The 115,926-nt window shown below is 39.4% G+C and overlaps 1 protein-coding gene across 2 annotated transcripts; it reads right to left on the bottom strand.

Annotated features, from left to right (window-relative positions):
- Positions 1–21,897: 21,897 nt before the first annotated feature.
- Positions 21,898–89,160, bottom strand: LOC106085816 (odorant receptor coreceptor). Of its 2 annotated transcripts, XM_013250238.2 has the most exons (9): positions 89,006–89,143; positions 88,825–88,945; positions 80,287–80,594; positions 79,908–80,044; positions 79,450–79,827; positions 79,178–79,379; positions 45,234–45,438; positions 31,777–31,932; positions 21,898–23,383 (listed from the first exon to the last, which is right to left on the bottom strand). In XM_013250238.2, the coding sequence occupies exons 3-9, from the start codon at positions 80,592–80,594 to the stop codon at positions 23,333–23,335; spliced, it is 1,437 nt and encodes a 478-aa protein (XP_013105692.1). In that variant the 5' UTR covers positions 88,825–88,945; positions 89,006–89,143; the 3' UTR covers positions 21,898–23,332.
- Positions 89,161–115,926: the final 26,766 nt, after the last annotated feature.

Here is a 115,926-nt window from a genome sequence, read left to right as displayed (position 1 = left end):
AGTTCTTTTTAGCAGAAGAAACAAGTTACCCACAGTGGTACCTGTCTCTTTGAGAGTAGATCATGTTTCATGTACTGAAAGCTCAAAATAGTGGGTGTTTCCTGGACAGCAAATTTAACTTCCTCTCTGCCCTCCCTATACATCTACAATAGAGTCATTGGCAAATACAGGGAGGTGTCATGCACTGGGTGCGTACTGCAGTTGTCAGACCTGTAGGGCTATGTGCAGTTGTAGTGTGGTGGACGGCGCTTCAAAAGTCCACCAGTGCATCACAGTCGCTCTAAGGAAAGCTAAAGGAGCTTTCTCTGTGGTCATGCAGCGGCTATGAACACTGTGTTATCCTTGATACAATGCCCAATGTTCTAGGCTGTGTGGATTACACACTGCCTGAACCTCTTTAAAACCCATTTGAACTAAAATATTTTTAGTAATGAAAGTTACAGACAGATGGCTCCAGACCAGACGATCAGGCGGTCTTTGGGGTAAACTCTGAAGAACAAAGACTGGCCATATCGAGAAGTCTGCCCGACCACTTTAGTATGTGTCAATCGAAGAATAATTTAATGCTACACCTAATGCCTCTGGACATTGTGGCTAGACAAATTGCTGTGAGCACTGCTGTGAGGCTAAAGGAGCTTTCTCTTTGATTATGCAGCGGCTACGAACACTGTGTTATCCTTGATACAATGCCCAATGTTCCAGGCAGTGTGGATTACACACTGCCTGAACCGCTTTAAAACCCATTTGAACTACAATATCTTTAGTAATGAAAGTTACAGACGGATGGCTCCAGACCAGACGATTAGGCGGTCTTTGGGGTAAACTCTGAAGAACAAAGACTGGCCATATCGAGAAGTCTGCCCGACCACTTTAGTATGTGTCAATCGAAGATTATTCCAAACAAAGAAGATGGTCAAAATATAATATCTTAACGACAAGACACATAAAAATATTCTCTGACAGCCAGATCTCAGGGGAACATATTTCTGCATTAAAAAAACCGACCTCGACTGTCGCAAATCTTTCAACGAGATGGATAAGCAGTTTAAATTCATCTGTTCTGACGAGCTGGCGAGACTAGGAAGAATCTTATACATTCAAAGGGAACTGTAATCTGTGCGTATGCCTTTAACGACATGTAAGCTAGGCTTGCAGACCCGATGGGCCACAAATGACAGATGGTCACAAGGTGCGGATTGTGAACATTCCAAAATGTTGTGGTCCAATCTAGACTTTGCTGTCGCTGGCTAGAACAAACGTATCAGTCATTGTGTCCGTCATGAGAAGTCAATGTCTAATCGCAAAACATGCTGATAGACTTAAGGTTACAAGTAACGACTTCTGCAGAAGCTGAGACTATAGAAAATCTGCTGTGTGTGCGTCACGCACTGCCAGTTGGAAGGAGTTCCACTTCAGGTTCTCATTTCTTTGAGAACTTGTCGAATTTAGAGAATGTGAACATTCGTAAATTGTTGGGCTTTTTAAAGCGATCTGTATCCTTAAACGGCAGGAACTAAAAGGCATCTTCCTTCTCCTGTTTTATTGGTATCATAATGGACGAAAACGTCTAAGAGAGTCTGATGGTAGACTGACACCGATTGGATGGATATCTGTTATTCGATTTTCTCCAAAGTTTTGCAGAAGCCTAATTTTTTGATCCGATTTGTCTGAAATTGGATATGTGATTTCCATTTTATACAATAGGTTCCCTGAATTGGCACAACGAATTCCTTTTGAATTAGTTTCTCTAATTTCTCCATTTGTTAAAAATGCACCATTAAAAAAATGCAACATGCCACTGCAGTGCTTCGTAAAAGGCACATAAATTATTGGTGGATGTTCTATGCTGAGTTTCGCACGATTTTTTTCTGTTCTTCTTTGGCTTAATTGTTGTAAAGGGTTATTTTTTTAGCTATTATCTATTTGGCAACAATGGTTTAAACAGCTCACTATCAAACATTTTCGGTTTGGTCTGTAATTTAACCATAAAAATTATTGAATTTTATTATCAAAATGCATGCTCTGTTAAGAAAGTTCAACGCGCGCTTTCTCCATTTTTCGTCGAAGCTCATTTTTGGCTCAATGGATATGTAAATAAGCAGAATTGTCGATTTTGGAGTGAAGATCAGCCAGAAGCATTGCAAGAGCTACCAATGTATCCAGAAAAAGTCACAGATTAGTGCGGTTTATGGGCTGGTGGCATCATTAGACCGTATTTCTTCAAAGATGATGCGAATGGTCTTGTTGAGGGGCGAGTTCGGTGAACATTTTATTTCACGTTCAGGACCGTTCAATTGGCCGCCTAGATCGTGCAATTTAACGCCTTAAGACAATTTTTTTTGTGGGGCAATGTTAAAGCTCATGTCTAGAAAGAAAAGCCCGCTTCTATTGGCGCATTGGAAGACAACATTGAAGCATTTATTCGTGAGGTACGGGCCGAAATTTTGAAAAGAGCATGCCAAAATTGGATTTAGCGGATGGACCATTTGAGTAAACATTTGCATGAAATAATCTTCAAACTAAAAATTATAAAGGTCCATATAATTTAATGTTTGAAGATTATTTACTATGGATTTAAATAAAGATTTCATACATTTTTCTGAATTTTATGTGTTTTTTTTTGAAAAACTTTCCTGTATCTCTTAAAAAATCATCAGTTATTTTACATGGCATAACTATAGCGTCTTAGAATTTAATTGATATCTTCACAAACGAAACTGTTATTTTGGACTTAAGGGTAAATCAATACCCTTAAGTCCAAAAATGGCCAACACATTTATTCGCACTTTTTTAATGAAATTAGAATCTCCGAAATGACAATATTCAATTACATTCCTATAGCATTGGCTGCGTTCCATGTTGGCAATGTGCCTTTATTTTAAGTTGCCATCGTCCAGCCACAAAAGGCTGGCGAATTTTCACTTTCAGGAATAATGTTTTTAGTTTTGTTGCCAATTTTTATACAAGTTAAGCTCCATGCAGCTTCAAGTTTGTTCTCTTTTATATGCATTGTGAATGTATAAAAGTGGTTATGAATCTCAAGGATTAAAGTCCAAGTAAGTTTGTCCTGGTTTAATTGGCGTCAAAAAACAATAGCTATTGTAAAGGAGAAGGGGAATTATAGGGGAGAAGAAAAATGTATGTATTTAATGTATGTATGGAATCAACTTTTAATCGTTCAAGTCATGTCCGAAACGACGTGGAAGATCTGTTTTTAGCGTTGCCCCATTATAGTTGTCATCTCATCATGATTTATTCTGAAAAGACCATTCTAGCCATTCTGTTGCATTCCACACGCAAAACATACTTCATTAGCTATAAACGAAATGTTCGGCAAGTAAACTTCTTTTGCCCCAAGCAAAGTCAATTTGTTCATGGTAAAATTAAAGATTTGATTTCGGTTACTATATAATCATGGTTGACTTTGCAACAAATATAAGTTTGCTTTGTGTTTTTTGGGGGCCACTGTAGGGCAGAGGTTAGCGTGTCCGCCTATGACGATGAACGCCTGGGTTCGAAACCTGGCGAGACTATCAGAAAAAATTTTCAGTGGTGGTTTCCCCTCCTTATACCAGCAACATTTGTGAGGTACTTTGCCATGTAAAACTTCTCTCCAAAGAGGTGACGCACTGCGGCACGCCATTCGGACTCGGCCATAAAAAGGAGGCCCCTTAATATTGAGCTTAAACTTGAATCGGACTGCACTCATTGATATGTGAGAAGTTTGCCCCTGTTGGAATGGAATGGTCATGGACAAAATTGGCATTTGTATTTTTTTTTTTTGTAAATTGCAGTTTCTTTATTTAATAAGATTTTGTATCTTATTAATGGAACTTTTTTATTTTCGTTTTCTATTTATATAAATAAACGCTTAGTTTTGTACTCTCAACCATAATTTTAACAAAACCCTTATTTTCTTTACCATTTTTATACCCACCACCGATGGATGGGGGTATATTCATTTCGACATTCCGTTTGCAACACTTCGAAATATCCATATCCGACTCTATAAAGTACATATATTCTTGATCAGCGAAAAAATCTAAGACGATTTAGCCATGTCTGTCCGTCTGTCTGTTGAAATCACGCTACAGTCTTTAAAGATAGAGATAGTGAGCTAAAACTTTGCTTAGATTCTTTTTTTGTCCATAAGCAGGTTAAGTTGGAAGATGGGCTATATTGGACTATATTTTGATATAACCCCCATATAGACCGATACTCGGGTTTAGGGTTTTAGGCCCTTAAAAGCCATATTTAATACCTGATTTTGCTGAAATTTTGGACAGTAAGTTGTGTTAGGCCAGTCGACATCCTTCCGTTATTGGCCCAGATCGGTCCAGATTTGGATATAGCTCTCATATAGACCGATCTCTCGATTTAAGGTTTTTGGGGTCATAAAAGGCGATTTTATTGTGCGATTTCGCTGAAATTTGGGACAGCGAGTTTTGTTAGGCTCTTCGACATTTTTCTGCAGCTTGGCCCAAATCGGTCCAGATTTGGGTATAGTTGTCATATAGACCGATCCGCCGATTAAGTGTCTTAGGCCCATAAAAGCCACATTTATTATCCGATTTTGCTGAAATTTGGAACAGTGAGTTAAGTTAGGTCTTTCTACATTCTTCTTAAATTTGTATTAGATCGGTTCAGATTTGGATATAGCTGCTATACAGACCTATGTCTCGATTTAAGGCTTTTAGCCCATAAAAGGCGCATTTATTGTCCGATGTCGCGATATTTGGGACAGTGAGTTAAGTTAAGCTCCTCGACATCATTCTGCAATATGGCACAGATCGGTCCGGATTTGAATATAGCTGCCATAGACCGATCTGTCGATTTAAGGTTTTGGGCCCACAAAAGGCGTATTTATTGTCCGATGTTGCCGAAATTCGGGACAGCGAGTTAAGTTAAGCCCCTCGACATACTTCTGCTATATAACACAGATCGCTCCAAATATGGATATAGCTGCCATATAGACCGATGTCTCGATTTTAGGTTTTGAGCCCATAAAAGGCGCATTTATTGTCCGATGTCGCCGAAATTAGGCACAGTGAGTTAAGTAAAGCCCCTCGACATAATTCTACTATGTGGCACAGATCGGTCCAGATTATCATATATCGCTGCCACACAGACCGATCTGTCGATTTAAGGTTTTGGGTCCATAAAAGGCGCATTTATTGTCCAATGTCGCCAAAATTTGGGACAGTGAGTTGTGTTGGGCCCTTAGACATTCTTCTGCAACTTGGCCCAAATCGGTCCAGATTTGGATATAGATGCCATATAGACCGATATCTCGATTTAAAGTCTTGGCCCCATAAAAGGCGCATTTATAATCCGATTTCACTTAAATATGACGCACTGACTTATATTAGGCATTTCGACATACGTGTCGATCCAGATCGCTTTATTTTTAGACATAGCTATTAAAAAGATCAATATTTTGTTATACACAATTGAACAATGACTTGTACTTATTAGTATTTGGTTCAAATCGGAACATATTTCGATATAGCTGCTATGGGGCATAAGGTATGCATTTTTCACCGGATTTTGACGAAAGGTGGTTTACGAGTGGGGTATCCAAAGTTCGGCCCAGCCGAACTTAGCGCCTTTTTAATTGTTCTATCGGTCCATCCAAACCAAATATTGTAACAGATTGCATGCTTTAAAATGCACTTATTACTTTTTTCGTGCGACTTAATGCTTTGGTCACAAAGTAGGAATGAGAAAATCCTAACGAGAAACTAATGCATTCAGCGCCGCTTTGCAACATCCATTCTTACTAATTGCCCTTTAAACTCTATTCGTTTTCTAGATTTACTCCAAACACCATCATAACTATTATCTTCGATAATAATCAATTAACCTGTCATTACTGACAAAATCCCATCTACTAAATCTCCACTATAAGATTCGAAGGCTGAACTTAATATTTGAAATTTTATGTTTTTGTTTCGACCGTAGAAAGTTTAAATTAAGTACAAGTGCATTTTACATATTTCAATGTCTTTGACATTGCCGAACGAAAGCTAATGTTTAAAACTACCTTTTTAGAAAAAAGAAATCGCTAACAAAATAAGACAAAATTTCGCGGCTACAATCATAATATCATTTTGTATTATTATATCAAAATGTGATAATGTTCATCAAAATCGTCAGCCCTCATGGCACAATCGGAGAGTTAAAATGCTGCTCCACACCATGGGTAATACACAATTTTAAAATTAACAACTATTATGCAAAATTATGATTATTATTTTAATTAATCTCTTTTCACTTAATGTGCCACTGGGTATTCGGATGTGTTACATAAAAAGATAATAACTCATTAAATAAGCCATTGGCATGTGGCAAACTTTATGCAAGAAAAATGAAAAGAGAATTACTTTTTTACGAGTATGAGGCCCAGCTGCCTGGCAAACTATATTCATACTTAAATTAGCCAAATATAACAACAAACCTATTTCCAGTGCCCTCCCAGCGAGATATGTAAAACAATACCATGAAGTCTTCCCAAGAAGTCACTACACCGAAAATGATACCGTATAGTCTCAATGGTATTGATAGTGAAGCGATATCCTGATTTAATACCATAACAAGCTATAGATCGATTCAGACCATATTGGACACGTATGTTGAAGGTCATGAGAGAAGCCGTTGTACAAAATTTCTGCCAAATTGGATGAGAATTGCGCCCTCTAGAGTCTCATGAAGTCCAGGTCCGAGATAGGTTTATATGGCAGCTATATCAGGTTATGTACTAATTTGCGCCAAACTAAGCACAGTTATTGGAAATCATAACACCCTCTGGAGGCTCAAGAAGTCAAGACCCAAGATCGGTTTATATGGGAGCTATATCAAAACACGGACCGATTTGGTCCCAATCCCAACCGACCTACACTAATAAAAAGTATATGTGCAAAATTTCAAGCGCTTAGCTTTAATCCTTCGAAAGTTAGCGTGCTTTCGACAGACAGAAGGGCGGATATACGAAGGGACATTGCTAGATCGACTTAAAATGACATGACGATCAAGAATATATTTATACTTTAGTGGTCTCAGACGCATATTTCGAGGTGTTACAAACAGAATGACGAAATTAGTATACCCCCATCCTATGGTGGAGGGTATGAAAATATATTATGGTTTATATAATCCTCCATATCACATGGTATTATTTTGCTATTAATTCAATATCAGTACCATTGGTATCAATTTTTTCGTTCAGTGCATTAAAATTTATGTTTTGGGCTATAGTTCGAATGGTTTCTGGCAGAGTCCATATACAGCCTCTACCCTGATCATGAAATAAGTTGTCGGTAATCTGTTTATAGATGCTTATAATATTCTATTTATGATACAATTCTTGTGTGTTTTGAGTAGATGTAACTTCACCAAAGAATAAAACTGCAGAAGCCGTTGGAATACCATCACTTGAGCTATAATCATGGGTGCCACTAGAGTGTATCTAATAACATAATCGTCCAGCACAGAATATTTGCTCTACTAGCCGAACTCAAAAAAGATTTTCAAGAGCTTCGGTCTTCTGCGCTCCTTCTCCAATTTCTGACACCTGGTTTCGACATGTTTTTCTCCACTCAATCTTTGCATCGGTAATATGTCTGTGGAAATCACGATATCGTATAAAGCAACTCGCGTAAAATTTTGTCTAAATATTTCCTATCGTTGTCGTTGCGGATTGCATTAGAGGGCGCCAACTCGAATTAGAAGAGTTGGCTGAAGTTTTGCACAATGTCTTTTCCCATTATGTATAATTCTTAAAGTGGCAACGGCATGGATAATGCTTAAAGTGGCAAAGGCGTAAAAGTGGTCGCGTTTTCTGATGACGTGGTAATTGCGGTTAGGCGAAAGTTTCCCAGTACTCTAAGAGATATACTTCAGGAAGCTCAATGTGCGACAGCAAAGTGGGCTACCGAAAGTGGTCTGGTGGAGAAAATTTCCATTTACAGAAAGCGCAAAATACCTGGGTGTTTTGCTGGACAGGGAACTGAACTTCAAATACAACATTTTGGAAAGGGCAAGAAAGGCCACTCCTGCCCTATACACCTGCAAGAAAGCCATTGGCAAAATTTGGGGATTTAGACCGCGTATCATGCATTGGGTATATACTGCAGTTGTCAGACCTATTATGCTATATGGTGTTGTAGTCTGGTGGACGGGGCTTCAAAAATTCAAAACGACCAGGTGGGCTTTGGGGTGTTCTCTAAAGATCTAGAACTGGTCATATTGTAAAGGTTACACGACCACTGCAGTGTGTATCAAGCAGAGATCCTTGCAATTAAGGAAATGGTGGAATGGCTCAGATATAATGTCATTGCGATGATTGGCATAAATATTTTCTCAGACAGTCAGGCAGCCCGGCCGATACGGGATGACTATGAGCACCACACAGGCTGGAACTTTAAGCTCCGACTTGTGTGGTGCCCATCGTTATCACGGGAAGCTTAGCTGAAAGCTACCGGGCGCGTCCACAGGTTGCGGATGGTGGAAAGCTCCGTTTTTATGCGCAGTAGCTGCAAATGCGGCCGCGGGCAGTCAGCGATTTTCGAGAGGAGAGTCTCAGTGAGGAGTCAGGTGGCACTGGCTCTTTACTAAATACTGAGTGCCAATGATACTCGAGATGACAAGGCGAGTTATTGGCGCCTTCAAATAACCAATGGCCAACATCAGCGTCTGTTCCCAGGTTAGGGGCGGCTGGCGGCGAGCGTCGGATCTTGGAGCAAGCGGCTCGCCACAAAGAGGGATACATGCAATCCCATATAACCCATGCGGTTGGGGCGCTGGGCGAGTAACCTATCTCCGGAAAACTATGAGAACTACTATGAGAAACAAAGGAATAGTAAAAACGGACCCCCCCAACGTTGACGACCCACGCAAACGAAAAAAAGTACCATGATTTGCGGATCTGCACCTGGAATGTCCGCACTTTTTATAGAGAATGTGCAGTATACGCGCTGGCGGATGTATTAGAGAAGTACAAGGCAGACATAACCGCCTTAGAGGAAGTGTGATGGACTGGGAATGGCGTCACTACAACACCAAACGGTGACAAACAATACTATAGCTGCCATAACACGAGGCATGAATTTGGCTGCGGATTTGTGGTTAGTCGAAGACTGAAACACCTAGTCTCCAGCTTTACTCCGGTGGATGAGAGGCTAGCCACAATCCGCATAAAAGCCAAATTCTTCAACATCAGCCTTATTTGTGCCCATGCCCCGACGGAAGTCAAAGACGAGCAGACCAAGGATATTTTCTACGAGCGCCTAGAGAGAGAATATGACCGCTGTCCCGCACATGATATTAAAATCGTTCTGGGAGATTTTAATGCAAAAATAGGGAAGGAAGAAATTTTTGGTCCAACAGTCGGAAAGTTTAGCCTCCACGGGATAACGTCCAGTAATGGGTTGAGGCTGATAGATTTCGCCGCGGCAAAAAACATGGTAGTTAGTAGCACCAGATTTCAACATAAAAATATCCACAAAGCCACATGGCTGTCACCCGATCAAAACACGAGAAATCAAATTGATTACGTTGTGATAGATGGAAGGCATTCATCCAGTGTGTTAGATGTGCGATCGATCCGTGGAGCGAATATAGATTCGGATCATTACCTTGTTGCAGCAAACGTTCGCACCTGTTTGAACATGGCGAGGAAAGTACGATCTGACATTGCACGGAAGCTGGACATTGAAAAGCTGCAAACACAACAAATGGCAGCGGCATACTCCACTCGACTGACCCAACTGCTTGATGAAAGCACTCCTTGTTCCGATGATATAATGGCGCAGTGGCAAACTATTGCCCACTCCATGGAAAATGCCGCGAAATCCGTACTTGGGTACCGAAAGTCTCCTCCAAAAAACCCATGGTACGACCAAGAGTGTCGAGATGCTACTGAAGCCAAGAATGCGGCATATAGAGCAACCCTGCAATCAGTAGCAATGTGCCAGATAAAGGAGAGGTATCGGGAGAAAAGGAGAGAGGAGAAACGTCTATTCCGCAGAAAGAAAAAGGAAATGGAGAGACGTGAGTGCGAGCGAATTGAGATGTACAGGAGTCAGAATGAAGTCCGGAAATTCTACCAAAGAATTAAACACCAACCGATGGCTTTGGTGCAAGCACATCCTCCTGCAGAGACAAAGAAGGAAATCTGGTAACTGACAGAGACAACATGCGGAGGATATGGAAAGAACATTTTACCCAACTGCTAGTGTCCGATATTGGCGGCGAAGAGGATACCGCAGAACCAATCCCTGATGATGGTATAGAATGTTTACCTCCTAGTCAGAATGAGGTCCACGTAGCAGTAACCCGACTAAAGAACAACAAGGCAGCAGGAGCCGACGGGTTACCCGCTGAACAATTTAAGACCGGAGGCGACACGCTGATAAGTCGTATGCATCAGCTTATATGCGCAATCTGGCTAGAAGAACGCATACCCGGTGATTGGAACCTCAGCATACTATGTCCCGTACACAAGAAAGGAGACAAGACGGAATGTGCCAACTACAGAGGAATAAGTCTCCTCCCCATCGCATACAAGATACTCTCGAGCGTACTGTGTGAAAGATTAAAACCTAAAGTCAATGAGATAATTGAGCCCTATCAATGCGGTTTTAGACCTGGTAAATCCACCCTAGACCAGATATTCACACTGCGCCAAATCCTGGAAAAGACCCGAGAAGGACAAATCAACACCTACCACCTCTTTGTTGACTACAAAGCCGCCTTCGATACTCCTTTACGTTCAAAGGTATTTCAAGCCATGTCTGAGTTTGGTATCCCTGCAAAATTAATAAGACTCTGCAGGATGACACTTGCTGATACGCGTTCCTCAGTAAGAATAGGAAAGAATCTCTCTGAACCATTTAATACCAAACGAGGTTTCAGACAAGGAGACAGCCTATCGTGTGATCTCTTTAATATCCTGCTGGAGAAGATTATACGAGATGCAGAAGTGAATAGATATGGCACACTAATCACAAAAGAGCACATGCTACTTGCCTATGCCGACGATATCGATATCATAGGTCGGTCACCGGAAGTAGTAACTGCAGCCTTTGAAAAATCGAAAGAGAGTCAATGAAAATGGGTCTGGCAGTAAATGGAGATAAGACGAAATGGATGGTCTCCACTCCCAAAAAGCCTTGTACAACCGAGCAGATAAAGAACATGGAGAAAGTTGGGAATCACAACTTTGAGATAGTTAGTAACTTTATCTACCTCGGCATCGCCGTAACCGAAACGAATGACACCAGTTTTGAGATAAAGCGAAGAATAATACTGGCAAACAGATGCTACTTTGGACTAAGTAAGCAGTTTAGAAACAACGCCATCTCTTGACACACGAAGACTACACTTTACAAGACACTGATACTACCCGTGCTGTTATATGGTTCTGAAGCATGGGTACTTGTGAAAGCAGATGAGGCAGTGCTTGGAGTATTTGAGAGAAAGATTCTTCGTAAAATATATGGACCAGTTTGCGTTAACGGAGAATATAGGCGACGTATGAACCATGAGCTGTATGACGACGATAGCATAGTTACACGCATCAAAATACAACGGCTGCGTTGGCTAGGTCATGTTGTCAGAATGGATGAAGAAGCTCCAGCAAAGAAGTCTTTTGAAGGCAAACACGGTGGTACACGCAAACCGGGAAGACCAAAAGCCCGATGGAAAGATCAAGTTGTGGGAGACACCTCGAAACTTGGTGTCAGGGATTTTAGAATGAGCGCAGAAGACCGAGGCGCTTGGAACGCTATTCTACGTTCGGCTAGTGGAAGAAATATTCTGTCATAGCCAATTAAAGTAAAGTAAAGTAAGTCAGGCAGCCATTAAATCCCTGGAGAACGTATTTCTGAACACAAAAACCGCCCTCGACTGTCGCAGATCTCTCAACGAGATGGCTGAACAGTTCAAAATTCACCTGTTCTGGGTGCCGGGCCACATAGATATCCCAGGGAATTGTAAAGCGGACGATTTTGCGAGACTAGGAACTACCCTGCACATTCTAGGGATTCTGGAATCTGTGGGTATGCCTCTGGCGACATTTAAGTTAAGTTTCAGGACAAGCCCGAAGGGCAACGAATGATAGATGGTCACAAAGAGGGGGCTGTGAGCATTCCAAAACTATGTGGCCTCATCTAGACTTGAAGAGGTCTACTGCTTTGCTGTCATTGGCTAGAACAGACGTCTCAATCATTGTGTTCGTCATGACAGGTCTCTGTCTAATCGGAAAACATGCTGACAGACTGAAGGTTTCCAGCAACGACTTTTGCAGAAGCTGTAGGGACATCGAGGAAGAAGGGACTAAAGAACACCTTTTGTGTGTGTTAGAAGGAGTTCCACTTTAGGTTCTCATTTCTTTGAAAACCTGTCTGATTTAGCGGCTCTGAACGTTCGCAAGTTGTTCGGCTTTTTAAAGCGATCTGGATGGTTCAACGGTAGGAACTAGAAGGCAACTTCCTTCTTCCGTTCCTGTGGTATCACAATGGATGAAACGTCTAAGTGTAAACGTCTAAGTAAGACTGCCACTTAAACCTAACCTAACCTAAAGTAGCCTAACGGCATGGATCTGAAGAAATCAAGTCGGGCTTAATGATGTTGCTGGCGAAGCGGAACATAAGGCTTTATACAGAAAGAAGGAATGTTCTTTCCAAAAATCCCGTGCAGAGAGAGTGAGAGAGGAGGCATGATTTGGAAGGCATTGATCGAATAGAACTCGGAATGTAATCTGAGGAGTAGAAAATGCAGGCTTAGGGTTAGATTTTGGAATTTCCATGTACGAAGTCAAAAAAGAGGTTCAAGCGAAGAGGCAAAGAATCGTGCAGATTAATCTACACCACTCCGTGGCTGCTTCGAAAAAACTCTTTCAGTCGACGTAGCCTTGTTTCGGAAACCTTATGTTGTTAGATAAAGGGTCTCTGAATTATAAATAGGGTCTCGGAGATCACCATAGCTCAGAGGTTAGCGTGGCCGCATATGATGCTTAAAGCCTGGGTTCGAAACCTGCGAGAAAAAGAAAAATGTTGAGCATTGGGTCTCCCCTGCTAATGCTGGCAACATTTGGGAGGAACTATGCCATGTATAGAAGCCATATAAAACTTCTCCCCAAACAGGTATCGCACTGCGGCATGCCGTTCCAACTCGGCTATAAAAAGGAGGTACCTTATCATGGAGTCTAAACTTTAATCGGACAGCACTCATTAATATGTGAGAAGTTTGCCCCTGTTCCCTGGTGCAATGTTCATGGACAAATTTACATTTTTCGCAGGAAGTTCCTAAACAAGTGCAACAGCTAGTAGAAAGAGGGAATGAATGAGTCTTCCAGGTTCAAAAGATTGCTCTCCAAGCGTCCGAAAACTCTTGAAACCATGCTAAGAGAAGACGGAACCAGGACGAAAAATAGCTCTGAGACTTTCGAGCTTCTGGCTACTACGCACTTTCCTGGGTGCTTGGACATGGCCGGTGGGTCAATTAACTCGAATGATATCTATGTCCCTCTGACACAACACTGTGCCGAGTCACTATCCGTGGATGAGGACATGATAATGGAGGGGCAGATTGTCTGGGCGTTGAGTTTGTTAGAACCCTACGGAACGGCATGGCGTACTGTCTGCTTTGCTGGAAAGGGCAGGACCGATTGTCATTAGACTCCTTTGGACGATTTTTAGTTTAGGATAGTTTTTATCGCAAAATGGGGAAACCAAGCCATTATATTGGGTTGCCCAAAAAGTAATTACGGATTTTTCATATAGTCGGCGTTTACAAATTTTTTCACAGCTTGTGACTCTGTAATTGCATTCTTTCTTCTGTCAGTTATCAACTGTTACTTTTAGCTTGCTTTAGAAAAAAAGTGTAAAAAAGTATATTTGATTAAAGTTCATTCTAAGTTTTATTAAAAATGCATTTACTTTCTTTTAAAAAATCATTACTTTTTGGGCAACCCAATATATCCAAGGACTGCTGGCCAAAAAATTTCTCATCCTTTATTTTGGAGAGGCTATTTTACATATGCGGCTATCAGCATGTGTAAACTAAGGGTCGATCAGTTTGCAGTACCCTTCACGTTGTAAGATTAGGTTGAAAAGAACGAACAGATATTAATACGCCCCATGCCACTATGGACATACACCTTAACCAGTAATCGGCTTGTTGTGCGCTGTAAGTACTAAAATTAACATCGAAAAAGAAAATTTTAAGTCAGGAATTCCGTTCTACTTACAAATCCTTAATTGTTTTCCATACAACTCCCTAAGTTGGTCCATGTCTGGTTTTGGATCCCCACCTAAGTGCCGGTATCTGTTAGACGCGAAAGCCGGGCAATGACAATGAAACATTCACATACTATCACTTGCCGCACCAATTTTACGTAAGTGAGCTCCTAGTCCTACGTGTCTAAGCCTCAGCCGTAGTCCTATGTGTCTAGCCTCATCCTCTTACGATCCGGATCACCATATAGGATTTTCGGCTTTCTACCGACTGTTCGCTGTTCTACAGTGTTACATGCGCTTGTCGCCCACGCTACTAAATCAGACTGCGTCGACCTGAAAGGCTTCGTATTAACCAAGTTTATCGACGGCAGTTCTTTGGCCTTCTCTGCCAAATCGTTTGCCATTTCATTCCCTTTCACTTCGCTATGGCCCGGCACCCATATGATGCGGATTGTGCCATCCTGCAAGAAGTCGATAACCTCTTTCTTACGCTGCAAGACTGTTCGTGACCTTACCATCCTGGTTGGTATTGCCCTATCTTTCGGTTATATTTTATACAAGTAGTGGTTAACAGGTGTCGTTGGTCAAAATGGACCCAATCTTTTTTAGCGATATTTTTAAAATAGGATATAAAGTGTAATTTTGCATCAGTGAGCCCTAAAATAAATATATTTATCGATTAAATTAATCCGCACATGCACTGGGCTAGTACATACGTACTTTTTAGAGAATATGTGATACTTGTTACATTCCATTGAATACAATGCCATCTATGCGTTCAAAATGATCCCTAATCGACAATTCTGAGGGTGGAGGTCGTTACCGATCATCATCATGGTGGGTGGCCGTTACCTCTTTACTATTACGGACATCGATGAAGGAGCTTTAGAGAAGGTGTAATGATGGGCTAGTGCCAACGGGGTTGGTATTAAACCCAGAAAGACTTCACATATACTTTCAACAGGACGAGGTCTCCCGCAAGTACTTAGGGACTGCATGCGCACTACTCGTGTTTTAACTCGATGGTAAGGAGTTGAGGGCTTAGGCCACAGACGGTGCACTGGATGTCTATGGCGGTCGTTCGGCCAATTCTCACCTATGGATGTCTGATGTGGCAAAAAGCTATGAATAACTGTGCCGTCCGCAGGTTGATCGATAATGAACAGGGTACGGCGGCAGTGCAAATTTCTGGGTCAAGGAGAAGTGCCCTGAGAGAGGCGCTGAATGCCATTTTTGATCTAATACCTGTACATGTAAATGTTGGGTGTGTGGCAACAACGATCACCATGAGACTGACGGAATTAGGTACAAGACGCTCCTCTAATTTAGGTCATTCTTCTGTTCTGCGGTGGGTAGTAATGACGCGTGGCGCCATGCGGCGCGACTGATTGCATACCAGGGTAGTCCTTTCTTGTTGATGGGTGTTGATGGGTTGGAAGTCGTTTTCCCGAAAGGAATCTCTGTGTTGTGGGCACCCCGTCCTTTCCGGGATCTTCTGCATACATGAATGAGTCTAAATTGGTTTGGGAAACTTGAGCAGGTGTCTCCATTCATTTCCTAGAAATAGGGGAATCTTATAGGTTTCTGGACGTGTATGGCGTCTTTCAGGCGGAGGTCTTCGCTATCATAAAAATACTGAAGATGATATTGATGCGGAACCACAACTTTGAGACAGTCAGTAACTTTATCTACCTCGGCACCGCCGTTATCGAAACGAATGACACCAGTTTTGCGATTAAGCGAAGAATAATACTGCCAAACAGTCGCTACTTTGAACTAAGTAAGAAGTTTAACAACAAGGCCACCTCTCGACAGACGAATATTACACTACACTGATAGAATGGATGATGAAGTTCCAGCCAAGAAGTCTTATGAAGGCAAACACCTCGAAACTTTGTGTCAGAGATTTTAGAACGAGCGCAGAAGATCGAGGCGCTTGGAACGCTATTCTACGTTCGGCTAGTAGAAGAAATATTCTGTCATAGCCAATTAAAGTAAGTAAGTAAAGTTATTGATGCGGGAGCGGTGACCCAATCGGACTGCCACGATATATGTGGACAGTCAAGCGGCGCTGAAGAGTCTGGCGCCTAGCCACATAAGGTTAACATTGGTCAGAAAATGCAAATAGCTTCTTAACCAGGGTCTGCTGCGTCCCAGGCCATCAAGATGGGGAGGGGAACGAAGCGCCCGACGAGATGGTCAGGAATTGATCGCTGATTCTTGGTAGGCATAAGGCATTTAATTGATGGTGTTGTAGGTTGTGAAAGGTTCTGTGGCCGAGTGTTTTGTGAAACAGATCGTCGCGGAAAAAAAATGATTTATAACTGCTAATAGTAGTTCTGACTGGCCATTGCAGCGTCAGGTTCTTGACGTCGCGCTGGGAGCAAGGACAGACAGACTTCTGCAGGATGTGCCATGACGAGGAGAAGACATAGGATGACGGATGAACACATCTTTCCGTGCGTGGATTCTCCACAGGCTCGTAGTCCTGTTGTCATTCTGTAGTTCTGTAGAGACCTGGCTGACTGGATCATAATGTCGACAGTGAGAGATTTTTCATCTTGTCTTAAGTGTTAAATTCGTTTTCTGTTCGACTAAAGCGGCTAGATATTTGAGGTTTTTAGTTGCGCGCCCTCCAACCTAACCTAAACTTTCCCATAATCTACAACATCAGTGCTAAGTAAGGTCTGAGTCGGTCCAAAACCTGATATAGGTACCATCTAAACCTATCTGTCGGTTGTAATTTTTCAACTCTTAAAGGGCGCAATTTTATTAATAATCATCTTAGACCTACATTGATAAGAAGTAAGTGGACAAAGCTAATTTTAAGCGAATTCGTTTAGACGCTGTTGCTTTTTCGACAGAGGGACGGATCCACTTGCATAGATGTGTTTTCATTAAACCACTTTTACTTCCGGTAATGTATTTATACCCTACACCAATACTGTATTAGAGGGATTTATATCTTTGCATTTTTTTGCAACCCACAAAAGGAAGATAGATAGACCCATTGGTAAGTATACCTATCGACTCAGAATCACTTTCTGGTTCGATTTAGCTATGTCCGTCTGTCCATGTTAATTTGTGTACTAAGTACAGGTCATCAGATCGTCTTAAAACTTTGTATAGGCATGTTTTTCGGCCAAGAGACAAAGCCTATTGAAATTGGAAAAAATCGGTAAAGATCTGGATACAGCTCCCATATATATGTTCGTCCGATTTTCTGTAACAATGCAATAGAATGGTCATTTGTTAACCGATTCTCTTCGAAATTTAGCAGGAAGGATTTTTTTATGACTCTCGACATTACTGGTGGATTTCACAAAAATCGGTTCAGATTTAGATATGTTCCTCAGATTTTGGGTAATTTGCCATAATGTTCTCATTTGTCAACAGTAGTTTTTACAGTTTGAACATATTTTCTCGCCGATTTCCATCAAATTGGTTCAGAATTGGATATAGGTCCCACATTGTACTTATAGGGTAGGTGTAGGGTATTTTACAGTCGGCACCGCTCGACTTTTGCCCTTCCTTACTGGTTTTTATAGTTCGCAAGTGCCAAAAGTCATCCCAATATCCTTGGCAGTAATTAAATTGCCATAACTGTTGATTATTTTAATTTATACCAAGGATTTACGTAAAATATTAAACTGTGGATATACGCAACGTACATTGAGATCGTATTTAAATGGAATTTTTGAATCACTTTGTAATCGAAGCAGTCTGGCCAGTCGAAATTAAGTGTCTCCCGGTTTATAAACGGGAATTTCTCTTATTACGCATGCTATATGCATTTGTTATTATTCATTTATTTCCTATTATATAGTAATAATTAAATCCCTTAAGATAATCCGCATCAAAATGGTTTTTAACTCTACCGCCATAGGATCTGAAGCCAAATAAATCATATATGTATATATTCTTGATTATATGCCGATATTTCTGTCTAATTGCGGTTTCTCGGCACTCTTATGGACTTCTTCAAGAAGTAGATCCTCTAAGCTGAGGTTGTTTTTTCAGCAGGAAATAAAAGGAGCACCTTTCTTCTTAACATCACACAACAAAATCCTCGCCTAGCCTAAAACTGAGAAATATTGGGAGGCAAAATTCGAACACTTAAAAGGCTAACACTGGGGTGGTTGACAAATGGTATTGTTATGACAGTTCACCTTGATCAGTTTACACATCAACTATAACAATGGCCAGAATAAAAAAAATAAATTTACATAGCTTAATGAGCACCTTATGGGCCAAATTAACCACTCCCAGAATTTTTTAATACATGTAAAAAGATTCGTTACATCCTTTGCAATACTTCATTGTTTCATGGTTTAGAGTTACGGGTTAAAAGTTTTTTGAGATTCCATTGCACATGTTGTCCGGCTTACCCAACGATGCTAATAGAAACAAACACAAACATCCTTTGCAAAACATTTTTTTGGTTATTTTGATTGCTTTTCCTCTTTGTTTTTAATGAGATGTTCGTCAATTTAAACCTAAACTTACAAATATCATAATCCCATATCATTTCTCCTTCGAGACGAGCTTTATGATCGAAAAATTCTTTGCAATAAGATACCAACCATGATATGACGCGTTTCGACCTCATGGTTTTAGGAGGTCATCACCGGATACCTTCAGCTGTGAAAGGTTCAAGGACCGTAGGTTGGCCCACAACTGTACACATCTTTAGTTAGTCGCAAATATTGGGTTGCCCAAAAAGTAATTGCGGATTTTTCAAAAGAAAGTAAATGCATTTTTAATAAAACTTAGAATGAACTTTAATCAAATATACTTTTTTTACACTTTTTTTCTAAAGCAAGCTAAAAGTCACAGCTGATAACTGATAGAAGAAAGAATGCAATTACAGAGTCACAAGCTGTGAAAAAATTTGTCAACGCCGACTATATGAAAAATCTGCAATTACTTTTTGGGCAACCCAATAGTTCATAAAATTGAATTAATCTGTAAAAAGCATTGGTATGCCCCAACGTCTCATCATCTTCTTCGCATGCCCTACACATGCAATCACTTGCCACACCGATTTTATATTAGTGAGCTCGTAGTCCTATGTATTCTGTTGTGATACCAAAAGCTTTACTGACGTCCTGCTTGCTTCTTTACAGTAATAGACGCGTCTTCTTACGATCTGGATCTCGCCATAGCATTTCCGCCGTCATACCGACCGTTTCGCTGTTTTACTGGGTTACAGGTGCGTTCGTCGCCCACGCCTTAGTTTGGACTGAGTCGACCCGAAAGGTTTAGGGTTAACCAAGTTTAGTTCAGTTATCTGGCCTTAACTGTCAAATCGTCTGGTCTCTCATTCCCCGTTACTCCGCAGTGGCGCGGCACACCTCGAAAGATTCATCTAAGATCCCATAAAGTATATATATTCTTGATCCTCTCGTCCGTCTGTCGGAATCACGATAGAGGTCGAACGCGTAAAATTAGGCGCTTGAAATTTAGCACAGATGCTTAAAATCAATGTAGGTCATTGGGGATTGCAAATGGACAATGTCGGGTCAGATTTAGATGTAGCTCCATTTATAAAACCGATTTCCCGATTTGACTTCTTAAGCCCCTGGATTTTTATCCAATTTGGTTGAAATTTCGCATGTAGTGTTCTGTTATAACTTCCAACAACTGTGCCAAGTGCGGTCAAAATCGGTCAAGAGCCTGATATAGCTCCCATATAAACCGATCTCCCGATTTGACTTCTTGAGCCCCTGGAAGCCCCAATTTTCATCCGATTTGGCTGAAATTGAGCATGTAGTGTTTTGATATCACTTCCAACAACTGTGCCAAGTACAGTCCAGGTCGGTCTATAATCTGTTATAGCTCCTCCTTCTTAGGTCCTTACAAGTCGCAATATTTGTCCGATTTGGCTGAAATTTCGCATGTGGTGTTCTTTTCCGACTTCCAAAATCTGTGCCAAATATGCACCAAATCCTATCTATAACCTGATATAGCTAGAAGCTTTAATTTTTGCTGGTTTGACAGACGTTTGGTATGTAGAATAAAATAATGCCCTTCAACTAGATTTATTTTGCATAAATTTTTATCAGAATCCTTGGTGGTGGGTTCCCAAGATTCCGCCCGGCCGAACTTAGCAAGCTTTTACTTGTTTCGGTTAGTATGCATTAAAATGAGAATTAATTATAATAGTAAAATTTTGCATCTTGAAAATAGTGTGGACCTGGAAAATCAAAATCAAGTGGATACTATGAAAAGCGGCGAATCTATGGAACTTCTATCTGCATCTCTTATATGCAAGTTTTCACATTTTTATAAATCCAATGAGAATTGAATAGCAAACAACATATTGAGCTTTGTTTAGTTGAGTGCCAATGTACAAATAAAGTAATTGCTGAAAATAAACAAGTAAGAGCGTGCTAAGTTCGGCCGGGGCGAATCTTATATACCCTCCAACATGGATCGCATTTATCGAGTTCTTTGCGCGTTATCTCTTTTTAGACAAACAAAGAATAATGAATAGTAATGAATTGCGCCCTCTAGCCGCTCAGGAAGTCAAGATCCAAGATCGGTTTATATGGCAGCTATACCAGGTTATTAACTGATTTTAACCGTACTTAGGACAGTGTTTGGAAGTGACACCAAAACACCACGTGCAAAATTACAGCCAAATCGGATAAGAATTACGCCCTCTAAAAGCTGAAGAAGTCAAGACCCAAGATCGGTTTATATGGCAGCTATACTAAGTTATTAACTGATTTTAACCGTACTTAAGACAGTGGTTGGAAGTGACACCAAAACACCACGTGCAAAATTTCAGTCAAATCGGGCGAGAATTGCGCCCTCTAGTGGCTCAAGAAGTCAAGACCCCAGATCGGTTTTATGGCAGCTATATCAGGTTATGAACCGATTTGTCCGATACTTAGCAAAACTGTTGGAAGTGATATCAAAACACCACGTGCAAACTTTCAGTCAAATCGGACGATAATTGCGCCCTCTAGTGGTTCAAGAAGTCAAGACCCCAGATCGGTTTTATAGCAGCTATATCAAAACATGAACCGATTTGGCCCATTTACAATCCCAACCGATCTACACTATTAAAAAGTATTTGTGCAAAATTTCAAGCGGCTAGTTTTACTCCTTCGAAAGTTAGGGTGCTTTCGACAGATAGACGGTCAGACATGGCAACATTGACTTAAAATGTCATGACGATCAAGAATATATATACGATCAAAAATATATATACTTTTTAGACGCATATTTTGAGGTGTTACAAACAGAATGACGAAATTAGTATACCCCCATCCTATGGTGAAGGGTATAAAAATTTTATATTAAAATTTAATTCCAACAATTACTTTGAAATGAGTACAAATTTTCGCAATTGGTTTTCATATGTTCGAAATACCGAATTATTTCTTGTGATTAAGTAAAAATGTGCCCAAATAGAAAACCGGATTTTACAAAATTTATGTACATTTTAATTTGCTCATAGTAGAAATTTCAAACCTTTTATTCCAATAATTTATATCTAATGAGTAAATATTGCCATAAACGATTGTTTACCATATCAACGGAATGAAGAAAAATTTAATTTTGCAATGTTATCGTTAAACTAACCAAAATTTCATATGATTTCGCTATTTTCTAACAACGTAAACTAAAATCGAATAAAAACGTTTTAACGCTGTTTGAAGTTCAATTTTATTGAAAATTAGTTCATTTTAACTTAACCATTGGGTTTATTTTTTTGAGTGTTCTAGCTGTTCTATTTCCAATGCATATTGAAGTGATGGATTTTTTGTCCACACAACTATAATTACTCCCATGGTATGCCTATATATCTGTGCACTTTTCAGAAATTGTGTCAATAGCTGTTGCTCCGAGTCGCAAACCCGGACAGGCTCCACCAATTTTCCGTGTTTCCTGCCATGGCGAAGATCATTCCCACAGTACTACTGTCTACTATGCGTCATACCATGGTGGGTAAAATCGTATCTTCTGTAATTACTTTTCCATTGCAAAGATTTCTTCGATCACTAAGCTCTTTTCGAAGGAGATATGAAATGAGAATGATCTTCGCCTAACAGGGAGGAAACTTGAAAAATAACAAAATATCATTATTTTGGAAATTCATTTTAAGGAAACTTTCTTGAATGTTAACATGATTTGATTAAAAATTACATCATAAATACAAAAATACCTAACAATTAAAATTTAAAACAAAAAAAAACTTTTTGCACACCTTTTTTTATATTCCATACATGCGACGCAATCAAGAGTTATGGGTTCTTTTTTAAAGTGCCTCACGCAAGGCTTGAGGGGTCGCATCCATTACACTTACATTTCTACAAAATTGAAAATACGTGTTTAATGTTGAATTGGTTTTTGTTGCACTTTTGAGTTTCGAAACAAGTAAATAGTAATTGTGGATGCAACAGATAGACTTCTTAATTCCTTGCATCTCTTCATTTTCCATTTTAATTTCGTTTCCAAAGTTTGATCTAACTCCACTTTAAGACTAATAGATTCCTCTAACAAGCCATTGGTGATGATAATGGCAATAGTTATGTGAATGACAGAGAGAACACCAGTAGTCTGCAGAAGTGTATAGGATAGCTCCTTTGTGTGGTTGCTGCTCTAAGAAACGTGCTGAAAAACTTGCAATAAACTTCTGTTAATTGTCAATGGTATCAATTCCACATGTAAGACAGCAGCAGCCTCACCAGAGTAAAGTTCATGCTAGAAGTCTTAGCATTGCAATGAGCTGTGTCAGTGTATGGGTTAGTACTCTGCAGTACAAATGTGAGGCAACATTTATTTTTTTTTATCCTTTGAGTATTTATTTACCAAAGCTTAAGGTGCAACAATAAAATAAACAAAAAATAAAGTTGTTTAAAACTATATCCCTACTTATGCCTCCCTGTGTACGAGATGTGACTGTGTAAAAATATCTTAATTTTAGACATATCCTTCTGCCAGTGTGATTTATCATTGTTACAGTAGACAGCAGGGTTTTTTTTTTCCCGAATTCAGAGATGATTGCAGTGGTTTGTTTGGTTGGTTGCTCGTTTTTCTTGTAGCTGCTGCTGATGGTGTCGATGAGAAACACCATGATGTCCTTACTTGAGCTGCACCAACACCATGAAGTAGGTGACAACTGCACCAAGTACCTATAAAGAAACAAAAAGGAAAACATATGAACTAAAGTTAAATATGCACAGAAATATATACTACAGCTGGATAGTCTTTTCCTTGACACTCCAATACAATATGGAAATGAATGTCTCGTATTTTGCAAATATTTGATAATGTAGTTTTTGTTGGTTGCCCTTACTCATGCTGGCTTTTATAAGCAAAGTCCGAAGACAAATGTGTATCAAAGTTCAAGGGAAAAACAACACTTTGGGATGACCATCTTCATTGAAAGTTTGGAAGTTGCCAGTGACATAAATGAAAAGTGTTTTCATAGAACCTCCATTCATCTTTGTAATACTTTCATGAATAGGAGTTCGAAAGTGGTGAAAACCTGAGTGGATCAAGTTTTTGATTCAGGTAATGTTGTTGATTTGGGTTTTGTAAAATTTCCATTAAAGTTTCCTGCATTTTTTTCTAAAGTGGCAAAAGTATTTGAATTCGTTTAAAATGTGGTAATCAAGAGGGAATATTGCCAATGAATCTAAAAATTCGAAAACTATGTTATATGATAACACTGTCCCAAAACCCCCTTTTCTCCATGCCACATTGCAATCTATTAAGTTGCGTGCAATGTGCAAGCAAGAGATCTTAAAGTTTTAAAATTAGTTTAGACTTATGTCGCAACCAATATATGTAGAAGAGATTTATAATTGCAATAGTTGGAATGTAAGGTATTGGAAGATGACATATCCTTAAGCATTTGTGCGATTCCTTCTCTCATGTACACCCAATAAGGGGTATATGACGCGAAATGTTACAAAGTTCACACTGGTTTTAATTGTTTAAAGCATTTGCTATTGAGTTTATTTAAAAAGAAAAAAACAAGTAAAAGCGTGCAAAGTTCGGCCGGGCCGAATCTTATATACCCTTCACCATGGAGCGCATTTGTCGAGTTCTTTTACCGACATCTCTTCTAAGGCTCTGCTATTAGAGCGATATCAAGATATGATCCGGTTTAAAACACAATTATATTATATGTTAGAGACCTGTGTAAAATGTCAGCCAATTCGAATAAGAATTGCTCCCTTTGAGGGCTCAAGAAGTAAAATAGAGAGATCGATTTATATGGGAGCTGTATCGGGCTATAGACCGATTCAGACCATAATAAACACGTATGTTGATGGTCATGAGAGAATCCGTTGTACAAAATTTCAGGCAAATCGGATAATAATTGCGACTTCTAGAGGCTCAAGAAGTCAAGATCCCAGATCGGTTTAAATGGCAGCTATATCAGGTTATGGACCGATTTGAATCATACTGGGCACAGTTGTTGGATATCATACCAAAACACGTCGTGCAAAATTTCATTCCAATCGGGTAAGAATTGCGCTCTCTAGATGCTCAAGAAGTCAAGACCCAAGATCGGTTTACATGGCAGCTATTTCAGGTTATGGACCGATTTGAACCATACTTAGCACAGTTGGTAGAAGTGATACTAAAACACTATGTGCAAAAATTCAGTCAAATCGGATGAGAATTGCATCCTCTAGAGGCTCAAGAAGTCAAGACCCAAGATCGATTTATATGGCAGCTATATTAAAACATGGACCGATATGGCCCATTTACAATACCAATTGACCTACACTAATAAAAAGTATTTGTGCAAAATTTCAAGCTGCTAGCTTTACCCCTTCGGAAGTTAGCGTGCTTTCGACAGACAGACGGACGGACGGACATGGCTAGATCGACATAAAATGTCGCGACGATGTTAAGGAGTTAAGTTCGACCGGGCCGTACTTTGGATATCCACCACCTCGGGTATATATGTAAACCACCTTTCGTCACAATCCGGTGAAAAATGCATACCTTATCCTCCATAGCAGCTATACCGAAATTTGTTCCGATTTGGACCAATTACTAATAAGCACAAGTCATTGTTCAATTGTGTATAACATAATATTGATCTTTTTAGTAGCTACAGCTAAAAATAAACCGATCTGAACCATATACGAAACGGATGTCGAAAATAATAACAAAATCGGATTATAAATGCGCCTTTTATGGGGCCATGATTTTAAATCGAGAGATTAGTCAATATGGCAGCTATATCCAAATCTGGGCCGATCTGGGCCAAATTGCCAGAAAGATGTCGAAGGGCCTAACACAACTCATAGACCCAAATTTAAGCAAAATCGGATAATTTATGTGGCTTTTATGGGTCTTAGACCCTTAATCGGCGGATCGGTCTATATGGGGGCTATATCAAGATATAGTCCGATTTAGCCCATCTTCGATCTTAACTTGCTTATGAACAAAAAAGTAATCTGTGCAAAGTATCAGCTCAATATCTCTATTTTTAAAGACTGTGATTTCAACAGACAGACGGACGGACATGGCTAGATCGTCATAGATTTTTACGCTGATCAAGAATATATATACTTTATAGGGTCGGAAATATATATTTCGATGTGTTACAAACAGAATGACAAAATGAATATACCCCCATTCTTCGGTGGAGGGTATAATAAGAATCAAAAGAGCAAAGGAGTAGCTACGCCGAACATCGTTTTCTCTGAAGAGAAAAATTTCCCCATTGAGCAATTCGTAAATTCCCAAAATGAACGTGTTTACTTAACCGAGCGCACGTACGAGGTCTAAGCCTAGAAACGGCCATTCAAAGTAATTTTGCATCGTAAGTGGTAGTATAGGACTCAAGTCTGTCGTCAAAGTAAATGCGATTTATTATAGGGAAAAATAATTTCCTGTATCTTGCTTTTCGTACACCATGCACGTACTAACAAGACTCGACACTGTTGCATAAAGCACGTTTAAACAATGGACGGCTTGGAAATCATGTTCCTCATTTCCCTTCGTTCACGCAGTGGTTGTTCAATTCGTCCGATACCAAGAGAGAGAAAGGTAAGGTTAAACAAGTAAAAGTTCGGCCGGGCCTAATCTTGGGAACCCACCATCATGTATTCTGAGAGAGTCATAACAGATCAATGTATGCAAAATTAGCCAAATCGGATAGTAAGGGCTCAAGAAGTCAAATCGGGAGATCGTTTTATATTGGGCCGTACGTGGCACAGTTGTTGGAAATCATAACAGAACACTATGTGCAAAATCGGACATAAATTGCGGCTTCCAGGGGCTTAAGAAGTCAAATCGGGAGATCAGTTTATGTGGGAACTATATCAGGTTCTTGACCGATTTTAAACGTACTTGGTGCATTTGTTGAAAGTTATAACAAAACACTATGTGCCAAGTTTTAGCCACATCACACAAAAATTGCGGCTTACCGGGGCCTAAGAAGTCAAATCGGTAGATCGGTTAATATGCGAGCTATATCCAAATCTGAACCGATATGATCCATTTGAAATCCCCGACAATCTACATCATTAAGAAGTATCGTGGAAAATTCCAAGCGGCTAGCTTTATGCGTTCGACCGCTATCGTGATTTCGAAAGACGAACGGACATGGGTAGTTCAAGTCGGAATGGCGAGGCGATCAAAAATATATATAGGTGTTACTAGCGGAATGACTAGATTAGTATACCTCCATCCTATGGTGGTGGGTATAAAAATATGCCAGTACGGATGCGCTGAAGAAAGCCATTGTACAGTAATGGGCCAAAATACCAGTAGATTAAATTCGCGAAGCTTGTAAATCGTTTTTGACCGACTCAGACCAATAGTCAAAGCAAAAGGTAGTCATATCGAGCAAATGTGAATTAATTCCGAAATTTAGATTATATCCACACTCATCTTTTGTGTGTGGGTATATGAACTTGGTTAAGACGTTAGGCCTGTAGAAAACAACGAAATAACCACAAAGAAAAAGTAAGCTTGGCCGGGCCGAATATTATATACCCTCAACCTTTCCTTGAGTGATATCCACGATGTGACGCCGACATGGGTTTCTACGCATGAAGGGATTCCAGGGAATGAGAGGGCGGACGAGTGCGGAAAGGTTCGTCTGCGCCGGGCGGACCCGTGTCCGGTCTTGCCTAGGTGCCATTTGTCGAGCTATTGAAAACATTAGAGGGGATAGCCAGGGCGGTGTCGGTGGCGAGGTGGGACTCGGTAGATGGCTGCCGGACTTGCTGGCGAAAGAATTTCTTGCGTTTGATGAGAACGATGAGTACCTTGACAGGTTTCATAACCAGACACTGTGCCATAGGGTGTATGGCGGCGGGCATGGGAATGCCGCACAATGACTTCTGTAGAAGTTGCCTCGATAAGGATGAAGAGGAGACTATTGAGTACTTGCTGTGTTCATATTCAAGTCTGCAGGGACGTAGACTTTCCTTTCTGGCGAGCCGTTTCTTCTGTGATCTGGGCGAATTTGCGAATGTACCTCTGGTAGGTCTCTTGAGATTTGTTGAAGGAACAGGATGGTTCCGACGGGGGGTGCCATAAGCTCCGACGTAGGTACATCCGTGGTTGCGACGGGCTTCTCTTCACTTTCCGCTCGGGTTCTCCATTCCTCCTGTCTTTCTTTTATTTGTGTACGACCTCTAGCCCGAGGTCTCACATATTCTTACTCTTCCCTTTCTGTCGCAATGGGCCAGACTAGACTCCGAGTGAACTCACCTTTGAAAGGCAACCAACTCAACCTAACATAACCTACATCAAGTTATAGACCGATATGGACCGACAAGTACGGTAAGTCATAGAAAAATACCCCCTCCGAAATTTCAGGCGAATCAAGTAATAATTACGCCCTTCAGAGGCTCAGGAAATTGGCAGATCGGTTTATATGAGAGCTATATCAGGTTATGAACAATTTAAACGTAGTTGTTGAAAGTCCAAACAACAAACAAAAACTTTATGTACAAAATTGCAATCAAATCGGATAAGAACTACGCCTTCCAGAAGCTCAAGAAGTCTAATTGGGTTATCGGTTTATATGGCAGCTATATCAGATTATTAACCGAAATGCGACCTCTAGAGGCTTAGAAATCAAGATTTGAAATCGGTATCTATGACAGCTATGTCAGATTATGAATCGATTTAAACCATACTTACTACATTTGTTTGGTGAAACACAAGACACCTCATGGAAAATTACAGCCACATCGGTGAAGAATTACGACCTCTAGAGGCTCAAGAAGTCAAGATCTGAGTTTGGTTTACATGACAGCTATATGAACCTGGGCACACGGAGTAACAGCGAGAGCCGTTGCCGTTGTCTAGCGTTCAAAGCCATCAATGCAACTTTCAACGGTGCACAGAATCATGTGTATACTGTGGGAGTAGTGTAATTTGTGTAGACAAAAAATTTGTCATTGCTCAAATACACATGCATTGGAAAAAATACAGCTACCAGACAGAGTTGTCGAGCGTGGTTAATGTGGTATTTATATCATATAAATTTGGTATGAGTGCAACATACATACCAACGTTGGTATTCCTGCAAAATTTATACGACTTTTGCAGAATACCTCTAGCTAATAGACGTTCCTCAATTAAAATGGGAAAATAACTATCTGAACCGTTAAATAATAAATGAGGTTAAAAAGGAAGTTTCATATAATCACACTATTATTTAAAGAACACATGTAGACAACATCGGTATGGCTCGGTCTTTGGGAGCAGGGACTGCCGCCTTTGAAAGGGTTGTTAAAGAATCAGCTGACAGTAAATGGGAACAAATAAAAAAATCATTAAGTTCAGCCAGGCCGAACTTTGTATGCCCTCGACCTCTACCTCGGTTATGCATATGTAAGTTTTAAACACATTTATTAAAAGTGCGATGAAAATGCACCATAAAAGCTATATAAAAATACGGTGGAAACTGGACCAAATGCTCACAGACACAACTAACTATTCCAAAGTTTCCCAATATCAGGTTTAAAATGAACTGTATATGGATTCAAGACAGTAAATAAGAAGATCGGTATATATGACAGCTGTATCCAACTATGATGTTGGTCCGATCTGCACCATATTCGAAAAGGATGTGAAGGGGCCTTACCCAACTTACCGCTAAATTTCACCGGGTAGTAAATGCACATGTTATGAGTCCATGGCATTAAATTGGAACATAGGTCTATATGACTGCTATATCCAAATATTTACCGATTTGTACCACATTCGATAAGGATGTCAAGGGGGTTAAAACATTAAACTGTACAAGATTTCAGCGAAATTGGGGAATAAATGCCCCTTTTTTGGGCGCAAAATCTTAAATCGTGGGATTGGTTATTGCAGATATATCCGAGTATATCTTATACATAAAATTCAATTTGCGTTTTTTTGTTTGTTCGTTTGTTCCGTATAGACTCAAAACGGTCGAACCGATTTCCTTGAAATTTTCACAGATTATGTAGGTTGGTCTGGAAGGAAACATAGGCTATATATTTTTTTTATATCGCGAGGGGGCGGACCCTCCCTCTTACCCTAAAAGTACCATCGGGACAATATAGGATTCAAATTAAAGGTATTCAAGAGTAGAGTACGAATAAGGCCAGGAAGTAGGAAAAGGCTTTATAATTTATTGATATCGGAAAGGGGCCGTTATCCCAAAAACACCACCCAAAATCAAAATTGGACCGATAAGGGCAATATGGGTATCAAATGAAAAGTATGCGGAAGTATATAACGAATCTGGCGTACAAATTCATGTCGAAGTATAGGGGGTCACCCTATCCCCACAAAAACGCCCAAAATGGGCACATTAGCCAATCACGGATATATGGGACTTGGTTTCTTTGTTCCGCCTAGACTGAAAAGCGGCAGAACCGATTTTCTCGAAATTTTCGCATAGTGTGTAGGTTGGTCTGGAAAGAAACGTAGGCTATATAACTTTTCGGTATTGGAAGGGGGACGGACCCTCCCCCTTATGCCAAAAACACAACCCAAAATCAAAAGTGGATCCATCGGGACAACATAGGTACCAAATGAAAGGTATTGGAGAGTAGAATACGAATATGGTATTAAAATTTGAGTTTAAGTACACATCGGGCCGCCCCAACCCCAAAACTCCCCCAAACTGACATATTGGACGTTCATTTCAATATGGGGATCAAATGAAAGGTATTCGGGAGTAGATTTCGAATCTGGCATACTAAATTAGATTGTAGTGTAGGGGGTCACGCCATCCCTCAAAAACGCCTTAAGACCCATTATGACTATATGATACTTGGCTTAACCTATTTTCTTAAAATGTTTATAGATTGTGTACGTTTGTCTGGAAAAATAGGTTATATAATTTTTAGATATCGGGTGGAGGCGGACCCTCCCCCTTACCACAAAAACGCCACCCATATCCGAAAGTGATCCGATGGGCACAATGAGGGTATCAAATGAAAGGTATTGGAGACCAGAAAACGAATATCGTATAAAAAATATGGGTCCAAGTACTCAGGGCCCCCCCAACCTAATGAGAACATTACCCTAAGGAAGAGCATTACCACCAGGAACCGATAAGGGGCAAATTCTCACACATCAATGAGTGCTTTTCGATTCAAGTCTAAACTCAATGATAAGAGACCTTCTTTTTATAGTCGAGACAGAACGGCGTTTAAATGACCATGCATGGCATTGCTCCTCGCAAATGTCGCCAACATTAAGAGGGGATAAACACCGCTTTGTCCGACGTTCTCACCAGGATTCGAACACGCTAAGCGTCATAGACTACAATGGCACGAATTCGATATCAGCATTCAAGGCGAAGTTTTCCCACCCTAAAGAGATATTAGAGAGTTAATGGAGGCGCAGCGGAGCGGGCCCTGTTCGGCTAGTCCGGTATAAAATGAACAGTATATAGATTCAGGACAGTAAATAAGAAGATCGGTATATATATGACAGCTTTATCGAACTATGATGTTGGTCCGATCTGCACCATATTCGAAAAGGATGTAAAGGGGCCTTATCCAACTCACCGCCCAAATTTCACAGGGTAATAAATGGACATGTTATGAGTCCATGGCATTAAAATGGAACATCGGTTTATATGGCTGCTATATTCAAATATATACCGATTTGTACCACATTCGATAAAGTCTTGCCAATCAACAAATCAAAGTGGATAAATTATTTGATGAAAATCGAGTATAACTTCAGTTGGACTGAGATGAACAGCTTTAAGTCATTAATCACAAACCATGAGCTACCATTTTCCCTTTCTAAACTCCACTCATAATAAGTTCAATACTCGGCAAGATTTGTTAAACATGTTATATTCTTCATGACATTTACAGGGGCACCATATGATAAAACACTTTCTCGTGTTTTTCTGTTAAACACTGTCAACGTATAATTTTTTTTCAGATCACCACAATATTTTAACACGTCCTCTTCACATGACAAAGTGTTTACCTAGCGAGGACATTGTTGGAAAAAAAAATGAACAAAAGAGCCCAACAAAACACAAAGCAAAATGACAAAAAGGACAATAACTGAATACATATAAAAAAAAACTTACCGAAGCAAACAAATCCAATGAAACTGTAAAGAATTTTGCACCCGAAATCGACATGGCCTTTTGGCATTGTTGACAGACGATTTGCACAAACGTTTTGGCCTCCTCTGAGCCATCGTACCAGTGACAGGAATACGCAGCTTCCATGACCGATGAGCTCTGCAAACAAATGCCATGAAGTGGGCGTGGGACAAAATGTTATTCAGGCGTTCATGAAAGGAAATTTTCAATAATGTTAGATTTAGTGAAGTGTCCTCTTAAGCAACAACAACAACAACAAAAACAAAGATCGATATGGTAAATAAGTGTGCAATAGTAATGGCTGTGGATAGGAAAGACATACAGGGTGGCTGATGAATATTGCTACAATGATGAATATTGCTACATTTTTTTTTCGGTGTATGGAATACATTTTTCTTTTATTCATGTTAAATTAAATTATTAAATTAATTATTAAATTATTATTAATTAAATTAATTAATTAATTAATTAAATTAATTATTAAATTATTATTATTAAATAGAAAAAAAGTTATTACATTTTTTTTTGGTAGCGGCTTTCATCAGCCACCCTGTATGTGGGTGCGGAAATTAGGAAAATATAAGTGTGAGTGTGTGACTTAAACAAATGCTTTTTCCGTTTTCATAAGGAAAATTTGAATTTCGTTAATAGATATAAGCAGCCTCTCTTTGTAAAGCCTCTGAGCCTATAGAAAGAAGTGCCCGTTTTTTTCCGAAATTTTGTCTGTTGACATTTTGTACATGTATGTATGAATATGGTTTTGTATTCATGCGGACAATATTCAAAAATCTATCTTCTTTCCAATACTCAGTCGGAACCAAAGGATGGTTAATTGTGCGTTACAGCCGCTCTCTAGCGAATTCAAGGCAAAAATTATTTCTTCGGCGTAGGTTATAACAAGTAAAAGAGTGCTAAGTTCGGCCGAGCCAAATCTTATATACCCTCCACCATGGATCGCATTTTTTCGAGTTCTTTAGGCGGTATCTCTTTTTTTTCAGGCATACAAAGAATAATGAATAAAAACTGTTATGCTATTGGAGCTTTATCAAGTTAAAGTCCGATTCGGACCATAAATGAAAAACAAAACAACTCATGCAAAATTTCAGCCAAATCGGATGAGAATTGGGCCCTCTAGCGGCTCAAGAAGTCAAGATCCAAGATCGGTTTATATGGCAGCTATTTCAAAATTTGGACCGATTTAAACCATACTTAGCACAGTTGTTGGAAGTGATACCAAAACACCACGCGCAATTTTTCAGCCAAATCGAACAAGAAATGCGCCGTCTAGAGGCTCAAGAAGTCAAGACCCAAGATCGGTTTTTATGGGAGCTATATCAAAATATGGACTGAATTGGCCCATTTACAATCCCAAACGACCTACACTAGTAAAAAGTATTTGTGCAAAATTTCAAGCGCCTATCTTTTCTCCTTCGAAAGTTAGCGTGCTTTCGACAGACAGACGGACGGACATGGCTAGATCGACCTAAATTGACATGACGATCAAAAATATATATATACTTTATGAGGTCTCAGACGCACATTTCGAGGTGTTACAAACAGAATGATGAAATTAGTATATCCCCATCCTATGATGGAGGGTAAAAAAAGGCAACGTTTGAAGTAACATTCTCCCGATATAGTAGTTTCACTCTGACATTAAATTTTCGGGGGTTGGAAATGCCGCGTAGAGGAAGGTTATATGCGTCGCGTCGGATTATGTGCCATTTGAATTCCTCGGCCGACGGGATAACCGTGAGCCCACATAGGCTGAACTTTGAGCCCCAATTTGTGTGATGTTGATCGTTATAACGGAAAGCTCAGCTGCACAGGTGCGGATAGTGAACAGCTTCGGATAGTGAACAGCTGCGGAGTAGCTGCAAATGCCGCAGAGGAAAATCAGAGATTTCAAGAGAAGAGTATAATTGAGGGTCGGGTGGCACCGGCTCTTACTTAAATACTGAGTGCCTTTAATATTCGAAATGACAAGTGAAGTTGCTGGCGGCCTTAAATAACCAATGGCGACCAACAGTGCCTGTTCCTAGGTTAGTTTTGGCTGCCAGCGGACGTCACATACATATGCAGTCTCATATAACCCATCTGATATGTATCTCGAACGGCCGAACTTTTAACTGGGAAGGAGCAGTATACATACTGACGGATGTAGTGGAAAAGTACAAGGATAGCATTACTGGAAGTACGATGGGTTGGAAGAGGAGAGATAACTGAAAAACATTATTTCCAGATTTTCTCGCTGAATGAGAGACTAACCATAATTCTTGGCTTCGGTACAGGCACATCTTTCTTTGAAGACAAAGAAGGAAATCTGGTAACAGTTACAGAAAGTGTGTTTAGGATATGGAAAGAACATTTCTTCCAGTTGATAGTATTCAATATTGGTGGCGACGAGGATAACGCAGAATCAATCTCTAATGAAGTCCAAGTAGCAGTGACTCTACTGAAAAATAACAAGGCGGCAGGAGCCGAATGGTTACCAGCTGAAATATTTAAGACCGGAGGTGATACGCTGATAAGGTATATTATGCATCAGCTCGTCTGCGCGATCTGGCATACACCATGATTCAGGGTGCACCAGAGAAACTTAATTATTTAAAAAAATGAGCGGTGATTGGGCGGGAAAGTGGTCGAGATGGGGCGCATCTGGAGGGGGAAGCTCCCAAGTTTTTTTCTCTCACCAATCAGTTGCCATAATGCTCTGGTCTAGGGAGCAGCTTCTTTTCAATCGATAGCTCACTTATTGCTACATAACGTGCCATCCGCGCACGCTCTGAAATTCCTCCTCACTGATTCGTTTCTGGCCATATCTCGATTCTGTCATGGGTTAACTCATTTCGGGAGTGTGGAAATGGAAGTGAATGCTGAGTTTGTTGTACCTCCAGATTTGATAAAACTCTGCAGGACGACGACTGCTACACATTCCTCAGTAAGAATAGGAAAGAACCTCTCCGAACCATTCAGTATCAGGAATACCAGCATAGTGTGATCTACCTTATATCCTGCTGGAGAAGATTATACGAGATGAAGATGTGAATAGGCATGGCACACTACGACATCGTTATTATAGGTCGGACAGCAAAAGTAGTAACTGCAGCCCTTGGTCAGACCGAAAGACAGTCAGTGCAAGTGGGTCGACATTAAATGAAGATAAGATAAAGGGAAATTCAAGTGGAGAAACACACATTGAACTTAGTTGTCAGAAATTCCAGAAGGCGGAGGTAAGATGCAACATACGTTGTAAGTGCGGTGCTAATCAGTGAATACCCTAATGTAACTTCTATAAATACCGATCTTTCGATTAGTCTTCAAAGTCCTCTTGTAGCTTTAATTTTTGACTTTGCCCACATAACCTTGATCGGATAAGTGGGCAAACTACTCATATAGCAATTAGTGCTGTCCGATTTGCAAATGGGCCACATCGATTTCAATTTGGATATAGCTCCCATATAAACCCATCACTCGATTTAGTATTTTTGAGCTGGAAGCAGCAATTGTCATCTGATTTGGCAAAAATTTTTAACGGAGAGTTTTGTAATGACTTCCAACAACAACTGTGCCAAGCAAGGTTCAAATCGGTTCATAACCTGATATAGCACCCACTTAAACCTATCTACCGATTTAACATCTTGAGCCCCTGCAAGCCGCAATTGTCCTTTTGGTTTGCTGAAATTTTGTACCGGAGTGTTTTGTTATAACTTCCAACAACTGTGCCAAGTACGGTTCAATATGGTCAATAAACTGATATATCCCCCATATAAACCGATCACCGGATGTGACTTCTTGAGCCCCTATAAGTCAAATTTTTCATCCAATTGAGCTGAAATTTGGCACAAAGACTTCTGTTATATCACCAAAATCCATGCTAAGTATGGTTCGAATGTCTATAAACTGATATATAGCGGCTCATGAAGTCAAATCGACGGTTTTGGCTAAAATTTAATACGTGAAGAACAATTATGTAATCCAATTCTCACGCCAAAATCCACCCCGATAGCTTTATAAATTTGGTACGTATACTTTATTTGTGTCCTCCAATGCTTACAACTAATCCTAGCTCGATAGGTTCATAAATAAATAAAGGCCTTTTAAAAGTCGGTACCCCGATGTAATTGTTGAGACCATAGAAGCTTCAATAAATACCCGATTTGATTGTTACAAAATAATTCAAATTCAAACTTAGTTTATAAGGGAACATTTTTGCAGAATCCATGGCACGCTTTTACTTGTTTTCAAGTTACATCTTTGAATAAGATTTCATCAAACTTTTGTTCTTTTTACTAAACTGTCTTTAATGTGATGTAATGAAAATGCCCCTTCCTTTACATTGAAAAACTTTTAAATACCGAAAAATTTTGTAAACGTTCTCTAACACAAAGATGCTTCACACAAATTAGTACTTTGAAATGCCACCCACGCTAAAGTGCCAAAAAGTTCGAAAAGAACATGGCAATCAACAAAAGAAACCTTGATACATATCCGTGGTTTGATGGCCGAATCCAGTGAACAAGTGCGCAGCTACTTTGTTCTTTAAACTTTGTTTTGCCTGGCAAATCACCCCAAACCTCATTGTTGTCCTTTGCGTGAACACATGGACAACCGGATACAGACAATAGTTGAAAATACAAAAGTTCTGTTCTTGAGTGCATTTCCGGTTTACGCGCTATGGGAGCAATGCAACAAAACATGAAAGTGCACTTTATTGGGAAGAGGTTGAAGCTGGTAGACGTTTTCAATGGTCGTTGTACTTTTCTAGGCTTGGCCTTTCTTTTCACAAGGAGAGCAACGGAAAGAGTACAGTGTCCTTGAATATATCCAAAAATTTATATTACGGAAGTTGAGGATAAGTATTCGTCTTTGGGCTAAAAAGTGATAAACTATCTTAATCCTGACTACAAAAAGCGGCAGACGGACAAACGTTACAGAAAGCATATGCGGACAGGCCGACATGAATAAACCGCATCAGGAAGAATTTCTAAAACGAATCGTACACTGCATTACATTTGCAGTATATGAGCAGGGCACAGTTCTTTTTTTTTACCATAGGATGGCGGTATACTAATCTAGACATTCCATTTGTAACTCCTCGAAATATTGATCTAGGACCCAATAAAGTATATATATTCTTGGTCGTCTCGTCGTTCTAAATCGATCTAACCAAGTTCGTCCGTCCGTCAGTCGAAATCACGATAGAGGTTGAACGCGTAAAGCTAGCCGCTTGAAATTTTGCACAGATACTTAATATCGATGTAGGTCATTGTGGATCTTGAGCCCCTGGAAGCCTCAATTTTTGAACGATTTGGCTGAAATTTTGCATGGAGTGTTCTGTTATGACTTTTAACAACTGTGTGAAGTACAGTCCAAATAAGTTTATGACCTGATATGGCCCCCATATAAATCGATCTCCCGATTTGACTTCTTGAGCCCTTACAATCCTCAATTTTTGTCCGATTTGGCTAAAATTTGGCATGTAGAGTTTTGTTATGATTTCCAATAACTGTGCCAAAACTTACGAATTACATTCTATGGTCTAAAATCCTTAACTGGATCCGTTAGAAAGTACAATATAATATCCCACTTTGGACATCGTTAATTGATTGCCATAATATTTCGTATTTTGCTTATAGGGATTAAAAGAAAAACGAGTAAAAAGGCATTAAGTTCGGTCGAATCGAACTTTGGATATCCAACATCTCGGGTATATGTATATAAGCCCCCTGTCGTCACAATCCGGTTAACTTAAGCACCCAAATTCGGCACGGACATTGAGTGGTGTAATATATATAAGTTACTATTCAATTTTGTAGAACAAAATATTGGTCTTTTTGGCAGTTTTATCCAAATTTCATTCAGTTTTATCAAATTTCAGCGAAATCGGGTAATAAATAAAGCTTTTATGTGTTTCAGTCCCATTATCGGCTAATCGGTCTATAGCTATATCTAAATTTAGTCCGATCAGAACCATATCCAGGTCGGATGTTGGGATGCTTAAACCTACAAATTGTTTTAAATTTCCGCGAAATCGGATAAAAATTAAAGCTTTGATGGGCTTCAGACCCTTTATCGGGAGATCAGTCTATTTAGCAGCTATATCCAAATATAGTTCGATCTGAACCAAATTTTGGGGCGTATGTCGGGAGGCTTAAAAAACTCACTGTTTCAAATTTCAGCGAAATCGGGTAATAAATAAAGCTCTTATGGTCTTCGGACCCTTTATCGGGAGATCGGTCTATATGGCAGCTATATCTAAATATAGTCCGATTTGAACCATATTTAGGGCAGATGTCGGGAGGCTTAAAATAACCCTCTGTTTCAAATTTCAGCAAAATCGGATAAAAAATAAAGCTTTGATGGGCTTCAGACCCTTTATTGGCAGATCGATCTATATGGCAGCTATATCCAAATATAGTCCGATCTAATCCATGTTTAGGTCAGATATCGGGAGGCTTAAAATAATCCTCTGTTTCAAATTTCAGCGAAATCGGTTAAAAAATAAAGCTTTTATGGGCTGGACCCTTTATCGGGACATCGGTCTATATGACAGCTATATCTAAATATAGTCCGATCTAATCCATGTTTAGGTCAGATCTCGGGAGGCTTAAAATAACCCACTGTTTCAAATTTCAGCGTAATCGGGTAGTAAATAAAGCTCTTATGGTCTTCGGACCCTTTATCGGGAGATCGGTCTATATGGCAGCTATATCTAAATATAGTCCGATCTGAACCATATTTGGGTCAGTTGTCGGGAAGCCTTAAACTACTCACTGTTTCAAATTTCAGTGAAATCGGATAAAAAGTAAAGCATTTATGGGCATTAGACCTTTTATCGCCAGATCGGTCTATATAGCATCTATATCCAAATATGGTCCGATTTGGCCCGTTCAAAAACTTAACCATCGTGCATCAAACTAAATGACTTTACCCCCTATCCTACGGTGGTGGGTATAATGAATGGACGGTATTCGTTCGTTATTTGCAATAAAAAATTCTCCTTTATAGGGTGGGACAGGCTAATGTACATGCATCTCGGCGAATCGAATATGAGCCTGATCTCCACTCTTTTCTTGCAACTCTTAATCCCCTTATCTCACCTCTAGTTCCCATATTTACGCTACTACCTACATTTCCTTCTCGCTGGCTTTCTACTGAACACACATTTGCAGTGATCTATCCGTTAACCTTTTGAGGATGAAGAATTAACCTCTCGATAAAGTTTCGATTTTATTGCATATTCGTTCTTTGAATAGTCCTTTTTACTAAGTCAAGTGTCGCCAAAATGGTAGAAATATTGCTCCTTCTATGAGAAAAAACATGAGAAATATATGTCCCATTCGTCCTCAAAGTTTAATATTTGAGTAGAAATTTTTTTCGAATATTGCTTAGAATTCGAAATACGTCAGATCGTGCAGTCTGTTTAGACTGCCAGAGATGAAAACACCATAAAAATAATTCATGCGCGATTTGTTGTAGAGTGGTGGTGAGTATGGTGGGGTATACAGTGAGCGTCAAAATGAAGAGTAGAAAAGCATTATATTAAAAAAAAATATTTCATCTATAATTTTACTAGTTAAACGGAATACGAAAATTATTAACTTTCCTCTCTAAAACAACGTTTATTTAATGATGAAAGTAAGTTTGAGGTATTTCGCAAAAAAAAAGCCTGTAAAAGTATGGCTTTTTTACACTTAAGTTTGCGCTCACTGTAAGCTTGCTTATATAACAAAAATCGGTCAAATCCAAAAAATTGTTACCTGGAGGCTCAAGAAGCAAATTCGGGGCTATATCTATTTATAGAACTATCTCGGCCATATCTGGTTTGGGTATTTGAGACAATAAGTGGACTATGAATGGCAAACTCCAGCCAAATTGGATAAATATAAAGGCTCATAGGAGCTCAGAGAGTGAAATCTGGGGATTTTGGGATATATTCTTATATATATGCCCCATTTGTCATTAATGACCTATATTAAAAAAATGACTGTACAAAATTTAAGGCTGAAAGCTTTTTTCGCTCATAAACTCATTATTTCGATAGACGGGGGTGAAAGAATGTGAAAAAAATCTGAAATATATATATCAAATAGGGTCCGAAATCAATTTAAGGAGAGACGAGTAAATACATTCCTCCTATCATATGGCGGTGAGCATAAAAAAGGCTTTCCACCTTAAATTTTGGCCTTGGCAAGTCAAAAATATTGAAATTGGGGATTAGCCAGACAAATATTGGGTTAGATCTATTTCGTGACACATTTTTTCAACAGCTCTATCCTATTACATAAAATAAAGAAAGAGTTTTCGTTGCAATTACGTTACCTACTGAAAAATGATCTATTCCAACAGGAAATTGTACCTTGTTTAACACTTAGACGCTCTAATTTTGTTAATTTTATTGCTTTGTCTATTGATTACAGTTTTTTATGAACTGAATATATAGAAAAGGGTGTGAAGTAAAAGTTGTTTCGAACCAGGAATGGTTGAGATTGAAACACATAATTAAAATCAATATATCTCCGGGAATTTTGGGCGGATTTTGAAAAATTTGACATCCAAAATAAGCTTAGGTTAGGTAAGGTTATGTTTACGTGGCAGTCTGCCATCAGACTCACTTAGACGTTTTCGTCCATTTTGATACCACAGGAAGAGAAGAAGGAAGATGCCTTCTAGTTCCTACCGTTGAACCATTCAGATCGCTTTAAAAGCCTTAAAACTTGCGAATGTTCACATCCGCTAAATCAGACAGGTTCTCAAAGAAATGCGAACCTAAAGTGGAACTCCTTTTGACTGCTAGTGCGGGACACACACACAGAAGGTGTTATATAGTTTTTTCTTCTTCGATATCCTCATAGCTTCTGCAAAAGTCGTTGCTGGTAACCTTCAGTCTGTCAGCATGTTTTCCGATTAGACAGTGACCTGCCATGGCGGACACAATGCCTGAGACGTCTGTTCTAGCCAATGACAGCAAAGCAGTAGACCTCTTCAACTCTAGACCATCTACCATTCGTTGTCCTTCGGGTCTGGTCCTGAAAACTTAGTTTACTTGTCGCTAGAGGCATACCCACAGATTCCAGTATTCCTGGAATGTGTAGGGTAGTTTCCAGTCTCGCAAGCTCGTCCGATTTACAGTTCCCTGAGATATCTGTGTGTCCCGGCACCCAGAACAGGTGCAATTTGAACTGTTCAGCCATCTCGTTGAGAGATCTGCGATAGTCGAGGGCGGCTTTTGTGTTCAGAAATACGTTTTCCAGGCATTTAATGACTGCCTAGCTGTCTGAGAAGATATTTATGCCAATCGTCGTAATGGCATTATATCTTAGCCGCTACACCACTTCCTTAATTGCAAGGATCTCCGCTTGATACACACTGCAGTGGTCGGGTAACCTTTTCGATATGACCAGTTCTAGATCTTTAGAGTACACCCCAAAGCCCACCTGGTCGTTTAGCTTGGAACCATCCGTATAGAAGTATATGTTACTTCTGTTACCAGGGATATCGTAGATCCAATCGGTTCTATCAGGAATAGTGGTGCAGTAATTTTTAACAAAAAGCGGCTCAGGTAGGGTGTAATTCACACTGCCTGGAACATCGGATATTGTATCAAGGATAACACAGTGTCCGTAACCGCCATATGACCAATGAGAAAGCTCCCTTAACCTTACGGCAGTGGTCGCTGCAATTTGGGTAGCCACAATGTCCAGAGGTATAAGATGTAGTATTAAATTCCGTACATCAGATGGTGTCGTCCTCAGTGCGGCTGCGGCTTTGGATCCGGTTAAGTATTGAGCAATAGATGGATTTTTGAAGCGCCATCCACCAGACCACAACACCACATAGCATTATAGGTCTGACAACTGCAGTATATACCCAATGCATGATGCGCGGTCTAAACCCCCACCTTTTGCCAATAGCTCTCTTACAGGTGTATAGGGCTAGAGTTGCCTTTTTTGCCCTTTCCAAAATGTTGGATTTGAAGTTCAATTTCCTGTCCAGCAAAACAACTAGATAATTTGCGCTTTCTGTAACATTCTTTCCACCCAAAGAGACAGGTTCCACTGTAGGCAACTTGTATCTCCTGCTGAAAAGAACTACTTCTGTCTTGCACGGATTTATACCTAGAACACTTTGTTGTTGCACGTAGAGCTTCCTGAAGTATATCTCTTAGAGTGCTGGGAAACTTTCCACTAAAGGTCCTCCTGATGGCTTTTGATTTGGTTCTTATCTAGGAACCATGGGTGTGTGGAGGAATGATTCGTGATCTAAGAATTTCCGGATTTAAACTTCTCAAGGGTACGGGGAATGGAAAATACAGACCCTGTATTCTTGCAAAGGGTAGTCTAAATGTTTTTTTTCTTCCGTCGCTAAGCACTGAAGATTTAGTAAGCCTGCCTTGAAATAAACAAGTCTCATTAATGGTTGTTTTTCCTTTATATGGCACACGATTCAGATCTGCCGCCTTCAAACCTTAATTAGCTGGTTGAAGCTGCTTTTGTAGGGAAGAATAGTTCCATTGTAGGAAGTGATACTTATGCACATTACCAGATATGGGGAAGTTTAGATGTCAACGAAGGGGGTGAGATGCTTACTCAAAATATAATAAGTTGCAATCTGGCGATTTGTAATAGAGGGGATAAACCGACCTTTATTACTAGGAATAGGCAGGAGATCTAGTATTACCTTTGTACCGGAAGATATAAGTGGAAGAATATGCGAATGGGAAGTGTTGGATGACCACAGCTTCTCTAATTATCGTTATATTAGTTTCAGCCTAAAGTTATTAGTTTCGGCTAAACAGAGGAAAGGCGGCACAAATTCTGCACTTATATCGCTTCTAGACCAGAAAAGGAAGTGGAAACTACTGAGGATATAGACGTAGTGGTCAAGTGGATTACGAAGGACCTGAATGACTCTCTGTATTAGCATGCCCTAGTGCCAATCCAAGGGGCAAACAGTTTGCTATGGTGGACTAAGGAAGGACTGCAGAAAACTCTTCAACAGGGCAAAAGCCACAAGAGGCCTCTAGGCTAAGGAAGATTCTGCACTTGAGATCTATTACGGTGGGGTATATTCAGAAGTGAGAGAATGTATGGAAAATATCTAGTAAGGAAACACTTAAACTACTCATTGATGAACATTTCACGGGAAATTCTCCAACGGGCAACGTGGCGGCAGAATAGGTTGTCACTGGTATGCATATTTTAGGGCAAAGATCCCTGGAGATCGCCTGTCGCTGCCGCAGCATGCATATAGTAAAGGTAAATCCACTGAAACAGCTCTTTATGACCTAGTCGGCATACATAGAGGATTCTCTCGCTGTCAAGAAATATACAATGGTAGCATTTCTTGACATTGAAGGTGCTTTCAATAGTGTAAAACCGACGTCAATCATGACATTTCTGGAAGGACTTTATTCAAAATTTTTGTATGTATGGGAAGGTAAAGGGGAGTACTATTTCACCGTGTAATCGGCTTTTCGGTAGCTGAAACATACACCCACAAAATGGAGGCATACATTAGTGTAAACTTTGCGGGCCACATTATTCACATTTCTGGAGTTGATTAAAATAGAAAAGTGGCCCTCAAATGAAAGCCCCAAGGGAGAAAAATCCGCAAATGTATTGATGTTGACTGAACTCGTTATAGAAATCGAGATATTTTAATTTTTTTTGAATGGGCTTGCGAACCTATATTTTATGTTCACTGAACTCATTATAGAAATTGAGATATTTAAATTTTTTTGAATGGGAGCTACCGTTTGAACATCTCTGGACGGAATTTTTCTAAAAATTTTATATTTTTTGAAAGCTACAGGCAGCACAATGGCCCATATAATCTTTGTCGATTAAAAGCAAAAATACAAAATGGGACATATATGTCCCATTCTTTCTCAAAGGGTTAAACCATAACCTATATACAGGGCGGCTCAATTTTATTAGATTGGGCTGAAATCTTGATCAAACACAGTTTTGATTTTCAATGGTATGGAAGAAACTGATCTTCAAAGCTCTTACAGGACACAATTCTTATTCTAATATTGAGCATGTTGGAGAGCACAAATGATTCGACCCATCTTTTTATACCCACCACCGGAGGATGGGAGTATATTCATTTTGTCATTCCGTTCGCAGCACATCGAAATATCCATTTCCGATCCTATAAAGTATATATATTCTTGATCAGAATGAAAATCTAAGACGATCTAGCCATGTCCGTCCGTCTGTCTGTTGAAATCACGCTACAGTCTTTAAAAATAGAGATATTGAGCTGAAATTTTGCACAGATTCTTTTTTTTTTGTCCATGAGCAGTTTAAGTTCGAAGAAAGGCTATAATGGACTATATCTTGATATAGCCCCCCTATAGACCAATCCGCCGATTAAGGGTCTTAGGCCACATTTATTATCCGATATTGCTGAAATTTGGGACAGTGAGTTGTGTTAAGCCACTCGACATCCTTCTTCAATTTGACCTAGATCGGTCCAGATTTGGATATAGCTGCCATATGGACTGATTTCTCGATTTAAGGTCTTGCGCCCATAAAAGGCGGATTTATTGTCCTATTTTGCCAAAATTTGGGACAGTGAGTTGTGTTAGAAGCCACGACATTTTTCTGCAATTTAGCTTAGATCGATTAAGATTTGGATATAGCTGCCATATAGACCGATATCTCGATTTAACGTCTTGGCCCCATGGTTTAGATCGGTTTATTTTTAGATATAGCTACTAAAAAGATCAATATTTTGCTATACACATCTGAACAATGACCTGTACTTATTAGTATTTGGTCCAAATCGGAACATATTTCGATATAGCTGCCACGGGGCATAAGGTATGCATTGTTCACCGGATTTTGACGAAAGGTGGTTTACATATATACCCGAGGTGGTGGGTAGTTCGGCCCGGCCGAACTTAATGCCTTTTTACTTGTTATTCCCTGTATCAAGATTTTTGTGAAAACCTAGAACATATAATCTTGACCAACTTTTTATACGCATATGAACTTTTAACGATTTAACCCACTTTGCATGAAAGTTGTTGATATTTTCTTGGTTACAACGAATTTTTCCTTTTTGTAGGTGGGTGTTGACACGTCTGTGTGTGGGTGTGTCTGTGAAGGCGTGTGGAAATAGAGTTCCTTTTCCTTGTTGGATCTCTTAAGACCAAGGCAAACAAAGCGTGTCGTCGTTCATGTTGAGTTGCATTCAATTGAATTGAATTTATTTTGTCTGTGTATGAGTGTGTGTGTGTGTGTGTTGGTGTTACTGAATGAAACGTTTGTTTAGTGTGATTTGGCTTTGTTTGTGCCATTTTTGGAGTTGTAGAAATGCTGATGGGGTGGGTGGTTACTTGTTTGGAGCTGTGATGTGAGGTGAGGTGCTCATAGGAAGCCCATTTTGTGTGTTTGCCCAAGTAGATGGCTCGCTGGCTGACTTACCTCTTCAATTAAACGATTGCCAAAAATACAGAAATGGAACACTTGGGCCAAGGCATAGCCCAAGTAGCCGATCACAGTGAAAGCGTAAACATTGACTCCCGTAATTTTGGTTGCCTGGTACGCCAACAGCGTTAATTTAATGGTCGATGTCAACATGTGTAGCAGCAGGGCGGCGCCATATGTATCACCGATGGCGGCCACCAATCTGAAAGAGGGAGGTAACCAATAAAGAAAAAGCATAAGAAGAGAGCGTTACAATAAGTAAGCACAGTTGGAGGATTTTAACGAACATTGGAGCAAAGTTAATTGGGAGTTGTATTCTTTTGCCTTCAATGAGTGTCAAAATCTTGTTACAGAGTGTCATAGTCTTACAGTAATTGATAGCAACCAACCAACCATTGAGGTAAGTTTTACCTGACGTTATTAAGGCACAACTCAATTACACATTCAAGCGCTACGATAAATCGCAGTTATTTATGTGAATGAAATTTAATATGAATGAATTTAATATGATGTCGTCAATTCTACTTGACTCTCTGTCGAACACTAGCGGAAGCACATTACGTAGCAGTCTAGGCACCGATTTTCATACAGAACAATAGCCAATATTTAGTTGGAAATTTCCAAATAAGAGTAAAGGGGGTTTGGTTCTACTAAATTCTTAGCTGGAATAGCTAGAGCGAAAATAAAGTAGTGTCGATATTAATTAATGCAGTATTACTTGTAATTAATACAATAATACACAGGATACTCAAGACATGGAGGATAAAAATTAAATGTAAACTAAAGGTCAGAGAAAACGTAATATTGGGTTGCCCAAAAAGTAATTGCGGATTTTTTAAAATAAAGTAAATGCATTTTTAATAAAGCTTAGAATGAACTTTAATCAAATATACTTTTTTTCTAAAGCAAGCTAAAAGTAACAGCTGATAACTGACAGAAGAAAGAATGCAATTACAGAGTCACAACCTGTGAACAAATTTGTCAACGCCGATTATATGAAAAATCCGCAATTACTTTTTGGGCAACCCAATAGTTCAAAATTTTTCCAATTTGGATAATAATTGCGCCCTATAGCGAATCAAGAAGCCGTCAAAGCCATCAAAACATTAACCGATTTGGCCCATTTACAATCCCAACTGACCTGCACTAATAAGCAGTATTGGTGCAAAATGTCATGTACCTAGCTTTACTGCTTTGAAAATTGGCGTGTTTTCGACAGACAGACGGACGAACAAGGCTTAATATACTAAGAATGTTAAGACGATCAAGAGTATATATGTACATATACATTGTTGGGTCGCAGATCGTTATTTCGACGGGTTACAAACGGAATGGGAGGCAACCGTGTAGCTGAGGTTAGCATGTCCGCCTTTGATGCAGAGCGCCCGGGTTCAAATACCGGCGTGACATCAAAAAGCTACCTGAGCTCCAGTAATAGCCTCGTTTTCTCACGATCTGGATCTCCCCATAGGCTTTTCGCCGTTATACCGACCGTTTCGCTGTTCCGCAGGGTTACATGCGCATTCGTCATTCATGCCCTTAACTCGTACTGCGTCGACCCGAAAGGCTTCGGGTTTACCAAGTTTATTGACGGCAGCCCTCTGGCCTTCACTGCCAAATCGTCTGCCCTTTCATTCCCCTTTACTCCGTTATGTATGTGAAAAATATACTATGGCAACCCTGGAGATAGACGTACAAAAGGCAAATTTTGCCCATGAAGATTCCACTAAGGAACAAGGGTAAACTTCTCACATATCAATGAGTGCAGTCCGATTCCGAAATTTAAGCTCAATGATAAGGGGCCTCCTTTTTGTAGTCGATTCCGAACGGCGTGCCACAGGGCGACCCATCCTAGTGTATATACTTCTTTGTTAAACATAACTATGTCGCAGCGACATGTTGCTGTTTTTCCAATCATAAGGCTGGTACTATATTCTTTTTCCGCAGTTGAAAACACACATTTTTCACGGTCACTTTTTTGAAACTCTACAAAAATCTCAACGAAAACATAATACTTTTATGAAGATTTTTCATAAGTAATGAGGGAATCTCAACGAAAACATAATACTTTTATGAAGATTTTTCATAAGTAATGAGGGAATGTCCCACTGAATGAAACCAGCAATTTTTTTTTCCTTCAAAATCTATTATCTAAAAATTGCAATTACGAAAAAATGTAGCGAAAAACAAACATGGTACCAATATGGTCTAATTGCATTAAGGCCGATTACTTTTTTTAGATAAAAGATTTTAAAGCAAAAATAAATTTGTTGATTTCATTCATCAGGACATTCCCTAATACTTATTGTAAAATTTAAAAAAAATTTAATTTATCATTGTTATTTTCGTAGTATTCAAAAAAGTAATCGCAAAAAACGTGGGTATTCTACGGTTAAAAAGGAACATAATACGAGCCGTAACAAGTGATTTTCCAACTGATCGTAACATAAGGTCTGTAGGCAATATTAAGAATCGAATTGAAATATTCAAACAGAGCAGACGTGTTTCCTTGACACAAATAATAAATAAAAAAATATTAAAACTAAAAATTGAATTTTCTTTGAAATAAAAATTTAAATTTGTGGATTTTGAATTTTGGAAATGAATTTGGACCAACTAGGCATGGACGTTTGCGATCCTGCCGAGAATATACCCCCTGATAAAAACAGCCATAAAAGCAATTGTAAGTCAGCCATTGGAAAACTTTTGCATGAAGCCTGCTTTAGTGGACATGGACATGGATATGGCTCGCAAAATTCTGGATGTTTGGATCAAGACATTACTCCTTCCACGTCTGCATCATCATCCTCTAAATGCAATAAAGGAATGTCTGCTAATTTGGTAGTGAATGTTGAAAAATTGCCTTCAATTGACATTAAAAAATTGACAAAAACAAACTCAACGCAAGTCAATACATCAAGACCTTTACCATCCAATATTGAGAGCAATATGGATCACAACGAGTTTACCCCCTCTGACAAAGAAGGTTTTCAAATGGTGCAAAAGAAACGGAAAATATCTGGTGATACTAACTTGCGTAAAATAGATTTAAGCAATTCTGTTCTTAGCGTTTCAAATAATGCATCTGGCCAATCGCAGGATTCTTCCAATAGATTTGCAATATTAGGAGATTTAGATATTAAAACTAACAACACTTATCATAAGAAAATTCCAGCACAAGAGGCTTTAGTTGTAGAAAAATCTGTTGGAAACAGGAAGTCTTTCTGCCCTCCTATTTTTCTTTTTGGTGTTGATATGAATAATTTAATTAAAGACTTAAAGGCTAGGCAAATTGTATTTAAGATTGTCAACAAGAGCAGACACAAGAGTAAACTTTATTTGCAAGACCCAAAAATACACACTGAGCTAATGTGCCTTCTACGTGAAAAGAAATTAGATTCATACTCTTATACACCAAGGGAGTTAAAACGACAAACCATTGTTTTGCGTGGCCTTTTGTTTGACACAGCAATAGAGGATATTAAGTCGGAAATAGATACATATGTTAGTCCCTGATACAGTGCATAGTGTCTCTAAATTTTCCACTTCATACTCCAAGAAAAACAATATTGACACAGGTCTTTTTTTGCTAACACTGCATCCTGGTAAATCCGTATCTGAGTTGAAGGCGCAAAGATATATTTTGCATCAAAGGGTGTCTTGGGAATTACCGAAGAAAAATATGAGGGATGTTCAATGCTGGAGATGCCAACAATGGGGGCATATGTCCCAAAATTGCAACAGGGATTTTGCGTGCGTAAAGTGCGGTCAAAACCATGCACAAGGTGAGTGTAAATTTGTGCAGGGCGATGGAAATTTACCATTTTGCATCAATTGTGGAAATAGCGGCCATCCCTCGAGTTTTAGAGGTTGCCCTGAGTATAAAAAATATGTTGAGCTTAAGAAGAGAGCTAGATCAGTTGCCCTAGAGAGAAAAGAGAAGGCAAAAAGCAATGTTTTTAGTGCTTTAAACTCTTTTACTCAACCGAATGTATCTTATTCCGATGCGTCCCGTAACGGTACTTCTAGTTACACTCAACCCTCAACGAAACCGAAAATCATTGAAGAATTTTTGAAAATTGCTAAAGAACTTTGCCCTCCTAAAGTGATTTCGCTGGAAGACAAAATTGCCAATTTTATAAGGGAGTTTCAAACCATTTCAAAGGAAGAGGCGATACAGCGATGTATAGGCCTCTTACGCGAAGTAAACCAAGTCTATGGTCCATAATGTTCTGGATCTTATTACATTTAATGTCAGGTCACTCATTGAATATGGCCGTAGATTTGAATTACACAGTTTAATGAAAAAGTTTGATATTGACATTGCTTTCCTTCAGGAAACTCATTTGAGAGCTGGAGGTAATATTAGTTTTGAAGGCTGTCACTTTCTAAGGGATAACAGCGCACAAGGTGTGGCCATACTACTTAAGAAACATTTTAAATTCAGAAAAGAAGTCATCTTAGGGTTTCTCTTCCCTAATTTATTTATTTCTATTGATGTTTCTATTAATGGCGTTCTTAGGAAAATTTTGTTAGGCTCAGTTTATATTCCTGGCAATTCAAGCCAATCGCAAATTTTTAGTTCTCTGTCTTCTTTAGGTAATTATTCTGGGGGATTTGATTTCACATTTATAGGTGGTGATTTCAATGCTAGACATATTTCATGGGGTGATTCTATGAATAATTCAAATGGAAACTGTTTTTATGACTTCCTTCAAGTAAATCCCCACTTTTTTACCAGAATATCTTCATCCTGTCCAACGTTTCCAAATGGTTCATCTTACTTGGATCATTTTCTCTTTTGTTCTAACACATCTGACCTACCAAATCCTGTTTGTTCGACCTCATGTTTACCCAGTTTTTCAGATCACTACCCTCTCAAACTTAACGTCATTCTTCCTAGCTTCGAAATTGTTTTGCAGCCTCCTCCTACATTTACAAGCTACGAAAGCACAAATTGGGATGATTTCAAGCACGATATAACTCAGGGTATTTTAAGTAATTATCCCCCTTCAAATAGAAATTTGACTAACAATGAAATTGATCAGTACATTGAAGAGTTTGCTTCTGTTGTGAGTTCTGTCTCAGAACTTCATTCTAAGAAAATTGAATTGGGTAACAGAAAATTCTTGATATCTGATAGAATTAAGAATTTATATAGAATTAAATATAATTGGCAAAAAGAACTTAAGAGGCTATATCGCTTGTCCAGTAACAGATTCAGTCCAGAGTATCGCATTTTATCCAAGCAAATCCAATTATTGAGTGTTATTATTAAGAGGCAGGTTGAACTAGAGCAGATTTCTATTTTTAGAGATAAACTTAGAGGAATTAAGCCGGGGCCAAGAGCACATCGGGACGTTTTCAAGATTATTGGGCATCGAAAATCTCTACCTTTGGATAAATTATCAATTGATGGTGCGATAATAACAAATGAGTCGGAATGCCTTTCCCATTTGAAATCGTATTTTTCTAATATTTATAATAGCTCTGTTCATCTTTCGTCTGTAAGGGAAGATTTTGTGAATGACTTCATTGCAAATGTTCCTCAACACTGCTATTCATTTTCAATTGATTCAGATGCAAAAAATCAAGACAGGTTGGAAAATCTTACAACTTTGGGTGAAATTCTTGATATTTCCTCATATTTAAAGAATAAGAAATCGTCTGGCATTGATACTATTTCTAATTTTATTATTCGAAAACTTTCAACTAAAGCATTTGAATATTTAGTTATCGTATTTAATAACTGTATCTCCAACGGATATTTTCCAGATTCATGGAAAACCTCAAAGATAATTCCAATTAAGAAAAAAGCCAATAGTAATGAGATTTCTAACTTGCGACCTATATCTTTATTGTCAAATCTGGGTAAACTTTTTGAAATGATTGTCCGTACTAAAATGGATAAAGGAATCACTTTACCATATATTCCAAACTCACAATTTGGTTTCCAAAAAGGGCATTCCACAGTTGATGCTATGACAAAGTTCACAAATGATATTGTATTGAATTTAAGAGCAAAGAAATGTACTGTTGCAGTTTTTCTTGACGTTGAAAAGGCTTTTGATCATGCTTCCCACTATGGTATATTAATTAAAATGATAAGGATAGGGTTTAGTCCTCCGATTATACAGCTTTTCAAAAGTTTTTTTACGAATAGACAATTTGGCGTACTCTTCAAAAATCAGTTGTCGGAATTTTCAAATGTTAATTGTGGTGTCCCGCAAGGATCGGTTTTAGCTCCACATTTATATAACATTTTTATGAGTGATTTTCCCCACAACTCCGAACATTCCTCGGGTATTTTGTATGCGGATGATTCCCTTTTATACTCTCACAATGAATCGCCAGCATGTGCTTTGGTCCAAGTCTCGCAATACCTCCATGAGGTTAAAAATTTTTATGATAAATGGGGTATAAAGATAAATACTTCAAAATGCGAAGCCATTTGCATAAGAAATGCATCGGGAAAATGCAAGCGCTTTGTTGTACCTGAGAGTAAATCCTTGAAGCTATTTTTAAATGGCATTGAAATTCCATTTAAAGAGAAAGTTAAATATTTGGGTGTAGAGTTTAACAAACTTTTTAAATTCAACGTACACGCGCGGAAGGTCCGTAATAAGGCCCAGGGAATATTCGCATCGTAAATACGAAACTTTTATCGTACAAGACTTGTATTAGGCCTGTTATCTTATATGGTTTTCCAGTTTGGTTCAGTATATCCCCCATTGTTATGAAAGAACTTGAGATATTTAAGCGGAAAATTTTGAGACTTTGCATTGGGAAGAATTTTAAGCGCATTAACAGAAGATATTCAAATAATTTCATTTATTTGAATTCCAAGTTGAAGCGGCTTTCTTCCTATGTGTGTGATCTTTTGGAGAAATTCAATTTAAGATTAGGGCTTCATGAGAATTCTCATATGATTGACGCTATGAATAGTCAAGCGAACATTGGTTGGTATAATGCTCAGTATTTATCTCCCTTGGGATATATAAATGAACCTGAATCGGGTACTATCGCTTTTTACGAAAAGGCACTAGCCGGCACTCACCGTGGGTAGCTACATCTTAACCTACTTTTCCTTGTTTTTTTTTTTTTGTTTTTTTTTTTTTTGTTTTTTTTTTTTTAGTTATAATTGTTATTATTTTTTGCTTATTTTATTATTTGTAGCTTTAAGTTCAAACCCTAGATTAAGATTTTTCTATTTAATGTAGTAGTCTCGGGAGCAAGGACGTCAATAATTCTAATTTCATGTATCCATATTACATTTTACCTTTTATGCTAAAGCCAGGTGCTGAAACTACCTAATATGTTATTGCGATAATACATTATAGTCATAAGTTTTCTTTATTATGTTTCTAATTCTAATTCTACTTCAATGTTTAAAAAAAGACTCAATAAATATAAACTTTTAAACTTCTAGGCAATATTAATGTAGTATACCTTAAGGCGCCGTATTAATTGTAATAACTGTTCTCAAACCATGAACTTGTTGGTAAGACTATTTACAATATATTACGACTTAAAGCCGTTTGCCGATGTAGAAAAACAAATGTAGACGAATGGAAGACAAACAGTGCTTATCAAGCATTCAAATACAGATGGTATTTGGTATTTAATTTCGATGAGATGTAAGTTCTTTTGTCATTGACGAAACTATTTACAAATTTGGCTAAGAACATTCATTTAAGGAACTGGGGCGAATTTTTGACCTATCAATGAGTGTTGTCCGAGTCTCCTCTTTGGTTAGAAGTTAAATAAACCCTTAACAAAATATGTTCTAGTTTCATTTCCACTCCTAGACCATCTACCTTTTTTAAATTTTCCAAAGATTTCCCTGCCCGCCCAAAAATAACACACTCATTTTCGCGTTTTTATGTCTATTTCACTGTGCTTCTTTTTATTTCGTTGATGGCGGTATAAAGGTAGATGTAGTTGCTGACTATTTCAAATCCATATTTGCCATCATTCAGTGTTTGCTTGGGTTTGTATATCAGCTTTCGCTTCGATTTAGCCGAATGAAAGAGCATTGGAAGAATGGTAAGAATCTGATATAAGTATTAGGGACAGGGGAGCCATTGAACGAACATGCAAATCGACCGAAAATATGGGACACAAATTCGAATCTGAAAGATATATTAAGGTCCGCCATAAACATGATAACTCATAGGAAATAACCTCAAAAGTAAGGTATGAATCTGATAACAGAATTTAAGGTCAGATGTCAGATCGACCGACAAAATATTTAGCTCACATTAAGCGACCTTGAGAGTAGAGTATGATTTATAAAGGGTGATTTTTTAGCTATTATCTTTTTGGGAACACTGTTTTAAACAGCTCACGCTCTTTTCGTGTTTTGTTTCACTGTCAAACATCCTCAGTTTGGTCTATAATTTAACCACGAATCATTTTACAAACGAATAACGCTTGCAGATTATTGAATTTTTAAATCAAAATGCTCATTTTTGGCTCAATGGATACGTAAGCAGAATTGTCGACTTTGGAGAAAAGAAGCATTGCAAGAGATACCAATGCATCCAGAAAAAGTTACAGTTTGGTGCGGTATATGGGCTGGTCGCATCATTGGACCGTACTATTTTAAAGATGGTGATAATCGTAACGTAACTGTGAATGGTGAGTTCTACAGTGAAGTGATATCCAAGAGCTTGTGAAGTGATATCCATTTCCTTTAGACTATTTTTTGGTGTTGGTTTGTTAAAGCTCGTGTCTATATAGACAAGCCCAATTGACACTTCAATTGACACATTGGAAAACAATATTGAAGCATTTATTCGTGAGATACCGGCCGAAATGTTGGAAAGAGTATGCCAAAATTGAACTAAGCAGATGGAAAATCGGAGGCGCAGTCACGGTCAACATTTGTGCGAAAAAATTTTCAAACATTAAATTATATAGACCGTATTCTCGATTCAAATAAAGATTTCACGCATTTTTCTGAAAAGCTTTCCAATTGCTCTTAAAAAATCACCCTTTATATCCAAGTTGAATGAAAGTTTGATCGAGGCAGAACCTATGTTGTGGAGGCCACTGTAACGCAGAGGTAAGCATGTCCGCCTATGACGCTGAACGCCTGGGTTCGAATCCTGGCGAAACCACCAGAAAAAAAATTTTCAGCGGTGGTTTTCCCCTCCTAATGCTGGCAACATTTATGAGGTACTATGCCATGTAAAACTTCTCTCCAAAGAGGTGTCGCACTGCGGCATGCCGTTCGGACTCGACTATAAGAAGGAGGCCCCTTATCATTGAGCTTAAACTTGAATCGGACTGTACTGAGAAGTTTGCCCCTGTTCCTTAGTGGAATTTTCATGGGCAAAATTTGGAATTTTAGTACCTATGATGTAACGTCTATGGTAACTACACTGAAAGAAAAATTTATACCTAACGTGCTTATTTCAATACCATACGGTTGCTGTTGTTGTTGTAGCAGCGTCACATTCGGAACATACAACCTGCGCGTTGGCATCAATCCTCTATAGGAGTTGGGGCGGCTGCATCCGCCGGATTGTAATTGAGCCTGAACTACTCTGGTTTGGCGGAGGAGGTCGATTTCTTCAGATGCTGAGTATTCACCGCAAATACTATAGTGTTTGCATGAATGTTGTCTAAACCCGCTGATAAGCCGCTTGATCTAGAAGTTCTCTCTCGTAGCGCTGAACCTCTCGCTTTAGATCATGAAGATCCACCTTAAGACTTCTAGGCGGTGGATACCACCTATCCACAAGATGATGATTTACCAGATACCAGAAGGTATGCTTAGACAGCATGTAGTTATGTCTTCGCACGGGTAGGATGTTTGTCTCCTGATGGAGGTGGTACTCATGAGAACCAAGGAGACAGCCCATCGGAGTATGAAGTGTGGCATTCTAATAGATCTAAATACTACTCCACTCACCTAGCAGACGAAACAACACTGGCGCTGCATAGCTACCACAAACCGGCAAATTTGTACGTGATCAACAAGGTGCCTTTGTCATCACCCCAAGTGCTGCCGGCAAGTGACTTCGGGACCTTGTTTCTATTTGGTTGCTTAACCTAATCGCAAATTGCTGTGGGATGTGGGGAGTATGTGTAAGAGCTGTAACACCTAGTATTTTGGAACACTTGATTGTTGGAATCGCTACTCCATTGACTATCACATTCAGCTCATTACCCACCTCATGCATGTATGTAGTTAACAATGTGACTGAAGATTAGCGACAAGCGACAACAATGGCTGGGGGTTCTGATGCCAGGATCGTATATGATACGATCCGTGAGCATATGATAGATCTCTATGTCGTATGAAGGGGGTGGAATGGAGGATAGGCAGAAGTTCAATAATGCCGGAGATATCACCCTCCCTTGGGATACTTCCTGTTTCACTCTAGGGTGTTTTGTCTTCTTATCCCTAAATTCCACAAATGACTGACGAGCACACAGATAATTCACGACCCAGCGTTTCAGTCCTGGTTGGAGGGACGTGTTGGCGAAGACCTTAAATAGTATGGCTGACCGTGTCGAGTGCTTTTAATAAGTCCTGTGCCAAGAGGGCCGTCCTATGACATGGCCTGGGATGATTGAAGCCACGACAAATGTGTGCGCTGATGTTATGCACAGCTGTTGTCGTCTTTGAAATCTATGCTGATTCTCGACGAATGGAAATTCTCCAACGAGATTTGAGAGGAGTAGTCCCTCACTGGTGAGAGAAGGGAGATAGGTTTGAACGACTCCCCCTTAGTCGAGTCCTTTCCAGGCTTCAGTAGCGGGATCACTCTGCCTATTTCCATACATCATATTCTATCTCCAGGTAGATCCAGATTCTTCAGCATCAGTGTGGAGATTACGTCTGGTGCCAACGCCTTGGATGACAAGGTGCTATGGATGACATTCATAACTTCGTCCACGATAGATTGTTATGGCTGTCCATCGGGTCGGAGCGACTGTGACTGAGGTGCTGTCTTCGCTGCTACCGGAGTTCGAGACAACTTGCCTAAACCTAAGTTACAATGCTCCAAGTGTTCTAGCCACAAATTCTGCCTACGTTCGTTGATTTCCCTGTTTATTTCCAGAGTCAGCTCGCCAATAGTGGGCATGGTGGGGTCAGTGCAATGAATCCCATCACGTTCGTCTGCGAGTACCGCTGTCTGCGCGAGCAAATTAGGCCGCACTTGGGGTATTCGGTTGGCTATTATAAAGCGAGCGGCTGCTGGGTTAATGATGCCTCGGCATTTCCTCTCAGCAACTAAAGGGTGATTTTTTTGAGGTTAGGATTTTCATGCATTAGTATTTGACAGATCACGTGGGATTTCAGACATGGTGTCAAAGAGAAAGATGCTCAGTATGCTTTGACATTTCATCATGAATAGACTTACTAACGAGCAACGCTTGCAAATCATTGAATTTTATTACCAAAATCAGTGTTCGGTTCGAAATGTGTTCATTCACCGTAACGTTGCGTCCAACAGCATCTTTGAAAAAATACGGTCCAATGATTCCACCAGCGTACAAACCACACCAAACAGTGCATTTTTCGGGATGCATGGGCAGTTCTTGAACGGCTTCTGGTTGCTCTTCACTCCAAATGCGGCAATTTTGCTTATTTACGTAGCCATTCAACCAGAAATGAGCCTCATCGCTGAACAAAATTTGTCAAAATTTGAACACATTTCGAACCGAACACTGATTTTGGTAATAAAATTCAAAAAAATCACCCTTTAGTACATTTGAGTGGGGTGCCAGCTCTCTGAAGTGGCGATTGGGGGAGAATGACATAAAACGCGATGCCCATTAAAGTCTCCTAGAACCAGGCGATCATGGCCAGACAGTAAGCCAATAAACAAAAATTTTTACGCTATGGCAATACTATAAAATTAGCAACATTAATTATTATTAATACTAAATGGTATTAAAATGCTTGTCAATAATGTGAATAAAATAACACCAACTGGTAATGGCAAAGTACCGTATTTTTCTATCAGCGTATAAGACACGTATTTGAAAATATATAACAAATACGACAAATAACTAAAATAATCTAGATTCGTGAAGAAGAATCGAAGGCGCTTTCAATACTTTAAGAAATGTATATTTTTTTAGAATGCCGGTGTAAAGCAGCGCACCAAGCCAGCTAATTTGGTATAATAGATTACAACAAAAATTTAAACCAGAAGAACGAGTATTCTGCTGTAATAAATATTTGGATGGAAAAATCCAAAAAGAAGGTAATTTTGCTATATTTCATAATAATTTTTCTTAATTTAAAGCCAAAGACTTCTAGATTTATCGACATCTGAAACATACCCTGACATGGCCCCTATCTCTGTATTGGTCGTCGATACTAGTAGCCATTGCCATTCTAGCTGAAAATTAGTTGACCTCAATGGCTACTACCATGTTTCATTCTCTACCCTCTTGTCGTGAAGATATTGAAAATATTTGGAAAAACATATTTCATGCCAAGGATATTTTTACATACATCTGTGTGCATGTGTTGGTGTTCTGTTTCATTTTTTGTTAGCAGGAAAAAGAAAACGGATGTGAAAGAAAACCTTTTATTTTCGATGACAAATGAATGTTGGAAGGAATATTTCTTTGGGTCTTGTACACAACGTCCTTGGGTACCCATGATGGTTAGGAGCAAATCCACTCCTGGGCATGCTGTTAAGAACATTTTGTGGTATATTTTACATCATATAGATGTTCGATTTATGTATGTTTATTCGCTTTCATAAATCAATAAATTTTCTTTTTTTCTCAGTGGCTGTGGTTGTCTTGTTGGCTGTTGATGTCTCTTTGAAAAATTATTCCATGCAAACAACCACGAAAGCATGGACGTCAATAATTCTATCATTCACTTTATATCTTGTTTTCGAATGTGATATTTTTAATATGAATGGTTTTTGATTGTGGTAATAGCAAAAAATTCAAGCTTGTAATGGTAGGTTAGTTTTTTCTTGATAAGTGGAAAGCTTTTGTTTCTCATTAAAAGTTTCATCTTTACAAACTTTGAATCTATTGGAGATTCTTCGAAGATTCGATTTATTATAAATTTAGAATTATATAGGGTATCTGAGAACAAATATTACCTAGTAAAACTAGAAATGACAGCTACATGATATTTGCTTTATTGGCAGCTCATTATATAGTTTACAAAACACAAAAGTATTTGCTTTCGAGATTATTTAATAGGAATGTTATTCGTGTTGAAGTTTAAGTGCAAAAGTGTGATTGCGTAATGTTTGACAGGAAAATTGCAACCGGCTATTGTTCCCGTGTTCAAACACCTCAAACTGAACAAAATGCTACTGTATCGCACCATAAATCGTTGTAATAATAATGGTGACGTTGCGAAACGTCATGGTGGTAAATAAAAACTGCAACTACACGTGAACACTCTTACACCAAAGCGGCACCAACGTCTTATAGACCTAAAACCCTGACGTCCTTTCTACTCAAACCCATATAACGCATAGCAGATACCTAATAAAGAGTGAGACAACCGGCAGATTGCTTAGGTACCGAATAATTTCTCATAACTCACTGTAGCGACTATGAATTCGAGATAAAAATACTCCCAAGTACTGAATGGTGGTTGGTTTTCAAGATTATCTACTCAACAGGAACTTGTTCGTTTTACTCTATCTTCACTGTCTCGCTCTTCGGTAGTCTTGAAATACAATATAATGTGGGTTAAGTGTTCACGATTTCAGTAAAAACAGTCACCAATGAATAGTTTTTCGCAGGACTTTGTTTGGTACAAGTACCATGCCTATATGTGGGGGAGGTTTGTGGAGACCGCCCTAAATTAGGTTAAGTACGGAATAGAATAATCTTTCCGTATCAATATGCACACGTTAGCAGAGTTCATTGACATCGAGAGGGCATTTAGCAATGTGAGGACCCAAGAAGAATACCGATATGATAGTTGTAACCGGAGAATGAGAAACCCGGTCTCCAGGTGATGGGAGAGTGGGTATAAGATGGAAGCAGGCCATACCATAGCGGGATAATCAAACTGACGGGACCCTGATATTGTCATCAGAAGGATCATACTACATGGTTGGATCAAACCAAGGGGTTATAGTGGAACTGAGGGCCCAGGGAGCAGTAAGGAGGTCGGTATATTTTTCGTTATCATACCGGGTCACATAGGACTACGTGCGGTCCTGTGCAAAATTGGTGTGGCGAATGACAGCTTGTGTGGGGTAGAGGCTTTCCCCACTAACAGACTCCGGCTCCTGGATGCGGATACGATACTGGGCTTGAACCATCTTGGGCGTATGAACGGAAGATGACAAAGGATTTTCAGAGCACAGGTTTCATGACGTAGGTACTTTTTTAGTACTTTAGAGCGCACAACAAGCCGATTGCTGGCCTAGATGTCGTTCGCATCACCATAACAAGACAAGGTATACTAATACTAATTTCGTTTCTAACACCTCGAAATATTGATCTGAGACCCCATCTTACATATAAAAATCAATTTATGTTTGTTTGTTTGTTCGTTTGTTTGTTCGTAGACTCAAAATCGGCTGAACCGATTTTCTTGAAATTTTCATCGATGGTGCATAATGGTCCCGTGGTAAAAATAGGGTACTACATTTTTTTAATCTGAAGGGGGCGGACCCTCCTCCTTACCCTTATTTTCAGAAACTCCAGATCTCGGAGATAGGTGGTGCGATTTAAGCGAAATTTTGTGTGCTCTCTTTTAGTAACCTTGGAACCAAAAATTTGGTATACAAATTGTGGATGGGGTACCTAGGGGGACGCCCCACCCCAAAACCTACCAAATATATATATAGACCAATCACGGCATTATGGGACTCAAATGAAAGGGAGGAGAATACGAATCTGATGTGGGACCAAATGTTTGGGGGACCACCCCAACCCACAAAACACTAGGACGTTTTTACGGACCATCGTAACATGTGGTTCAAATAGCATGTATTTGAGTGTAGAATACGAATATGATATCCAAATATGGAACCCAGTGTTTTGGGGGCCACCCATCCCCAAAAACACCCCCCCCCACCAAGAGCACAAATTTACGATCATAGCAATATTGGGCTCAAATGAAAGGTCTTTGTAAGTTCCCAACGAATCTGATATCAATATTCGGGCAAATTTTTCTATGGGGCCAACCTACCCCATCACACCACCAAAATAGGAAGTATTTGTTGATCATTGCAATATAGTGGTCAAATAAATGTTCTTTAGAGTAGAATACGAAGCTGATATGTATTTTCAAAGAAAGTCACTGAATGGCCGCCCCAACACCTCCCAAACCGGACGTGTTGGCCGACTATGCAAATATGGGGCTCAAATTAAAGGTATTTTGGAGTAGACTACAAATCAATATTCGAGACCAACAGTCTAGGGGACGTCCCACCCCCATAACAACCCCCAAATGGGACGTATTTGCTCACCATGGCAATTTGGGTCTTAAAGAGAGTGGAGAGCTTACCACAAAGCGGACATATTTGCTGACTTTTGAAATATGGTGTTTAAATGAAAGGTTTTTGAGATTAGAAAACAAATTTGATATCGAACTTTGAGTCCAATGGCAATATGGGGTTCAAATAAGTGATATTGAAAGTAGAGCACTATGCTGATTTATTTTCAGTACTAAGAGTTTGGGGGATAAGCCCACTCACCAAAATACACCTAAATCGGACACATTTACCGACCAGGTCAATGTGGGGCTTAAATGAAAAGTATTGGGGAGTAGAGCACGAAATTGATACCCATTTTCGTGACCACCCTTCCTAAAAACACCCCACAAACAGCAAATATTTATTGACCATCATAAAATTGGACTCAAGTAAAAGTATTTGGGATAAGAAAACGAATCTGATATCCAAATGTGGGACCATGTATTAGGGGCACCGCCCCTTCCCCAAGAGTACAAATTTACCGACCAAATGAAAGATATTTAAGATTAGAAAACGAATATGATAACCAATTTCTGGGCCAAGTGTCTAACCAATGGCAATATGGAGTTAAAATAAATGATATTTGAGAGAAGAGCACGATGCGGATATTTTTTTCAGGGCCAAGTGTCTGAGGACCATCTCACCCCGAAAACACCCATAAATCGGACATACATATTTACGGGTCAAGGCAATATGGGACTCATACGAAAGGTATTTGGGAGTAGATCACGAAATTCATACCCACTTTCGGGAACACGTTTCTGGGGGTCCACACCACCCCCTAAACCCAGCAACCGCCACCTTGGAGCCTTCTTACTCCCAAAATCCCCATGATAATATCGGGCTTAAATATAGTCTCTTAAGAATGGAGTCTAACATCCAAACTCAAATGACCATAAACCCGCTGAGCGAATTCGTTAATCAGTAAAGATCGCATGGGATTCAGATAAAGGAATTTAGATTATTTAGCTATTAGCCAAGCGATCTACATACAAATACTATTTTCGTAGCATGGTATTTCACTAAAAGCTCTTTAATTGTCGAAAATAAATATTTTAAGGGATACTTTTGTTCCATATAAAGTAAAGGAAGGCGCAGCGGAGCGGAACCGGTTCAGCTAGTAGAGTATATATATTCTGAATCGTCTATCTAGCCATATCCGTCCGTCTGTCAAAATCACGATGGCGTTAGAACGACTATAGATATTCGGTTTAGACTTGGATATAGGCCCCACATAAAATGCGCTAGATGACTCAATTTTCATTCGATTTGGTTGAAATCTGGGACAAGAACTTTTGTTTTGACTTCCAACATCTGTGCCAAATATGATTCGAATCGATCTATTAACTAATGTAGCCTCCAAATAAACCTGAATTCTTGAGCCCACAGAAACCCCAATTTTCATCCTTATTTTGGCCTGTATTGTGGCAGATATTGATCTATGCTAAGTATGATCCGAATCGGTATATAAATTGATATAGCCCCCATATAAACCGATGTTTTGTTTTGACTTCTTCAGCCCCAAGAGACTTCAATTTTCATATGATTTGGCGTGAGTTTGGCTCAACTTCTGTTTTTAATGGAACATATGTGTTAAGTATGATCTAAATCGGGTCATAAACTGATATAATTAATATCAGAAACCGCAGTTGTCATCCCATTTGGATGAAATTTAGTACGAGGACCTGTATTATGACAGATATTGATCTGTGCCAAGTATGATCCGAATTGGTCTATAAATTGATATAGTCCCCATATAAACCGATCCTCGGTTTTGACTTATTGAGCCCCATGGCGGCATTCATTTTCATTCTATTTTCATTTGGCACAAAGACTTCTATTCGGATTTCCAAAATATTTTCTAAATATGATTCGATTCGGTTCATAATCCGATGTAGCCTCAATATAAACCGATCCCCGGCTTTGACTTCTTGGGCCACTGGAGCTCTCAATTGTCATTTGATTTGGTTGAAATTTGGCACAAGGACTTCTTCTCAACGTCTGTGCCAAGAAAAATTTAAATCTGTACATAAACTCATGCAGCCCCCTATTAAACGATGCCTGGTTTTGACTTCTTGAGCCGTTATAAACTTCAGTTTTCATCCGTTTTTCTGCTGAAATTTGACACAACGACTTCTGTTTTGATTTCCAAGACATGTGTTAAGTATGACCCTTTGTAAGCTGATATGGCCTCCATATACACCGATTCTCGGATTTGACTTCTTCAGACCCTAGAATCCTCCATTTTCACCCTATTTGGCTGAAATTTGATAAAAAAAACTTCTGTTTTGACTTCCAACATCCATGCAAAGAAAGATCCTAATTGGGTTATAAACAGATTAAGTCCCCATATAAGCCGATTTCCCGGATTTGAATTTTTGAGCTCCTAGAAGCTTTGATTTTCATCCCATTTGACGAAAATTTGGTACGTGAAGTACACTTATAGGCTTCTTCATTCACGCTAAATTCGATCCGGATAGATAGATAGATATGTATAGCCCCTACAGCCCCTATATAAACCTATCTCCTGATTTGACTTCTTCAGCTTTTAGAAATCTTAGTTTTTCGGCACAGTAAGTTGTAGTAGGCCCCTTGATATTCTTTCTGAGTATGTTCTTATGGGATCCATATTTAATCTTAATAAACTCTCAGCAAAGTTGGCGATCCAATCGTGAATGTATCCCGAATATAAATTTTTCAATCATCCTTCCTGGGTACTTCGAATATTTTACCCTCCTCCATAGGATGGGGGTATACTAATTTCGTCATTCTATTTGTAAAACCTCGAAATATGCGTCTAAGACCCCATAAAGTATGTTTTGATATGGCTGCCATATAAACCGATCTTGGGTATTGACTTCTTGAGCCTATAGAGGGCGCAATTCTTATCCGATTTTATTGAAATTTTGCACGTAGTGTTTTGGTATCACTTCAAAAAATTACGCTAAGTATGGCTTACATCGGTCCATGTTTTTATATAGCTGCCATATAAACCGATCTTGGATCTTGACTTCTTGAGCCAATAGAGCGCCCAATTCTCATCCGATTTGGCTGAAATTTTGCATGAGGTGTTTTGTTATGACTTCCAATAACTGTGTTAAGTATGGCGTAACTCGGTACACAACCTGCCGTATAAACCGATCTGGGATCTTGAATTCTTGAACCTCTAGAGGGCGCAATTCTCCCCCGATTTTGTACAACGGCTTCTCTCATGACCTTCAACATACGTGTCTAATATGGTCTGAATCGATCAATAGCTTGATACAGTTGCCATGTTGTAACACTTAGTGTCCGCTACCCTTTATAATATCTTAATGCCCTTAGGCAATTTTAAAGATTTGAAGAAGAAGCTATGAGCATCAAATGTGAGTGAACGCCCATTGAAATTTAGTTTTTTCTAAGATTGCGTTTATAATGTTAAAGATATAAATATTTACCTCTTTTACTTACCTTTGAGGAAGTATGAATTTTAATATTCTGCAAATTTATAATATTTTAAGAATTGCTATGTCCTATGTACATTCTTGCAACAGTCTTACAAAAACAAAAAGTTTCCCTGGTGTTGACTCACTTTTGACTCTCATTGTATGCCTGAATTTAAAAATGGCTCCTGAATGTCGCAGATCTTTCAAAGCGACATCTGAATAGTTGAAAGTTTACACGTTTTGGCAGCCAAGTTAAAGAAATATCTAAGGAAAAAGTTGACCAGACAAACTTTGAGGTCTAGGAACTATCTTGCACATTCCAGCAAACTGGAATTTGTTGTAAAGCTTCAAGAGATGCGCAACCTAATTTTTAGAGATAAGTCCCACAAGGCAAACGATATGTGAGAGTTACAATTTGAGGCCTTTGAATGCTCCAAAGTTTAAAGAGCTCTATCGATTTGGTGTGGTTGAATTTAAAAGCAAAATTGCTTATTGTCTGTCATGACAAGTATTGAGAATAAGGAAACTGTAGAACATCTGTTCCAATTCCACTTTAGGTTCTCATACTTTAATGACTAGCCTGAATAAGCGAATGTGAACATTCGTAAGTTATTGGTCTTTTTTTTAAGCCATATGTTTGCTTCAACGGTAGGAAATGGAAGGCATATCCTTCCTCTTATTTCTATTGTATCACAGTGAACTAAATTGTGAGGAGTGAGTGAGTGAGGAGTGAGAATCGGGCGATATACATATATGGCAGCTATATCTTAATCTAAACCGATTCCTAGGAAATTTACCAGTAATATTGAGAGTCATGGGAGGCCACCGTAGAGCAGAGGTTAGCATGTCCGCCTATGACGCTATACGCACGTGTTCGAATCCTGGCGAGACCATCAGAAAAAAATTTTTCGCGGTGGTCTTTCCCTCCTAATGCTGGCAACATTTGTGAGGTACTATGCCATGTAAAAACTTCTCTCCTAATAGGTGTCGCATTGCGGCACCCCGTTCGGACTCGGCTATAAAAAGGAGGCCCCTTATCATTAAGCTTTAACTTCAATCGGACTACACTGTGAGAGAAGTTAGCCCCTGTTCCTTAGTGGAATTTTCATGGGCAAAATTTGCAATTTGCAATTAAGAAAAAATCCTTCCTGTTAAATTTCGAGAGAATCGGTTAACAAATGACTACATTATTGCAAAATTTCTCAAAATCGTACGAACATGTACCTCTTGGACAGACGAACAGACAGACAGATAGACAGACGATCAGGCAGACAGTCAATAAGGAAACAAGGACAGACAGACGGATAGAGAGATGGACAGACAGACGGAGATACCTAAATCGAATCAGAAAGTTATTCAGAGTCGATCGGTATGCTTGTCAATGGGTCTATCTCCCTTTATTCTGAGTGTTACAAGCAAATGCACTAAATTATAATACCCTCTACCACAGAAGTGGTGTACGATATAACAGGTAAAAGCGTGCTTAGTTCTGGCGGGACGAATTATATACGCCCTCCATCATGGATCGCATTTGTCAAATTCTTGCCCAGTATCCCTTTATAGGAAAACAAGTGATAATGGATAAAAATTGCTATGCTATTGGAGCCATATCAGGTTATGAACCAATTCGGACCATACTTGGTTTGGATGTTGGAGTTCAGAGAAAGGTCATTCTGCAAAAATTTCAGCCAAATATCAGTTTATTAACCGATTTAGTCCATACTTGGCTAGAGGCTCAAGATCCGAGATCGCAGCTATATCAAGTTATGAACCGATTTGGACTATAGATAGAAGTCACAATAAAACACCTTATACAAAATTTCAGCCAAATCGTATAAGAATTGCGCAGTCTAGAGGATCAAGCGGTCATGATCCAAGATTGGTTTATATGGCAGCTATATCAAAACATTGACCGATATCGCCCATTTACAATCCCAACCGACCTGCACTGCTAGGAAGTATGTGGGCAAAATCAATTATCTAGCTTAACATCTTCAAAAGATAGCGTGCTTTCCACAGACAGACAGACAGACGGACATGGCTTGATAGACTTAAAATGTCATGGCAATCAAGACTATTTACCTTATGGGGTCTTACCCTAATATTTCCACTTTCCACACACGGAATGGCTATGTTAGTATACCCCCATCCTGAGGTGGAGGGTATAATAAGTTGAATTTTATTTCCGTTTCTATTTTAACTTTATTATTGGTATAGTAAAAGTACACTCAATTTTGTGTCGTTGAGGCTTTGTCAACCGAACAACAAAATATTTATTAATATTCCAATCAATCTTATTTTATATAATAATTAGTTTTGTTTCTTTGATTTATTACCGTTATTACTATGTGGGGGTACACATAACCGCAATAATAATAGAGCGCATTCAAGGTTCAAAAGAAAATTACGGTGTAGATGGCAAACGACGAAACAAATTTTGGTTTCACTACGAAATTTATTCCCAACAAAATATTAAATACTTACATATTTTCATTCAAGAGTTCCCACGAGCGAAGGTCGTCTTAAAAAAATTCTATTAAGACACTAAACCGCACTAACTTTTAAAGAAAATAAACTCACACTGCCTTATACTCGTATACCAACGAGGACTTTGGTTACTCGTGAACCCAAAAAAGTCATCCTTAAGTCCAGTCCTATTTCATCAAACAAAACAACATAAAAGTAAGCAAAGCCAACAACTATAAGTTGTAGAACTGTTCTGTAAAGGATGCTCTTGTGTACAAGCAACACTGTTGCTTTTAGTAATTAAAATATTTATTCTCCATCCGTATAAGATAAACTACAAGCAGCAACAGCAAACTGTTGCCAAGGCGGAATGGCAAACAGGAACCCAAAGAGATGGAAAAGGGGGACAGAGTAAAAGAAAGAAGGCACAAGTCATCACTAAAGTCATTACTATGAAGTACTGGGGACCAGAGATCCGTATCCTTCTTTCGAATACAGCCAATGAGCCAATGTATTGACTTTTTATTGGTGGCATTGACCAGTGAGTGTGTGTGTGTGCGTGTTTGTGGGGGAGGTGGACACAACAAACATTAGCGAGTGAGACCGAATGTAAGCAATGAAATTGAAACTGATGGGCATTTGTCTATTCATTGAGTAAATAGCACTGACAAGACAGACCATTCAACAATCGATGCTAGCTAGCAGTGTTGCCGTTGTGTGACTTACAAATATGTTAGATATACCACTGATGAGAGATATGTCAATCTCGTTATTTCGCTTAAAATTAAAAAAAAATTAATAGGTTAGGTTAGGTTAGATTGAAAAGAGGGTGCAGATATTAATCCGCCCATACCACTATGAACATACACCTAAACCAATAATCAGCTTTTTGTGCTCTCTAAAAACTATAAAGTAACATCTAAAAAGAAAATGTTAAGTTAGGAATTCCGTGCTACTTAAAAAATCCTTAATTGTTTTCAATACCACTCCCCTAAGTTGGTTCATGTCTGGTATTGTGTCTCCACCTAAGTGTAGGTATCTGATAGACGCGAAAGACGGGCAATAACATAGGAAATGCTCCAACGTTTCATGATCTTCCCCGCATGTCCTACACATGCTATCACTTGGCGCACCGATTTTACATAAGTGAGCTCGTAGTCCTATGTGTCCCGTTATGATACCAATAGCTATACTGACCTCTTTCTTGATTCCTTTCAGTAATTGCCTCGTCTTCTCACGATCTGGATCCCCCCATAGGATTTTCGCCGTCCTGCCCACCGTTTCGCTGTTCCACAATGTTGCATGCGCATTCGTCGCCCATTCCCTCAACTCGGATTGCGTCGACCCGAAAGGCTTCGGGTTAACCAAGTTTATTGGCGACAGTCCTCTGGCTTTCACCGCCAAATCGTCTGCCTTTTCATTTCCCCTTACTACGTTATGCCCTGGCACCCAAACGATGCGGATTTTGCCATCCTCAGAGAAGGCGTTAATCTCCTTCTTACACTGCAAGACTGTTCGTGACCTTACCGTTCTGGTTGTTGTTGCCCTTATGGCAATTTTACTGTCGTTAAAGATTTTCACACTCGACAACCACGCGTTAGCACCACACCACTTCACGCATTCCGTGACCGCCCGGATCTCAGCCTGTAGGACCGTATTATGGTCAGGCATTCTAAAACAAATCCCAGTCCCTGGGTTCTTAATGTAAACCTTCAGTCCCACTCTGTCCTCTAGCTTTGATCCATCCGTGTAACATAATCTTCCAGATGGCAATACTAAGGTTTCGTCAATCCAAGACTGTGGCGATGGCAACAGTGCCTCGCACTCGACTTCAAGGTTCATCTCAGGTATCCGATCGGAGACTTCTTCCCTTCCTTCCAGATTTCCTATCGTCGCCTCGATTATATCGCGATGGTATGAGCTGCTCCCATCCTCAATCCATTCTCCCATCGCCTTTAGTCTCATAGCCGCAGTGGCTGCCTCACACTTAATCTGTATGTCAATGGGTCGGATATCTAGAATAGTCTCCTGTGCCCTTGTGGGCGTGGTCCTCATCGCTCCGCCTATGTCAAGACAACATGTTCTCTGACCCTGTTGTATGGTCCTTATGTTACACTTTTTCTCCATAGCAGACCACCAAACTACTGAGGCGTAAGTATGTATTGGTAAAATCACGCTCCTGTAGAGCCAGTGGACTATCCTCGGATTCAGTCCCAATTTCGAGCCTACGGCCCGTCTACATAGTGTCAAGATCACACCTAAGCATTTGACTTTGTCAAAATAAATTGGCCCATCTTCGTCTTCCTCGTTAACATGCATATTTCAGTCTTATCTGGGTTAACATTGAGACCTCTGGGTCTAGCCCAGTCAAATGCCATATGCAAGACCCTTTCGGCCCGTCTGCATAGCTCGTTCGGATCCTTACTCCTTAAAAGTATTATAACATCGTTTTCGTAGCAGATGGTTTCAAATCCCTCCTCAGTCAGCATCCGTAATAGGTCATTATGGTGGTCACCCATAGGAGCGGCGATAAAATGCCCCCCTGCGGCGTGCCCTGTGCCACTTTCTCCCTTATATTTATGCCATGAGACACACAATTTATGCACCTGTTCTTTAGCATATGGTTTATCCAGTCTCTAAAGACCGGGTCCACCTGGTACTGGTTTAAGGATTGGATCAGTGTGTCGGTCTGCACATTGTTGAAAGCCCCCTCGATGTCAATGCATACCGCCAGTGTGTATGTTTTGGCATCGAAGGATTCTTCTATTTTACGCACAACCTCGTGCAGGGCATAGGCATGCTGTTTGTATTTGAGCAGTTCGAAGCTAGAGGACAGAATACGCCTTGGTGCATGCAATGAGGACCCAGTTAGTGAGATCTGTTCCCTAATGCAAATTTTGCATTTTTGCCCATGTCCATTCCACTAAGGAACAGGGGCAAACTTCTCCTATATCAATGAGTGCTGTCTGATTCAAGTTTAAGCTCAATGATAAGGCAACTCCTTTTTATAGCTAAGTTCGAACGGCGTGCCCCAATTCGACACCTCTTTGTGGAGAAGTCAATACATGGCTGCCATACCGAATAGTACAAGACCTCACAAATGTCACCAGCATTATTTTAAATGATTTTCATACCTTTCCAATGATATATAAAATATTTCCATACTTCTATATACTCTAAATTCCATCTAGACTTTACTAAACTCGGTGTGAAAATCTATATTTGGAAATTGTACCCTTATATGGGAATTTTATCAAAATATTGATCGATTCGTCCATGGGTTGTTATATTCCTTTTTTAAGCCAAGAAACTGTCCCAGGCCAAGTTCTTTGAAAAATTGGAGTAAGAATGTGGGTTCCAGAGCAAAAATACCAAAAATCGGGGGTTCGTTTGTATGGGACCTCCGACTTAGATATAACTGCCTATCCCCTGATTTAAGCTCTTAGGCCTATAATAGATTCATGTATTGCTCGATTTCGCTGAAAATTGGAACAGTGAGATCCGGTAGTAAGTTTGGTCTTGATTGGACCATATATGGATTAACTGTCATGTGGACCAATCTTTTTATTAAAGGTCTATTTGGCATAAAAGGCGTTTTTGTTATCCGGTTTCGCCGAAATTTGGAACAGTGCATTGGTTTAGACCTCTCCAAATCTTTTCTGAAAATGGTGCAGATCGGTCCATATTTGGATATGTCTATAAACCGATTCCCCCAATAAACTACTTTGGCTCATAAACGATGCATTTACAGTAGAGTGTCCCGAAAGATTTTGTTTGTTTCTGTTTCGAGACGAGCTCAATGATCGGATATGCAAATGGAAAACGAAAGCCAAAGATAGCAACACACACCAACCGCTATGGGACGCGTTTCGTCTTTGTTTAGAAGACTTTTTAACCATATGTGATGGCTTCATGGGCTTCAAGGGCCGTGCGTTGGTATGTAGTATTTGAATCGTATTAATAGCGAAAACGCATCTATGATACAATTACCACATTAACCACACTCGACAAACCTGTCTATTAGCTGTACTTTTTCCCAATGCATGTGTTTTTGTGTAATGACAGACATTCTTTCTGTGGCAAATTACACTTCTTCCATACTACACATGATTTTGTGCATCAGTTGGAAGTTGTATTGATGGCTTCGAACGTCGGCGGGGATTAGAACCTCGGCACACGGAGCAACAGCGAGAGCCGTTGCCGTTGTCAAGCGTCAACGGCCGCATATCCTTTATGCATTGTTTGACCGTTTTCGTTTTGCAAGTAATGTAATCTAAGTGGACATTGCATTTGTTACCTTACCATCACTTTTTCCACATATCATTTTTTCAAACCGTACGCAATAAATTTTGTTCAAAATCGGTTCAAATTTAGATAAATATTACCCGATTTACACTTACTAAAAATTCAATTGGAAAGGGAAAAATTGATGGTAAGCTTTTTCCTATTGGCAAAAAAAATCTTTTTGTATCGTTCGGTAGTTCAATATAAGGACCGTCCGTCCAAACGTAATGCATTTTTAGCTGTTATCTGATATTGCCGCCGGAATTCGAACTCAGGCATTCAGCATCATAGCCAATATAACCTCTCCAGTACTATGGAGTCCAAAATTTCCCTACTTATAAACGACAAAATAATGTGAAGATGATACAGAGGAGGGAAAAGTCAATTCAGCAGTCGTTAAAATGTGAGTACGTAAAAAATACATGCGACGTCAACGGGAAAATATTTGCGTTATTTTCTTAACATTTGAGATGAAAAGTCTTTACAATCAATCTTTTGTCTTTATGGCTTTTGTGGAACTTTTCTATAAAGTTCATGGGCAACTCTGTAGCCTGTATGTCTGTCTGTCTCCGGTATAGTGACAGTCATGATGTGGCGTAGGCAATGACAGATTGTCTGGGAAACAACACACGATGTGACGTTTTTATTGATTCTTATGCCGCCACTCATTCATGGTCGACAGATGTCATCGATCGACAATATTTAATGTACATTTGATTTGTTTGTAATTAAAATTTGAATTTCCGCCAACAGCAACTGTTTCCTTCCATCATTCAAGGATATGAACGATGTGGAGGTATAAAGGGCGATACAGGTTAATAAATGTAACTGGACAGGAACGAAACAGTAGACACGTTCATAAGCATTGAAATTGGTGTGGAATAGTGAAAATGTCGTTCTATATGTGGTAAAAGGCCTTTGTAGGTAATAATGGGATGATTAAACCACAAACCCGACCAGTTTTATGCCAAAGTAATTTCTAAGCTGGGAGATAAGAGTTAAATCAAGGAATAAAAGAGTTTTACCTGTGACATCCTCAAATCAACTCCTTATTTCGAATTATTAAGTGATGTGTTTAGTCGAAAGCCAATGCCAAATTGGATTTGTTAATAGGCCACAAGGCAGGCCGCTTAGTAAGCGTTTTTCTCTTTATAAAATAAACGAAAAAATCCGCTTATAGGGTATTAAAATAAATCTTTTAACAAACGCGGCCTTTCACAAGCGTAGGAAACGTCATTGATTTATTTCGAAAATTAAGTTATGGCTTTCTCATGATCCTTCAGAACAAAATTTGCTTCGTCGCATAAACGACTATGATTTGCTTACCAAAATCAAAGAGTCTATAAATTTTTAAAGCCCACTGTTTCTGTCGACAAAAATATGGTCTGATACCATTTCTTAGGACGTTATTCTCAAAAAGGCTATATTTTCTATTTGGTGGAGTTTGAAATGAATCTTTGCTTTTGAACTTTTATCAGACAATATAACGATTGATTCCGAAGTGTATTTTACTAAGCTTGGAAAATTGACTGATGCACTCAAAAAAGGAAAGGATTTTTATCCTTTTTTTATCCAGATTTTATCAATAGAAAAGGTGAAGTATTCCACGCGTATAATGAGAGACAAACATATGTAATAACCCCCGCCAAAAGCTTTTGCAATTTGAAGGGGATGTGCTTCCATATCCACCATATACTATACACGAAAAAATAAAACGTTTGGGAAATTTTTACGACAAACAAAGTACTTTTATCACGAAGCTTTGTATTATTGTAACCGTGTAACGTTTCGCTTTAACATATCAAACGTAAGTAATGAACATAATATTATTGAACGTCACTAACTCTATGTATTGTAAACCCTACGTTAATTTTAATTGGAAAATTGCTTCGATGGCCGAAAACGATTATTCGTATTTTGGACCCTTGCGTCTCTCCTACTAAAGAGAAAAGGTGAGTATTTAAGCGTATAGACCAGTGGTTGGCAAAACACTCAATCTATTGCGCATTACTTTGTATGTACACAAGAAAATGATCCCAAGCAGACTCATAGGCTAGCAAATAATTGCAATTGTGCGCTCGTCTCTGGAGGCCACCGTAGCGCAGAGATTAGCATTTCCGCCAATGATGCTAAACGCTTGGGCTTCGAATCCTGGCGAGACTATCAGAAAAAAATGTCTGATGGTCGCATCAGAAAAAATTTCCTCCTAATCTGACAACATTTGTGAGGTACTATGCCATCTAAAACTTCTCCTCAAAGAGGTGTCGCATTGTGGCACGCCGTTCGGACTGGGCTATAAAAAGTAGGCCCCTTATCATTGAGCTTAAACTTGAATCGGACTGCACTCATTGATAGGTGAGAAGTTTGCCCCTGTTCCTTTGTGGAATGTTCATGGGCAAAATTTGCAATATTTCGCTCGTCACTGATATAGACACATTCTCACACACACCAGTTTTTCTTTTCCCTGAGCAAAGAGCAGACAGAACATTGAGCAGCCCGGACGAACGCGGAGGTGATCTTAGAAATTGACAAAAATCATTAGAACAACTCACATATGGCAGCCAGGCGCAAGAAAACACAACAAAAATTTCTAAGGCACATACATTGTTTCGTAATATTTATGAGAAGAACCACAGCCATTTTTTGTTTTATTTATAGCATTACAAATACAGCAGATCATTATACAAAACCATAATGGAGTTGTGCGAAGTTGGAAGGCTTTATATATAACTAGCTGGCCTGGGCCCGCTCCGCTACGCCTTCTTTTACTTTATATGGAACAAAAGTTTCCTTGGAATATTTATTTTCGACAATTAAAGAGCTTTTAGGGAAATACCATGCAAACTTGACTAACAGTTTAACAAAATAAGTGCCTTTATTGGTCTACGAATTTAAGTTTGGATATAAGGTGTACTCCATCCTTAAAATACTTCATTTCACCCCGATATTCTCATGATGTCTGATTTAGTGGTGTTTTCGTGGGAGAGGTGATCCCCCAGATACTTGGCCCTGAAAAATATCAGCATCGTGCTCTTCTCTCAAATATCATTTATTTAAACCCCATATTGCCATTGGCTTAAGAGGAGTTTACAGGATAAGGCGTCACCCAAACACATGGCCCAAAATAGGTTATCAAATTCGATTTCTAATCTCAAATGTATTTCATTTGAGCCACATATTGGCATGGTCGAAACATTTTTTCCCTTTGGAGGTGTTTTGGGAAAGGGGTGATGCCCTAAATACATGGTCCTACATTTGGATATAAAAATTCGTATTCTACTCCCAAATACCTTTATTTGAGCCCCATATTTCGATGGTCACTAAAAAATTGCTGTTTGTGGGGGTATTTTAGGATAGGAGTAGACTCCCAGAAAATTGGTCCCGAAAATGGGTATCAATTTTTGCTCTAACCCCAAATCCTTTCATTTAAGCTCAACATTGACATGGTCGGTATATATGGCCGAATTAGGGGTGTTTTGGGGATTAGGGTGGTCGCCCAAATACTAAGCCCGGAAAATATATCAGCAACGTGCTCTATTCTCATATATCTATATATAATTTTTTTGAACCTCATATTGCCATTGGCCTCGAAATTGGATATCAAATTCGTTTTCAAATCTCATTTAAACTCCTTATTGCAAAAGTCAGCAAATATAACCGGTTTGAGGTATTGGCCCTAAAAACTATAAATATTTAGTTCCACTCTTTTTAAGACCCAAATTGTCTTGTTGAGCAAATACGTCCTATTTGGTGGTGGGACGTCCGGTAGACAGTTGGCCCTAATGTTGATATCAGATACGTGGTCTATTCCAACATACCTTTAATTTGAGCCCCATATTTCCATAGTCGGCAAACATAACCGGCTTGGGAGGTGTTTTGTGGGATGGGCGGCCACTCAGTGAGTTGGCCTTGACCATATATATCGGATTCGTGTTCCACTCCAGAAACCCTCTTTTTTGAGCCGCATATTGTAATAGTCAGCAAATACTTACTATTTGGGTGGTGTTGTGGGGTGGGGTGGCCCCATAGACACTTTTCCCGAATATTGATATCAGATTCGTGCTTTACTCCCAAAGACCTTTAATTTGAGCCCCATATGGCTATGGTCGTTTTTGGGGAGAGGCGGTCCCCCAAACACTTGGTCCCATATTTGGATATCAGATTCTAATTCTACACTCAAATACTTTTTATTTAAGCCACATATTCCTATGGTAAGTAAATGAGTCCTGTTTGGGGGGTGTTTTGGGGAAGGGGTGGACCCCCAGAAACGTGGTCCGACATTTGGATTTTAAATTCGTATTCTACTCGCAAATACCTTTCATTTGAGTTCCATATTGCCATGGTCGGTAAATATGTCCGATTTAGGGGTGTTTTGAGGGTTGGGTTGGTCCCCATAGCACTTGGTGCGACAATTGGATATCAGATACGTTTTCTTATCGTAAATGCCTTTCATTTGAGGCCCATATTGTCATGATTCGTCTGAATATATATTTGGTAGGTTTAAGGGTGGGGCGGCCTTCCATAGGTACCCCGCCCGAAATATAGATACCAAATTTTTAGGGTACTATATGAGAACACACAAAATTTCGCCTAAATCGCACCACCAATCTCCGAGATCAGGAGTTTCTGAAAATTAGGGTAAGGGGGAGGGTCCGCCCCCCTTCAGATATCAAAAAATGTAGTACCCTATTTTCACCACGGGATCATTATGCACCATCTGTGAAAATTTCAAGAAATTCGTTTCAGCTGTTTCTGAGTCTATATGGAACACACAAACAAACAAACCTACAAACAAACACAAAATGATTTTTATATATAAGATTGTATATCACAACATCGAAATATATCCAAATATACTCTTAAAGAGTTGGAACTACCAACTGAGATCTGTTTATAATTCGTTAAAATTTGTGTTTGAATTATGTTACAACATTAAATTGGTCTTGGCATTCTTTTCAATATACACAATCCATTTTAAACGTTTGACGTTAAATTAATTTATAAATAAAGAAAATTTATTTGCACCCCCGAATGACATGTGCTATATATCAATAATCAATAGTATTGTCAGTGTAAAAAATAAACTTTATATTTGTCACAAATTCTTGCAAGATTTTATATTTTATTATTGCCGAAAACATATACTTTTATCGCAAACAAAGCCCAACGTTTTTCAGAAACGAAATTTACTAGGCGAAAATTTTATTTATATAAAAAGAATTATTTTTTGCGCTCATGCATGTCGCCTTTGGACTATTACTTCTGATCTTTGCAAAAAAAAAAGGGAACCTTCACCTCAAATCAGGATAATCAGAACCACTTGTACCAGTTTGCCAGAAAGAACGGCAAAAGGAAATGGATTAAATGTGAACCATACAAGAAATCATGTTTACTTTGTTGCCGGATGCACACACCGAACGAAAAATTGATACCAATAATTAATAGCAAAGTAATACCAACACAATACCGTATGGTATGGACGATGTAAAGCATTATAAATACCATATGGTATTGTTTTGGTATTAATTAACTATTTATATTGCTTTACTATCAATGTCATTGGTATCAATTTTGCTTTCGGTGCAGGCATATACTTCAAATTAGAACGCCTGGATTGAGCAAAACATGTGGGTGGTTGTCTTTTTAATTAGGTTAGGTTTATTTGGCAGTCTGCCATCATATTCACTTTCACGTTTTCGTCTATTGTCATACCACAGGAACAGAAGAAGGAAGATGCCTTCTAGTTCTTACCGTTGAATGTTCACATCCGCTAAACCACACAAGTTCTCAAAGAAACGAAAACCATTAGTGGAACACCTTCTGACTGCCAGTGCGGGACACACACACAACAGATATTCTATAGTTTCTTCACCCTGGATTTCCTCAAAGTTTCTGCAAAAGTCGTAACTTGCAATCTACAGCCTGACACCATATTTTCCGATCAGACATTGACGGACACTATGACTGAGACGTCTGTTCTAGTCAGCGACAGCAAAGCGGTAGACCTCTTTAAGTCTAGATTGGATCACTTAATTTTGGTGTGTTCACAACCGTTCGAAGCCGCCGCTTGACCAAAGATAAAGCTCTCTTGGCCTCACAGTATTGGTTGCTGCAATTTATCTAGACACAATGTCCAGAAGCATTAGATATAGCATTAAATTCAGAGAATCAGATGGTGTCGTCCTCAGTGCGGCTGTGATGCACAAACAAGCCGTCCTTTGGATTCGACTAAGTATTGAACTTTTGAAGAGCTATCCACCACAACACCATATAGCATTTATGTCTAACAACTGCAGTATATACCCAGCACATGACACGAGGTTTAAGCCTCCCACTTTTGCCAATGGCTCTTTTTCAAGTGAAAAGGGCAACAGTTTCCTTTCTTGGCCATTCCAAAATGTTTGATTTGAAGTTAAATTTCCTGACCGTTTTGCTGGTCAAGAAATTTAACCCAGGTATTTTGCGCTTTCAGTAAATGGAACAATCTCTCCTCCTAAGGAAACATATGCCACTGCGAGCAACTTGTATCCCCTGTTGAAAAAAACAACTTCCGTCTTAGACGGATTTACACCTAGAAAACTTTCGGTAGTCCACTTTGCCATCATACGTAGAGCTTGCTGAAGTATAATTCAAAAAAACTTACACCTAGCCAAAAGTGTCACGTCATCAGCATACGCGACCACTTTTATACCGTTTTCTTCCAGAGATATTAATGTATAGTTAATGGCTATTTTCCGAAGTAGAGGAGACTGAATACCTTCTTAAGGTGTTCCTCTGCTGGCCCCGCTTTTTATACCCACCACCGAAGGATGGGGGTATATTCATTTTGTCATTCCGTTTGCAATACATCGAAATATACATTTCCGACCCTATTAAGAATATATATTCTTGATCAGCGGAAAAATCTGAGACGATATAGCCTTGCCCGTCTGTCTGTCTGTTGAAATCACGCTACAGTCTTTAAAAATAGCGATATTGAGCTGAAACTTTGCACAGATTCTTTTTTTGCCCGTAAGCAGGTTAAGTTCGAAGATGGGCTATATCGGACTATATCTTGATATAGACCCCAAATAGACCGATCCGCCGATTTAGGGTCTTAGGTCCTAAATTTGGGACATTGAGTTGTGTTAGGCCAGTCGACATCTTTCTTCAATTTGGCCCAGATCGTTCCAGATTTGAATATAGCTGCCATATAGACCGATCTCTCGACTTAAGGTTTTGCGCCCATAAAAGGCGTATTTATTGTCCGATTTTGCTGAAATTTGGGACAGTGAGTTGTGTTGGGCCCTTGGAAATTTTTCTTCAATATGGCACAGATCGGTTCCGATTTGGATATAGCTGTCATATAGACCGATCTCTCGATTTAAGGTCTTGCGCCCATAAAAGAAGCATTTATTGTCCGATGTCGCAGAAATTTGGGACAAAGAGTTGTGTTGGGCCCTTCGACATTCTTCTTCAATTTGGCCTAGATCGGTCCATATGGATATAGCTGCCATATAGACCGAGTTTGCCGAAATTTGGGACAATGAGTTGTGTTAGGATCTTCGACATTTTTCTGCAACTTGGCCCAAATCGGTCTAGATTTGTATATAGCAGCCATACAGACCGAAGTTCTAGGCCCCATAAAAGGCGCATTTATAATCCGATTTCACTGAAATTTGACACAGTGACTTATGTTAGGCTATTCGACATGTTTCAAATATGTTTCAAATCGTTTCTTTTTAAATATATCTACTAAAAAGCTCAATATTTAGTTATACACAATTGAACCATGACTTGTACTTATTGGTATTTGGTCCAAATCGGAACATATTTCGATATAGCTGCTATGGGGCATAAGGTATGCATATTTCACCAGATTTTGACGAAAAGTGGTTTACGTATATGCCCGAGGTGGTGGGTATCCAATGTTCGGCCCGGCCGAACTTAACGCCTTTTTACTTGTTTTGTTATGACTTTCAACATCAATGTCAAGTTTTGTCCACCTCGATCAAAAACCATTAAAGTCGGTCCCCCGATTAGCCTTCTGCGGCCCCTAAAAGCTTTAAATGTAGCTTGGTTTGTTGGAAAATCGGTTCTTAAAGAACAACAATACCGTTCAACTAAGTTAATTTTGGGTGGATTTGGTCTGGACGAACTTAGCAGGGCTTTACTCGTTAAACTCTACTCTACCGTTTGTCATTTGAAACAAATCATTAAAAATGCTTTTGATTTTGAAAAATTAATTTGGCATAAGGGCAGCGTGCATACCTTTGTTCCTTTGAAAATAAGATATCTTTAAACACTGTGCACTACACCATTAATGTTGCAGTATAGTAATTTGACTCACCTGACAACATGCTTATGCCTTTCGACCCAATATTTGATGGCGCTTCGCACCATCATTTCCTGTTTCTTTGTCAGACCATTTGGGTTGGTGCCATTGATGCCATTGAATGTTTGCAAGGTGGATGGAGCACGGAATTGTGCACCCCAATCAGCCTTTGTGTTGTAGATGCCGGACATATCTAGGTCATTGACTGGCTCTTTTTCTGCAAAGAGTAAACGAAAACGATGGAATCGTAATTATTTTTGAAACACCATCAAAAAGGCATCACAAACCTTCGTTGTTGATTAACTCCGACTTTGAGTTGGCGGATAGCGAACGGAACAGGGCGGCCGAATTAGGTCGATATGTATCCAACGAGGCGGACAGCTCCATCAGAGGTTTCATTATGCCCTTCAAATGCTGCAACTGTTCACAGGCGAAAATCAGCCAGGAGCAGAAAAGAACATCACACAAGTTCGAATGGACCATCGAAAAGAGCAGGTAGTAGACCTGATAGCCGAATGAGATCATGTAGAACATGCCCTGGCTGGCATCCCAAGGATAAAACGATTTAATGGGCAATCGAGGAATGGGCACAGTAATGGTTGAGTTTGTCTCCTTGTCATTGGCGAACTTGACACTTTCGCCAAAGAAGGTGATGGTTATCCAGGCTGCGAATAAAAACAAACACAAGGCAAAACAACTAATCATTCTCCACGGGTGAGAACATTCAATTATGCGGCTATCTCACCGACAGCTGATGCCACCGTGGTCAGCATTACCAAAAAGAATAATTTCCTCATCTTGGCTAAGGCGATTGAATGATAGCGGGCGTCGGACTCTGCAAACAGTGGGTGGGAATTTGGCTGGTTCCAGATATTCAGTGTCCTATGGCCTCACCACATCATGTCATAGCCACACACAGACCAACAAGTCGCCGAGCAACGGCAGCACCAGTGAAAAATGTTTAATTAAAAATAAATTCTGCAATTAATTGATGCATCTTCCAGATGAAATGGCAGGCAAGGCAACTAACAAACACTCATTAAGTACAGCCCCTTTAATTGCAGCATTCTCTTGGCCACCATTTCATATGACGAAGCATGCTTCTCGGCCTCCTCCGCACTCACCTGTAAAAGTTCTTCTGATTCACCGCCAGGTAAATGAATTTCGTAATGCTATGTGTAAAGAATAATGCCGTAATTGTATTACCAGACAATTCGTTGACCTCGTCGGCATTAAGAGCCATGTTGACCAGAATCAAGGCGAACTGCACCAGTATCAATACCAAGTGTATGGACGAATAGATGTTCTTCAGCAAAGCGGAACCTCCAGTGAATGCGTGCATAAACAGGCCCGAGTACTTCATCAGCCTGATGTTGGGCATAAGGTCAGCCACGAGGCCGACATATTTTGTCGGTTGCAAATTCGCTTGCATCTGTGGACGAATGGAGGAGGAATTATATGTTAGCACGAGGAAATGACCACTTGAACAAAAACCAACTACACACACACTGTAACAACAGTAGAACATTTTTTATTAAAAACATATTAGGAACATTTTACTAAAACTAAGTAAAAGCGTTCGGCCGGGTCGAATCTTATATACCCTTCACCATGGATCGCATTTGTCGAGTTCTTTTCTCGGTATCTCTTTTTGGGCCAACAAAAAATACAAGAAAGTATGCTATTGGAGCTATATCAAGTTATGGTACGATTCGGACCATAATCGGAGTGTATATTGGAAACCATGGCAACTGTCATTGTGTAAAATTCCAGCCAATTCGAATAAGAATTGTGTTATTTAGGGGCTCAAGAAATAAAATCGGTTTATATGGGAGCTGTATCAGGCTAAATACCGATTCAGACCATATTTAATACGTACGTTGAATGTCATTAGAGAAGCCGTTGTGCAAACTTTCAGCCAAATCGGATAATAATAGCGCCCTTTAGAAGCTCAAGAAGTCAAGATTCCAGATCGGTTTATATGGCAGCTATTTAAGTTTATGCAGCGATTAACATTCGGCACAGTTGTTGGTAGTCATAACAAAATACGTCATGCGAAATTGCGCCCTCTAGTGGCTCAAGAATCAAGATTCAAGATCGGTTTATGTGGCAGCTATACAGGTTATGGACCGATTTGAACCATACTAAGCACAGTAGTTGGAAACCAAAACAAAACACCTTATGCAAAATTTTAGCCAAATCGGATAAGAATAGCGCCCTCTAGTGGCTCAAGAAGTCAAAATCTAAAATCGGTTTTTATGGCAGCTATATCAAACCATGGAGCGATAAGAAGTATTTATGCAAAATTTTAACCGGCTAGTTTTACTCCTTCGGAGTTAGCGTGCTTTCGACATACAGACGGACGGACGTAATGACGATCAAGAATATATATACATTATGGGGTCTTAGACGAATATTTCGAGGAGTTACAAACAGAAAGACGAAATTAGTATACCCCATTCTATGGTGGAGATTATAAAAAAGTATAAAAATAACGTTTTTAGCTCTTTCTATTTGCTAAAAATCAGACTGTTGGCCTAAAATCTCAATACAGTCGAAACTGCATAAGTGAAATGCTTAAATGCATCAATTTGGTTCCACTTATCTGTGATTTTCAGTTTCAGTTTCATTTTCATTTTTCATTTCGCTTCTATTGCTTAACTGCAATAGTGAAGTAAGTGAAATCTAATTTTCCAGTAAAGTGCTAATTATGTATGAAAAAACTTGAGTTGAAAAGGATCAATGCTTAGTTGAACTCTTTAGAGACAGAAACAATCGTTTGCAAAGCGATGAAATATGTTTTTGCGAATTGTATCGATGACGCGAATTTTTTATACCCTACACAACCACTGTGGTACAGGGTATTATAACTTAGTGCATTTGTTTGTAACACCCAGAAGAAAGAGAGATAGACCCAATGATAAGTATACCTATCGACTTAGAATCATTTTCTGATTCGAATTGGCTATGTTCGTCTGTCTGACCGTCTGCCCATGTTCGATCGTCTTAAAATTTGGAACAGGCATGTTTTTCGGCCTAGAGACGAAGCCTGTTGAAATCGAAAAAATCGATTCAGATTTGGATATAGCTCCCACATATATGTTCGGTTTGGACTAATAATGCAATAATGTGGTCATTTGTTGACCGATTATTTTCATATTACTGGTGAATTTCATAGATATCGGTTCAGATTTAGATATGGCTGTCATATACGTATGTTGCCCAATTTTCACTTCTAGAGCTACTGTAACCGCATTTATTGACATCTTTCCAAAATTTTGCACAACGCCTCGATGACTACCACACAATCTAAGAAGTTTGGTGGAACTCGGTTCAGATTTAGATATATACCTCCCCTGTAAAGAGTGATTTTTTAGCCGGGAATTCCTGACATAAATTTTCTTTTTGAGGCTACTTTTAGTATTCAATACGCACAACGAGCCGATTATTGGCTCAGGTGTATGTATGTCCATAGTGGCATGGGGCGGATTAATATCCGCTACCTCTGTTCAACCTTGTCTAACCTAAACCTTGTGTCATGCACTGGATGTCTACTGCAGTTATCACATATTTAATGGTGTATGGTGTTGTGGCCTAGTGGACGGCGCCTCAAAATTACAAATATTGTTCCATAAGATGGCTTGTTTGTGCATCACAGCCGCACTGATGACGACACCATCGATGTTCCAGGCTGTATGGTTATGCATTGCCTGAGCCTTTTTTTGATAAAAAAATACTGTTCTACAATTGCTGATAGAAACGATTGGAACTATAAAATTCCTGATAATAGAAGTTACATAGACTTTTATATGGAAGGTTCCAGACTACACGACCAGATGGTCTTTGGGGTGTTCTCTGAAGGACTGGAACCGAGAAGGTCACTCGCCCACTGTAGTGTATAGTAAGCGGAGATCCTTGTAATTAAAGAAGTGGTGGAATGTCTAAGATATAATAACATAACGACGATTGACATAAATATCTTCTCAGGCAGCCAGGCAGGGATTAAATTTCTGGGGAAAATATCTCTGAATTTATAACCCGCTCTCGACTATAGTAGATCTTTCAACGAGATGGCTGAAACAGATTAAAATTCATCTGTTTTGGGCACATAGATATCCCAAGGAATTGTAGAGCAAACGAGTATGTGAAACTAGGAACTACCTAACATATTTGAGGGAAACTGAAATCTGTGGGTATGTCTCTAGCGACATGTATGTTAAGTCTTCTGGATCAGGCGCGAAGGGCAACGAATGACAGATGCTCCCAAAGTGCGGGTTGTGAAAAACCCACTGTTGTAACCGTGTACGTAACTTCTATTACCGGGGATCTCGTTGTTCCAATGTGTTCTATCAGGAATACTGCCACAGTACTTTTTTTTATCAAAAGGCGGCTCAGGTAATGTGTAATACACACTGGGAATTGCCTAATCCGCAACAATGGAAATTGCCTAATCCGCCACATGACCAAAGGTAATTTCCCTTAGATTACAGCTGTGGTCGCAGCAATTGGTCTAACCACAATGGTCAAAGGCATAAGATTTAGCATTTAATTCAGTGTTTCAGATTGCGTAGTCCTCAATGCGGCTTTCATGCACAAACAAGCCACCCTTTAGACCCAGATAAGTATTGAACAGTAGGTGGACTTTTGAAGCGCGTCCACCAGATCACAACACCATATAGCATTTTAGGTCTAAAAAGTGCAGTATATACCCGGTGCATGACACTCGTTTTAAGCCCCCAACTATTGCCAATGGGTCTTTTGCAGATGTATAGGGCAAGAGTTGCCTTTCTTGTCCTTTCTAAAATGTTTGATTTTATGTTAAATGTTCTGGCTAGCAAAACACTCAGTAAATGGAACATTGTCTCCTCCCAAGGAAACAGGTGCCACTCTCTGCTGACCCATCTTTTTAGATCTACAGATCCCAAGCCTGTCGTAATGCATATTATTTGTAAGAATTATTAATAAACTTTCTCACGGTATTATTGCTGCCCAGAAACTTCAGCTTCCTTATGATTGACGTAGGTTTTACTTTTTTGAAAGCACCTGTGATGTCCATTGTATGACAGTGAGAGAACCCTCTTTGTAGGCGACCAGGTCATGGAGGACCGTTTCAGTTGACTTGCCCCTACTACAATATATGCATGCTGTTGCCGAAACAGGAGATCTCTAGAGATCTATGCCCTAAGTTATGGTTGTATCAACCCCTCTGAAGATTCAGGATGTCGACTAATAGGACGAAAAACTTTCGCCTTCGTGTGGTAAGGTTTCCTTTTGGAATGAAAATGACCTTTGTGTTCTCCATTTACGACTGGCTGATGCAAGCAGAGTATATCACCTAAGCCAAGGAGCCAGTCAGTAGGACACAGCTTGTAATTCAGCCGATGATACATCATCAGGACCTGGCGACTTAAAGGAGTCGAAACTTGTTGTCGCTCAAAGTATTTTCAATTTAGACACAATTTTGCATACCAGTGACAACCTCTTGTGGCGGCATGTTGTCCATTGGAGAGTTTCCTGTGAAATGTGTATCAAACGAGAAGTTCTTATATTTCCTCGCTAGATATTGTCCATACATTTTCCGACTTCTGAATATATCGCACAGTAATAGGTTTCAAGGAAAGGATCTCCTTAACCTAGAGGCCGCATGAGTATCCAGTATTTGTTCTGAGCCTTTCTCGCCCTTATATTTTCTAAGCTCAGCGTTATAGATGTTCCAATCGAATAGTTTCCTGCAGCCCTTCCTTAGACCTACCTGTCTGGGTTCCACCATGGCATTCGCTGTTTGCACCTTGGTTTGGCTCTAGAACAAGCTAACACAAGCGAGTCAATCAGGGCCTTCGTGATCCGCTTGACCATTATGTCGATGTCCTCAGCAGTTTCCACTTCCTTTTCTGCCCTGAAAGGGATAGTCGTGCAAACTGTGTGCCAAAATTTAACGCAATCCACCTTAAGCCGAGCGACCACTTCTGCAGTATTTTTTGTCTAAGCTGAAACTAGTGTAACGATGATGATAGAAGCTGTGGTCATCCAACACTCTCCAGTCGCAAATCCTTCCGCTAATATTCTCCGATACATAGGTGACATCTTGTACCTCTTGCCTGTTCCTGATGATAAAGCTCGATTTATTTCCTTTATTTCCAATCGCCAGATAGCAACTTATAATACAGGTTTTTTTTTTTCAGGAACGCTTCAAAAGTAGACCGATAGGGACATCCGCTTTTTGACATTTAGCTTCAGTAAGGTTTGCAGTGTCATGATGGATATAAGATATACGAGCCAACAACGAGTTGAAATTATTAAAATTTATTACGGAAATTCAAGGTCAGTAAACCCATTGTTTTGATCGAAAAATTCATCTTCAGCGATGAGGCTCATTTCTGGCTGAATGGCTTCGTTAATAAGCAAAATATGCTCTATTGGTCAGACAGTATTCCACACGAACTGCATGAGTCATCATTGCGTCCCGAAAAAATTACGGTTTGGTGCGGTTTATGGGCCGCCGGCGTCATTGGGCCGTACTTCCTCCGTGATGATCAAGACCGGCAAGACTGAGAATCGCTACTCAATGATAACAGAATATTTTTGATCCCAATGGGAGATATGGACTTGGAGGACATGTGGTTCCAACAAGGCGGCACTACAAGCTACACAGCGAATGGTGGCTATGCAAAAGAAGTCGGAATCCATACATAATGAGATCGAACAAATTTCACAGAAATAAATAATTTCATGGATATCCAAAAACGTATTTTTTTATTAAAAAAAAATAATAATAATAATAAACAAATTTTGAAGCGCTCTTATTGAAAATTCTGATATATTCGATAAGCAGCTCACACCTTTCGTTGATACAAATACACTCTTTTTCCCTGCAGAAACATCTTCAACCAGCACCTTAGGGCTTGAAGGCGTCATCTCTGAATCGTGTGCAATGTATAGGGAAGCCAGCCACTAATGAGAAATATTAAGAAAAACATGAAGACTACTCTTTGCAAGTATACAGTCTCTGTCTCTCCCATTCCCCGTACCCTTAAATAGTTTAAATTCAGGAATTATAAGTCCACGAATCATTCCTCCACACACCCATGAATCACGGATAAGAACCACATCAAATCCTCCTGCCATCAAAAGTACCTTTATTGCCGCCGAAGCGGCCTTACAATGGTGGAGATTTATGTGCAGAAACCAGACCGTAGTCAGGATTCAGAATTTCCACAACTGTTGCTTAAAACTCATCTTCTGAGCCCGCCAGGTGTTCATCCTCACAATCAATTATTAGGATACAAGTCCTTCAGACTTGTTGATGTTTGCTGGAGTTTAGTACGAATACTACATGGCTCCGGTCACCGTTACTTTACTTTACTTTAATTGGCTATGACAGAATATTTGTTCCACTAGCCGAACGTAGAATAGCGTTCCAAGCGCGTTCATTCTAAAATGAACGCGCGTTCATTCTTCTGCGTTCATTCTAAAATCTCTGACACCAAGTTTCGAGGTGTCTCCCACAACTTGATCTTTGCATCGAGTTTTTGGTCTTCCCGGTTTACGTGTACCACCGTGTTTGCCTTCAAAAGACTTCTTTGCTGGAGCTTCTTCATCCATTCTGACGATATGGGCTAGCCAACGCAGCCGTTGTATTTTGATGCGTGTAACTATGCTATCGTCGTCATACAGCTCATGCAGCTTGTGGTTCATACGTCGCCTATATTCTCCATTATCGCAAACTGGTCCTTATATTTTACGAATAATCTTTCTCTCAAATACTCCAAGAACCATATAACAGCACGGGTAGTATCAGTGTCTTGTATAGTGTAATCATCGTCTGTCGAGAGGTGGCCTCGTTTCTAATGGGCGATTTCAATGTCATGGGCGGGGAAGCGTTCGTATTCTTTCTAGGCGCTCGTAGAAAATATCCTTGATCTGTACGTCATTGTCTTCCTTCGGGGCATAGGCACAAATAAGGCTGATGTTGAAGAATTTGGCTTTTATGCGGATTGTGGCTAGCCTCTCATCCACCGGAGTAAATCTGGAATCTGCATCTTCTCTATAAAGAGTGCATACAATCCAGATGCAGATCCGCAAGTCATGTTCCTTTTTTCGTTTGCGTGGGGTCTGTGTTTACTATTCCTTAGTTTCTCATAGTAGTTCTCTTGTTGAGCCTGTTGGATACAAGTCCTTCAGACTTGTTGAAATTTGCCGGAGTTTAGAATGAATAATGCATGCATGCAGATCCGCAAGTCATGTTTCTTTTTTCGTTTGCGTGGGGTCTGTGTTTACTATTCCTTAGTTTCTCATAGTAGTTCTCTTGTTGAGCCTGTTGGATACAAGTCCTTCAGACTTGTTGAAATTTGCCGGAGTTTAGAATGAATAATGCATAGCTCCGGTTGCCGTTAACCTCATCCAATCTACCGATCTTCAAGTCGGTAGTTGAGAGATTGGAATTACAAACCCTTAGTCTCCCAAGCATGGATTTAGGATCTGAGAGAATCCTTGATATCCAAGCGTTGAGAAGGAATATCTTCTTTCTTGACTACATCCAATGCTGCGCCTGGCTAGATCTCGTCAATCTTTCCAAGGGCGCAACGACACACTTTAATTGAGCGTTGATCTCCGAAAACAGTTTATTCGTATCGTCCTCGATACCAGCCTACATCAACAAAAACTGGCGAAGACCCAGGCAATTCTGCAAGGACATTGGAGTATACAGATGGCGATCCATTGACTATACCATTTCAATTATCCCTAGGTATGCAGCCCTGATCCTCTCTCTTGTCGACAACATGCATCACCAATCTGTACTTAGGGACATAGGCAAAGTTTCTTGGACCCACATTCTTGTTTTCCTTTTTTTTTTTGGAATGGGATGCCCTCTAGGTGACCGCAACAATTTCGGCGACTGCGGTGCCGTTCCTGAATCTAGACGTGTAGCCTTTAGGGTAGACAGTGCAGCGATTCTCCGCGCCCAATTAAGAGAGTATCACTCCTTATCGGTGAGAGTTTCACGATCATCGCACCAAGCTTCACAATAAACCTTAGAGCGATGGGCCTTCTATTATTCAAACCTCTTAAAGAGCGTGATGGTTTTCCAGCGAAGTCCGATGGCTAAGGCAAATTATAGACATGCGAAGAATAGAATAGATTCAGCTTTGTTCTTAAGACTCGAACCGGGTGTATTTAAAGCCCTGCAGACCTATAACGAGTTACAGAGGATCGAAATAACCAAACGTCCGCTTTCTTTAACGGTTCAAAGCCTTTAATGAAAATTTAGTTGATTCGTTGGCTAGGCCAGGTTGTTCGAGTGAATGAATAAGCCATCATATCAAAATGAACTTAAAATGAAAATGATGGCAAGCGCACTAGAAAAGCTTTCCGCCTTAATTTTGGCGGAAAGATTAAGAGAAGGAAAACATTTCGTAACTAGGTGAAAGAAATTTGGGAAGAAGCGCAGAAGATTAAGGCTCTTCTTTTTGCATATTTCCTGTCATTGAGAATAGTTTACAAAAATGTAAGTTCATTACATTTTGTGTGCCTTTAGGTGAAACTTCTTTTGGCATTTGATCTTTACTTTTGTTTAAAACGCTTTTGCAATTTTGAAACTTTTAATATACACTTATTTGAACATACATAAAAATGAAGTCCTTTTTCAATTTTGTGTTTAATACCTTGATGCTTTATTAGTAAAAAGCTGTTTTGATTCTTTCGTCAGATCCAGAAAAATCCAAGTTGTGTTCAAGCTATTTTCTTCACTTTTGTTTACGTTTTTGAGCGCATCATTTTGTCACACTGGGTATAAATAAAATCTTTAACTTGGTCCACTAGACGATATTGTTTGCAATTATATACTCTTTTGAATCCTGGCGCTTTTGGCGCCCAAATAGTTGTTTATTTAAAACTTCTTAACGATTAATATTTCTTTATTGTATTTTAAACTTTTAGTTTTTTTTTTTTCTTCTTTTGTGAGACCGGTCTAAACTTGTTGAAGTGTCGTACTAAAATGAATCCAACGAAATCTTTGCCCTAGGACGCGACGTGTCCTTAACACATTCATATTATAAATTCCCACGCTCGAGTACGCCCATAGGCACAAACCAGGGCTACTAGAAAATGCACAGAAAACAAAAACCAACAAGAAATAAGAATTTTAAATTAATTTTTATTTAAATCAATGCCTATTTAATGTCAAACTACAACCTCAGGGGTAGAAGAAAAGGCGAAAGAGCGCAACGAACACTCAGCGGCTGATGTGGCAGTGAATACTTGAACAGAGTAAAGGTTTCCATGGACATTGATATTGAAAATATTTTGGTCAGCCATCAATCGGGTGTGGTCGATGTTTTCTAGTTCGTCTTCGTCATCCCCTTGACTTTATGACTCTCATTAAGGGATTTTAAAAATTCTAGGCGTCTGTTGTGTTTTCCCAAAATTCCCACAATTATCGTTAACTGCTTTAACAACTAGGCGCATGTAAGCTAACAAAGCCATAAAGAAAGACCATGCTATGTGCTATGTACTATATCGCGATTGAAGAAGGCGTAATTTATAACTTGGACATTTTTTTTTTTTGTGCAATTTTTTCTAACTTGAAAATCGCAACTTATTGATGCTGCGCTTTGCATCAGCCGAACGTATTGGTACCGTAAAAAAGCTAGTTGGAAGTATACACATACCCTGGCAGGGCGCGAAGCTCGACATAGTGTGAAAGATGGACATTCATCATCTCACAAAGGCGACGGTTCTCATTTGTCAGGCTTAAGCAAGCAAAACCAAGGTTTAGAAGCGGATAAGTGGGAGGTCTTCCTCAGTTTGGAGAAGGGGGAAGGAACTCTCCTTGTGGTGGGCCTTGACCAAGTCTGTGCGACAAGTTTTGCTAAGACTAAAGACGTGGCGTTCTACGGAACCTAGTCTGTCCTTTTATACCCTCCACCATAGGATGGGGGGTATACTAATTTCGTCATTCTGTTTGTAACTACTCGAAATATTCGTCTGAGACCCCATAAAGTATATATATTGTCGCGACATTTTATGTCGATCTAGCCATGTCCGTCCGTCCGTCTGTGCGTCCGTCCGTCCGTCCGTCTGTGCGTCCGTCCGTCCGTCCGCCTGTCTGTCGAAAGCACGCTAACTTCCGAAGGAGTAAAGCTAGCCGCTTGAAATTTTGCACAAATACTTTTTATTAGTGTAGGTCGGTTGGTATTGCAAATGGGCCATATCGGTCTATGTTTTGATATAGCTGCCATATAAACCGATCTTGGGTCTTGACTTCTTGAGCCTCTAGAGGGCTCCGATTTGACTGAAATTTTGCACATATTGTTTTAGTATCACTTCTAACAACTGTGCTAAGAATGGTTCAAATCGGTGCTTAACCTGGTATAGCTGTCATATAAACCGATCTTGGGTCTTGACTTCTTGAGCTTCTAGAGGGCGCAATTCTCATCCGATTGGAATGACGTGGTTTGTTATGATATCCAACAACTGTGCTAAGTATGATTCAATTCGGTTCATAACCTGATATAGCTGCCATATAAACCGATCTGGGATCTTGACCTCTTGAGCCTCTGGAGGATCCTCTCATGACCATCAACATACGTGTTAATTATGGTCTGAATCGGTCTATAGCCCGATACAGCTCCCATATAAATCGATCTCTTTATTTTACTTCTTGAGCCCACAAAGGGCGCAATTCTTTTTCGAATTAGGTGACATTTTACACAGGTCTCCAACATATAATTTAATTGTGGTCTAAACCGGATCATATCTTGATATCGCGCTAATAGTAGAGCAAATCTTTTCTTATATATCATTTTTTGCCTAAGAAGAGATGTCGGAAAAGGAACTCGACAAATGCGCTCCATGGTGGAGGGTATATAAGATTCGGCCCGGCCGAACTTAGCACGCTTTTACTTGTTCAAGATTGGAAAGACTAGGATAGGCAATGATCATCAGATTGAGACATCAGGCAGACACCCAAAATCGCCTTACGAACAGGGGCCAGACGAGGAGACCAACGCCAACATACTCAATATTGGGAATACTAAGATAAGCAAATTCTTCTTAAAATATTTGGACCAATTTGCGTTAATGGAGAATATAGGCGACGTATGAACCACGAGCTGTATGACGACGATAGCATAGTTACACGCATCAAAATACAACGGCTGCGTTGGCTAGGTCATGCTGTCAGAATGGATGAAGTAGCTCCAGCAAAGAAGTCTTTTGAAGGCAAACACGGTGGTACACGCAAACCGGGAAGACCAAAAGTCCGATGGAAAGATCAAGTTGTGGGAGACACCTCGAAACTTTGTGTCCGAGAATTTAGAATGAGCGCAGAAGATCGTGGCGCTTGGAACGCTATTTTACGTTCGGCTAGTGGAACAAATATTCTGCCATAGCCAATTAAAGTAAAGTAAGGATAAGCAAATATCATAATATTTAAAACATCAAGCAGTGGAAGCAGATAATGAGACCATCACCCAAAAAGCCCACTTAATCAAAACTTAGAAGACTAGGATAGACAAAGATCCTAATATTGGAACATCAGACAGTGCATAGACCGGAGACTCGATACAGTCTAATTAACAGGAATCCGGAGATGGAACTATTACCGACTCTCTCAAGATTCGGAAGACTAGGAGAGGCAATGCAGTGACGGGTAAATCAATGCAGCCTAAAGAACAGGGAGCAGACGGTGAGACCATCACCCACACCCAAGAAGCCCAATTATTGGAGGAACAATGATTGAGGACATCCAGATAAATCCTCACCGGAGAGAGGCTGCTACACACGCTCTGATGAAGAAAATCAGCAAGGAAAGCATTCATATTGCCTTAATTCTGGAGCCATGGACGACCCGAAACAACTTTTTGCACTGAATTATATCAATTACCAATTACTCTATGCTAACTCTGGCACTTGGCCGGGAACCTGCGTTATTTGTCATAAAAATTTAAATTATATATTTTCCCCAGTGCTATCAACGTCGGATGCAACAATGATGAGATAGGGAGACGGTAGAGCATACCTTGGACTGGGCACGTCACAGGAGGTAATTTTATCGCCACTCCCATGGTTGACCACCATAAATAACCTATTACGAATGCTGACTGAGGAGGGACCATGTTTCCTCATCAAAATGATTTCGATATCTGATAAGGTGATATACTTAGGATTGATCTTGGATCGTAAACGGAATTGAAAGTGTCACTCTCAGCAGCGTACTGAGAAAACTTACAGATGTTGGGCACTATGTATATAGTCCACCTGCCCTATAGCAGCGTGAATAGACCAATTCTATGTTATGAGTCAGTCGTTTTGTGGATTGCGATGGACAAAAATTGCAACGTAAGGATATTACAAAAGTTTCAGGGAACATGGACATGAACCAACTTAGGGGTGTGGTATTTAAAAAAAATTAGAGATTTTGTAAGAAGCGCGGAAATCCTGAATTAAGTTTTCTTTTTAAGAGGTTACTTAGAGCGCACAACAAGCCGGCAACTGGATCTTGGTGTATGTCCGTAATGGCATGGGGCGGTGTATTTTCTCATTCTAAACTAACCTTACAAGGCAGTAGGAGCCGATTATTATTGAGCTTAAACTTGAATCGGACAGTAGTAATTGATATGTGAGAAGTTTGCCCCTGTTCCTTAATGGAAAAATCATAAGCAAACTTGCAAAGAAGCCGATGGGTTGCCAACTGATCTATTTAAGACCATAGGCGATACGCTGATAACTCATTTTCATTCTAAGCTATGTGTCTATTCTAAGCTATGTATCTAGAAGAATGCTTAAGAAAGGAAACATGGTTTGGCAACTACATAGGAAATACGTTAGGTCCTGGCAAAGACCTGAAAATGACAGGTTAATACCTACCATATTTTCAACGAATTAAAGCCACTCTCGACAACTCTTTACTTTATTATACCCACCGCTGGAGGGTGGCGGTTTATTCATTTTGTCATTCCGTTTGCAACACATCGAAATATCCGTTTCCGACCCTATAAAGTATATATATTCTTGATCAGCGTAATCTAAAACGAACTCGACATGTCCGTCTGTCTGTTGAAATCACTCTACAGTCTTTACAAATAGAGATATTGACATGAAATTTTGTACAGATTCTTTTTTTGTCCATAAACAGGTTAAATTCGAAGATGGGCTATATCGGACTTTATCTTGATATAGCCCCTATATAGACCAATCCGCTTATTTAAGGTCTTAGGCTGATAAAAGCCACATTAATTATCCGACTTGCTGAAATTTGGGACAGTGAGTTGTGTTAGGCCCTTGGACATACTTCTTCAATTTAGCCCAAATCGGTACAGATTTGGATATAGCTACCATGTAGACCGATCCACTGATTTAGGGTCTTAGGTCCATATAAGGCGGTTTTACTGTCCGATTTTGCCGAAATTTGGGACAGTGAATTGTGTTAGGCCCTTCGACATCCTTGTTCAATTTGGCTTTATCTTGATATAGCCCCTATATAGACCGATCCGCTTATTTAAGGTCTTAGGCCGATAAAAGACACATTAATTATCCGACTTGCTGAAATTTGGGACAGTGAGTTGTGTTAGGCCCTTGGACATCCTTCTTCAATTTGGCCCAAATCGGTACAGATTTGGATATAGCTGCCATGTAGACCGATCCACCGATTTAGGGTCTTAGGTCCATATAAGGCGGTTTTACTGTCCGATTTTGCCGAAATTTGGGACAGTGAATTGTGTTAGGCCCTTCGACATCCTTGTTCAATTTGGCTCAGATCGGTTTAAATTTGAATATAGCCGCCATATAGACCGATCTCTCGATTTAAGGTCTTGGGCCCATAAAAGCTGCATTTATTTTCCGATTTCGCTTTCAATTTGGGACAGTGAGTTGTGTTTGGGCCCTTGACATTTTTCTGCAATTTGGCCAAGTCGGTCCAGATTTGGATATAGCTGCCATATATACCGATCTCTCGATTTAAAGTCTTGGTCTGATAAAAGGCGCATTTATTGTCCGATTTTGTCGAAATTTGGGACAGAGAGTTGTGTTAAGCTCTTCAAAATATTTCCTCAATTTTGACAAGATCGGTCCAGATTTGGATATAGCTGCCATATACACCGATCTCTCGATTTTTGGTTTTGGACCCATAAAAGGCGCCTTTATTGTCCAATGTCGCCGAAATTTGGGTCGGTGGGTTGTGTTAGGGCCTTCAACATCCCTCTTCAATTAGGTCCCGATCGGTCCAGATTTGGGTATAGTTGCCATAAGATCGATCTCTCGATTTAAAGTCTTGGCCCCCTAAATTTGATTAGATTTCGCTGGAATTAGACACAGTGACTAATCTGAGGTTTTTCGACATCCGTGTCATATATAGTTCAGATCGGTCTATATTTGAATACAGCTACCAAAAAAAAAATATTTTGTTCTACAAAATTGAACAATGACTTGTACTTATTAGCCACGCAATGTACGTGGCGAATTTGGTCCAAATCGGACCATATTTCGATATAGCTGCTATTCGATATATTGCATATGTACCCGAGGTGGTTTGCATATGTACCCGAGGTGGTTGCTATCCAAAGATCGGCCCAGCCGAACTTAATACCTTTTTACTTTTTGCTTGCAGCAATAAGACGTATCTGTGCCGAATTTCAGCTCAATATCTCAAATTTTAAAGGCTGTAGAGTGATTACAACAGACAGACGGACAGAGACACGGACATCGTTAACTCGTCTTAGAATTTTACGACGATCCGAAACATATATACTTTGTAGGGTCGGAAATTGGTATTTCTATGTGTTGCAAACGGAATGACTAAATTAATATACCCCCTATTCTATGATGGTGGGTATAAAAAAGGAAGGGTCTATCGTCGCAGGCCTTATCCATACCTCAAGGACACAGCATGCATACCATGAGGGAAGTTTGTAGAAGACGGCCCTCCACGAAGAGATGCGAGAAGTCGAGAGGAATCTGTAACTGAAGGAGTAAGCGATGGCGGCCTTCCCGAATATCTGAGCCGCAGGGGGATCTTACCGGGTTTCTCCCTGTGAACGAACTGTATGTTTCGTGGCAGCACTATCAATGCGGACTTCGGAGATAGCGTGGTCAGAAGGCGGGTGATGAGGGGAACGCCTAATTGAGGGGTGTTCTCGCTAAATAGTGATAAACGAATTTCTGTTGATATTAACAGGGATGGCGTGAGAATGATCGCAAGGCTAGGTGTGCAATATATCAAGGTGTATTTTCAGAACTGTGACGTCAAGGTTGCTCATAGGCTGAGGGAACTTAGCATGCAGGAGGAGACAGAATACGGCAAAAGTTCCTTTCTAGACACTATGGATGTGGGGGCATATTGAGGAGGTTTTCAGACTACTTAGAATTTTGGGATTCGCTTTCCCGGGAGGGAGATGTAGGAAACGAATACTGTGTTTGAAAATCATACCTCGGTCTTTACGGTTTTGGGTAACCACCGTAGCGCAGAGGTTAGCATGTCCGCCTATGACTCTGAATGCTTGGGTTCGAATCCTGGTGAGAACATTATGCAAATTTTCAGCCGTGGTTGTTCCCTCCTAATGCTGGCGACATTTGGGAGGTATTGTACCATTTGGTATGGCAGCCATGTAAAAACTTCTCCACAAGTGTCGCACTGCGGAACGCCTTTCGGATTCGGCTATAAAAAGGAGGCCCCCTATCATTGAGCTTAAACTTGAATCGGACAGCACTCATCGATATGTGAGAAGCTTGCCCCTGTTCCTTAATGGAATGTTCATGGACAAATTTGCAATTTACCTCGGTCTTTATTGATACCTCGAAGATGGAGAAAGTGACTGGATTGGGGATATACTACAACACACACAAAATTTTAGGCAGAGCTCTATGGAGGGGATTTACAGTTTTCGAAATCAATATATACGGCGTCCCTCAAAGCCTTGGATTATAGTACAGTAAGGCGGGAGTGCGTGGCGGAGGTTGTGAAATACCTGAATAGACTCTAGTTTCACGACATAGAGTTAACATAGATTAGCGCATACGATGGCGCCGTATTGACGCTTACCCCTCTCTTCTTGTAATTTCTTCTTATCGCATATTTCTCACTTTTTCATTTTCTTTTCACCACAGGTCAGACTCGCCACCGAGTGAACTCACCATTTTATAGTGGGCTACCCATATCCACCACCATAGGCGGTGTGGATATTTCGTATTTCGTATCGCTGTAAAATTCGAAGACGATTTAACGATGTCCGTGTGCCTGTCCGTCAGAGTTTCCATCAGTTGTTATCACGCCATAGTCTTTAAAAATCGAGATATTGGGTTGAAATTTTGCACAGACTCGTATTTCTTCTATACGCAGGTTAAGTTCTTGAATTGGCTACATCGGACTATATTTGGATATAGCTGCAACATAGAGCAATTTGGCGATTTAGGGTCTTAAGCCTATAACAGTCGCATTTATAATCCGATTTGACTGAAATTTGGCATAGTGGGTTTTATTAGACCCACCAATATTTGAACCAAAAATGGTCCAGATCGAAACATATTTGGACATAGCTGCAATATAGACTGATCTTCTGATTTTGGGTCTTAGACTTATAACAGGCGCATTTATTACCCGACTTCGCTGAAACAATCAACGAACACGGCCCAGATCGGGCTATATTTAGATATAGCTGTCATAAAGACCGGTCTTCAAATTTAGTGTCTCAAGACCATAAAAGGCGCATTTATTCTCCGATTTTGCTGAAACTTGAAACAGTAAGTAAATTGATACTCATTTTCTTTGTCCCGAAAATGAGGCCAAGTGTCTCTCTAAACAGGAGTAAAAATCTACCCAGGAATCGAGAAGGCGCACACTTCTCACACATCAATGAAAGCTTTTCGATTCAAGTTTAAACTCAATGATAATGGACTTTTTTTATAGCCGAGTCCGAATGCAGTGCCGCAGTGCGACATCTCTTTGGGGAGGATTTTTTACATGACCATACATGGCAAATGTCGCCAGCAATAAAAGGGGATCACCACCGCTTTAAATATTGTCCGATGTTATCGCTAGGATTTGGACGTAGGCGTTCAGCGTTGTAGGCGGACATAGGCTACAGTGGCACGAATTCGATATACACATTTAGGGCGAAGTGTCCCAACCCTAAATGATATTAGAGAGTTAAAGAAGGCGCAGCGGAGCGGGCCCGGTTCGGCTAGTAGCAACCATATAGACCGATATGCCGATTTAGGGTCTTAAGCCTATAACAGGCCCATTTATTACGCGATTTTGCTGAAACTCAGACAGTGAGTTTTATTAGGCCCTTCGATATTCGAAACAAAAATGGTCCAGATCGGAATATATTTCGATATAGCTAGTATATATATATAGTATAGGTAGTACATGGAGTGTTTGAGAGAAAAATCCTTCGTAAAAATTCCATAGACCAGTTTGCGTTAATAGAGAATTTAGGCTTCGCATGAAACAGGAGCTTATGAGCTGTATGACGACGATAGCATAGTTAATCGCATCAAATACATCGTTTGCGTTGGGTAGGTCATGTTGTCACAATGAATGAAAAAGCTCCAGTAAATAAGTCTTTTGTAGTCTATGCATATCCATAGTGGCATGGGGCGGATTAATACCCGCATTCTCTTTTCAACCTAACCTATGCTCTCAAAACATGAACGTCAATACAAATTGGCAAATTGTGAAGTTTTGGCTCTGTCAAACTCATATCCCTTTTAACTTGTTTTCTTATTCACTTCCCATAAATATTCTAAGCCCGATCCTCGAACAGAAATTGAAATGTGTTTTAGCTTTATGTGTATATATTTGCACACACAGATTAGGAAGTTTTGAAATTCCAGTTTAAACATTTTCAGGGAGTTTTACAATCACAACTTTTCCAACAACTTCATGGCATGTATCTGTCCGTTTTCATATACATGAAAACTTTAATAGAAATCGATTTGGCAATCGATGGGCATTGAAGGCACGATACGCTGAATTGAATTACTTTTGGGGGACGATGTGGTTGGGCAGAATATGAAATTTCATAAAATGTTTGTTCGGTTTTACCCAACTCTGAGTTGAAGAGAAGCATCAACCTGGGACACCTGCAACCTTGGTGTCTTGGCACAATTCTCTTATCCTTCGCACATAGCACACACAAACAAAACATGTGATGTATATCACAGTAAAACTTAAATACAAATGACCCCAGGGTATGACCATAATTGATGAAATTTGCATAAAAATCATTCATGCAAAGAGGGTCTGTGTAGGAGCATCAAAACAAATATTCGAATGTGTTTTTTTTTTATTTGGTAAAGGTAAAACTTTTCGCATCCAGTGAACCGAGACCTTCTATTCTTCTTAGAGGCGAATTTATGCAAATGGCTCAATAGGCAGCGATATTAGAATTTAAATATTATATAAGTATCTAAATTTATTCTCACTCTAAATGTTTTTATGACGTGCTGTGAGGCAAATTGTGACTGTCATTTACTTCAATTAGTTGGGAAATTAATAATCACGGAAAAATCAAGTGAAGCGACAGTGAATGCGAAAAAAATTCTCGTAAATGTGCGCCACCGTAGCGCTGATTTTAGAATATCCGCCTATAATGCTTGACGCCTGAGTTCGAATACTGGCGAGAATATCAGAAAAAGAAACCAAAGCTTTCTTATACAGCACTCATGTCCATTTTTGGCAAACAAAAAATTTTGCTAAGGCAACCCCGTGTTTTCTGACTCAAAAACTCTAAGCCCTGTATCTAAACCACAGAAGATGTCGCATATTTGTTATCCAAAACTTCATTAAGTTTTCACGTACAGCATTTCTCTTAGCTTTTATATAAAAGGTTTCCCAATTAGGATTTCTGAGCCACTAGAAAGGACCATTATCGTATGATTTCGATCAAATATTACGCTGTTTACAGTTCTTTGTTATGACTTTCAATATCCATGCCAAATCGATTAAGACAAATCTTTTGATTTGATTTCTTGAGGAGGTAAATGAAGCAATATTTATCCCATATGGATGAAATATTGTATATTGTGATTTGTTATGACTTCCAACATCATATCTTCTATCATCACAGCAAGAGACACGGACGGATAGAACGCAAACTGCGGCAGGTGATGTTAAGAGCAAAGGACTTGCTGGGTTTCCACGGCTTGCAACTAGCGATGCAGAAGACGAAGTAACTAGTCCTAACCAGAAACAAGTAAAAAGGCGTTAAGTTCGGCCGGGCCATACTTTGGATACCCACCACCTCGGGTATATATGTAAACCACCCTTCATCAAAATCCGGTGTAAATTTCATACCTTATGTCCCATAGCAGTTATATCGAAAAAGGTTCGGATTTGGACCAAATACTTATCGGTTCAAGTCATTGCTCAGTTGTGTATAACAAAATATTGGTCTTTTTAGAAGCTACAACTAAAAATAAACCGATCTGTACCATATGCGACACGTATGTCGAAAAGCCTAACACAACGAACTGTCCCAAATCTCGGCGAAATCGGACAATAAATGCGCCTTTTATTGGCCCAAAACCTTAAATCGAGAGATCGGTCTATGTGGCAGCTATATTCAAATCTACACCTATCTGGGCCAAATTGACGAAGGATGTCGAAGGGCCTAACACAACTCACTGTCCCAAATTTCAGCAAAATCGGATGATAAATGCGCATATTATGGCCCCAAAATCTAAAACCGAGAGATTGGCTATATGGCAGCTATATCCAAATCTGGACCGATCTGGGCCAAATTGACGAAGGATGTCGAAGGGCCTAACACAACACACTGTCCCAAATTTCAGCAAAATCGGATAATAAATGTAGCTTTTATGGGCCTAAGACCCTAAATCGGCGGATCGGTCTATATGGCAGCTATATCCAAATCGGAACCGATCTGAGCCAAATTAACGAAGAATATCGAAGGGCCTAACACAACCCACTGTCCCAAATTTCAGCAAAATCGGCTAATAAATGTAGCTTTTATGGGCCTAAGACCCTAAATCGGCGGATCGGTCTATATGGGTGCTATATCAAGATATAGTCCGATGTAGCCCATCTTCGAACTTAACCTGCTTATAGACAAAAAATAATCTGTGCAAAGTTTCAGCTCAATACCGCTATTTTTAAAGACTGTAGCATGATTTTAACAGACGGACATACGGACGGACATGTCTAGTCTGATCGGGACCACGTCGACCACAAAATATATTCGGCTTTTATGGAAGAAGACCTCAAATCGGAAGATCGGTCAATAGGGTAGCTATATCCAAATATGGTCAATCTTTACCATATACGGCATAATTCAGTGAAATCGGGTAATAAACGCCCCATTTAGAGGGCCAACATCAAATATAGAAAGATAGGACTATATGGGAGCTTTATACACCTGTATAGAGGTTACTTTTTAGTTTTTAGAGTGCAAAACAAGCCGATTACTGGCTTAGGTGTATGTCTATACTGTACCCCCTTTTCAACCTAACCTAACCATCTCTTTACAGGCAATCAAAGGATAATGAATAACAAGTAAAAGCGTGCAAAGTTCGGCCGGGCCGAATCTTGGAAACCAACCACAATGGATCCTGTTAAAAATGAATACAAAATAAATTTAGTTGAAGGGCATGATTTTATTCTACATACCAAACTTCTGTCAAACCAGCAAAAATTAAAGCTTTTAGGAACCGAACAAGGATGATCGAGAGACCAGTTTTTATGGGAGCTATGTCATGTTATAGACTGATTTTGGCTGTATTTGGCACAGTTGTTGGAAGTCGTAATAAAACATTGCATGCAAAATGTCAGCCTAATCGGACAAAAATTGCGACTTGTATCGCAATCGGTTAATATGAGAGCTATATCACGTTGTAGACCGATTTGGACGGTACTTGGCAGAGTTGTTGGAATTCATAACAGAACACCAGCCAAATTGAACAAAAATTGTGGCTTCCAGGGGCTCAAGAAGTCAAATCGGGTGTTCGGTTTATATGGGAGCTATATATAAACATGAACCTATGTGGCCCATTTGCACTCTCCAACGACCTACATCGATATTAATTAACTGTGCAAAATTTCAAGCGGCTAGCTTTAAGAGTTCGACCTCTATCCTGATTTCGACGGACGTACGGATGGACATGGCTAGATCGACTCACAACGTCGAGACGATCAGGAATATATACACTTTATGGGGTCTCTGACTAATAATTCGAGGTGTTACAAACGGAATGACTAGAGTATGGTGGGTATAAAAATTGCTATGCTATCGGAGCTAATTTAGGTAATGGACCGTTTCGGACTAAAATTGGTTTAGATGTTGGAGACCATAGTAGAAGTCATTGTGCAAAATGTCAGCCAAATCGGATAAGAATTGTGCCCTAAAAGGGCTTAAGATGCAAAATCGGGAGATCGGGAGCTATATCAGGTTATAAACCGATTCAGACTATATTCGGCACGCACATTGAAGCTCATAGGAGATGTTGTGGAACAAAATTTCAGCGAAATTGGATAAAAATACCACACTCTATAAGCCTAAGATGTATAATAGGGAGATCATTTCATATGGGAAATATATCTGGTTATGAACCGATTTCGACCATACTTGACATAGTTGTTGAAAATCAAAATAAAATATTGGTGCAAATATTCAGTCGAATTAGGATCGGTTTATACGGGAGCTATATCAAACAAGGACCTATCATTCACAACCCCAACGCGCTCGTTCATACTTATAGGAAGTAATCGTACAAAATTTCAAGCGCCTAGCTTTATTCCTTCCAAAGTTTGCGTACTCTCAACAGACAGACGGACGGAGAGACTGACGGACATGTCTAGATTGACTTAAAATGTCATAGCGATCAAGAATATAAACACTTTATTGGACCTTAGAAAATATTTCGATATGTTACAAACTGTATGGCGAAGTTAATATACTCTCATCGTATGGTGGAGCGTTAAAAAAAATAATTTAATTAATTTTCCCATTCACCTTAATGGGATCATTAAGGTCACGTAAGCAGTTCGCTTATTTCAATTACTGCAATCCGCTTAAAGTTTAAGTTCAATGATAAGGGACCTTCTTCTTTATGGCAAATCTGAACGCCGTGCTGCATTGCAACTCCAATTTGTAGCAAAAGTTTTTACTTGGCTGCAAACCGCACAAATATTGTCAGCATAAGTGAGAAGTTAGCCACCGTCGAAATTTGGTTTTTTATGTTTTCAACAGGATTTGAACCCAATAATTTTGTTCTGTTCTATTAAAAAAAAAGTGCATAGAAATCCTTTATATTCAAAAAACAGATCGATGAATACTTGTGCTAGGTTAAGTTCGTTTGAAAATTGAGAACAAATTGATAAGTTTAACATTCCGCCAACCTTGAAGTTTGCTAACAATGTTAACAAAAACACCATGAACATATACACACAGACAAAAAAGAAGCCAATTATAAATACCCCGAAGCGCATAAAGTATTGATAAATGTCTATAGAAACAACCTGAAATTAAAAAAATTACAAACTATTAGAAAGCAATTGAATTACGTCAATGGCCCATGAACTTAGGCGACACTTTGGGCCATTGAATGTGACATGCGGAGCAACGTCAAATCCTTCCAATTAAAACTTTCGAAAACATTATCGTAACCATTTAACTTAACTTAACTCAGCGCTCAATTCAATTACGCTTAAACATAGTCAATTGAATTCCTCTTAAATGCTGTCCTGTCGTCGACACTCAATTAAATCTGCATTGACTAAAATCCATCCAGTAAAAAAATACGATCTCGTTTTTGGGTTGCCTTTTTCCAATTGCCTTCTTGATTGAAGGATGGCAGAGTGAATGGGTAAGTGTGTGGGTGGGTGGATGTTTGGCGAGTGAATGAGTACTGGAATAGCCCAAATGCCTAGGCGAATGTGTGTAGCATACACACACAAACGAGTCATACTAGTGAATGTCCGCTTCGTTTTTTGAATAGACCATTTGCATTCATAAATTTCAATTCATTTTCATAGTTCTAATGAGGACTCATAATTTATTTAAAGTTATACGACACTGACCCTCTTTTGTGGCATTTCTCCGTCTTCTTCTTCCATGTGCTTTGGGGACAAATTTTAGTTATTTTAAACACGTTAACCTCATTCCCACTCTCATGTATCCTTCAGTTGGATAAACTCTGATTTAGCAGATCATGCAAGTGCCGTTGGATTTCCCATAGCGCTGCGATGGCTTTTTACTTTGTATTGCCGGAGGCCATTTAACAAAAAAGAAAATTATTCAATTAATTATTTATGTGTGCTGTTTACCTCATGAATTTCAAAACAAAAACTTGGCATCAAAATTATGAAATCGCTTTGTAACCCAAGAAATTTCCAAAAAAAAAAAAAAAATTGAAATAACTTGAAATTTATACGCTGAGGGCTTGAGTGATTGTAATTTGCAGTTATTTTCTTTGCTCGTGGGGCATCTAGCAATCACCATGAGAGAACTTAAACAATAATAAAAGCCAACGAGGGCGTCCAAAGTTTGTAACAAATGTCTTTCAAACGAGGTCATCGCAGGATTATAAAATACTGGCCAGAACTTTTGAAATTTCTTTCAAGCTACGTAATTTTGTGTTCTTTTAGTTAAAAATAAAGGGGGACCACGCTAAACTTGAGTAGAGACAAACAATTTTGTTACATACCCTTCGATGATATTTCATGTATGCGAATTTTATGCTCCAATATATCGCAAAGATATGATCGAGGGGGTGATTTCTGTTCACATTTGGTATTTTAGCAAATTTGCCCATGAACATTCCATTAACGAACAGGGGAAAACTGCTCACATACGGGTTTCAATTAGTACAGACCGAATAATGAGGGGCCTCCTTTTTATAGTACGAACGGCGTGCCGCAGTGTGACACCTCCTTGGAGAGAAGTTTTAATATGGCATAGTACCTCACAAATGTAGCCAGGATTAGGAGGGGAAAAGCACTGCTGAAAATTTTCCTGATGTTTTCGCCAGGATTGGAACGTAGGCCTTCAGTGTATGTACCGGCTGTGTGATCGGGCAAAAGTGCAGGATGTTGAAAGGGATAGAACTGACATTCCAAGCACTTCTACGGAGGCTGGAAAAAGAATCAGATCTCCCGATGAGCATAACACTGCTAAAATACTGAAGAAGAAAAAGAGCTCCCCGCTTTCAAGTACTCTGGGAAAACCAAACCAGCCATCCCGCAATGGAGACTCCAGACAGTGTCCTGCGGAGGTGGACAAAGTTGGAACAGGAACGAAGGAAGCACTCACGACCCCTGAGTCTTCATGTAGGACTGTGACTTCCAAAAGGAGGCCACAGCCATCACGGAAGGGGAAGATGGTCGCTGAGAATGGTAAGGAGCCGCCCTCTTACGCCAGAGTGGCAATGAAGCACAATAGAGATGGGCTGACTTATGCAGTCATCAATATCGGCAGTGCATCCGGTAGGACTCCACTAGATCATCGGTTCCAAGTGGAGCATCTGGTTAACGATCGGATTTTTGAACATGTGTGGAACTCTGTAGAGGGTCCACCCATACAAATAATGAGCTGCGAGTTTAGAGGGGGCATATTAACGCTGCGTTTGCGTCGGCGGAATGTATTGATTCCGTCAAACAGCTCGCCAGAGGTATTCACGCTTCCTGGGAGGGCGCAAAGCTCGACCTTGTGAAAAAGGTGGATATCCCCCAGCTCACAAAGGCTACGGTCTTCATCAAGGGATGGGACAGTAAATTTGGACGGAACGTATGTTGGGATTCTTGGACAAGCACGGCGTCGATCCGAAAAGGTTCAGGTTTACCAAGTTTATTGACGGCAGTCCTCTGGCCTTCACTGTCAGATCTTTTGTTTTTTCGTTCCCCCTTACTCCGTTATGACCCGGCACCCAAACGATGCGAATTGTGCCATTAATTTCCTTATTTCACTTCAAGGCTGTTCGTGACTTTGCCCTATTACTGTCCGTAAAGATGTTCACACTCGACGTCCTCGCGTGAACACCATCTCCGCCTGCAGTAGAGTATTATGGCAGGCAGTCTAAAACAGATCTCAGTCACTGAGTTCTCAATAACGACTCCCAGGCCTACTCTGTCCTCCAGCTTTGATCCATCTGCATAGCATGTTCTCCCAGATGACAACACTAGAATTCTGTTAATCCAAGATTGTGCCTCTGCTAACAGTGTCTCGCACTCGACCTCAAGTGTCGTCTCAAAAAACCTCTTCTAATCTATCCTGGTTTCCGATCGTCGCTCCGATTATACAGTCATGGTATGACCTGTTCCTATTCTCTATCCATTCTCCCAGCGTCATAAGTCTCTTAGCCGCAGTGTCTGCCTCACACTTAATCTGTATGTCTATGGGTAGGATATTTGAAATAGTCTCCAGTGCCCTAGTGGGCGTCGTGCTCATCGCTTTGCCTATGCCGAGACAACTTGTTTTCTGCACCTGTTGTATTATCCTTATGTTGCACTTTTTCTCCATCTTACTGAGTCCACCACTGCCGTGAGGGTCTAATCACGCTCCTGCGGTTCCAATGGCCCGTCTACATAGAGTGCAACATCTGTGAGCCTTCTCAGTACACTCCTGAATGTGACACTTCCAAAAAGTTTCCTGTCCCAGGCCACACCTTGTCAGATATCGAAATCTATTGAGGAGACGTGACTCACCACTTGGCCCACCTTCGTCTTCTCGTGAACAGGTAAGTCTTCTCTGGGTTAAGATTCAGAGAATATTACCGTAAGAAAATTAATTATTAACATACTAAAGAATGCATTACGTCAGGTTTGGGATCTATAAATCCACGAAGATGGGTTAGCAGAGCGACATATCAGGGAGGTGTACTGTTTTCTCTACTTTGGAATATGGTCATTACCAAAATACCATTGCCTGTGGAAGAAAAAGGTGTAAAAGTGGTCGCATGTGCACATGATGTGGCTGTTGCGGTTAAGGAAATTTTGTTCTGCACTCATACAGATATAGTTCAGGTAGCCCTATGTTTTTACACGACATTGAAGTGTGTTAACGAAAGTGGTCTAGGCATAAACTAGTATAAGAGGGAAGTACTTCTTTGGAAGGAGAGAGTGGTCTATTTGCTGAAAGCGTAAAATATTTTCGTGCTTTACTGTACAGAAAATTGAACATCAAATCAAACATTTTAGAAGAAACAATAAAGGGAACTTTTGCTCTATATACCTGCAAGAGAGCCATTGGCCAAAGTTGGGGGTTTAAACCACGTGTCATGAAATGGCTATATACTGCAGTAATCAGACCTATAATGCTATATGATGTTGTCGTCCGGTGGACGGAGCTTCAGCCGGATTCAAAGGATGGCTGGAGCCACAAGGTGGAGACACAATATCAGACATGAACCAACTTAGGGGAGTGGTTTTGAAAACAATTAAGGATTTTGTAAGTAGCACGGAATTCCTTAACTTAAAATTTTCTTCCTCGAGATTACTTTATAGTTGTTAGAGTGCACAACAATCCGATTACTGGCTTAAGTGTATGTCCATAGTGGTATAGGGCGGATTAATATCTGCACCCTCTTTTCAATCTAACCTAACCTATATCCCAAATATCCCATTACGGAATAAATCAGAGAGAAACTAATTTCTCACAATATCAATTGAGTGCTGCCCGATTCAAATTTAAGCTCAATGATAAGGGGACCTGTCCTATGCCGAGTCCAAACGGTGTGCCACTGAAGAGTGAGACCTCTTTGTTCAATGATATGTGGACCTGTTCTATGCCGAGTCCGGCATAGAAGAGAATCGGTTAACAAATGACCATTACTCGGTTAACAAATGACCATTACGGCAATATTACTGCAAATCGGGCGAACATATATAAGGGAGCTATGTCGAAATCTGAACCGATTTCAAGCAAACTTTACAGACATTGTGGATGTCTTCCGAGAAAGCGTTGCACAAAATTTTCGGAATAAATGCGCTTGCAGTGGCTCTAGGAGTGAAATATATATATATATATATATATATATATATATATATATATATATATATATATATATATATATATGAGAGCTATATCTAAATCTGAACCCATTTCCATGAAATTCACTTGTCGAGAGTCAAGAAAAAATCCTTCCTACCAAACAAATGACAATTTTATTACATTATTACTGCAAATCGGACGAACATATATATGGGGGCTATATCCAAATCTGATCCGATTTTTTCCAATTTCAATAGGCTCCGTCTCTATGTCGAAAAACATGCCCATACCAAATTTGAAGACGATGGGATGAAAACTGCTACCGGTAGTTTGTACACAAATCAACAAGGACAGAGAGACGGACAGACAGACAGACAGAAAGACGGACAGACAGACGGACGGACAGACAGACGGACATAGCTAAATCGAATCAGAAAGTGATTCAGAGCCAATAGGTATACTTATCAATAGATCTATCTTTCTTCCTTTTGGGTGTTACAAACTAATTCACTAAGTTATAATACCCTGAACCACAGTAGTGGTTCATGAAATTCACCTCGGTATTTCGAAAATTTGTTGGGGCTGAAAAATCTTCGTTTTTGGCTCGATTTCTAAAATTTCAAAAAAAAACGAATAGAAATAGCTTATAATTCTTTTTGAATTTTACAGACAAAAGTGTCCTTTAGAAACGGAAAATGAATTCAGCCCGAATTTTATTACAAAATACCCATTTGATTTGAGAACTCGACTGTTTTTTTTTTTTCAATTTTTTAATAAATAATTGCCTATTTTGAAGTACACAAAGTACCCTTTGAGGTTGACTTATTTCTTCCAAATTTCACTTAGAACGCATCTACAATATGTCTTCTTCACAAAAAAAAAAAATAAAATAAAATGAAAGTTCTAAGGCAAGTTTTTTTTTTTTTCAATAAAGACTATTCAAAGAAAAAATACTTTTTTGACAAAAAAGTTCAAAATATAAAATTTTTTGAAATTTTTTGACTGTATAACTTTGAATTTAATGATCAGAGGTGGAATTTTTTGAAGCAAAGTCGTTGCAATGCAAATCCAAATCATGCATAAATGTAAAAACCCGGTGCGGTCAAAATTGCAAAAAAAATATTAAAAGTCGAATATCCCCGCACAACATAGGGCCTTGAAATTTTACACACGATCTCCGAACACATTAGCTGTAACCATTCCAAATTTTCAAAGAGATATCTCTACCCGCTCTCATATGTCATATTATACCCTCCACCATAGGATGGGTGGTATACTAATTTCGTCATTCTGTTTGTAACTACTCGAAATATTCGTCTAAGACCCCGTAAAGTATATATATATTCTTGATCGTCGCGACATTTTATGTCGATCTAGCCATGTCCGTCCGTCTGTCCGTCTGTCTGTTTGTCGAGAGCACGCTAACTTCCGAAGGAGTAAAGCTAGCCGCTTGAAATTTTGCACAAATACTTCCTATTAGTATAGGTCGGTTGGTATTGTTAATGGGCCATATCGGTCCATGTTTTGATATAGCTGCCATATAATCCGATGTTGGGTCTTGACTTCTTGAGCCTCTAAAGCAAAGAAATTTTGCACGACGTGTTTTGTTATGATATCCAACAAGTGTGCCAAGTATAGTTCAAATCGGTCCATAACCTGATATAGCTGTCATATAGACCGATCTTGGGTCTTGACTCCTTAGCTTCTAGAGGGCGCAATTCTAATCCGATTTGGCTGAAATTTTGCATGACGTATTTTATTCTTACTTTCAACAACAGTGTCAAATAAGGTTCAAATCGGTTCATAACCCGAACTTAGCACGCTTTTACTTTTTTTTAATTTTTTTTTTTGGTTCTATCCCACTGTGCGACGTCAATAAATGTGGGTCTGGCGGTAAATAAAAATCGAATAAACAACGGAAGTTGGAAACGAATGACACCAGTTTCGAAATAAAGCGAAAAATAATATTGAAAAACGGATGTGAGAGTAAGATTATTTGTAAAATTTATGGACCAGTCTGCATTGATGGAGTATATCTGCCAAGAGCTTTATGAGATGTATGACGACGGTAGCATAGCTCAACGTATCAAAAAACAAGTAAAAAGGTGTTAAGTTCGGCCGGGCCAAACTTTGGATACCCACCACCTCGGGTATATATATAAACCACCATACGTCAAAATCCGGTGAAAAATGCATACCTCGTGCCCCATAGCAGCTATGTCGAAATATGTTCCGATTTGGACGATTTACTAATAAGTGTGTATAACAAAATATTGGTCTTTTTAGAAGCTATATATAAAAATAAACCCATCTAAACCATATACCACACGGATGTCGAGAAGCCTAACATAAGTCACTGCGTCAAATTTCAGTGAAATCGGATTATAAATGAGCTTTTAATAGACATTAAATCGAGATATCGGTCTATATGACAGCTATATCCAAATCTGGTCCGATTTGGGCCAAATTGAAGAAGGAAGTCGCCGGACCGAACACAAAATTTGGGACTCACTGTCCCACATTTTGGCGACATCGGACAATAAAGGAGCCTTTTATGGGCCCAAAACCTTAAATCGGGAGATCGGTCTATATGGCAGATATATTTAAATCTGGACAGATCTGTGCCATATTGCAGAAGTATGTCGAGGGGCTTAACTTAAATCACTGTCCCATATTTTGGCGACATCGGAAAATAAATACGCTTTTCATTGGCCCAAAACCTTAAATCGAGAGATCGGTCTATATGGCATCTATATTCAAATCTAGACCAAATCTGTGCCATATCACAGAAAGATGTCGAGGGGCTTAACTTAACTCACTGTACCAAATTTCGGAGACATCGGACAATAAATGCGCCTTTTATGGGTCCAAAACCTTAAATCGAGAGATCGGTATATCCAAATTATGATCGATCTTGGCGAAATTGAAAAAGAATGTCGAAAGGCCTAACACAACTCACTGTCCCAAATTTCAGCAAAATCGGATAATAAATGTGGCTTTTATGGGCCTAAGACCCTAATTCGGCGGATCGGTCTATATAGGGCCTATATCAAGATATAGTCCGATATTGCCCAACTTCGAACTTAACCTGCTAATGCACAAAAAAAGAATATGTGCAAGATTTCAGCTCAATATCTCTATTTTTAAAGACTGTTGCGTGATTTCAACAGACAAACGGACGGACATGGCTATATCGTCTTAGATTTTAAGGCTGATCAAGAATATATATACTTTATAGGGTCAGAAACGGATATTTCGATGTTTCGCAAACGTAATGACAAAATGAATATACCCCCATCCTGCGGTGGTGGGAATAACAATGATTGTGTTGGCTAGGTCATGTTATCAGAATGCATGAAGAAGCTCCAGTTAAGAAATCTTTGAAACACTGTGGTATATGCAAAAGGTGACGACCAAAACTCCGATGGAGAGATCATTTGGTAAATGTCATCTCAAATCTGGGTGTCAGAAATTCTAGATGGAGCGCTTGGAAATATATTCTGAGTTTGGCTAAATGTTCTGTCATAGAAAATTAAAGTAAAAGTTGACCGATCCTGAGCTACTGCGCCATGAATTTTTACATGGCATAAGTGTATAGAAATTGGAGTAAATTTGCTTTGCTTATACTTTGACTAATTACATTATGGAATTGTTAATAAGTGTAGGAGTGTGTTTCTTGATTTTACCTTGACATTCTGCTCGAATGTGAATGACATGACAGCCACTTCTACGTGCACCATTTCAAGTATAATTAAAAAGTGATAAAGGCTTATTATACCGTAGCCTCTTCTAAACAATTGTCCACCCCTCACTTTCCAATTGCCATTGGCCTTTTTCCCATGGTTGGGGTGACAATCCTTTCGCACAATGCCAATGGCTTAGACCATGTGATAAATGTTTCCGATGCCAATGGTTGCCATTAGCCATAAACAGAATGTTCCAAATGCCTCGGAAACACTAAAGGCAAGGTTTATTGGCTCATTTTGTTTCTTTGGGCAATAAAATTTTATGAGTTTTTTTTTCAGCACTTCAAGTGAAATTGTTTTAAAAACAACAAAAAATACCTCCCCAATAAAAAGGGACAACTCATAAAGTAAGGGAATGTAGGCGGGTGATGAATGTGACCCAGAAGGATTTTCCAAAGTCAATAATATTTTTTTGGCTACCCCCAGTTTCAATTTCTTTGAGAATATTTGAACACTGAGTTGAAAATTTCAAACAGAAATACCAAGATGGTTACTCAACACTCTGCGGAAACTTTGTCAACAATATCGGTGTACCAGCATCGCCATCATCTTTGATTAGACGGGCAAAGTGAACTTTATCGCCCAAGATGCCTTTATGGCTGGATGAAACCAAAGTCAGCACCATCACTCATCACATCGTCCATAGTTGAATGGTTAAAGCTTAATAAGCTATTTTGGATCTTTCGTAGGTATGGAAACCCCTTTAAGGGAAAGAGGTATTTTAGAGCGTTTAATAATCATTTATCCCATAGCATGTGTTCCACTTCCGTTGGCGCGCCTTCTTTAAACCAACCCCCAATGCCGCTGTGGACCCCTACCGGCATGGTGTGGGAATATGCCCACCGGTGCTTTTTCGAGCATAAATGTAAGAGATTGTTCGTATGCGTTCGAAATAAGCAATTGTCTGTTGGTGTGTGTTTGTGCGTGTGTAGTGTGAGGGAGTTTGTATGAAACATGAGTGTGTATGCATGTCTGCCTCCCAGACCGGAAGTCGTCGTAGATTATGTGGCCGTCATTGATTTTCAAACAGGAGGTTCGTTAGTGAGTTCAGCAGGGTCATGCGAGCCAAACCAAGCGCTATCATGTTTATTTGTTATTATTACTGAACAAGCCATTTAGGCAAATCCGTGTGAGTAGCTTCGGAGAAAACCAGAACTAAATGGCGCTACACCTCTTCCTGGTGAAGGAAGCAAACAGAGATATGCTTCGCTCCACACACTTTGCTGGCATTCATAAACACACTCACGCACTGAGGCAAAAATGAACCGTAGAACTTTCGTAATCGTTTCGAAAGGAATCTTCTTCATCGCCTTGGAACCTCCGCCGCCAGCAGAAAAAAAAAACAAATGAAACATGGGCATAAAAAATGACTTCCTTTCTGGAAATAGAGAGGGAAAATTTAGCACGAAAGGCAAAAATTATCATAGAAACTGATGCCAAATAAACGGGTCAATGGTTGGCATACTTATTTTTCGGGATCTTTATCAAAATGGTGGAGATTCTACATTCTTCCTTCTTCATGCCTGCTGCTATTATTGCTTCTTTAAATCTATGGTACTTTTAACATGTGCACCAGAACACACGCACGTAGCAACCCGCCGTTGAGGGTCATGTCCATGTGCAACAATGTTCTTGCCTTACTGAGTGGTTCCTTTTAATTGTCTGCTGTATTTATGAGGGCTGCCAACAATTTGCTCCCGTTCAATTCGAATTATTCTTTTGAGAAAATTCGAAAACCAAGAGAGTAAATCTTGGTTTGAGAAAGAAAGAGAGAGAAATTGTTGGAAAGCGCAGATGCAAGATGTAGGGTAAATAGGGTTGCCAACTTTTGAGTAGCTCTCAGGCAGGCACGAGTTAATTTTATCTATTGTATGTTAACCAAAGTTCAGCCCAATCGAGTTGTTGCCTATACGACTATTAACTTAAAATTGATATAATACGAGCTGGAGTCAGATAGGAACATTCATAAGAATTTGTATTAAATATAGAGACCATTTAATATCCGGAACATTCATAAGAATTTGTATTAAATATAGAGACCATTTAATATCCGGATTCAATTCTTTAGTTAAAATGAAGTCTTTAAGTTCAAGTCAAGTTAATAATCTTTTCTAAAGTAGGCTGACCACAAAACGACAGCACCTAATTATTAAAAAAAAAACCGTAAAAGTGTGTGTCAGTTGGGCGGTATCCTTTATACCCCCCTCCTCGGATCGCAATTTGTCCGGTATCTCATTATTAGCAAAACAAGTAAAAAGGCATTTAGTTCGGCCGGGCCGAAATTTGGATACCCACCATCTCGGGTATATATGTAAACACCCTTTTGTCATAATCTGGTGAAAAATGCATAATTTATGTACCCAAAGCAGCTATATAGAAATGTGGTCCGATTCGGACCAAATTCGACACGGACATTGAGTGGTCTAAAAGCCTAACATCACTGTTAGGTAAAATAAAATTTTAGCAAAATAGGATAATATATGCTTCATTTATAGGGCCAAGACTTTAAATCGAGAGATCGGCCCGTATGGCAGCTATATCCAATTTTGGACCGATCTGAGCCAAATTGAAGAAGGATGTCGAAGAGCCTAACACAACTCACTGTCCGAAATTTCGGCGACATCGGACAATAAATGTGCTTTTTATGGGCCCAAAACCTTAAATCGAGAGATCGGTCTATATGACAGCTATATACAAATCTTGATCGATCTAGGCCAAATTGCAGAAATATGTCGAGGAGCTTGTATCAGGCGCTTATTCCCAAATCAAGGTCTTTAAATCCTATGTAGGGGTCGTAAAAATTAGAATGTCCGTTTTTCTCTTTCCTTTTGTTTTCACAGTATTCTTTTTATTTTTGTCGGAATACTTTGTTTTTCTTCCGCACTTACTATGGTCCAGATAGATCCAGAGATATATAGATATAGCCTCCATAAAAGCCGATTGTCTGAGTTGTCTTCTTGGGCTCTTGATAATGTTGACTAAAGTTTGGTATCTAAAGCACATGTTTACCCTTTATGTTTTTCACTATAAATATATGTTATTCTTAAGCAGAATCCATAATGGTGGATATCCAAGGTTCGGGCATTGACTGACTATGTTGGAAAATCGTTTTAACAAACGTGAAAAACGCTACTGTGACTACATTCTTGTCTCTCTCAAATCATTTTGCAAAAAAAGACTCTCACTGCCATTTTCGAATATATCAACATCCGCTCCCATTTGCTTGTCTTCCAGATGAACGGTGCACAACAACGTTAGGGAACCCAGTTAAAAATGGTCCATCGTCGTGACAGCATCCCGGGCATTTGGAAATTACGTAAAAGAGTATTTGGACCTGAGACATAGGCACAACATCAGTAAACTTTCAAGTTTCAAATAAAAACAAAATACAATTTTTTATTGTTGTGTTTGGAATGTTGTTCTTTTTTTGTTGTTGTCGCAGTGGTGTGGCCGGTGATTAAGAAAACAAGGCAGCACACGAGGCTGTAGTGGAAAACGTTGAAATTGGTCTCATGAAACATCTTTGATGGAAGGCAGCAATGGACTATTTTCGGTTTTATATTAAAATTTAATATTAAAAAGAAAGAACATCGCAGCCATTTAAAAGTAGTCTGCCACGGTCGATCTATTAGCGAGTACACTCGAGCAAAAGTACGAATAAGACCAACAAGGAAACGAACGCACATTTAATTCAACGAACATTAAAAGCAATCTCTAACAAACACCTTTTCTTTGTCATTTTTATACACCAAAGCAAAACCAAAAATAACTGAATAAAACAACAATAACAGCAATAATAATAACGGCTACAAAGCCAAGTGAAAGCAAAAAAAAAAAAAACCTCTCCCCACTCCCATCGGAGTTGAAGAAAAACAAGAAAATTGTTTTCCCTCCAAACTCCTTTTCCTACATTGGTACGAGAGCAGTTACATAAGAAATGACAACGTATTAGTAGTGTAGCGTAAGGAACGAACAATAGCAAAAACAGCAACAAAATAGACCGTAGCAGAACCCCGTGTGTCGTGTATGGATGAGAGTGAACGAGGCGAGAGGGATATTTCGCGCCACCACCAACACCACCCTCTCTTTGACGTGGAAAGTAAGCCGAAAAACACAACAAATAAATGTGAGTGTGATAAGTGAGTGACAGACATTGTCTAAACGGGTGAGCAGCAGGAGGGGACAGACCACATTGTTTTTTTCTTAACCCTCTTTTAGGGTATGAATGAGAGTAGGTTTTATTTTCTTTTTTTTTGTGCAAAAATCTCAAGAATGAATATTGCGATATGACAGAATGTAATTAAAGCAAAGTTAGCGTTCTTGCTACACAATTTCATACAAAAAAGGGATTATGCACTTACACGCTCATACGGTAAACAACAAAATGGTTTAAATTAAGTTATTAAACAAATAATATTGGTGTAGCCTATGCTAAATATTTACAAAGTAGTGCAACGATCTTTATTGCGTCTTTATATAAAAATTTGCCATTCATACATTCATCGGAATCGGACTTTTTGAACTTTCCACAAAATTGGACGAATTCTTAAAGAACAAGAGATGAAGTTATAACAAAGGATTAGGTAGTTTTGTATGTAGACGATTTTGTTAAGATTGGGTATTGTAGATGCATGTACTATACCTCACTACTCATGCACTTGAAATTCACAATAGCTGTGAAGGTGATGATAGACAACATGTGTTGTTAAATGTTGTATTTCCGAAATTTAGTAGTAATAGTTAACTTCTTTATTGAATAAATGTTTTAAAAACATTTTATCGCGTCTGTTCCGGTTTTCGATTTCGCAAAACGAAAAAAATAGTTTTACGTATATTTTCCAAACCTTATACTTTTGAGCTTTAAATAAATACGTTTGTCGCGTAATATAAGCATTGGCTAATTTAATTGAATTCATTCATTAAAAGTTGCCCCTTATTTATTGTTAAGTTAATTGTAGCTAATTTCGAGATAATTTTTTCATTTATGTCATTCTTCTTCTTTTTTTCCATCAAGTATTTGGCTTAATTGCTCATCTTCCAAATCGGCTTTTCGAATGATATTATTCCAAATTTCCGGAGT

The sequence above is a fragment of the Stomoxys calcitrans genome, chromosome 2 (genome assembly GCF_963082655.1).
Source record: "Stomoxys calcitrans chromosome 2, idStoCalc2.1, whole genome shotgun sequence".
NCBI classification, from domain to species: domain Eukaryota; kingdom Metazoa; phylum Arthropoda; class Insecta; order Diptera; family Muscidae; genus Stomoxys; species Stomoxys calcitrans.
Note: the sequence above shows the minus strand (reverse complement) of the source record. Positions and strands in the feature narration are given on the sequence as shown.

What these genes read in the sequence shown, in the direction of transcription:
- LOC106085816 (XM_013250238.2), bottom strand. Translation starts at nt 80,594, where the DNA reads ATGCAAGCGAATTTGCAACCGACAAAATATGTCGGCCTCGTGGCTGAC. An exon ending in AATCAGAAGAACTTTTACAG is followed by an intron (nt 80,045 to 80,286) that starts GTGAGTGCGGAG and finishes GTGAGGCCATAG; the next exon opens with GACACTGAATATCTGGAACC. An exon ending in AGGCATAAGCATGTTGTCAG is followed by an intron (nt 45,439 to 79,177) that starts GTGAGTCAAATT and finishes TCCCTCTTTCAG; the next exon opens with ATTGGTGGCCGCCATCGGTG.